The sequence below is a fragment of the Spea bombifrons genome, chromosome 4 (assembly GCF_027358695.1).
Source record: "Spea bombifrons isolate aSpeBom1 chromosome 4, aSpeBom1.2.pri, whole genome shotgun sequence".
Classification (NCBI taxonomy): domain Eukaryota; kingdom Metazoa; phylum Chordata; class Amphibia; order Anura; family Pelobatidae; genus Spea; species Spea bombifrons.
The window spans coordinates 105,520,649-105,624,313 of NC_071090.1; the positions used below are offsets into that span (position 1 = coordinate 105,520,649).

Sequence of the window (103,665 nt, forward strand, 5' to 3'; positions counted from 1 at the left end):
ACTAAACCATCCTTGAATTAAGCAAGTGAGAACTCCCTCTAATAAGTTCCCAAGTTCTTTTGTACTATGAAGTTCGCCACGATCAGTATCTGACTACCCAAGTCTATGGGAGCATCTTTCATGATTAAATTAAACAGGTCTAACCAAGACCATTCCGGCAGACAAGGAATAAAGGTGGCGGACATGGAAATAACTAGAAGTTCTATACTTTGTATGGGGCAACATTTTTTACATGTTTCTGGCCACCACTTATAGTGCTGCCCTCCTTCAGCATGTGGAATGTATGTATTCACAGAAGGAAATCGATTACTTAACCCTTTATGGTCAGAGCTGTTTTTTATATTTTTGTACAATTTGTGACAATGGCTGTTTTAACATTTCTGCGGTGTTCGTGTTTAGCTGTAATTTTCTTCTCTCTCATTTAGTGTACCTACACAAGTTATATTTTTTTTTCAGGACAAGAAGGGCTTCTTTTAGATATAATTATTTTGATCATATCTAATGTCTCATAATGTGTCCATGTCTTATTTGGGACGTCTTTAAAGCAGGCCCATTAATTTTACCCATCAATCCATATATATTTAAAAACTAGACACCTAAGGGTATTTCTAATGCAAGTATGTTAACCCTTTCCACATATGTTAGCACCAGCCTTTGTCAAAGTTTGCCGTGGTTTATGTTTGTTTTTTTCAGACACATTCTGATTTAGGTATAAATTTACAGCTCCTGGTATGTGTTCACTGCCAAACAAAACCCTAATATGTGTTCAGCAACTTCTCCTAAGTACAGCATAAGCAGCAATGCATGGGTTTGTTGGTTTGTTTGGGGTTAAAAGGCCACATTCGGAACACGAACAATGCAGTTTTTCAAAGTGGAATTTTGACATGTGGTCATTCTGCCTCCATGTCCTATTTGGGACATGCCATAAAACCATGTTTGAAAACTAGAATGCCCAAGGTATTTCAAATCCTTTGTCAAAGTTTGTGCTCTTTTTGTGTGTGTGTATTTTTCACACACATTGTAATTCAGGTATGAACATACAGCCAGTGGTATATGCTTGTTGGGTTTAAGTAATTAAATTATACATTTTTGAAAACTAGACACCCCATGGGTATTTCAAGTGCCAGGATTTTTTGAAGGTACAGCTCTAATTTTAGGACTTTTTTTATTTTACATGTTACCACATTTTTATTTATTTTTTAACTATTTTTCTTTGTATCTTTCTTTATTTAAAAAAAAAACCGTGTATTTATTGTTTCTTTTATTAACCACAAGAGTGGACGTCAGCAACACGCTAAAAATGATGTTTCCTGGAACAAAAAGACCAATATGGCTGCCCTACAACAAGGCACCCCACACCCCTTTTAGCTTGTTATATATGCAGCGGTCACGATGCTCCTTGTTAAAGCATATGGAGTCCACTATTTTTGTTGACGGGTTATGTTGTAATCATGACATCAGTAAACTTACATATTTTTAATCTTAAAGCAAATATGTTTTTTTCTGGTGGAAATCGCGTGTCTTAGTTCTACAACTTGTAACTTATAACTTGTAAAAGTTATATTAGGGCAACTTTGTTCACCAGTGCATTTATTCTAAATACCGGTCGGCAGTTTACATATAAACATGAAAAGCGGATTAAATAATACAAATGGGGTAATTCTGGCATGAATAGGGGGGCAAATTAAAAGGCTATGTTACATTTACTAAAGAGGTCGTCTCGTCTGACCGGTGTTTGCATGCGTTTGGAGTACACATTAGTAGTTTACATTATGGTAGAATCATCGAGAAGCGTATAAATTCCTCCTTTTGCGGTCTAATCACAAGTCTTGGCATGCAAATGACCTCTTTTTTGCATATACAGCTGCATTGGGATGTCACACAGCAGGTGATTTGGTTTGTATACATGTTTTCCCTTGCTATATTTAAATCCCGCTAGATATGTTTTAGGCGTCGCTGTGTGTTATATATATACAGTAAATAGAGATCGAGCGACGAGGGTGTGTGGGATTTACTGCTGGATTGCACGTTAAGTTGTATAGCATTAACAGGAAGTAAGTGAATACGGTTCTCAGCTGCCATGACGACTACATTATTTAAATAGATATATATATAAACGGAACTACAGTTTATAAACTATAAATAGAATAAAACATATAAAAGCAAGTAGATTGTCTGCAATGTGGCTTATTGATGACCCTCCAAGCGGATGGTATAAGAAACTTCTCTACAAGGTGAAAGAGACTTGGACTTGATCCTGTATATCGGTAGCAGATATATTTTTTCTTGAATAGTTAATGCGTTTGATGATTTTTGATATCCTTGGGCTATACAGGTGGCACATTTTGTTTTTCTTTAAAACATAAGCCAAGTCTAGTTTGTTTGCTGTTGCAGGCCGTGTACAGAAAAGTCTGAGGTTAAATATTAATTGGGCACGAGAAGAATTACACAAAACAAAGCAAGAATTCAGCGCATAAATATTGGAGATTCCGACACACTCTATATGGCCAGATATTGCTTAGCCGGCCCCTACGTCAAAGTACCCCAAAATCCTGTGACAGAATCCCCAATATTTATGCCTTAGGTGTTTTTTAATGGTATTCATTGGGCATGCGCTGAGTCCTTGCTTTGCTTTGTGTACCTATTGCTCATTATTATTCTAGCAGCGAGCCGAGATTTAGAATTTTTAGGCCTTTTATGCTTTTTTTTAGGTTGTGCGCTCCACTATCTTTGTAACCTGATACTCGTACGGCAACCAAAATGTTAGTGGAGCCGAACTTTCTACATCTTAATAACTAAATAAATAGTAAAGTGATGGTAGAAAAAGGATAACAATGGAATCAGGCAACACATGCCATAGAACGTTTAGCAAGTATGAAGTTTGATTTGTAAAGGTGTTGTAGGTGCAAAGTCTGGCAAAATACTTATGTATGCATTATATATATATAATATATATATATAAATATATATCAGTACCATACTATATATATATATATATATATATATATATATATATATACCGTATTGGCTCGAATATAGGCCGCACTTTTTTCCCCCACGTTAAGTCTTTAAAGTGGGGGTGCGGCCTATATTCGGGGTCGGGCGCCGGGCAGGCAGCACGGTTAGGATACAGATCCCCCGCAGCGGTGCAGGGGACCTGCATCCTACTCTCTGATACGCTCAGACAGCCTCCCCTGCCAGCACTTTCCACAGGGGGGTGCCGGCACGGGAGGTTGTCTAAGCGCATCGTGTGGATGGTCACCGGCTGCGGCGATGCGGGTAAACAGCCTCCGGCAGCGGAGGTTGTTTACCCGCATCGCCGCGGCCGGTGACCGTCTGCACGATGCGTTTTAGCTCTGCCCCCAAGACTTACCAGAGCAGACTCCCGGGTGTCTTGCGGGGCCGGCGGGGGACACCTACGCAATACGCCGGCCCCGCAAGACACCTGGGAGTCTGCTCTGGTAAGTCGGGGGGGGGGCAGAGTGGCAGCATATATCGGGGGGGGAGGAGGAGGACAGTGGCAGCATATCTTGGGAGGGGGACAGTGGCAGCATATCTCGGGGGGGGAGGACAGCAGCAGCATATCTCGGGGGGGAGGAGAGTGGCAGCATATCTCGGGGGGGGGACAGAGTGGCAGCATGTTTTTTTGGTGCTTTTTTAAAGAAAAAAACTTTTTCTTTAAAAAAGCACCAAACTTTTATGGTGCAGCCTATATACGGGGCGGCCTATATCCGAGCCAATACGGTATACACTAGAATTAGCCAAGACATCTGAAGTGACAGTTTTGCATCTGCAACGGAGCTGCGGAGAAGGGCTAGTAATTATGTTTTTACATAGATCTTTATGCTGCAAGCATCAGACAGGCATTGTATCACGTGCTAGTAGTACCTTTATAAATCACCCAGATGTGTCGGCCCTTTTTAGACCTTACGGTAAGGATGGTAACGGCTATGTAGAACTCAGACACCACGCTGATCATTTTAGTAGCCAGCTTGATTATTTTAGGATTCATGGCAAGTACACAGCTGTACGTTCTGTTTTTTATTGTTTATTTTACACATTATTTTCAACCACCAGGACCCATCAAGTCATCTTGGTTCCGATAGTTAAAACACATACCCAGCATAAAACAGCGCCTCACTGCTTCGCAATCCAGTTATATCCAGTCCGCACGTCTGTTATGGAAGATGCAGCACTCCGAAACCCATGCGTTGCTATGTATTATGGGAATTGGTGCAATATTCTGGCGTCATGTCATAGGTGGTAGCTTTGAAATATTTGTATCCAGTCCTGCTGTGTCAGAAAACTTGGTGCGGGTTAATGTTCTAGTATGGAGGGCGGTGTTACAAACGTGTACATTGTACTCCACTTAATTCACCTTATGGAAACATTTATACTGACAACCCGGTTACACAATGCACTGTGTGGAGTGCACACTAAAAAACTGTGCATTGTGTGGAGTGCGCACTGAAAATCTAGTGCAGCAGTATATATATATATATTATGTGAAATATCGCCTATAGCAAGACTGTGGAACTCCAGGCCACAAACAGACCAGGGTTTTTGTAAACCCTTCCTTTAAACACAAGCGATGTATTCCGTTCCAAGGATTTTGACTGAAGCTGCCGTGCTCCTGCTTGGCTATCCGGAAAATCTGTCCTGGTTGTGGCCCCCGAGGCCTGGAGCTACTATAGGATACTGCAAATTGAGAGATAGTTCTATACACTATGGTCGTTTTTCGTATTGCTCGCATGGGAATCATCAAGCCATGTTTAATCCTAGATCTTTAATTCTTACTGGGTTTTTTTAGGACTAAATGAGCATTATTTACAGCTTATTCCCTTGCTTAAAAGGGAGGTTTGGTTAACTCATACAGGGAAATGAGATGTGGGTTCATATCCCTATTGGGACTGGTACCCCCATTTTTTGCTCTTTTTCCCTGGCACCCCAACCCTCACCGACTACCTTCGGCCTCTGACATAATCATAGTCCTCGGAGTGCTATGGAGAGGTGAAACGCTCCGTCTCTCCACATCATCCTCTTCACTTTCCACGCTGTCCCCGCAGCTTCCAGACATTGGAGATGCCGTTTCCCCATAAGCCAGGCATTTCTGTTCATCCTTCACGCCATGAATCCTGAATGTGGGGCTCTCCCTCCCCTTCGGAGGAAGATCCCGTACAGGGGGTGACAGTCTCTTTATTGCAGGGGATTGTTTGGGAGGAGGGCTGTGCTGGTCACCGAGCAGAGTAACCAGGAAGGTGATGTATCTCATGGCTAGACGCAAGATTTCGTTCTTGCTCAGCTTCTTGTCCGGGGGGTGCGTGGGGATCAGTTTGCGTAGTTCAGCAAAGGCTCCGTTCACGTTCTGCTGTCTCCATCGTTCCCGACTGTTTGTGAAGACGCGGCGGGCAACTTTTTGAGGCTGCCGCACTAGAACAGTAAGATATTGTGTTAACACCGTGCCATTAATATTATTTCACCGTTGCTACTGTTCAATATAGTCTTTTCAGAATCCGTTAACATCCAATATAACCTCCCTCTATATCTGTATAGCCGTTCCTTTTACTGCCCAGTATAGTTGTCCCAAACGCCTCCACCTCTCAGTAACCTCTCCTCTAACCTCTCCACTTCTTCTCACTGGTCTTTGCCTGCAGGGACCCCTGAAATGGTTATATATCCTTCTCTCAGATAGGTGAATGGATATCAGCAGCAGAAGGCTAGGTTTTGGACTGTCCTTCCTGGCTGGTCTTTGGGAACTGTCTGAATTAAAGCTGTTTTTACAAAATGTTGGGATGTTAAGATGTTACAGAGACTGCCTTGGGAGGAACACTCACACTTACACGCACACTCAACACTAATGTAAATGCACACACACTAATACATTAACACACACATCCAGACACTAATACAAGTAGACATTCAACACTAGCACACAGTAACAGGTGCACACTCAGACACTCACACTTACATGCCTAAACACACTAACACAAATGCACACAGATAACCACACAAACATACATACATACAGACACTTACACAAATACACAACCAGACGCTCAACACTACACACACACACTCACATGCACCCAAACACACACACTCGTACTCTGACACTAATACACTAACATTCACACGCAGCATAACAAGACTTTGAACACTTACACCTAGACACCTCGGGATTTGCCCTTGTATCGCTGGCCGGGGCTCTTACTCTGCCCTAACTGTACTAAGCGGAAGAATGAATGTGAGAGTGTGAGAATGTGCTCCTGTACTATAATAATGGTTATAAAACCAAACTGCAGAGATTCATCTAGAAATTCCCAAGCTACTTCTTGCTGGTTAGGCTTGGTTATGCTATAGTGGAGGTGACTGCGCTACATAGTTACATAGTTAGGCTGAAAAAAGACATGCGTCCATTTATAGAGTCCTGCTGTCATAATCTACTTTTCTTTGACACATTTAAAAAGTCGGCTTCACATCCCAATGCTGCTCCTTCACTGAGAGCTCCCGGCTCAGTGCCCTCAGACTCCCCGCACTCCTCTCCCTCTAACCACTGCTTTGCTTTCATGTATTACACTTCGCAGGCTTCGGCGTGGAAAACAAGATTGATAGATAACAGAATGTGCCAATCCACCCAACCCACATCTTCCTTAATTTAACCGCCCCACAGCCTGCCACCCCGGATTATCTTGTACAGATCTACAGCGTAACAAACTTAAAACAATGCACAGCTCCTCACAGACAGACCGGTGGTTTACAGGCAATGTACGGGGCACCCAATGGATGTCGCCGCTAAAACTCGCACATTACGCTATTTTTCTAAATATTAAAATATATGTTTTTTAACAAACCAAAAAAACCAACATTTTTTTTAAGCGCAGATGAATAGGAAGAATCTTAATTTTGCTTATTTTCATACCTATGAAAGGTGGCTCCATGATATTTTGGGGGCTTCGTCTCTTGAAGCGTCCAGAAAAGATAGGGATCAACCCGGTTGCGTGTAAATATGGACTGTAAAAACGAAAGCAGGGAAAACAGTAGAATAAAATATATTCATTTCAGCTATTTACTAAATACCAGCGCTTATCGTAAAATCAAACATCATAAACCTACTAGGTAAATTTACAGAATCTAGGATACAATGGAACCATGTCCTCCTGTTATAAAGCAGATCAATAATAGTTCAAACTGAGAAAATAAGAAGGAGGTGGATGCTGGGTGCGCCATTTAAGAGGCAAGTGTGTTGGTTAAAGGTTCAGTCTGATGTCCCAGCACGGCGGGTGTTACGTGACCCTTCGGGAATAGTGTGACCGCATGCACAATGCAAGCAATCAGATAAAAAGGCTCCGGTGAAGCTAAGGCTGGGATGAAGCTGTGGTTTGTGTAATTGCTTACCTTGGCAGGAAGGGATGAGGGTGGTACTGCGGAGGGAATAAAGGCGCTCGCATTCCAGGCAGTGCAAGCATCAGGGAGGGTACTGGGTGCAAGGCAGTGAGTTCAGGGCGCAGGGTCACCCTGCTGTGCCCCAGGCTGATGACGGGTACATGTGCGGGAATGTCTTGCGTCCCCACAGGTGCCCGCTTTTCTTCTGTGGGGGTTTCGGGGGAAGAGCTGGGCATAAGGGCCGTGGTGCCGTTCGCAGGCGGTAGTCTCTCTGAAGGGCTTTCCTTTCCCTGCATCCTGACATCGGTGCAGTTGCTTTGTGACTCTTTGTGATCAGATGGACACATGAGGACGCCGAGCTTCTGCAGAGGAATCAGACGAGATTAAAGTCCTGATCTACACCTTATCAGTACTCGCGTATTCTTTTTGGACACTTAAAGGTGAGTTTATTATGTGGTAGAATATGAACAAACCTAAAGCTATCACAGTGTATTTTGGGACTAGTATGCAAAGAGGATAAAAGCATACTGTAGGAGCAGGAGCTTTACAGACCGGTGCCGTACATACTCACCGCAATTAGGGGCAAGTTCACATACGTGTTACAGCTTAACATGCCGCCTACATTACAAATTGCCAGAGGGACACCTTTGTTTTAGGGAATGTGGCTAGAGGCGTAGCAATGGTGGAGCGCTTCACTGAGGCCTTTTATGTGACTCTGTGTCCGGTTGAAGCCAGGGGGGAGTCGGGTCAGGGAAAGGCATTCCAGAGTATGAGAAATAGAAATCACAGCAGAGGACCCCCAAGAGATGGGTCTGTAGCTGGACTAAATAAAGAATGTATTTTATTTACACAACTTAATTCATAGAAATAGATTGTAAGCTCGTTTGATCAGCGCCCTCCTCACCTGTTCTCTCTGTAAGTCAAACTGTTATGTCATTTACTACTTGTTGTGTCCTGTCTACCCACTGTACAGCGCTACAGAGTTTGAAAGCGCTATATAAAACAATAAATAATAATATGTTCTGATGTTTCTAGACAGTGATACCCAGCATACACCCAAATACCCCCCCCATGTCAGATAAAGTAACGTAACAATAAGGAACAAACGTGACACCTACACCCACATTAAACCACACCATAACTTAAACTAAAAATAATATTTCTTCCCTTTAAATGTGGTTGAAACGCGCTGCACAGCCGATAACGTAACGCACGGGACGATCCTGCCCAGTTCAGTGGCTGATTTCATTAACGCTGCAGCCAGCTTCAACGCACTGAATAGTAAGTTAGTACTTGGATTTATTGGTTAACTTACTAAAGTTTTAAGTCTTACGCCATCCTCGGTTTGAGAAAGCAATCACTGTGTTATAATACACATATATAATATGTAATATTATATATAATATAATATAATACACTATATCAGTTACGGTACTTTTCTAATAAAGAAGTCACAAAAGCGGATTTAAAAAAAATGGCTAACTGGATCACTAGAATTTAACACAAGCATAGCATGGGGGGCCCTTCTTCAAACATGTGTGAAGAAGAGACCTCAGTGTCCTGAAAGCTTGTGTTAAATATTATCCATGCGGAGTGTAACCTTGACTCCTGTGTATTCACCATCCTTGTATCTGGATGGGGATAAGGTTGGCCGCGTACACTTCACGTGCGCACTCCTCTACGTTATTAATCGCACGGCATGTTCCGCGTGCATACGGTCACAGCACCCCGGCAGCCATATTGAAATGCCCCGGGACTGGCTTAAAGCAGCCGATCAGTGGTAATAATGGCCGGACCGTGGCGGAGGAAGAGGGGAGCTGCAGTAGGACATTCGAAAAGCATGAAAGTAAATTCACGCTTACAGAGACCGGTGTGGATTTCTATGTCAAGTCACTGGGTGATGTTTCTTTCTTTTTCTTTTGGAATTTGGAGCATAGAATGTGACGGCAGATAGGAGGCAATTTGCAGTCCGGTTTGAACATTCTTCTACTCCTAGGCGTGGAAGCTATTAAAGTAACAAGTCTATAGTGATAGTCCTAACAACGCCGATAACCCCTAGAAGGAATTGAATAGAGAGGTTTTCATTCTTGACCCAATTTATTATTATTTATTGTTTTATGTAGCGCTGTACAATGCCACATGACATTAAAAGCAGACAGTCATGCTTTGCCTGTGTATGGCCGCAAGGCACGTATTGCACATGCGCTGTAGCCACGTGGCACAAGTTAAAACAGTGAGCCACGGGCCACTAGTGCCAACCTAACTCAGAACTAATTGATAAGCGAGTGATCGCATTCTTGTTACGATTTATTGCGCAGACACAGACGGCCTTATATCAGGTTTAACATAATGTATTTTATCATGAAATATACCAGGTTATCTGCACTGGGTATCTAAGCTTAATTAACCTTACAGCGCTGGGCAGATCATCAAATGTTTGGGTATACCATCAAATAATAAATATATCCCAAATAAATAAAAAACAAAACCTTACAGGGCGAGCAGGTTTAGTTATGATATTATATATATAGGGCAAACTTTATATCAAATGTGCTTTTTTTATAAATAAATAAAACAAGCCAGATGGGTAGAAAAAAAAAATAAATGTAATGGAATGGAGTCCAAGTAAATAATCACAGAACAGAGTAATAAGCAGCAGTGACAGCGGTGCTTTCATATGTGGACAGTACAAATTTTGTACAAATTATTTGTTTTTAAATACTAGTATATTTACTGAGAGGGTGGTAGATGAATGGAACAGCCTCCCATCAGAAGCGGTAGAGGGTAATACAATGAGGGGACTTAAACATTCATGGGATAGAAATATTGACCCAAATTTACAGCAGGAGAAAACGAGCCGACTAGACGGCCGAATGGGTCCGATCTGTCGGCACACTCCGTGTTTCCGTGTTATATATCTGTTTACAGTAGGAATAGTTAGAACTAAAAAATATGTCAATCATTTAACACAACAAAAGGAAAATGTGATCCGGAAATACATGCAAAATCTGAAAATGGGCAGTCTGTAAATGCCAATTGGTTTTCATCTAATCTCGCAATCTGTTACCACAACCAAATCATCTACCTTGTCCAAAACTCACTGGAGATTCTAAACCACCAGCAACAGCCAAAAGCCACGCGTTTAAATTATTGTGCGCAGGTTATTTAATTAATTATTGTGCGCAGGTTATTTATTAATTATTGTGCACAGGTTATTTATTAATTATTGTGCACAGGTTGTTTATTTCAGTTATTGTGCGCAGATTATTTAATTATTGTGTACATATTATTTATTTAATTATTGTGCGCAGATTATTTAATTATTGTGTACATATTATTTATTTAATTATTGTGCACAGATTATTTAATTATTGTCCACAGATTATTTATTTCAGTTATTGTGCGCAGGTTATTTAATTATTGTGTACATATTATTTATTTAATTATTGTGCACAGATTATTTATTTCAGTTATTGTGCGCAGATTATTAAATTATTGTGTACATATTATTTAATTAATTATTGTCCACAGATTATTTATTTCAGTTATTGTGTACAGATTATTTATTTAATTATTGTGCACAGATTATTTATTTCAGTTATTGTGCACAGATTATTTAATTATTGTGTACATATTATTTATTTAATTATTGTGCACAGATTATTTATTTCAGTTATTGTGCACAGATAGATTCTACATCTAATAGGAGATCATCATACAACTAAATAAAATCTGTCTAATTTGGGAATCGCTTGCTTCAATAAAGGACGTGTAAAGGATATACATTTTGTCTATATATATATATATCCATTAGAGTATTTATCATGTTTACCAGTCATGCCTAAACCCACCAGTGATGAGCCAGACCCCAATACCACATCAGAATCATTCATATCTTTACAATGAGGTGGGCTGTGTAATGCTCATTGCACACATTATTTTTTTTAAACACACTAAAACTGCAATCAAACAAAACTGCAGTAACACTGCCTGTCTGGAAACGTGATTGTGCAGTGAATATGGAGGCTTGCGTATGTACAGGGTGTGTGCAGTGTCACTGCATCTGTACGTGAGTGCAGTGTTTATGTGGAAATGCTTTGTTCGTGCATGTCGACCCTTTAACAATATGTAGTCGGTCTGTGAATAGTGCTTGTCGGCCCCTGTGCGTTCATGAAATCACGGAATGTACAGAAACAACTTGGCCTACAGTGCTGAATGCTGTGCACAAGTGACACTTCCTCCGGGACTTCTCCATTTCTCGAAGAATAAAACGTTTAGGACACCGCTCGCTCTGACCTCACCGACATTCTGATTTTTACCAACCACATACGTTACACAACATGAGCACACATACATGTACATATGCAAAGCAATACATATCTTATACATACACACGAGTCTCCACGAGCCACTTTATCCACCTGGTAATAAACACGTCTCTATCTGTGCCAAAAGAAAAACGATTCGGCATCTTACCCATACAGAGGTGTATTACCCAGTGCATGTAAACCGAAGCATTATTCGTGTTTGTATGTTAATATGTTAAATAGTTAATGCTATTAAAGCCCCGCGGTATATCCAGCCCTGCTGCCCATAAGTGTAGGCTACATCGTGGCATAAACAGAGAAATACACAACACCAACACAAACCTGGGAATCTGTAACATCGTCTGGAACGATAGATGAACAGACGAATGGATAGAACGAATATTTCCAATAACTAGATACGTGTGACAACACTGTTACAACAGTCATAAGATGGTACCGGGGCGAAAATGCCCCGAACTTACCCATGTCATACCCCGCACACGCCTCGACAACGCGTCCTAATCCGCAATGGCGCGGGAAAGGGGGAGATGAGGATGACGGTTAGATGGGCAGTCTTTGATCCCAACTTCTAAGGCTTTGGAAAGTTTTTCCTTCGACGACTGCGCAAATCTACAACCCGCATAACGAGAGTAGGAGGTGGCGTTCGTCTACAATGGGGAGGGAGGATAGAGGAGACTGGGGGGGGCAGACATTTCCTTCTCTCCATGGACAGAGGAAGTGTGGGGCTGTAGATAAGGGACAGGGGTCCGGTCTGTCCTGACTGATAAGAGAAATCCCTCCCTCCACTTCATCCAAACCTGGAAACAAATATATATTTAATGATGTCTCCTACGGCACCGACTAAACCTGCAAGACACCGAGAGGAACTCTCAAATATGTTGACGTGTTTAATGTTGTTCACAACAGGAGTTATAGATTGAGTCAGCATGATTTGGAATGGAGAAAAAAAATCCGGGTCTCTCTTGGTCCTGAAAGAGGACCCATCGTTTAAAGAGATGTAGATAACAGGCTTTACATCAGGTGTATTCAGTTTCACGTACGCATTCTAGAGCGGAATCACTAGAACATGTATGGTGTCCCGCCTGGCGGTTATTGCGTTCTGTGACAGTGGATCGCGACTCCTGTACAGCCCACTTGGAAGAAATACATGCAGTCATATCGTATACGAAATGCTTTATCCTAAAAGTGTTTAAAATGTTAGTATGCCTTACCTCACCTACCCCAGGTCCTCTGGCCTTCTGCTACCTCTGCCCTTGCGACCTGCAAGCCTCCTGGAGCTCGGAACACTCCAGAGATGATGTCTCAAACAACATAACGTGTGACGCAATCATGTCCCATGACGTCCCATACAGAAGCCGCAATGGCTCCAAAACGCGGCCTTATTTTCAACAATACGTGGCTTTCTGCGTTGGGCATCTGATGTCGCCGGAGGAGATACCAAGAGACGCTGAAGTGCTGCGAAGAAAGAAGATACAGCGGCAAAGGAACCAGGAAGTAACCCATGGAAAACTTTTGAAACATGGTTCACTTTTCCAGCTCACTGCTTCATATAACAGCTACCCACTAAGCACACATTACTCGCTACCCCACTGACACACGCCTGTACCACCATCTAAAAAACTGGGCAATCCCCATTGAGAAGGCAGAATGGTGAAATGCTACACGCACATGCCAGTCTGCATGTTACCCGCGCACTGCTTTGCCGTTAAATCTCTTCGAAGCGACCAGGTTTTCAAACTTTTCTGAATTTGTCATTTAGATCCAGCCTGTGGGGTCTTTGTCCTGCTTTAGGATCGGAAAGGTCAATTCCTTGTGTACGTCCTAAAGACACCGAATGAATGGCAGCTGGAGTGAACGCGTGTTTCATGTGTGGGGTACCCAGCTCTGAATACCCGTCTCCATGTTTAGTTTACCTAAACATGTACCTTGTATGTGGCCAGCTTTTGTGCCGTTCTAGAGGGTTAATCTTTTCTCCTCCCTACCTACCTTCTCTTAGTATGGAGAGAACACAGAAGGGGGTAATTAGAGTTTAGCACGTAACACTCTTGCCGCATGCACCTCGCACAGGCCACCCGCTGGCAGAACGTGTGGATACCGAAGCCGCAGCAATCTAATCCCCAGGCGGTGAATGAGAGAGATAAGCAGTGAGCTTAACTCAATAACCTTCTGTACAAAGCACAGGTAGAAGACAGACGGTGCCCGGCACTTAGACTGCGCCACAAAGAGCAGGCAAAGTAACACGAGACCGGACAAAATATACACAGTGCTCCGAACAAGACACAAGCTGCTCAGAAGCGGCAGCTCTAGGTGAGTATAAACACACATCTCCCAAGTGCCCCTATATAGGAGGGACAGTCCCTCTATAAAATCCCATGTGCCTCTGTCCTTTGATGTCCTTCCAGGAGCTCGGAATGTTTGCTGGGAATGAGGATATCGCAGGGTTCTACAGCCCTGCAAGTCACAATGATGTCTAACGAAACAGCAGAAAGCTACACTAGCTCATGATCTGTAATTTGAATTGCCAATTCATACAATTACACATAATGGAAGCAGAAATATCAGTTTTCCAACCAAATTAAAAATTTGCATACATCATACTGTTTTATAGCCCCCTGGAATTTGTTCAGAAGACCTGCCGTCCAAATGGCCTCGCTATATCGGCAGTGCGTGAAATCATGAAGCAAGCACCGATTTATTATACACCCTCCGCCTATGTACGAGAAATATGTCTGGTTCAAAGGGGACAAACAGAAGGAGAGAGTGAATAGCAGGATATGAAGTATCGCTTGTACACACAAGGAATTTCTGTGTCTGTCCTGTGCCAGGAAAGCGTTACTCAGACACCAGGACCACTTCTCACATGGAGGAAAGCTTCATCACTTCCTACGGCATTTGGGAATAGTGGCCGACAGAATAAAAAAAATGGCTACCTTCACAATATTTTACCCAGGCTATATATATATATAAAGAAAAAAGAAGAGCTGCAGGGATTTTTTTTAAAATCTTTTCCCACTTTTTCTAAATCTAAAGGCAAAAATAAAAGTCAAGACCGTTGTGCTGGGCTTGCCTTGGCTTAAAGTGTGAAAATAGAGTTCTCTGCGTTATTACTGCATAATTAATGAAGTATAATAAAGTACATTATTATTGCGATCCCTTTGTAACAGGGGGTTCTAAAACAAGTCCTCTACTAGCATGGCGAGTCGAATAAATACAGAAACATTTTTTTATGGAATTGTGAATTTTATTTATTTCCCAGAAGAACTTGAAATACTCTCCTCATCTAAACTCACCAGTTCATACTTAATAACAATTTAAAAATAGGGATATTTACATTGTGATTTGCCTTTGAGTATTGGGTTTCCAACAGTAGTAGACCACCCGGGATTATGTAGAAAGAGTGACTGTGGTACCAATTAAGTAGCCTTGATGGCAACCCATGCCAATGTCCAATCAGCAGGGACATTCCATTGGTTGCTATGGTGATACATCCACCTTTTAAGCGGTTGTTTTTATACATAAGCCCCTTTTATCAAACACCTGAGATGTAACATGGTTGCTCGCCATAGAGGTGTTTTCCAGCTTTATTACTCATGATGGAATCAGAAGTATCTCGACAAGTGACATCATAAGAAATGGGTTCTTCAAAGTGACTTTTTAGGACTCTTTTTCCAAAGCTTATATAGGAATGGTCAGTGTTATTATTCTGTCATCCGGACCATAAACAGGTAGGACAGAAATTACATGCTATTGATGGTCCGCTAACACTGGGACCTGCATGCCGCACCATGGAGCTCATCCGACTACACTGAAGCGGTAGAATTCTCCACGTAATATATAAATGCCGTATGCCCTTAGATCTTTTTCTTCACTTAAACAATGTAGATTCTGATAAATCAGCATAAAACCTTATAGCGTGCCCTTCAAAACCTGTAGTGATGTATAACTGGACTCTGCTAGTCACATGAAACCCATTATTACATCACAAAATATTTTTGAAGATTCTGCAGGAAATACTCGCTGGACAAAATCAACAAGATATTTGGGCACACGGGCGGCTTTGAGGCCATCGTTGTATTTCTTCGTGCTTGGAATATTCCATGGTATATGGTTCATTCTAAAGCTAGACTTTTCAGAGGCTTAGTTATGTCCCCTATTGCGGAAGGAATTAAATGTGATTGCATCTTTTTTATCCTATAGAAGTAAATTTATTAAATCCTCCCAAGCCTCCTTGCTTCCCACAGGGCCGTATTTCATGGCTGTGAAGCCTGTGTCATGCTTTGCACATTATATATTATATAGGTGTAGGCAGGTCTAGAGGTAACAGGCAGTGGGATAAACTGACAGTATAGTCAGACAAGATTCCATGGATTGTTACATATAGACATAATTAAAAAAGGTAGAAAAGTGAAACAACCACCCAGCAGAAGTGGTAGAGGGTAATACAGTGAGGAAACTAAAACATGCATGGGATAGGCAATGGGTATCTTGGCAAAAGACCAAGGGCCAAAAACAGTTTGTGTTTTTACAGCACATGGACAGAGTATTCCGATTCTATGCTACTCTTAAGTGACAGGCGGTATTGTTTTTGTAGTTGGGTAACCAGGCAGGGAATCAACACCAAGTAGCCATCTCGACAGAAAAAGTATGACTGAGCAAGGAAAACGGGCCAGAGACATGTCTAGCCTTCTTAACAGGTGCTAGTCGATGGCTACAGGTGGAGGTACCCATAGTGAGCAGGCAGGTAACGTCAGTAAAGAGGGTACGAGGCGCTCTGATGGCAGGATGGACAGAAAATCTACCTATAGATATGAAGACCCAGGTTGTGTGCCAGGACAACGCTGACGGGCAGCTTGCCTGCCTATGGAACGTGCAGGGGTGTAATGCTGACAGTTTAAAGGGAAGTCATTTCTTGAGATATTTGGTTTTAATGTAAGAGGGTGTTTTACTTCAGTGAAGCCGAATGTAGCAAACCTAGCATATCTATCAATGTTATTCCTTTCTCACCTCGCTGGTTTTACAAAGACTTCTTGAGCCAAACCCTGGTAAGGGTTCTTCAAAGATTTGACAAAGCTCATAGCAACTTCTGGCGGGAGATTCTCATCCCTTAGTAATTCATAGAGAAGTCAGTGAAATGGAATGTTTAAACTCTCAACCTATTATTTAGTGAATAAAGCCCTCTGTGTTATATTAATATATAAGGAAAGCATGTACAAAAATGCTCAAGGCAGAAGCAAGCCTTTGGACACCCAGCAGACCTCTAGATGTTCCCACTGTCCCCTGTCGCTTAGACAGCTCTTCCACATCCTTCAGAGCTGTCCATATCGGCCCCCGTCTCACATCTGCCACATCACTTTCCTGTACCGGACCCATCACGATGCTCTGTTCCTGGACCACCACCACACTAGTCTGCAGTCCCTGCTGCTACTACAGCATGGAGTCCTCTGACTTAGCAGGGCCAGGACACATCTCTCCGCACCACCTGCCCAGTTCTGGGCTTCCTGTTTGCAGAAGGCAGGAAGATGCAGAGGAAACAGATGAAGCAGCTTTCACTGCCCTTACTTGGCCAGGTGCTTCCTATGAGCGAGAGAGGGAGAGGGACTGATGAAATGTCCTGTGTGTCCTCGTGGCATGGGAGGGAAATGGTTAATAGTTCTGTGTTGCAACTGTGGTTTCCCACGTTCACCTATGTAAAGGTCTAAAAAGTCAAGAGAAAAATCTAAAGGAAGCTTTCGTATTGATTTGTGGCCAAGTTTGTCTATTCAGGGCCAAAAAAACAAAGAAGGATGGACAGCTTAGCAATGGGAGGTTTGCTGGCCCAGCCTTGGCTTGTAAGTTGTAAGAGGTAAGTGTGACTTTGTCACGGCGATCGTGGGGTTACTGCCCCAATTCCCCCCCCAGCCTCTGATCGCTCCTGCGAAATGCGATCATTGAGGCTCCGCGATTGCCGGTAAACCATAGGCAGCAATGTTTGCCATAGATTAGAGATAAAATGGTTAAATAAAAAGCGTTAAAATACCCAGAGTAAACTTTCAAAAAACGTATAATATACTTTTGTTCATCGCTTTTGGTTTTCCTTGCTGCTGCTGCAACTCCCAGTATATCACATTTTTACAGAATCTAGCATTCATATTTAGCCTCTTTACTACCAAAATAAATGAAAATACCAGGCACATGAAGTGTTTCCAAAATCAGGACAAATACCTAAATAAATGTGGTACATTTGCTACTCGTGTATTATCCTGGCGCCACCTAGTGTATTATCGGAGAACACAACTAGAGGTGGTGCCCAGATAATATTTTGGTTTTTCATTTCCACTGGTCATGTATAGTTTTTGTATGTGAAACTGAAAAATGAGGCTCTGTTTCTTATTTTTCCCCCCACTTTTTTTATATTGTTTTCATTGTTTATATATAATTATTATTCTGAAAAAAACTGTTATTTGTTTTGGTGAACTAAATGAGTGCAATCACCGTTAAATAAAGACCCAAAAAGAGAAAAAAAAAATGAAAATTGCTCTGGTTATTTTTTGAAAACAGTGTAAAATAACTTTGGTCCTTAAGGAGTTTGACATGCGTGGGACAGACACACGGCTCCTGAATCTAAGACGAGACCAACGACTGATTAAGGTCTTTACAGCAGGAAAAATAGGCAGAATAGATGGCCGAACGGGTCTGATGTGCAGGAAAATTCTATGTTTAAATTGTGATAAGTTTAAAATGTACTCAATAATGAATGAATGAATGAATGAAGGGGTCTGGTTGGTCATATTATTATAATTGCAGTCCATACTGTAACACTAAAATTATTATTGATATTTATATTTTCCTTACAGAGCTTGAACTAAAACATCTAAAACATTGTTACCACTGGCTTTTCAGTCCAGCTTGGATGGGTTTCAGACCATATCTATTTACTATTATTATTACTAATTATTATTTTATGTTATATTTCCTCTTCCTTTCGTTCGCTTACATTGTAATTGAATTATCTGACGCCATCTGACCAAGGGTATTGGTGGCTACGGTTAGCGTGGCTTGGTAGTATGGTGGCAAGTTGCTATATTAAGCGTTTAAGGTCAAGGGGCCGACAGCCACATCTGAAAATATAGTAAAAATGATACTCGCCATTCTGTGGCTACTGGTAAACCTACAGTACAAAATTCCACAATTGTTATGGATCTAAATTACGGTATTCTACACCAAAATATCTGTCCAAATCCAAAGTGGCTTCTTTGGCTGGAGTGGCTGCAAAGGACTGTGAGTAGTGCTGCCATCTAGTGGCTGTTAGTGGAACAAACAACCAAACTGGTAGGGTGCGCTAGAAAATTTCTTTAGAGTAGACCACTGCTCTCCCTTTTCACTTATAGACCCTTTGGGTAACTGTTTCTTCTTCGAAGATGACTCCAGTAAAATATAACCAACAAATAAAAAGATACAGTCATTTTAATTCAATAATTAAAAAAAGCTGTCACATAGCAGAACGTATATCTGGTCCCATAACCAATCTCATCCGCGACGAATGGATTGAACCGTCTGTCCCCGCCTGTACAGACAGTTACTGACGAGATTGTTGTTTTTTGGTTTGCTTTTCTAGCTTGAGACACTAGAGGTGTGGTGCAGCTCTATCTGGCACGGTGTATAAATCCCTTTAAACGTCTTACAGATTAATGGTGTTTATAGTTTCTAGCAAGGGTTTATAGCAAGGGTTCCTGAGAGATTAAAAAATTATATTTTTTTGGGGGGAGGCTCTATTTTTACCATAAAATTGGTTGTATGGTTCGTTTTAGAGTATGGCTCTCTGAATAGCTTAACTGTAAGAAAATAATATATATATATATATATATATATATATATATATATGGGCCTTGCTTTGTGCACAGGGGGACGGTCATGCTGGAGCAGGAAAGCAGGACCTTCCCAAAACTGGTGCTGTAAAGCTGGAAGCATACAATTGTATAAAATGTCTTGGTATGCTGTAGCATTAACATTACCCTTCACTAGACAAAGGCGTCCAAACTCTGAAAAACAGCCCCAGGCCATTATCCCTCCTCCACCAAACAGTAGGCACAATAAAGTTCAGTAGGTAGCATCCGCCAAAACCAAATTCATCCATCAGATATCAAGAAAAAAATGATATCATCATTTCAGAGAACGCGTTTCTGCTGCTCCACAGTCCAGCGGCGGTGTGCTTTACACCACTCGAGCTGATGCTTGGCATTGTGCACAGTGATCTGTGGCTTGTATGCAGCTGATCGGCCTCGCAAAACCCATTTCATGAAGCTTCCGATGCACAGAGGGGCACTTACAGAGGACCGGGGCAAATCCAGCAGGGCAGAAATTTCACCAACTGACTTGTGGCAAAGGTGGCATCCTATGACAATGCATGTTTAAAGTCACTGAGCTCTTCAGTACGACTCGTTCTACTGCCGATCTCGGTCTATGGAGACGGCCGCCTGTGTGCTGTATTTATATACCTGCTAGCAATGAGTGTGGCTGAAACACCTAAACGCAATAATTAGGACGGGTGTCCACTTACTTTTGGTGGTATAGTGTATGCATGTGTATAAGTGAAGTGTAAACTATCTATATGTTTGTTACCTAAGTGTAACTCTGGCATGAGGAAAAATGTGTCCTGACCACCGGCAATCAAAGTCCAGTTCACCAAATCCCCCTCCCTCTCACTCTCCCCTGTCCCCTACCACCAAATCTACATTCTCTCTTTTTCTAAGTGCCCCAAATTGTCTACCAGCCAAAGAACACAAAACAAATGTGCACAAACTTTGTTATTCATGTTTGTTTGTCCTTCTTGTAACCATATCTATGTGTTCTGAGGATGCGCAGAACACAATCACTTGTAATATTCTCATATACCAGCAGGTGGCAGTGCTGTTCCAGAAAACGTAATCCTTGAGTATTATTATTATTCATATTGTTATCATTGCATATTTAGCAGTGCTGTTTGCTGGGTAAGCATCCATTGGTTAGTTGGTAGATCTTCTTGAAAGTGTGAGTCTAAGATATGTTTTGGACTGAAGGTCACTAAAGGGAGAGTTGTGGTTTTGTCTTACTTCATAATTCGTTATGAAGGGCCAATATTAGCAAGTTTCTCTTGTATAAGGAAACTAAAAAAAACCTCACTGATTTATTATATACTTATATATCATATAATAATATATGTATACATTATACAGGGTTGACCGTGCCAGCAGAAGTTAACTGGGATTGGGCCTTCATGTTGAAGCCAAGGAGTGCAAACCGCAAACCTCCTGTCAACTCTCTCTTTAGTAAATAGACCCCAAGGAGAGAGTCTGATAAGCAAGGATATGACATTCAATAATAATATTAATAACTACTGTGTGCATTCTGAGGATCCATGGAAAAAAAACACTTGTAATATTCATACTAACCAGAAGGTGGCAGGCTCTGTCCCACAAAAAAACCCTGGCTTACTTTAACCATGAAAGCCATAGGCATTAAGAATCAAGGCTAATTATTGCTTATTAACTACGGTATCGGAGTCCATTTGTAACATATTTAAAGAGGTGGACAGTGTGAATAGCCTTGTTCGCTTGCTCAACATGTGAGTGCTGTGTTTCTTGCCATGTGCATAGGTTTCACCTAACATATTGTTACCGTGTCTTCCTGACCGGCTCCAGCCCTTCCTACATCCAAACCCGAAGAAAACACGCCGGAGCTCTCTAGTGAAAGGCTACGCTGGAGAATAAAACACGTGTTTGGCACGAGCACTCACACTTGGAAGCAGCACTTGGAGTATTGAGAAGACCTTGTTTACTCTTTCGGTCACGTGAGCTTCTCACCTCCATCCGACTCTCAGCAGAGACGGTGGAGTCGGAAAGCGACAGCTGATCAAGGGAGAGACCGCAGCCATATGTTAATACGAGACCAGATCATTTCTTATTAAAAATAAGGGCCTCGTTAACTTAACAGGGACTTCCACAATGCTATTCCGTATCCGCTTTCAATTTTAAGCATAAAGTCTCAGTCGAATGTAGCCATTTATCATAAAGTGGACTTGGGACAATGATGGCACAAAAACTGCTGGAGACCCACCACAGCCAGAAATTATTATTTATTGTTTTATATAGCGCCATCATGTTCCGCAGCGCTGTACAAAAGGCAAACAGGACATGCCAAGTAGTCTATAACATAACAATCCGAGCTACAGAAACAATAGTTGAGGATGGCCCAGCTCAAGAGAGCTTACAATGTGGAGGGCGTTGGGGCGTATTGGGCAGGTGTGCACATGGCATGTGCCCGGTATGCTGGGCGCTTTCCTACAGTGAATCAGCCAGTCAGGAGCATGATGTCAGAGCACAGAGGAGAGGGTAGCTGCAGCAACAGAGCTGCAGCTTCTTGGTAAGGTTAGGTCAGGTGTCCGATCTGCAAAGTGTTTTTTCCCGCTAGCCTGCTGTATTAGTGCAATTATTGTTTTAGATCAGTGAAACGGCATCTTTAACGCGTTATTTTGCTTTTAATGTAGGTTTTTAAATGATGAAGTCAATGGTATTTAAATGGCAAACCTGGGTTTCTCAGGTGAAGGGGGGGTTGCAGGAGGTCTCTGCTTACATTGACTGACATCCCTCTGCCCTTCTTAAAAACACACTGGCCACAGGGGCCTGAGTGGGGCTTTTCGTGTGTACGGCGGTACTAATTTAACCAGGCAACGCATTTATTATAGCCGGTGTTCTTTACTTTAATGCTGCAATGAGACATAACATCGGCCCAAAGATGTGCAAGAATGCCAGTCGCTCCAGCCTTAGCATTGCGAATGAATGAAGCCGGCAACAGCTGTGTACGTCTCACTGCCCCCCAGGCAGCAACGGAGTTGGATTATGATGTCATAAAAAGTAGGTGCCGCTGTCATCGAACAGAAAGGTGAGGAGCAAAAGTGAGATTAATTGCTATGACTGAAGCGACTGCAAAGAGTTATTTCAATTAGTAAATAAACCCTCTGTGACCGCGATAAGACATCTACTGTGATGTTATTATTTCCAGGTTTTTTGCTGACCTCCTCCGTTGCTGACCCGTTTATCTGCGACATGTCATCATATATCATATATCCCTGCTAAAAATACATCTGGTGACCTCGACGAGCTCAAAGTGTGTCAGTCTAATTATACGACGAGCTCAAAGTGTGTCAGTCTAATTATACGTCATAACGCAGAGAGGAGCCATTTAAAGAATTTCCTTACATTCTTCTGCTGTTTATCTTTGCTGAGTGGAACAAAAATAAAGCCGGCGCGCAAAGGTGATTCTCCGGGACGTGGAATTTTAACAAATCCCCCCCCTCGGCTATACTTTATATCGTTCTCAGGTCTGCATAGAAACATAGAATCTGCCGGCAGATCAGTCTTAGAGGAGCCCCTACCACTTCTGCTGGGAAGCTGTTCCATTTATCTAACACCCTCTTCACACGTTTCATCTAAGCCTCTGATGCTCTAGTTTTAGATTATTGCCTCTTGGTCTAACAATTCTCCACATTTGAAATCAGAGTCTTTGTAAGGGCGGAGAGAAGAGAAAGGGAAACAACTTCGCAACAGGAAGTCCTATGTATTTACATAATCTATATATTACACGTGTAAATGGGTGATGCGCCTGTCTGACCGCGGCAAGGCACTGGTAGTCCTGCCGGAAAGGACACACGGTGTTTATGTGTATTTAAGTAAAGCATTTAAGTAATGGATTCTATTTCTCCGTTTCATTTATAGGCCCATTCCCTGCTCTTTCGATACACAAGGCCGTAGAACCCTGCAATCCCCTCATACCCAGCGGACATTCTGAGCTCCGAGAAAACTCGTGCAAGATAAATAAAACTAAACAGTTTGCGTGTTTCCAAGAATAATCCTCCACGTTCCATACGCAGATAAACAGAAGGTCCGAAGGCCAGTTACCTTATAACCCCCCCCCCCAAAAAAAAAACCCCAGATGCGCTCAGACTATCGCCTACGGCTTACGTTTCTCTCTAAAGTTTACATAGGGCTTACCTGCGGTCATAAAAGCATCAGGTGTCTGCGGAGTCAATCAGGTGACCCGTAACGCAAAACGCCCGGAATAAAATGTAAAATACCGACAGTGATCCTGCTGTTACCCTGATGTATGAGGCTAGATAAATAAGATACTTTTTGTACATATAATGTGAGTATTACACCAATGGGGACTTTGATGACATCACATTCTGAATACATAGACATTAATATGAAGTCGGTCCCCCCTTTGCAGATATAACGGCTTCTCTGGGAAGGATTTCCACAAGATTTTGGGGCTTTCTGTGGGATTTTTGCCCATTCATCCAGTAGAGCGTCTGTGAGGTCAGCCGCTGATGTTGGGTGAGACGCCCGGCTCACAATCTCCGTTCCGGTTCATTCCAAAGGTGTTGGATGAGGTTGAGGTCGGGGCTCTGTGCGGCCGGTCAAGTTCTTCCTCCCCAACCTCATCCATCCGTGTCTTTACGGAGCTTGCTTTGTGCGCTGGGCGCAGTCACGCTGGAATAGAAAAGGGCCTTCCCCAAACCGTCCCCACAAAGCTGGAAGCGGAACATCGTCCAAAATGTCTTGGTATACCGAAGCATTAAGATTACCCTGAAAAACAGTGATCCATCACCCCGCAGAAGACGTTTCCTCTGCTTCGGAGCCTGGCGGCGACGCGCTTTACGACACTCGATCTGACGCTCTGCGTTGTAGTTAGAGACGCGAGGCTCGTACGCAGCATTCATTCCACAAAGCCCCCGCCGCGCAGGTTTTGTGACGATTTTAAAGCCGGTGGAAGTTTGGAATCAGCAGAGCGTTGGGCACTTCGACACTCAGTGACCCCGCTCTGTGACTTTACGGGGTCTTCTCACAGCGCCTGCGCCGACTTCGCTGAACTCTTAAGAACACCCTATTTTTCACACAAATATTTGTCAATACACCTGTGGCAAAGGGTCTGATTAAAACACCTGAATTTAATAATGAATAGGTGAGGTGTGTCCCAATACTTTTGTCCTCATATATATGGAACAGCTGTGTGTAGGTAGAACACTGGCTCCTGTAATTCCCTCCTGTGATATAATTATTTATTGATTATATATATATATAGCGCCATCATATTCCATGGCGGTGTATAATGGATAAACAGGATATAACAAGTTGTGCATCACATAACAATTTGACTTACAGAGACACGAGGAAGGGAGGACGCTGCCCAGAGGAGCTTACAATCTAAAAATGCCTGAAGCTACGTATAAAGTATAAGTCACAAAACAAGCGGGCCCGGAATTAAAACGTCCTTATCTGCATGTCTGCGCCCAGAATTCCAGTTTTTAGTGAGTTATTATCATCTTTTATTTCTATAGCGCCAACAATTCCCGCAGCGCTTCTTACAGTCCCTACATTCAAAGGGTCCGACAGAACTAGAACCGACGCAACAAGAAGACCCCGTACTTTGGATAAAGAGGGTCCTGCAGAGAGTTTTGGGATGTGTCCGTATTTTCATAGCTGCAGGGTTTTGTTTTTTTTTCAATTTCAACCGAGCCGAACAAAAACTTTAAAGCGTTTTTCGTGAAATAAGCGGGTTAGGTGACTTAATTTTGGAGCTGTAATAAAATCTATCTGCCTGACACCCATTACCCGGACTCTGCCATCCGCAGTGGTCCTCATTACAATGGAGGGGGGGGGGGCAGTTGTGTCCCGTCCCAGAATCCTCTGGGGCAGCAGTCTTGCCCCATGTGTTTGGACGGTGTGAGTGTTGCAGCATTTAAAAGGTTGATAGTGAAGTGAAGCGTGTGTTCAGGAAGCTGCGGTGTCAGGGAGGGCGAGTAATTTGAGACAGGAGGGTGTGGGGTCAGGCATTGTATTGCTTCAAACAGGGTAAAGGGTTCAGTGTGAGGAGTGAGAGGCACAGAGGAGCTGAGCTGCCGGGTCCTGAAAGGTGAGACCATCCCCCTCCCCGCTGTGTCTTTCCCCCGCATGGGGCTGCTCGCTGCCGGCTCTTTGTAGGGGGAAATGCAGCTTTTTTTGGTTAATTTTAACGTTGTTTCTTTGAATAATTAGTGGTTTTTGTGTGTATCCGTGACGGATGCGCTGCCGGTAATGTATAAAGTTTAGGGCGCTTTTACTGGCAGAGACCGTCCTAGTTAAGCCTTTATTTTTTTTTTTACTTTCATGTCGTGTATCGAAACAGAATCTGCTGGCGGATCAGACCCGTTTGGTGGTCTCGTCTGCTTGTTTTTCCTGCTGCAAAGACCTTAATCAGTCGTTGGTCTCGTCTTAGATTCGGGAGCCGTATGTCTATCCCATGCATGTTTAAATCCCCTCACTGTATTAACCTCTACCATTTCTACTGGGTGGCTGTTCCACTTTTCTACCACCCTTTCGGTGAAGTCAGCCTTCCTGACATTTGTTATGTGAATTGATCCCAAATGAGCACAGCCAGCGGGGGATGTCTTTTTTTTATTTTTTGGGGTGTAAAGAAAGTGGCATGCCTGTGAGAAACACCCCAATCACTTTCAAGGGGAACCACATGATGATTTAAAGGGACTGCTGCTCTATCGTATGTATAAAAGTGTATATGATGGCCGGAGCGTCTCTTTAGCGCAGGTTTCCCCTGCTACATAGTAATCTCTATCACCCACCAGACCTGGTAGAGGCGCTGGTCACATGACCGTGTTTGTAAAACTGACCGATAAAGCGAACTTGTGCAGCAGTCAGCAGTCATGTGACCGTGCAGGAATGGCGAAACATTCTCTAATTATTAACCATTCTGTGGCCAGGCTCTACCCTTTCTGTAACACTTTGTAAAAACATAGATTACTCAAGGTTTTATTTTTATACGTAACAGTCCTTCTTAAGTGTGATGGCAAACACAGGTTTTCTTGGCATATGAATGGTGGATGCGTGGAATTGTTTCCTGGCAGAGGTGGTAGGGGCAACCATGACAGATAAGTATGGGGGGTGTATTGAGGATACAAGCGGGGTCCTGATAATGATCTTTGTCCTGCTGCATACCACAGGGATGTTTTCATAACTTTTCACGTTCTTCTCTTTTCCAGGTTCCAAATGGAGAAGATCCTTGTGCCGCTGATCATCCTGACCCCCGTCTTCCTGGGGGTCCTCTCTGTTCCTCTGACGGATCCGCTCCCGTCCCTGCGCTTCGTGGTCATTGGTGACTGGGGTGGGATACCTCTCCCCCCCTTCTACACAAAACAGGAGACGCTGGTGGCGGAGGAGATGGGTAAAGTTGTGAACAGCTGGGGGGCGCACTTCGTCCTCTCCGTGGGGGACAACTTCTACTACGATGGCGTCCAAGACGTAACGGACCCCAGGTTTAAGGTGAAGCTCGCGCTCTGCTGCGCAGCGGCGCTGGTGGCCGGGTTCCGGGGCGCAGCTGGTATTAGTAATTAAAACCAAACATCGTTAATGGTCTGAAACCAAATTAAACTTAAGTCTGAGTCATTTATTCTCCTTTTAAAAATATCTTGCAACCTTGAGGATTCTTGTCCTGAAAATGGAATGGTGGGAAAGGAAAGCTGTAGCCCGAGTTCCGTGAGAACACCCGGGGTAACTGACTTTGGTCAGCAAAAAAACAAACAAACAAACAAAAAAAAAAAAAAAAAATTCTTATAGGGTCGTCTTATATTCAGGCTTTTCCTTTTTTTCTAATATTCAAATTATAATCGAGCCAATACGGTGCTTGAACGTGATGCAGGAAATGAATGTTATTATTATTATTATTATTATATGATTTTTAGTTTGCGTTTCGTGTTTTTATTTCTCCCCGCAGGCTACGTTTGAGTCCGTGTATAACGCCGACTCCCTCCTCGATGTGCCCTGGTACGTTATCGCCGGAAACCACGATCACAACGGGAACGTTTCAGCGCAGATCGCGTACTCCAACGTCTCCGCTCGCTGGTAATTCCTGCTCTGGGATTTATGTGCAACGAATAATCTCTTAATTTACTGTAAACATATTCTTTAGAATGTTATCTGTAAATCCCGCCAGTGCTTTGCCTTCTCCTTACCCCGGTGGTGGGAACATTCTTGCGCATGGTCATTTCGGGAGATATTTAGCTGATCTAAAAGAAAAGTAACGGGTTTGCGCTGGTGCTAGTCTGATGGGGTTGTTACTCCCAGCGGATTGTAACGTGAATTTGGGTGACTCCGGTCAAGTGTCTGATTACTGGAGAACAGGTGAAGTCCCCAAAAATACTATTTTTTATTTTTTTTTATTTTTTTTTTTATGATTTTCAAACACCCTCACAAAAAAGCCCCTCTCTCCCAAGTCCATGAAATGCTTTCCTGGGATCTCCTGACCCGGCGTGGTAACTCCACGCAATCAAACGGGTTTATAACAACCCTGCATTGAGTTGTTCTTGGCCAAAAGAGGGAGGGGGGGCTTTTTATAACCTCTCTCGCCAAATGTGTGTAAAGTGGCTCTTACATCGCATCATCTGGGAAACGGGTGATCTGAAACGAGCCTGATTTAAAAATGAAAAGGAATTGTAAATGGAGTCTCGCTCCCGGTCACTGCTCTTATTTTTATTTTGCTTTCTGTATTTTTAAAATCTTTTTTTTTTTTATTCTATTTTTTCTTTTAAGGGAAGGAAGCATCTTGTCGTAGTTTTAGTGGTAAAAGAAAAATGTGATGTAAGCCTGAGTCTCAACCTAGTGTGACTTGAGCGCAGATCCAACAGTGTCGGCAATTTATATATATATATATATATATATGTATATATTATGTGTGTGTGTGTGTATATATATATATATATATATATATATGTGTATGTATATGTGGAACCTTGTATCAAGTACTATAAGGCTAGATGGCCACTCTCAACTCCCGATGTGTCCGTATGTATTAACATATATTTGTTATGTATACGTTGCTGCCCCAATTACATTGTACAGCACTGTGTATTTTTTTGGCGCTTAATAAAGTGCGTTTATGAGATGGCCTGTCTTTTTGGAATTGTTTGCAGGAACTACCCCGAGTTGTACTACGACCGCGTGTTCTCGGTCCCCGGCACGAACGTTTCCGTGCGTCTCCTGCTCCTGGACACGGTGACGCTGTGCGGGAACTCCGATGACTTCTTGACGGGGCAGCCGGCTGGCCCGGTGAGCAGGAGGACCGCCGACAAGCAGCTGGAGTGGCTGGAGGAGAAGCTGAGCGGCGCCCAGGAGCAATACGTGGTGGTCGCCGGCCATTACCCTGTCTGGTCCGTGGCGGAGCACGGCCCGACCCATTGCTTAATTCATCACGTGGACCCGCTGTTGAAGAAGTACAAAGCCACGGCCTACATGTGCGGTCACGATCACAACTTGCAGGTACGTACGCGCTATAAGGGGAACGGATGCGCCATGTTATGTGAACGCGGCACCGTGTCCCCCGCCTCACCTCAGATTTGCAGGTCTGGTACCTCTCAGAGTTGTGACGCAGCAACACCACCCGCTCTCTGTGAGAAAATTAAATATCTTGGGGAAAGACAGAAACGCTCCTAACACCTCTGGAAGGAAATCTTTTAAAGAATGCATACAAATTTAATAGAGCAATTCTTTTACTCTAAGGCATGTAAGCTGGTTTGAGCCGGGCCCTCCTCACCTGCTGTTTCTGTAATTCAAATGAATGTGTTCTATACTACTAATGCCCTGTCTCCCCATTGTACAGCGCTATGTAATACGATGGCGCTATATAAAACGATAACAAATATTACTTACCTAGTTCTATAACTCCAAATATGAATCCATGTTTGTCACTTTGGCGCCTGCTGGTGGCCGTGTGAGGGAAGCGCTCCACCCGTAATGCAGCGTATTATCTTTTATTTATACAGCGCCAACAATTTACGCAGCGCTTCATACAATACATATATTCAAGGGGTCTGACAAGACGAGAAGTGACAGACTAAGACAAACCGATACATTAGGTAGAGAGACTCGGCTCATAGGCTTACAATCTAGAGGGCGCGCGGCAGATAATGTATCATCGCTCCATTCTGTAATCTCACTATTTATAAACTTGTTTCTCTTCCAGTATCTCCAGGATGAGGCCGGTATCGGTCACATACTTAGCGGCGCAGGCAATTTCATGGAGAACTCCCGCAAGCACGAAGACGAGGTACCGGAAGGCTACCTACGCTTCTTCCAAGGCGATGCCGAAAGCATGGGGGGCTTCGTCTACGTAAATGTCACCCCTAAGGAAATGAACATCACGTACATACAGCCTGGGGGCAAGAGCCTGTTCCAGACCACCCTGCCGCCGCGCTTTGCTTAGCACGAGCAAGGATGGCGCCAGCCACCCGGTTATTTTTATGGAATTCCTTTTTATTCTGGGTTTTTAAACTAAAGTTGGACGTTGGGGAAAGGAGAAAAAGTTCTGGGCATTAAAAAAAAAAAAAAAAAACAAACCCACGGATCCATCATCGGACAGAGCATGAGGAATGCAGAACCTGAACATCTCGGTTCTTCGTTTTGTGATGACATCATCACTTTAAAAAAAAAAAAGTGCATTCAACCCCTGAACGCCAAGCTAGTCTGAATTTGTGACAAAAGTCCCAAAATATCAGAATCTCCAAGATGTTTTTATTGAATAGAACATAGCTGGCAGCGCGGTCTGTTCTTTAACTCCTTTCCTTCCTGCAAATCTTGGTGTGGCTTTTAAAAATTAACCAATTTAGTGCCGGCCGCACACATCAACCAATCGCCATTCAAATAATTGAATTTGCTTAAATTTTAATTACCAATTTTTTTTATTAATAATCTGTTGCGGTCCAGGCTTTTATGATACTTTAAATACTCTGGTAATTTCCTGCTAAATTTAAATACCCAATATTCATATAGTAGACGGTGTTTACAAATAAAATTTTAAATGTTGTGTTTTCTGAGAATGCCGTGTTTCAAAGATTACGCTTCGCTGTACATTTCTGAAAACTTGAAGGCCGAATCTTACACGGGAACATTTCTCCGTAAATTGCACTGGAGCAGCAGTTGCTGGTTTTTACTCTTGTGACAACTTTTCAGTTTTAATGAAAAAAAAATGTATTTTTGTCAGTTTATACATGTTGTTGTTTGTTTTGTTTTTTTCCATATATTATATAGAAATAAAATGTCATGACGACGACCATTTCAGAATTCCTATTTGTCTTTCTTTTGGGTGTCGATAGCAATGGATTTGGAGCATGCGGACCTTTTTATAGGCGGCTGCTCCCAGGATGCCATACGGCGTGATGGGCATCCCAGCCGTTATTGGGATATGTGATGTCATAGTCTAAAATCAATCGGTAGTATGTAACAAAAATCAAGTAATCTTGATATTTTTTTTTTTTTTATAAAGTTTCCAGCAAATGCGCAGAAATGTATATTCTAGAACGCGGGAAGTGTAGAGGAGTCCAAGTCATAGCGGAGAATGGGAAGCTTAGATGACTGCTCCCATGGAAGGCTGAGTTTCCAATGTATAGAATATATATATCTTAGACCCCGCTTTAGTCTTTTGTCCCCCGATCTTCTAGAATGCTCTCAGAAACATGATTAAGGTGATCTGGAAACAGGAGGCTCCTAAACAGAGAGCAATTCTGAAGGAAAGTTGTGCAGTTACCATAGCTACCAAAGGTACGTTCTTCATCATCTCTCTGCTTCCTACCCCTCTTACGACCTCAGCCGCTGCCGTGATTCCAACTTGTAAGCAAGCGCTAGCTGTAAAAAGAGCGTGAGCATTGGTGCGAGCGATGTAATCTTGCGCTAGAAATTGTTTCATTGAGGGGGATCAAGGACTCTACGGTGAAAGACACGCATAGAAAAAGGTGTGCGTTCTGCGTGTTTCTCCAGGCTGCAGGGTTCGGCAGCCCCGCTGAGAAGGTACTTCTTTCCATAAGCTGATAGACAGCGGGGCTTATTCACTATAAGGGAGAAGCCCACGTTCACTCTTATAGCTGTTCGCAGTGCATTACGGGGGCCGACCCCAGTGAGCTTCTCCTGTGAAAAGGGGGTTTATTTGCTGCCATATCCCCAAAGTCACAAAGCATCATAAAGGGACCTCCCTGGCAAATTTCATTGTAAGAGGGCTGTGCAGACCCTGCGTAATGTATAGTTCAATCAGTGACCGGCCTTTAATGTGCTTTAAAGGCTATTTTTGGAACAGTAGCTTACTGGGGCTGGTCCTTCAAAATCTGACGTGATACTGCAACTCTCCTGCAGCCACTAAACGCGCAATATATATATATATATATATAAAAACAGATTGTTGGCGGATACAAATATTTACTAAATATATAATTACTAAATCTTACTAAACTATCGCCTCATGGCATAGTCCTCCATAAACAAACCATAAGCTAAATCAGCGCCCTCGTCTCCTTCTGTTACCAATAGCAACCTCGAGTTGGTGCTGACGTAGACTCCGCCCATCACGTGACTCCAAAATAGATTGAACTCTCTAGGATCATAGAGCCTTGAAAAAGTAAACACTTGTCCGCGTCTCTTGTTCAAAGGCCGATTTTGAAATGTTATGTTTGCAAATATGGCGACATTCCGTTATACCCCATAAACACCATACAATGGACGTTATATCTCTAGTTATTCGAACTCTTAGATTGTCCACGTGCTTTTCGCATTCGTTGAATCAGGATCCAAGGTGGGCGGGCACAGTGGATCTGGAGCACAGCTGATTGGTTGATTTTGTTGCGGTGGCCGGATACAGGAATTCCCGTGAGCGGGCTGGCTTCCGGTCAAATTCTGCACGGAGCTGAGCAGCGAAGGAGGACTCGGAGGCACAGAGCGCACAGGGCGGGAAAACGAGAGGTAATTAACCGTGATAACGCCAATCATTGCAGTCAGCGCCTGGTTTTCAAACTAGCTCACCGGACGTTTTATTTATTTACAAGCGGCTCTTTTGCGTACGGTGTTAGGTATTCTTGAAACAGATGGCGAGAGATCAGGCGCAATATGTGGCCGCTTACTGATCTTGTGCTGGTAGCTTAGCCAGTTAACCCCTTTGCTTCCAGGAGGTTGATTAATACGCAGTATGACATTGTGAACAATATTACATAGGCTGAAAAAAAAGACATGCGTCCGTCAAGTTCAGCCTTTATTCCTGTGAATGAGGAGCACCGAGTGATGTGATTTACATAATAATAATAATAATGGGAGAGCCTTCTATTTTTTTTAATTATTATTATTTGCTTAAGAATGGCGAATCAGCCGTTGGGAATGTATATCTACTTGACCCGTGTCCCTGAGTGTGTTTGTTTTCTGTGTCAGTAAAGTTAGCCGAATGATGTAATCCCGGGACACAGTCTGGAATCTGCAGCTTGGAGTCTGTTTGGGAACCGATTTAAACACCAGAAACCTATTTGCGCTTAGACTTTATCACAGTAACCAATAAATATTAATGCTGGATGTCTCAAAAAAATATTAATGTCTCAAAAGATTCCATTAATGGCTGATTATATATAGTGTGTGTGTATGTAAATATACATATAATATAGGGTCAACCTTACTTTGAAATGAAATTGTTCGGGATGCAATAATCTGGGTTACTGGAGGTTTATGGATGTGCCGTGTGGGTTGCTTGTTTTCTTACGTCTGTGATGATAAATTAGGGGTAACGCGTTTCGGAGCCGCTACTGCAGGGCGGATAGAGAGAGGAAAGGCATGACTGTTGGAGGCACCAACCTGCCCACCTGCCTGCTGGACTGTTATACGTTTCAGCTCCTCGGCCCCCCTATAGTTTGGGGGGAGCCGCCATGTCTCGAGTTGCCAGGCTCACGTACTCTGGGATTTGGTAGAACTCCTATGCTGTGCTCGGCTGGGCAGTCGCTGCACCGTATTTGCTGTATTTATTTATAAATATTGTATAAGTGAGTTGGTAATTCTGTTATTTAGGCAGAAATGGGACGCAGGAAGTCAAAAAGGAAGCCCCCTCCTAAGAAGAAGATGACCGGAAACCTTGACACCCAATTCACCTGTCCCTTCTGTAACCACGAGAAGTCCTGCGATGTGAAAATGTAAGTTGCGATGCGCGTTCCCTCCGGAAAGTGTTGCCTCACCTGAGTGTATATCCCGTGTTCGCCAACAACACGCTTTAACTCATTTTTATGGTTCTTAGGACAGCTGCATATTATCACAAGCGGCTCTTGTCTTAGTGTCCCTTTAACCCAATCTACTAGACATTGCACCGACTTCCTTATCCTACTGCCCTATGGTAAATAGAAAGGCCCGATCGCCCAGCCTGACGATCTGATCAATGAACGTCTATGGAGGAAAGGACTTTGATAGCACTGCCATAAAGCGTCAGCTCAGTGTGGTGTTTGAGTTGGTAAAGTCGCCAAAAATATCACATGACTGTCAGGCTTGCACCATGTCCCTGTTTGATAACTGCTGTGAAAATCATGGAGATGTGATTTAAATTGTTCTGCCGCTGAGTGTCTTGGCAGATAGGTGGAAATCTATGTAAAAACATTAACTTTTTATTTTCCATTCTTTTATTGTAGGGATCGAGAACGGAACACGGGAGTCATCTCCTGCACGGTCTGTCTGGAGGAGTTCCAGACGCCCATAACATGTATCCTTTCAGCCAGACTAGCAGACGTGTTTTTGTCATTATGTTCCGGCAGTGTAGACGCTGAATCAGAAACTGGGGGTCAGACTTTGAAAGCTGCTTTGCTCAAGAATGTTAAATCAATTGGCTTTCAATTAAAGATTAAATCATGTAAAAACCAACTTTTAAGGACCTATCGATGTCTGCTTTAGTGTCACATGACACGGTAAAAAAACTGTGAATGAGGCAGAATTTTACTATTGGGGAATATATTTCTGGCGGGGGGGTTATTGTGCAATACTAGGAATAACAACTGATTATTCTTGTGTTCCAGATCTGCCGGTAAATATCTCGATCCGCTCTCTCTGTTATTTCCTCTTTAACTCAAACCTCAGACCTCTCGGAGGCCGTAGACGTCTACAGCGACTGGATTGATGCCTGCGAAGCTGCTAACCAGTAGCAGGACCTTTCTCCCCGTTAACACCAGTAAATCCCACAGCCTCGCGGCTTGCTGTCCCTTCACGTCCCGGTCTGTCGAGTCTCACCACCCGCGCCTCGAGGGGAGTCGATCGGCGAGATACGCAGGATTAGAAATACGGAGCCTGTGTAGTCGTCATTAAAGGACCACAGATGCTACTAAAAAAAATAAAGAAAAGAAAAGTATATTTGGGGGGCGCAGTGTTTGTCCAGATTACTAGAAAGTGTTTTTGTTTTTTTTTTGTAAAATAGTAGCAAAGCCAAATTATGTGATAAGTTTTATTATTTTTTAATCAAGAAGTCTGTCGGCAAAGGGAAAGCCCGTGATCTCTGTGCATCATAATATTTATGTGCATTTCTTTATTCTGATTTTTTTTTATTTTTATCGAAATTAAACTTCCACGGCTGCGCATATTTTCACGAGTTCAAGGTGGGGGTCGTGGCTTTTACACACTTGAGAACACGTTTATGGGAAGCAAGTAGAGACAATCTTTTCTTTTATTTTGTCTGAAACGGACGCACGAATTGTCCTTTGGGTTAGGAATCACATTAGTTTTTCTGTCCGTAAATCCGGGGGGCCGGAGCTCTGGGCGAGCGGCTGCTTTACTTCGTACGGCAAACGCTTATCGGGACTCCGGGCTCTAAAGCTTCTCAATGAGACGGATATTGAGACGGTCTGGTGGATATTTTGTGAATACTTGTTATAAAATGACCTCTTTGGAAACCATTGTGTGTGCGGAGTGTTCTTATAAACGTCAGCGTGTTCCGCGGGGGCCGACTGGGCTTTTTTTTATTATTTATTTATATTGCTTTGCGAGGAATCCTTTGCACGGATTTGCTATACTGGGATTATTTTGGGTTTGGTTTTCTTTTAACCCCGGGATTTGTGAAAAGGCCCGTGAACCACGTGTTATGGTAATTACTAATTTGTTGCGTGCCCAACCAATCATATAGGGGGGCTCTGCTAGTATACTTGTCATGTGTAGCTTCTGTGTTGCCTGGACTTGTAATGCGGGGGGCGCGGGTTGCGCACGCACACTGGGTATTCCAATAACATTCATGCCCCTTTATCAGTTCTCTCATGCAACTGTATTATAAATGGTGCGACAGTTCTCTTGCTTGACCTCAGATAAAATAATCTACCTTTCTATGTTTTTTTTATGTTTTTGATGAGGTGTTTCTAGGGTAAATTCCTCCTTCCGAACCTGGCTTTGGTGATAGGGAACAAGGTCCAGGGAGCCGGTATTACTGTACCAAGGTGGTAGTTCTTGAGAGCCAAGGTCCGGTGTTCAGACGTACGTGGTTTATGAGAACCATGAAAATGGTTGTTTCTACCCATTGCCCTCAAAAAGAGAGAATTTGATGACCGCGACTCTTAAAGCCCCTTCGTACCGGGGTCGACTCCTCTTCGTACCGCAGAGAGGGCCTTGGTTCCTCCAGATCCACGCAGCATCTGCCCAGTATACTTCCACGCACCCTTCGCTGTTACCCTGCGGCATCACCGGGCGAGCTCTTATCTTTGCCACGTACCCTTTACGTTTACTATTTTATAACTCGAAATCTATTGTACGGCGGCTGATTTCAAAGAGTTTGCAGGCGTTTTCTGCTCCTGGTCTATGGCGGCTCGTAGTGTAAAGCGATCGAAGAAACGTTTAACGAGGCCACTGGTGGCCGTCACCCCTTTTAAAGTGGCAGTCCCACCGTATGTTTATTATTTGTATCCTATTAGTAAAAATACTGTTCTAGTTTGCGCATAATGTTTTTGGACAGCTAATAAAGTCTGTTCCTCCATAGACTTAAATGAGCCAGAGAGGACTGCTGCTTGATTAAGACCGAGCCATTCTATTATTTACCCGAGGCAGTATAATAATGAGACGGGGTGTTTGTTTTAGTTCTGTTTTCTGAGCTGTCCCTGCTAGTAAAGCGTGAGTGACCCTAATCCTCTGTGCTTTAATATGTAATAAAACGGGTATATTAGAGGGTTCTGCGCCATTCTCCCCACCTATGCCTTTGCACAGGGGACGCGCAGATCCCATGCACATGAAGGCTGCGGTATCCCTCGCAGGCGTGATGTATTAACCCGTCCGCGTTCTATAAATCCCAGTATTACGCTGCTTTACCCGCTCTTTTTATTTATTACGATTCTGGTGGAAATAACAATACGGAGGCAGGTTAGAAATATATATATATATAGAAATGTATTTGCGGTCGGTTCTTTCACAGAGCAGCCGTGAAATATTTTGACTGCGGTGATGGGGGGGGGGGGTAGCACCATGACTGCAGAGCATTGCCCCCAGCGATATCGCCTCCTACCACATGCCTTTAGTCCCTGCTCGGCCGGATACCTGCAGAACGTCCTTTTGTTTTTTTATTAGTAGAAAACCCTTTAATATTCTAAAATGTTTAACCCTTTCCCATCATTTCTTGAGCCCTCGGAGCCCTCGCTATCCGGCTCGCCTGCAGCAGAAAATCGCTTGCTGACGACTTTCTGACTCTTTTCCCCGCTGATGAAGCGCTGCAGAACAGAGCAATGCTCTGCAGGGTCCATAATAAACACGTTCCGGGTATTCCCACATCTGGAGCAATGCTCTGCAGCCCTCTTATCCAATCTACATATACACACAGCAACCCAGCTGTGGGTATCCGTCCGCACTACTTCTTTAGGCTGTCAGAACCAATCAGCTTCCGCCAAACGAAAGGGCTGTATTCGGGGCGAGGGGGATTTAAATGGCCGCCTCCAGCAGCAAGCAGATCTCTGACGGATCCGTAATAATTACATTAATCTGTAAACACCGTCATGCAGGTTTATTAAGTATATTGAACTGTGAAACGTAGAAAAAGAGGGTCATTTTAACTCTTTACGTGCTAGGGGCGAAAATACATAGACCCAATAAAGACACCCCCCCCCCAAAAAAAAGCATAACTCTTGTACCTGCCATGTGTGTTTATTATATGCCTGGCAAAAACAGGCGTAGCTGCATTATAATCACTCCCATCACCTGGCAGGGGTGCATTAAGTTATTTGCGCATGCAGAAGGCGGTTTGCTTCCTTTTACGTTATTTATTATATATTTTTTTAACAGTTTCATGCCTGTTATTGGATATTATGATCCACTGTAGTCAGAAAACACCCTTTATTCTCCCCTCTAGCATTCAAATTGTTTAAAAGTGAGTTTTCTAGAATACAATGGAATCTGCCGGCCAAAAAAAAAGAATGTTTACGTATCTCTCAATGGTCAGAAAACTCCCTCTTCCTAAATGCGGAGGGCATGGGGGGTCTGGATATTCTGCAGGGAGTGGATGCAAGCATGCCAACCGGTGCGGCGGTGCAATGATCTGCAGCCTCGTGTAGATGCGCAGTCACAGCGAGATCGTTCTCTAGGGGATCCTAGTAGTGAGTTAATGAGAGCAGTGATCTGCAGGCATCCTTATGAAGGTTAATTTAGCCTCAGACTGTCTGCAGGCCATCTCTCCTGCGAGGAGCTTTCAAAGGGAGAGATGTTCTGCAGAAGTGATGCGCAGGCAGCCGATTCCCCAGTCAGTCTCTGGAAACTAGTGTCAGGAAAAACGGATCGTCAAAACCCTTCGCTGCCGGAGCAGTGGGCAAGCGATGGCACAGAACAGGCACGGTTAACCTGTTCTCTGCCACGGCTGCAGCTGTAGAATGGGAAGCATTGCATTCTAGCGCTGGCCCCTGGCACAGAACAGGCAGAGTCGGCCCATTCTTTGCCTGGGTGGCGGGCACACTGGCATAGGGCAGCGGGGCAAACACCGACAGTGGACAGCGTTAACCCACCCTCTGCCAGAGCAGCAAGCACAGACTGGCACAGAATGGGGCATCGTCAAACCCCTTTCTGTGCCACAGCTGCCGGCACACACTGGCACAGAGTGAGGGTCGAGGGTTTATTGATGGAGGGGCTGCAGTGTTACTCGGAGTTGTAATATTGATGGCTGTGGTCGTAGTTTCCATCTTCATCTCCGACAGTGGCGTAGTTGGGCACCAGGCAGTACTTGGAATCGTAGACCTGGCGCGGAAGGCCATACACAGTCATGCCCTGCTGAGATGCCCCTTTATTGGATCCCATTTGTAGGGAGATGGTCTGCATGTCACAGTGTTCCATGCCAAGCTTCTGCTCGAAGATCTGCCGTTTCGTACCTGGGGCTGTCATGCCAGACTGATGAGAGAAGAGCAGAGAGCAGTAAGAGATGCTGGTTGTGAATAGGGGGTGAGGGGTAGGGGAGCGTAGAAAGCTCGGTTCTAAAGGTATGATGTCTGCCTCCCGTGTTATTTCTCACCTGGGATGCTCCCTTGTTGGTGCCCATCTGCAGGCTGATGGTGGCCTGGTCCAGTGGCTGATCGGTGCCCAACTTGGGGTCATACAGATGCCTGCGCGTCCCATAAGACGTCATTCCTTTTTGGCTGGCAAACTTGTTGGTGCCCATCTGTCAGTCGCAAAAAGTAAGATTAGATTAGATTGTCATCTTTTTTTAGTGTATAGAACTGTAAAACAGGAATTATTATTTTTGTTTTGTATAGCGCCATCATATTCCACAGCGCTGTACAATTTTTAAAGAAAGTGCTAGATGTGCATGACTAGGCTGACCGTGAAAGGCCCTTGGGGCGTGTGGAAGGCTGGCGTGTGAGTCGTAAACACGCATGTTAACCCCATTCCCGTTACCTGCAGTCCAATAATGTTTCTTCCTTCTCTAAGCTTTTCGGGCTGGAACTTCCTCTCCTGGCGATCGGCGTATTTCACACCGAAGTTCACCTTGGCGCCTTTTGTCTTGGCCTGTAATATTAAGGAGAAGTGTGGAGTTATAGACTGTATGTCTTTTACCTTTTATATCGTTTTTTTCCTTCTTCTATTCCCCGTTTAGGGTAAGGTTTGTTTTCCTGTCTCCGGCGGATGATGGGAATGATATTCTATGGAAGCTCCACGTACTCCTTTATGCTCCCCCATCGTTGCTGCTCCTGTCCTCGCTATTAAGTCCTTTTGTGTTTATTAAAACTAACTATAGCCAGTGCTTTAGCTTCACCGCTGACAAGTTGTCCACATTTGGCCCTTGGTAATGCGGGGCGAGACGTCTTAACTCCCTGCACGTGACGTTTATTTCGTGTTCGTATAACTTACCACACTGGCTAGGGCCAGGAGGGTGGACTGAACTTGCGTCAGGTTGCAGTTTTCAAACAGATCGTTTGCCTCGAATATATCGTGTTGCCTGACTCCATAGTCCGTAATTGCTTTAATAAAGTTCCCGATATTTTCCAGCTGCAAAGCGATAGAAAGACTTTTAAATCATGATGGAATAAGCTGCCAATAATATATATATATACTGGTGCGTGTGTATAAACCGTATATTTATATATATATATAAATATATAATATCAATAAGTATACAGTACTCCACTTGGGGTGAACTTACCTTAGAGATCCACTAGGTGGCACCACTATGTCATGCCAAATACATACGCATGAGGAGCAGATTGGTCAGGGCTACAGCTCTCATTATGCTCAGCCAACCTGTAAGCATCTTTGAGAGTCGCAGAGTAATACTAGACTGTAAACTGGCCGGGGCGTATTGGAGCCGCTGCCCTGGGGTCATTTATCTTTCATTTAAGGTTCTCTTTGCTCGAGGGGCAGTCTTTCTGAAAGGTACGCCTGTAGCAGTCATTGTAAAAGTTACCCTTCTGGTTAAGTAAAATTCCTTTTTAAAAGTTGCATCTCTGGTCGTGGGATGATTACTCGGAAGTGTCCACCTGTTCGCATGTAACAGTCCGTTTAAAAGGTTCGAGTCCCCTGGCGCCACTCACCTGATGCCAGTTTTGCGTCGACTCGTTGATCTTCCGAACGGAGCCGGGCTGGAGCTTGTTAATCAGTCTGGGGAAATAAAAGAGCTGATAAACCCGCTGAAGGTCCAAGTTTCCCTCATCAACCCCACAAAAGCATCGGGGACATTATGTTACTGCTGTGTTAGTACGGCGGCCCTCTTGGTCACGACTAAGACCGCGTTAATAACTTTTTTTAAGCTACATTGTTGGCTTTTGTGCAGCTAGGTCTAGGCGAAGCTTTTCAGTAATAAACTATAAAGTTCCCCAACATCTAAAGGAATGCCCCATGCCCACCCGCTGATGCCCCATCAACACGCGCTCGCCCCTTCTGGGAGGGCGCTGCCGCTGGACTCACTCGCACAGGATGATTCCGTCTTTCAGGGAGTCCATGAACTTGTTTCCAATGGCTCTTCCCGTGGTGGACTCGATCCATTCTCTGAGCTCGGCCTCCCTGTGGACGTCGTACTTTTGAGCTAACTGAAAAGAGACGGCACAGATCTATCACAACACCGTCCTACGACCCGACCCAAAGTCCCAGCGGCGGTCTCACGGCCGGCCGGCTCTGTATCGGCCCCTGGGCCGCGGGCGGCATGCTTTCTGCGCGCTTTTAGTTCATATATGGGTATAAGTTCCACGCGTGTTATCCAATAAACCAATTACTGGTTTACGGGTGTTCGCGCTAAGCTGCATGAACGCTCTCTTCCCTAATATAGATGTGCTACGGGGTGACAGATAGGACAATTGGGAACGTTCCCAAATAGCTCTGTGCCTCAATTATCCAATCTGGAGGACGGTTTCGGAGCAGGGAGGCTGGAGCGCTGTCAAACGTGGCAGACATGAGTGCGCAGCTATTTAACTAACACGGCCCCGTTCATACGTCCCCAACAGAAGATTCGCAATCAGCTTCGGCAATCATCACAACGCAATGGACATGAGAAAAATGAACAAAAATGGAATTTTACCTAAAAAATAATAATCCGCGGACTACTAAATGCGTTGTTGGTAGCCATGATTTACATAAGAAAAAAAAAATATTTTTTAATGAATCTAAGACGAGACCAAGGACTGACTAAGCTCTGAGTCTTTACATCATGAAAAACGGGCGACTAGACGGGCCAACGGGGTCCGATCCGCCGGCACATTCTATGTTTCTGTTTTATTGTCTTTGAAAATTCCTTTTTAAAATGAAAGCTTCCTGAGAATTATATATATATATTAAAAGAAAAAAATCTATTTGCATATATACATATATATATTTATAATATATATATTATATATAATATATATATATATTATATATTATATAGATTATATATAGATGTATAACATAGATTATATATAGATTTACATTTTATATTATATATTATATTATACACATATATTATACATATATATTTATAATATATATATTATATAATCTATATTATATATAGATTATATAATATATATATATATGTGTGTGCAAATAGAAATTGATCTATTTTTTTCTCATGATATATATACACATGGTCTGATGTATAAGATTGTTATAAGATTTAATAATGTTGTCTTATTATAACAGCAATATAAGTCGGACGGGTTATCTGACTCATCCGAAGCTCCGGGTCTCAGACGGCAGCCAGGACTCGATCATGGAGAAGAAGGATGGAAATTTCCCGATAAAGTTCAGTCGTTTTCACAATCCATGGCTAGCTGGTGTGACTGCCAAACGAGCGCAGCCGATTCTCTCATAACCATGATATTCCTCTGATCCCCAGATAAAAATACAACATCCGATAAGAAATCAGAATAGTAAAAGCCCCTAGGGGACCGGTCACCATCACAACTCATAACGTAAGGCGGTGGATTGATTGACTGTCTAGAGCTTGTTATTTTAAGTCAATGTAATGGTTGTAGGGAAATGAAGTTCATTGGCAGCCCGTGGCAGGGCCAGCATTATCTAATTCATTTCCGGCTCTCTCCGTTTTTCTCACCCCTCCTACCTTACAAAGGCTGCGTGGACCAATCAGCAACAATCAGCAACTTCACAATAAGGAGAGAGAACTTATCGGGGAGGAATAATCACGCAGGTGGCTGCTCCCACGGTATACATGGTGGGTCACTAATACATAGTGTTTATGTAAATTTCCTCTGTATGTTTATTTATATTATTTTACTCCGTGTTGCCTCTGAAGAGCTGCTAACTGGAAGTGTTCTGGAAGCTTTCGCCGAATATAGGACATAAGCATGCCTACCAAGTGTCCTGGTTTTCATGGCACAGTCCAGATTTCCAAACACTGCCCCATTGTCCCTCGTGGCTGCCCACACACTCGCGCTAACACTATACAGTTACACGTACATATACACACTCTCTCATTGTCTCTTCCTCTCTCTCTCTAATTTCTCCTTCCTCTCCCTTCTACAGTACAGCTCCCCCCCTCTTACCTAGCGAGCGGAGCCTTTACCTTTAGTGCAGCACTCACTCTGAGTGTGAGCTGTCACTACCCCCACAGGGTCACATACATGTCTCCATATGAACCCAGCCAGTCTCTCTTTTATTTTAAGGTGCTGTGCCACTGAGCCAAAGCATTTCATTTTATTGACGGTTGAATCACGAATAACAACACGATAACAAAAAGCCTTTTTCAGTTTCTACGGCAACAACCAATAAGCTCCTGATGTTGTGCCACATGACAACTAAGTGATCCCAGCAACATTATGAATGAGGGTCAATTTTACTTGTAATGAACTTTCTGAAGCACAAATAGTTATAAATGGGTTAAATTCAGCAGGGTGGGACTCTCATCAGTCTCAGGCAGCCACCAGTTAATGGCGGTCTTGTACACATTCGCCTTCAAATTATGTGGTTCGGCAACTTTTCATCCAGAAAATGTAATCTGGATGAGGATGCTGTGAGCTAGAGTACAGCAATAGTAACGAATAAGCCGCTGATATCCATGTTTCTTCACGCCGTGTAGATCTTTGTACCGCATAGACTGAGTTCCAGCTGGGGTGGTAATCCGGAGTGGGTGGTAAGGATGGGGCATACGAAGTGGAGGGGGTAGAATAGTGATCCGTGTGTGGTGGGACGGGGGCAGTGGGAGGGAGGGGGTAGATTCCAGCCCTTGGGGGTATAAACCTGGCATCTGTGTAGTTTATATAAAGAACAATGACCCAGTAAATCTCAGTGTAGAGCTATGTGGCAAATCACGCGAGGAGCGTGCCAACATTCACTGCGTGCCAGACCGCTAGGACCACACATCAGCACCGCTAGGGCAATTGGCGTTATGTCTCGTGTGCGTAACTACAACCCCGGGGATATTCATCTTGGGTCACTGAGATAGCTTGGATCTGAAAATGATAAATCGGGATTAATACAGACAAACGTCAGCTGAGTGACATCATCAACAGCCGGGCTTGTGGAGGATCATGGGAGTTGTAGTTCCCTACAATATTCATTGCAAACTGAAAGCTCCTCTGCAGGACAGCGGGAATTGATGAAAAGGCTTCTTGCACGTTAAGAGAGGTAGCTCTGACCGAAGTTCACTTCAAGCCTTTTCAGTCCACAAGCCAGTTGTTTGGTTTTGTGGAAAGCTTTGTGATTCCTGTGCAAGCTTCTAGAGCCAGGCTTACCGGGGTGGTTTTGGGACATGGATTTCGAGTGGATTCCTGTCATAAAAGAAGCTTGATGTCTCGGGAATGACATCGCACCAGGCCGAACGAGTCTCTTGCTCAGGTAAGAGCACCCCAGAGGGGACTCGAACCCCCAATCCTGGCGTAGGAGGCCAGTGCCTTATCCATTAGGCCACCGGGGCGTTTGTTAGCCGCACTGCCTGGTTTTGGTGGCTGCAAACTAGTTTCAGAGAGCAGTCCTTATGACTCCAGTTTGTTGCCCGACATAGAAGATCGCTCTAGGCTATAAAACACTCAATCAGCAAAAAACAACCAAGCACACAATACTGCTGTGAAAGTGATGGAGAGGACCTACGGAAGGGTGACCACGTCGGCCATGTTTTCCAGGAGTCACATGATTGGTACATATTGCTGACCAGCCCAGATAAAATGCTGCCCTGCAGTATGGAGGATGTATAACTGACCAATTGGTTCCTTTCCATAAGCATACTAGGGAACTTTCCGGGTTTGACCCGGAGATTGCTGGGTGAAGCACTGCTTCTGCAGGTCCAGACCTGAATCCTCCGGGTCTCGGGGGCGGGGTCTTGACATGCCCCACTCCCCGCCCATTTTTCCTTTAAATGGGGGTGTTTCCCCGACGTCAGTGGGCAGTCCTGGCCACGTCCCACAGGGGAAGGCTCCGGGTAGCCGGAGCCCAGAAGTTCCCAGGTATGGATATAAGTCTATACATCCCACATATCGCAGGGCAGCATTTTACCTGGGCAGGGCAGCAATATGGAAAAATTATGCTTGCCCCGGAAAACATGGCGGCTGTGGTCACAGCCATGCTCTGGTCTGGTTGTAGTGTGATTGTAATGTCGACACACATACTGAGCACACAGGGTGTATCTACACCCCACGTCGGGGGTAGCAGAGGGGCATCAGGGATAGGAAGGGCTACTGGAGCAGCAGAGTAAGAGGGTAACGAGTACGGCGAGGAGGTTTCGGCACAGAGACGGAGCAGCGGGACATAGCAGAGCCGCCCATGCCGACTGTCAAATAATTCCTCCCTATCTCTCTCTATTCTTTGCCAACCTAAACATCGACAGATCTGCCCCTCGTGTGAGGAATTTACCAAACTAGGCAGGGGAGCAGAGAGAGGGTGAAGGGGCCACTCCTAACCCCCGGCCCACCAGTACCACGGAGCTGTGCCCTGTATCCACTACACTCCACACAGAATGAGGATAAGTATATATTACTCTGTATATTAAGTCTATACCCAGAATGATTCTGCTCTGTATACTGATTCTGAGTACCCATGGCTCCTGAACGCCCCGCGCTGTATAATAATACCGAGTATCTATACACTGATAATGAACCCCGCGCTGTATAATAATACCGAGTATCTATACACTGATAATGAACCCCGCGCTGTATAATAATACCGAGTATCTATACACTGATAATGAACGCCCTGCGCTGTATAATAATACCGAGTATCTATACACCGATAATGAACCCCGCGCTGTATAATAATACCGAGTATCTATACACTGATAATGAACCCCGTGCTGTATAATAATACCGAGTATCTATACACTGATAATGAACGCCCTGCGCTGTATAATAATACCGAGTATCTATACACTGATAATGAACGCCCTGCGCTGTATAATAATACCGAGTATCTATACACTGATAATGAACGCCCTGCGCTGTATAATAATACCGAGTATCTATACACCGATAATGAACCCCGCGCTGTATAATAATACCGAGTATCTATACACTGATAATGAACGCCCCGCGCTGTATAATAATACCGAGTATCTATACACTGATAATGAACGCCCTGCGCTGTATAATAATACCGAGTATCTATACACCGATAATGAACCCCGCGCTGTATAATAATACCGAGTATCTATACACTGATAATGAACGCCCCGCGCTGTATAATAATACCGAGTATCTATACACTGATAATGAACGCCCCGCGCTGTATAATAATACCGAGTATCTATACACTGATAATAACCCCCCCGCTGTATAATAATACCGAGTATCTATACACTGATAATGAACGCCCCGCGCTGTATAATAATACCGAGTATCTATACACTGATAATGAACCCCGCGCTGTATAATAATACCGAGTATCTATACACTGATAATGAACCCCGCGCTGTATAATAATACCGAGTATCTATACACTGATAATGAACGCCCCGCGCTGTATAATAATACCGAGTATCTATACACTGATAATGAACCCCCCGCACTGTATAATAATACCGAGTATCTATACACTGATAATGAACGCCCCGCGCTGTATAATAATACTGAGTATCTATACACTGATAATGAACGCCCTGCGCTGTATAATAATACCGAGTATCTATACACTGATAATGAACCCCGCGCTGTATAATAATACCGAGTATCTATACACTGATAATGAACCCCGCGCTGTATAATAATACCGAGTATCTATACACTGATAATGAACCCCGCGCTGTATAATAATACCGAGTATCTATACACTGATAATGAACCCCGCGCTGTATAATAATACCGAGTATCTATACACTGATCATGCCCTCTTCTCATACCCACATTTTTTAAATATCCCCAAAAGTAACAAATCTATGATTCACAGACCCAAGAATAGCTCCAGCCTGAAATAAAGAGCTTTTCACGCAGGAATGTTCTCCTAGACGATTCCAATTAATTGCCAGCTTCTAATTAACAAATGTGGGCAGAAAATATGAATGGAGTGTTTTGGGATGAGCTGGAGGGGGGTGTGAGGTGTAAAGGGAGTCCTCCGCACCTGGACCTGTCCCCCAGCACAGACCGGAGCTCACCCATAGCCTTATATAGTAGAGGCAGCGCAGGGACCAGCACAGCCAGCCTTATATGGAGTGCGAGCTCCGACTCCATCCCAGCAGACAGCATGTAGTCTGCAGAGCTCTACAGCACGCGGCTGGCACACGCAGGGTTAAACAAGCCAAAACATGCTAATATTCGCCCCTAGGCTTTAATTCTAAAATATTTTTAATATGCAGTGAAGGGGGGGGCATCACTAACACTGCCAACAGTGTACCTGTGCTGTGTATAATATAAGCCAGGTGGCAGCTGTGTTTGGGTGAGAGGATGGCTGCAGCTACACTGATAATACTGCTGTGTGTGTCCGAGTGTGACAACGCAGCGCCGAATATAAATCCCACTCCGTGCACCATAGACCCCTCCTGTCTGTCACCCTGCGGTGGGAGGGGCAGACTCCGTGCCCATAACCCCCTCCTGTCTGTCACCCTGCGGTGGGAGGGACAGACTCCGTGCCCCATGGCCCCCTCCTGTCTGTCACCCTGCGGTGGGAGGGGCAGAGTCCGTGCCCCATTGCTCGCTCTTATTCTGAAGAAATGTGTTTTATTCTTTAAGACACCAGAAATGAAACAATTCTTTTTTCAGATTGCTGTTGGAAGTGAAACAACACTCAGACTTCTTGCTTTCTGCCGGGAAAACATTGTGTCTCCGTAAATAAATTGCATCATTACTCAAATATTTGCGAGTACGGGAAGCGTATTTGATGTCTATTAACCACTAAGTACGCCTTCTACACCCAGAACTCACAGAGAATTCCACATAAGGTGTTTGACTATTTTCTGATTTTGGGCATCTTCGTAATTCTAAAATAGATCATTGTAGATAAGATAAGCAAATCAGTCGGTCGGAGAGATGCTAGACCCGGAACAGGTCTGCGTTTTAGTGGCCCTGACCCAATTCGATTTAGAGGGCCCACTTATAACCCAAGAAACGACATACAAGGAGCACATCGCCATGTGACATTACAGTAAATATGTGGGGTCCTCAAGGATCGGTTGGGGCAAAGAAGCAGCTTATACGGTACCGCTGCCTATGGGTTAGACATTGGAAAAGTGTTTCAACAGACAATAATCATGCCTTCTCCAAACCAACTGTGACTCTTTCAAAGCCTGACCTAGAACAGTATTGACCATGCCCTGACGTGACCTAGAACATCTTATACGATACAATATGCTATAGAACTATAATTACTCCAATCTGATCTAGAACAGTGATCAAAACATCCTCGAAAGCGATATAGAACAACAAACACACGGCCCAATCTAGAACATCAACAGTTTGTTAGAGCACCAGCAGTGGTGTGGTGAGCTGATCTAGAACAACTATAGTTGCGCTCGGGTCTTGTGCCTAGACTTGTTCTAAAACATCATCTGTTGCCAAAGCTCAATGTAGAAGTTATTTTGTCAGAGTGAACCCTCGAATGCCTAAACTCATGAGGTTGTCAGGATCTCCTCGCAGAACAAGCGGTTCTTTTGTTAGCACAGTTGGACCCGTCTCGGAGACTGTTGGATTGATTGATAGAGTGTGCTTGGATGTTGGAATCCTGAGGCTCCTGTGGAGCTAAGTGTAGGCTGAGTGTGAACTCATTCATTGTAAGTATCCGCCGGTCCCTGCTACCCTTATCCGCTCCTCACAGCTCTTCATTAAGTTAACACGGAACCCTGAAGACTCTGAACATCTATGAAAGCCTGGTGAGTCCATCATTGCTGCATCTTATCTAAAGCCCATTCTCTCCATTATTTAAAACACATCCCCTAACCCCCCAACCGCTTCTTTCCATGTGTGTCCTGACGAAGGCGCGGGGGTACGGAGAAGGGAGCGGAGTAATATACCCCTTTAAGGGGACATTAGGGGGAGTTGGGTCTTCCCCAATATTTATGTCACTGAAAAGTAAACTCACTAATCAATCCGATAAAATCACCTCAAGCAAGTTTTGGTTTCAGCTAACGCGTAAAAGAAACATAAGATTTCCCGGCATTCGGCCGTCTCGTCTGCCACTCTACCACTTCTGCTGGGGGGCTGTTCCACGTATCCAAGACCTTCTGGGGAAAGTAAAACTTCCTTATGTTACATCTAAGTTTTTAACTTCTTGTTCTAACTGATTCCTCTTTAGAAATAAACTTCCCCCTGTAGATGTTACAACAGAAGCTGGCAGAATCTTCGGGGGTTTCTTGGGTACAGAATCTGCTGCCCCTGTCAGTTCTTCTACCAACGCGTTACCAGAAGCAAGCTGAGACATTTCAGTTGAATTGTAAGCTCCCGTGGTTAGGAAATGAGTTTGGGAGTTGACATAGAGTAAGATATATTAAACCCAATCCTCGGCACATAGGAGTCTCAACACGTATGGATTTATATATATGATGTATGTCACACAATTAAACTTCAAAAGAAGCACGTCAACAAACGGATCACATGTAGATCACACAGTCATTTACATGTCTCCTACTAGATGGAGAGGCATGGTTTTAGAGTGTCAGCTCTTTGGTTCATGTGAATGTCAAAATAAAGTGCTCTCTAAACAGTATATATATATATATATATACTCAAGTAATATAATAACAAAGTGCTACTAATGTCAAAAGGAGCCCGGAACCCTCAGAGTGATAAGCTCGTATCTGATTAAAGTGTCAGCTCCTGTGGTTGTGTAGTATTAGTATATATATATATATGTGACAGCGCATACAGTAAGGATACAGTATATATTCACGGAATCATAGATTACTCTGATTTCCACCATGCAGTTACCTGTTACCAAACCCATGTTGAGAGTGTAAGCTCTTGGACCAAGTCCCTCACCTTGCTCTTGACCTCGGCGCTGAGTCCATAAGCCGGGCCCCTGTTGAAGTGAGCTGCTGACATCCTGATAGTTGGGTCTTTCCTCTGTCTCCTTCCCTCGCTCCCTTAGAAGATACTCCAAAAACTTTTCCTTCAACTTTTTAAATGTCTCATCCTCTGGGAGATGTGTGTCCAGATATGGGGATTCCCATTGGACGATTGTTACCCAATCAGGAGGTGGCATTCCCTGTGATGTCAACGCGTTGGTATTAAAAAGTGAAATATATATATATTTATATAGAGACATATCAGGATTGTGTCAGATTTTCCAAGTTTGATTTTTTCGGGGAGGGGGGGTGATGATGGAAGAGGAGGAGGAAGAGTGAAAGGGAGGGGGGAGCGTGTTTAGAAATGAAGGGGAAAAGGAAAGAGAAGGGCAGGGAGGGAGTTAGATGTGAAAAGGCAGGTGGGGAGTGCAGAGTGAGAGAGATCAGGAAGAGAGAAGGGCAGAGAGGGGGCAGTTATAAGAGAGGCAGACAGGGGGAGATAAAGGGCAGAGATGTGGCAGTTATAGGAGAGGCAGACAAAGGAAGAGAATGGCAAAGGGGGGCAGTTATAGGAGAGACAGACAGGGGGGAGAGAGAGGGGCAGGTATAGGAGAGACAGACTGGGGGAGAGAAGGGCAGAGAAGGGGCAATTATAGGAGAGCAGCAGACAGAAGGAGAGAAGGGCAGAGAGGGGCAGTTATAGGAGAGACAGACAGGGGGAGTGAAGGACAGAGAGGGGGCAGTTATAGGAGAGACAGACTGGGGGAGAGAAGGGCAGAGAGGGGGCAATTATAGGAGAGGCAGACTGGGGGATAGAAGGGAATAGAGGGGCAGTTATAGGAGAGACAGACAGGAGGAGAGAAGGGCACATAGGGGGCAGTTATAGGAGAGACAGACAGGAGGAGAGAAGGGCACATAGGGGGCAGTTATAGGAGAGACAGACAGGGGGAGTGAAGGACAGAGAGAGGGCAGTTATAGGAGAGACAGACAGGTGGAGAGAAGGGCCGAGAGGGGGCAGTTATAGGAGACAGGAGGAGAGAAGGGCAGAGAATACAGAATTAAAGGAGAGAGCAGCAGGCCGGGGGAATAGACAGAGGAGTGGAAGTGAGATGAGAGTTTAAGTGCTAGAATGAAAGTGCAGGAAAGTGATAGGGATTAGAGAAACACATAAACTGAGGAGGAAAGTTAGGCAAGTATAGGAAGCGGAAGATTTAAGGGAGGAAAGAAAGGAAAGTCAGAGAAAAAAAGTCAGTGAGGCGAGGGGGGGGGAGGTAGAACGCAAGAGGAAAAAAACAGGAGAGAAGTGATAAAAACTACATGGCTTGAGGTGGGGGTAGGAGTCAGAGGGACTGAGGCAAAGATAATAAGATGAAAATGAATGAAGGGTGGGGAGGAGGGCACGGTGTGAGGTTGAAGGGAGATATAAAGAGACTATAAGGAGAAGTTAAAGGTAAGGTGGTGCAGCAGAAAGGTGTGGAGAGGAAGGCTTCCTTAATGCATGGGTGCAGGAATCAGTTGAGTGGATTAGGGGTACAAATCACCCCGACATTACATTATGAGACGAGGCAAACATTTACCCCTCCCCCAAGATTTGGGGGGTTTCTGCACCCATGAGCAGTGGAAAAATAATTTCTAATTTGTCATAATCACAACCAATTGGACCATCCAGCTCTGTTACCCCTGTCCATGCGCTGTTCCTGTATATATCTGTCTGTACTTATAAGGACAGCGTATGTCTGGAATTCCCTGTCCGCCTATATTATATACATCGTTATTTATTTAACTTAGTGAAGTGCTAAGAGATCACAGCCAAATCTACAGAGCTTCGAGCACCTTATTGCAGTAACTCATCTTTTACAGTAACCTGGCCCCTGAGTGCCTTATTACCCCTGTAACATCTTATTACAGTAACCTGGCCCCTGAGTGCCTTATTACCCCTGTAACATCTTATTACAGTAACCCGGCCCCTGAGTGCCTTATTACCCCTGTAACACCTTATTACAGTAACCCGGCCCCTGAGTGCCTTATTACCCCTGTAACATCTTATTACAGTAACCCGGCCCCTGAGTGCCTTATTACCCCTGTAACATCTTATTACAGTAACCCAGCCCCTGAGTGCCTTATTACCCCCTGTAACATCTTATTACAGTAACCCGGCCCCTGAGTGCCTTATTACCCCCTGTAACATCTTATTACAGTAACCCGGCCCCTGAGTGCCTTATTACACCTGTAACATTTTATTACACTAATCCGGCTCCTGAGTGCCTTATTACAAGGCTTGGATTGACCATCTGAAATACAGCACCACACTGCATTCCAGCAGCAGCTACAAGAGCATACAAACATAGTGTGCGGTCACATATATCCAACCTTCAACCACACTTACATCATCAGGCAGCCGTTGGCCTTAAAGTGCCAGGCTGCCCTTTCATCGCAAGTTTGTCCCTGCTTATTACCCCTGTGACATCTTATTATGGTAACCCGGCCCCTGAGTGCCTTATTACCCCTGTAACATCTTATTACAGTAACCCGGCCCCTGAGTGCCTTATTGCCCCTGTAACACCTTATTACAGTAACCCAGCTTCTGGGTGCCTTATTACCCCTGTAACATCTTATTACAGTAACCCGGCCCCTGAGTGCCTTATTACCCCTGTAACATCTTATTACAGTAACCCGGCCCCTGAGTGCCTTATTGCCCCTGTAACAGATTATTACAGTAACCCGGCCCCTGAGTGCAGTTTTATCCTGTAACATCTTGTAACAATACATCAGCTCTGCCGTTCTGCCGTTCGGTATTATAGAATATGTCAAGTAGCAGTCTGATTGTGTGTAGTATTTCTCTCTTGGCTCACTTATATCTTCCCTTCATCCCACTCCTTATAAGTCCGTCTCCGGGAATCTCAGAGTTTTTACACTTAAATAAATCTGGTAGCAGTGCTTGAAGAGCAGGAGCTGAGAGAGAGAACCTGGCAACGAGCCGCAGGGAGGGAGGGAGAGAGAGAAATACAGAGCGAGATAAATTCCTCTCTTTAAACCTACTTTTGTAAACAGATGAATGCGCCACGGCTTCAGTCTTTATATGGAGCTGAGGGTCACCAAACCAAAATTTGGCGCACGCACCATTTCCCTGAAATCTGTGCCACGAAAAATCTCACCCAAGGAGCTGACAATCAACTAAGTAAAAACTACAACAAATCATTATGTGACTGACGCTTATACCATTTTTTCCATGTCTGGAATCTCATTGCATGGTACGGACACCCGTTCAGGTTTCAAACCAGGTAAGGGCCCCTCTGTGGTCGTGCCTAGGCCACTTTGGTGCTGGTGAATCGTCTATCGGTCCTTTACATATTAATAGTGGTGCCGGATCCACTGGCAGGTCCTGTGTGGCAAGCGTTGCCAGCGTGCTCTAGATTTTGAATCCAGTGACCCCATAATAAAAAATACACGAGAGTAAATTAACAGAGGTTCCAGAGACCTTATAATAATACTGGAATCTTACTAAAGTAGCCCTGTTCCTAAGTGTCCTTTTACTTTTACCATCATATTGTGTTACCTGAGACCCTGAGTGCCTTATTACCCCATAACATCTTTCTAGAGTAACCAACCTCACGATTACCTTATTACCCCTGTAACATCTTATTATAGTAACCCAGCCCCTGAGTGCCTTATTACCCCTGTAACATCTTATTACAGTAACCCGGCCCCTGAGTGCCTTATTACCCCTGTAACATCTTATTACAGTAACCCGGCCCCTGAGTGCCTTATTACCCCTGTAACATCTTATTACAGTAACCCGGCCCCTGAGTGCCTTATTACCCCTGTAACATCTTATTACAGTAACCCGGCCCCTGAGTGCCTTATTACCCCTGTAACATCTTATTACAGTATCCCGGCCCCTGAGTGCCTTATTACCCCTGTAACATCTTATTACAGTAACCCGGCCCCTGAGTGCCTTATTACCCCTGTAACATCTTATTACAGTATCCCGGCCCCTGAGTGCCTTATTACCCCTGTAACATCTTATTACAGTAACTCGGCCCCTGAGTGCCTTATTACCCCTGTAACATCTTATTACAGTAACCCGGCTCCTGAGTGCCTTATTACCCCTGTAACATCTTATTACAGTAACCCGGCCCCTGAGTGCCTTATTACCCCAGTAACATCTTATTATAGTAACCCGGCCCCGAGTGCCTTATTACCCCCTGTAACATCTTATTACAGTAACCCTGCCCCTGAGTGCCTTATTACCCCTGTAACATCTTATTACAGTAACCGGCTCCTGAGTGCCTTATTACACCTGTAACATCTTATTACAGTAACCCGGCCCCTGAGTGCCTTATTACCCCTGTAACATCTTATTATAGTAACCCGGCCCCGAGTGCCTTATTACCCCCTGTAACATCTTATTACAGTAACCCGGCCCCTGAGTGCCTTATTACCCCTGTAACATCTTATTACAGTAACCCGGCCCCTGAGTGCCTTATTACCCCTGTAACATCTTATTACAGTAACCCGGCCCTGAGTGCCTTATTACCCCCTGTAACATCTTATTACAGTAACCCGGCCCCTGAGGTATACAGTTCTGCTATAATTTCAGCTATCTTTGTTTTTCAATGTAAAATAATATTATTGTGTTCAGTAAATAATATGTATAATTACAGGTATATAAACTAAAAAAAATCGCAGAAAGGGTAGGTACAAATTTTTCGGCTCACCATGCAAAAAGTGGCAGTTGTCGCAATCGCCATTGGGTTTTAGCCCCAGATCTTGTTGAAACCTTGCAGCGCCCCTGTTAGCTGGGAAGTCACCGACGTTCTCAGCGTTTCTCTCATGTGGTTATGTGACATTGTCCCCAACGGGGGACTATTTTCCCTCGCCCCACCATACAAGAAAGAGTTATCGTGTTCTTTCAGGTTGCCCCACTAAAGATGGCGCCTGCTTACTGTAGAGATCCCTTTTCCCTGCTTTGGGTGAAAATGATTTTCTTAGCGTCTCAATGGATGACCTATTGCTCTTTTAAATCATGGATACGCTTCACCACAGGTGGGGGACCCCAACATTTGAGACCATTATATATGCCTAGTTGCGCATAAACCCAGCTCCTACTGTATTGGGAGTACTGGTTAGCAAGAAAAAAGTATTGCGTTGTCTTCCAGGCTGAATATTTCACAAGTTTTGGATCAAGAGATTTTTCTGAACAATTGGCTTTGTGTCTTTCAAGAGTCACCCTCAGGGCGCAGAATCCCCATTTAGAAACTATGAGCCTTGACCTGCCTACCCCCCAGTACAGGAGGAAGGGGGCATCTGATCTCTTCCGCTTTATAACCAATTTTATACTGGTATTTATAGCCCTAGGCCCAAATTCCAAATTAATTCCGATTGTGTAAGAATTCATTCAGAGTGTCACGTGTTGCTATGGATTTGTATACATTTTTTCTAGCTATAATTGTATAATCGCCAGGGATTTCTTAGGGTAACATAATAACTCTTTCTTGTGGGGTGGGGCGAGGGAGAATATTACAAAAGTAAAATTAACGGCCGCAAATATTTCTGCAAAAAGAAAATTGGTTTTGCGGATGTAAAAAGAGTGGTGGGGAGTGGGGAGAAACTCTGAATATTTCCGAGAAGGACTATAACGGTCCTAGAGGAAGGTAGTCTTGTCTGGAAGGAAGCGAAGGGTCTGGTTACCCCCTTTCTATGTGAGACTCAACTCCTTCAAGTCTTACTTTGACCTAGACTGGGGCAAGTTAGTTTTTATTTTATTTTTTTCTGGCTTTCACCTGCATTGCGGTTGATCTAATGCAGCAGTCAGGCCATATTCAATGAATCGTAACATGATAATATGTTCTGGCCTAGGACAGTAGCCCCTCTGCCGCAAAACAAGGGGCAGATAGCCCTGATCGGGTGATCAGGATCCCAATCGGCCAATTATGAGGCAGCCCATAACTCCATGGTGTGTTTTCTTGGGAGGGATAGTCCCTCTTTAGGCCTCGGACCCCCCCAGTCTGTCTTTCCTCCACCTGACGCCCCTCTTTTGTGTTATCTCTTAATGTTTGCCCGGTATGAGGGTATCACAAAGCTCTGCAGTCCTACAATAAATTATACAGCGACAGCGGGAATGGGTCACAAAGTCACATAAAAAGTATTGGTAAAGCCCTGCTCCCACCCCCCAAGACAAAGGTGTCCTGCTTTGGCCATTTTAAATGTTGGCGCGTATGCGTGCTAACAACGGCGGACCAGCTCTGTAGCTGGACTGGAAGCGGTGGAGGCAGGTGCGGGCGTGCTTGGGAAATTACTGGCTCCAGCTGCCTTCATATTCAATTAAAAAATATATATATTAGGGGCAAAAGAAGAAGAGTTTCTGGCCCTGAAGTTTTCTCCTTTCTCCCCAATAATTGTATGACTGCCTGAGCCAATCAACAACAATCAGCAACTTAATAATAACAAGAATGAGCATTCAGATCCCGAGGACAGGAAGTCAAGGTGGACAGGAAGATAAGATGGACAGGAAGTTAAGATGGACAGGAAATTAAGATGGCTGCTCCCATAGAATATGCGCAAAATGATTTTATAACATTATTATTATTATTATTATTATTATAACATAATTCTCCCAATTAAGTTATTCCTCTCATTTTTTGCCACTTCTTCAGAACCCAAGACCATGATCTTAATTATCCAGCTGCAATCGTCTTCTAAAAGCCCTGAAATGTCTTGTCCCATCCTCAAGACCCGAAACTCAGCCTGACTCACTCAGACTGCCCCCTCAACTTAAATTAACCCTTTCATATCCCCTCACAGAGATTTTAGTGACTTGCTAATGGTGGCAACCAAAATGGTTCTAATAACGGTCCTCGTGAAAACCGTGAATCGTCAGGAGGTAACGCGATTCAAAAATCACCTGTGTTCAAGCAGGGATTTCGGCTGTAATGTAGCAGTGAGCAAAGCACCAGTTTGAACGCGCAGAAATCTCAGCCAATAATGCAAAAAAACACAAAGAATTGTTTTGTTATTTAAAAAAAATTGTATGTTTATCTGTGTTAATAAGATTTTGACTCGCTGCCCCCTATTTTTCTCATATCATATTTTAAACAGGATGGTTACTATAGTAAGGGACACTTTTATTCTGAATGCGGGGATCCCGACAAATGATGTCATAGGGTCTGACATTCCACCCTTTGTCTGTCAGACACAGAAATTCCCAGTGAGTGAGCCTAGGGACTGCGCATGTAATGGAGGGGGGGGGGTGAGCCTTACATAAAGGGTGACAGCTTTTCCTAAAATAGTCATAATAAAGCCCCACATAGCAGCGAGTACAATGTAAGAAGCGCAGAGCCTCTGTTCATCATCACCGTACAATTTAAACACTGAAGCAGGCGCTCGTTCAGATCGGGGTAGGGAGGGAGGGGATAGCAGACGGTGGAAAGAGGAAAGGTTGGGAGGGCAGGCACCAGGAGGAGATGGAGAAGCGGGCACGGTATTTCTAAATGCACATCGTTGGTGTCACAGCGACAGGGACGGGACATGTCACACTGATCCTGCAGATTAATAGGACCGGGCCGTGTAACAGAGGACAAACAGGACACGTCATACTCATCCCACAGATTAATAGGATTGTACATTGTGTGCCCCCTGCAGGGACAGAGCCGGGGGTATCTCCAGCCAGCAGGCCACCTGCGCAGGGTCAAGGGGAATTGGGCTAAACATATACAGGTTATTGATGGGGTGGTCGAGGGGGGAATTTATGAATGGGTAGAACTGCTAGCCCAGGTTAGGAAATCGTTGGTCCCAATACCTAGTGTTTACGGACAGCTATGCCAATGGTGAGGAGTTACCAATGAATGGTTCCGCTGGCAGCCCTTGGGAATAGGTCAACGTCCTGGCAGGTGTTTTTAGGAAGGGGGTGTTTAGGACCGGGTTGGTCCACAGCCTTACCCAACGCAGCTACAGAACGCGTCGCGTCCATACGCTCCAGCAGGTCTATATGTGTGTGCTAAGTATGACCTTATCAAAGGTGTAGCATGTTCGGCAGCAGATCCAGTTTTCATTGCCTATGGGCAGCTCCCTACCTGTTCTTCCCCCGTTTTGGAAAATGGATTTATTAGGTTCTGGAAATTCTAGTTCCAGAACCTAATATTATGTCTTTAGAACCTCTAGGACATGGTTCTTTGAGACTAGCTTTAAATTTGAAACGCATGAAACCTCCAATGTTTCCTACTGGCAGATATACTCACCACCAGCCAGCCGTGACTTGTACCGAGGGGTATAAGGGGACCCCTGCACATGAGCAAAAGGTGCTCCCGTTAATTTCAAAACAGGACCATGGAGGGGGCCGTGGACTGCACCTCGGCAACAGAGTCTATATATTCCCTTAGCTTTCCTTTTACTCACCAAAGAGTTTATCTAACCAATTATTTTTATAAAAATCCAGGCTGTGGCACTTTAAATCATTCCCAATCGTTTCAGTACCGATGACATCACACTTATCAGTCAGACTTGTGACTCAAAGGAGATTCCCATATGGTCTAGCGGTTAGGATTCCTGGTTTTCACCCAGGCGGCCCGGGTTCGACTCCCGGTATGGGAACTAATAGTTTTAAAATTTAAACAAGTAAATTTTAAGGCAATAACAACTACATCCAAAACATTTTTACTTTGAAGAGAGGGTGGCGGATAAATAGAACAGCCTCCCAGCAGAAGTGGTAGAGTTTAATACAGTGAGAGATAGGCATATGGCTCCTGAATCTAAGGCTAGACCGACGACGACAGGATGGGTCTGATCTCTTTAATATTCACATGCATTAGGCGATGGGGCAGATAATAGGAAGGGAAATGTATTCTCACATTCGCAGGAATGTTCAGCCAAGTTCAGATATTGGCGGAATCGTGAAAAATATAAATTCAGTATGGGAATCAAAAGCACCAGGGACTCATAAAAGACTGTACAAGATATAAAAACCGAAGCAAAAATCCATCCGAAGCCGCTTTGGAACAGCAGGCTGGCGCAGGGAACCCGAACATGTTAGCAGATCTCAAAGCACAAAGTCTATAGAACAAATCCAACTTATTTGGGGTCAGTTTAACAATCCAAAAGAAATATATATTATTTTATCTAATAAAAGTTTTATTGCGGAGTCCGGTAACATGATGTCAGTCCTCGTTACCGCCAAACCGACACAGATATGACAACCGAGTAAAAGGAAGAGATTTTATTCCACAAATAGAATTCAAGCAATCACAGTGAAAGTTTTTTGGGTTTTTTTTTAGAAATAGGGGCCCCCGGTACCCCACACATTATTACAACAAGGCACTTGTGACTCTCTTACTTTTACCAAACAATTATTTTAATGTGTTCCGCTATTCGGTGTTGTTTTCTCGACTCCTCGTTCTCCTCTCATCTGAATTATTAAAATTAACCTTCAAATTAACTTGGGGAAGAGTTCCAGGGGGTCCGACGAGACCCCTCCACGATTATCGGAGCACAGACGGGGTAGCGAGTCTGTAGGGGACATTAAACTGCCCCTTTAAGGCAAATGGTAAAAGGGGTTGAGTTAATGTAAACATATTTATTAAGGCTCAGAGCTAAAAAGTTGCCTTGTGGGAGGAGCTTACATGAGTGGGAGGGGCTTCTTCAGAATACGTCCATTAATCCTTTTAGTGGTCTTATCCTTGGCAAATGGTATTGGCGGACACTGCCTGCCATAAAGCGGTACTAAGCCTCACAATGTAGTCTGTCCACAGTACAGAAGTTCTAACTGAGCCATTCTTTTTAAATGCTTCGGACCGGCCTCATGAAAAGGAAACATGGCTGCAGAAGTCCGTTCCTTTTCAGTCGGCATGGTTTCTCTTTGGCTTTCCCCCAGGCTTGGCTTTCACAACACGGTAAAAGCCACGTACAATCTTGTACATCCAGAAGACATTGAGGATGTCCAGAATGACGCACGACACAATCCACGCCACCTGCGGCCCAATGCCCAGCCTGATATAGCCCTCCGTGCCAAAGGTGGCAAAGACTTGAGAATAATAGCTGGGAATCACGGCGATCCGTACCAGGAAAAACACGGCGGCCATGGCGAAGCCGTTCACCAAGACGGGCCACGAGGAACGCGGCACCCCCGTGACGTCAAAGAACCACCTGCGAAGAAGAAGAAGAATCACCGTTACCTCTTTCACTAAGAACCTCTCAGACATAACGGCAATTTGGAGGGGCGGCATGGGGAATAGGAAAGGCCTTCAAGAAAACTGTTCAGAGAGACAGACTACATTATACACGATAACTCGATATATTTACAAAGAGTTTGGAGATAGAAAAGAAGCGACAACAAATCGTCTTCCATTGTTTCTAACTCTGAAGGCTCCAACTAGTCTTGGAGACGCCTGATGTCCCACTCAACAAGTTGGAGTGAAGGTCCTAGTAGAGAGAGAAAGGTGGAGTCGTGACGCGGACGTTCTAATCACCTCTGGTTTACAAACGGTGTTGAGAGCTCCGAAATCAGGCGGAAATTGGCAAAATATGGCAGAACCCCACGATTCTGTGAAGGAATAGATCGTTAGTATGAGTTGGGAACATTCTGCTAATCAATACGGTTACTAACAGCATATCACACAAGGACCTCATTGCATTATAATTCGAGAACCAGCGGAGGAACGGAATATATTGCGGATGGGAGGATCATTTGGCCCATAAGGCTTTGCAGGTACTGAACGTGGAGATCAGAACCAGAGGATTCAGAATGCTTTGTAGATACAGAGCGCATGGAGTCTTTAGTCGATACCTTTTATTGGACTAGCGTAGAAAAAGGTATAAAGTTACATAGGTATTTGGGACTTCAGAGGTCTCTTCTTTAGATCTCCGAAGTCATGAAAGCTTACGTAAATTATTGACCCAACAAGAGATATCATCTTGGACTGAAGAGTCCATACTCTGAGGTCTTTATGGCTATATAATCAGAAATAAGGACGAAAGAGGCGATCTTGTCCCTGTTGGACTGCAGGGTGCACCGCAGAGATCATGCAGCGGAAGGACCCACAGATACAAAGGAAAAGAGAATGAGACACAGGCGGAGAGAGAGAACAGGGGGAAAAAAAATCAGAACTGCAAGTCCCAGACAGTACCGCGGAGCCAGTCCGGACTTACCAGCACGTATCCGTACGCGTAGAGCACCGCCAAGTGGTGACACACTATATACGGATCTCTCATAACTTTCCAGAAACGGGCCAGAAGCAGCAAGTCTGAAATAATAAGCGGGGTGTGTGATTTAATAAACTGGGGTGTGCTCATATATAGCTTAATATACACATATATAAATATATATTTAGGAGCTTTAGATTGTAATTGGTCCTTCTTTCCCATTCCTGTTTTGTTATACTGTATATACAATGTAACCGTATAAGGTTATGTATATAAAGAATTATTTTATTATTATTATTAGTTTGTATGTATAGAGCACCAGCAGGTCCCCACAATGAGGGCAATTATAAAACTAACAAAATAGAATAGATAAGGGATAATAATGTAGGTTCAGGAGGAGAGGGGTTATTTGGAAAGCGTTTAATAATGATTCTTCAATACTGGATTTTCCAGGGGAAGTTCTAAGAAACAAGATAACGTTATAGAATAATACCCTTAGCATACCTGTAATATATACGTGGACTGTGCAAAAGTTTTAGGCAGGTGCTGTAAAGTAAGAACGCATTCAAAAATAACATGCTTAATAGATTGTTTTATGCAAATTGAGCAAACAGAAGAAAAATTTGGCGTGACTTCAAAGTAGCATCAATTCTTCTAGGACAACTTGCACACGGTTTAGAAGGAACTCGGCAGGTTTTTCAAGACATCTTGGAGAACTAACTGTGGTTCTTCTGTGGATTTGGGTACCTCAGTTGCCTCTCTCTTCATGTAATCCCAGACAGACTCAATGATGTTGAGATCGGGGCTCTGTGGGGGCCAAACCATCACTTCCAGGACTCCTTGTTCTTCTTTACACTGAAGATAAGTATCTGCCTGTACCTCACCTAGTTACTGAGTTTGGATGCCACCCCCCCCAGTTTTATCCCTCATACACAGCTGTTTCTGTTAATGATTTTGTTTCAAACTACATATTAAATCGATGATCATTAGCGCCTGTTTGGTACAAATGTTTAATCAATAATGCTTACAAGATCCCTGACTTTATGCACGTGTACCTAGAAGAAATGATGCCGTTTTGGGGGCAAAGGGTAGTCATACCAAAAATGTGATTTACATTTTTCTTCAATTCACTCAATTTGCATTTTGTTAAATTATAAAAACATACTATTAACATGTCTATTTTTAAAGAATTCTTATTGTACCATATATATATATATATAATATAGATTAGAAGTTTTCCCAGTATGTACTGGGATGTTATATTGTGGAGTGATGAGTAGGCACCAAAAAACTTTTTTTTACTCAATTTTACTTGGTAACTTTTACTTTTTCATAGTTTACTATACTTTAAACAAAAAACATCTATAAGTATCTATAAAAATGTAAGCATAGCCATGTTGTAGTCAAAACCTTTTTCCCTTGGTATTTATTCATGTTTAAAATAATTACCATACGTGTTGCTAAAGTTCTAACCACTACACACACACATTATATATACACACACACACACACACACACATATATATATACACACACACACACACACACACACATTATATATACACACACACACACACACACACACACATTATATATACACACACACACACATATATATACACACATAATATATACACACACACACACATATATACACACATACACACACACACATTATATATACACACACACACACACACACACATATATATACACACATACACACACACATTATATATACACACACACACATATATATACACACATACACACACACACATTATATATACACACACACACACACACATTATATATACACACACACACACATATACACATTATATATATATATATATATATTGTATTATTATTGATTGAATTATATGGTGCCGGAGCGTTATAGCGCTATACACGATCTATATTGCTGAGCAGTATTACCATAAATAAGATATCCACATGTGATTGCAACATTCAGTTTCACCTGGAATGGGTCCCCCCTAAAACGAGAACATATGTGTTAGGGATTTATTTAACGTAAGAGGATGGGGCATGAAACAGAAGATGGGAGGTAAGTAAGATGTAGAGGAAGGCGGATTGCTTAAATCACCTTTTTAAAGTAGGAAGGGGGCGCCAGTGAGTGGGGTGGCAAAAGCAGCAATCAAGCGCGTTTCTGGGCTATGTTTTTTAAAGGGTAAAAAGCCACAAGTTTTCCGTGGAAGAAAATGTAATTTGTCTTTCTGGGTGTTCGATGAATACTAAGGATGCCCATGAGGCTCTTACTTGCCCTGGGGCCAGCTGCAGCCTGTCACTAGGAAGGTTTTAATGTATTTTAATTAAGAGCACAACATACACAGCGGGGTTCTGGGACTGAACATACTGAAAATTATTTCTATTGGAAGCATAGATTATGTCAGGGGTGTCCAACATGCGGCCCTCCAGCTGCTGCAGGACTACATCTCCCATACTCCTCAGCCAGCCCCTTAGCTGAAAGAGCATTATGGGAGACGTAGTCCTGCAGCAGCTGGAGGGCCGCAGCTTGGACACCCCTGGATTATGTGATCCAGGGGCAAATTAGTAACAGCAAAATTCACGACATACTTCCTAAGCGTCACTGTTTTAGAGGGGCAGTCCCTCTTTGCAACCTAAATCCTTCTTCCTCTTCTTGGAACTCAGAATGTTTGTTGGGAACTACAGCCCCAAAAGTTCTTAATAACATTATGTAAATTGAATATATCACTATGTACCGACTCGTAGCCACAGGCGGTGGGTTTGGTCAGATAAAATTTACTGATATAAATTAATCCTCCAATTTTAATCCACGCCCAATGCAGAAATTTGGGTTAATTCCATCCCTGCGCAATTAACATATTTTACTGGGAGGCAAATGTCTGGTGAGGAGATATGCCCTCATCTCGTCTATTACCCCATGTTGGTAACCGTCGGGGGCAATAAGAAACCTTGTGGGTTTAATTGGAGCAACAAACACAGACAGGCTAAGACAGTTCTAGAATGTACGGTCAGATAAGCTGGTGAAGGGTTAAAACAAAGCGTTCTGTCCCTTTAAAGATCAAAGGTTTGTCTCAGTCACACGCGTTTCGCATGTTTCATCCTCTCCAAGGCTTTTCTTTTGTTTGTACATTAAAATGATATGTCAGCTGTCACCGGGAGGGGGTTAATATATCCCGCGTACACAATGCTTTGGAACAGCGGATTACCGGCATCGTAAGATATTATCGAAAGGGAAATAAGGAACGAAAAATAAACGCCGTCAAAGTTTCCCCTAAAATACATAAACATTAAGGAAGAAGAAAAAGAAGGAAGAGGCAGCACGTTGATCCGGATACGCTCTGGATTCATCGTACAGCCCGATATAATATAATAGGAGTTACGCTTAACACGTCAATCTGGTGCAAAGTCCTGCTTTACACTAGTAACCAATGGTTGCTATGGCGATAAGACCACTTTCCAAACTCAAGAACTGGGTTTTCTTACTGGGCATGGGTACACCAAAGGTCTCGCCTGGCAGGGGCCCCCAGCAGATGCATGCTGAGCCATCACTGCACAGTAGTGGGGTAATTGTCAGCCGCTTATCAAAGACTGGGTCTGGTTTTATACCGAACCTTTGCCCCTACCACCCCCAAGGAGAGGGCAGGTGGGAAGGCATCGGTCCTCTCCTCTCCCACAGCTCATCTGATTCAAAGATTTTGGACACACGTCAGTTTTTACTTGCAGTTCTACAAACCGACACCGGGGGATGTCTTGCATAAAAAGGGACGTTAGGCTGCATTTACTCTGCAACTGGATCTTTTCTGAGCTCCTTTCTGTGGTATGTTTGAAAAATGTTTTTAGACCCACGGTCTGAAATTTGCAAATCCAATGTAAGTTCGTTTGGGTTGGGTGTTTATCGGGGGTGTCCACTGCTGTGACTGATAGGAGTTCCACAACTGGTAAGCGCTCAGAAAGCAGGAGATACACTTAAACAATACCAAATGGGTAAGGCGCTGTAGTGTGTGCTGCCTACTGCCACGGTATGAGTTAAGTCGTAACACATGAGTTGTGACAGGGGAGGAGTGGGCAGATTTATACACTTCATGTGACAAAGGACATTATTATATCCGGCATAAGAGAGGCTTTGTACGAGATCAGATAAAGAACTATTTGTGGGATCACTAGAGCAGAAAGCTGCAGATTGGAGGAGCAGTGACAGCTGGTTGTGTATATTGTGTATTGTGATTATTTTATGCCCCTAACATTTCCGGTGTCCAGGCTTCCGTTGATTTTTCAACTCATTGGGCTGGTCAGAGGAGGTCAGAGGATCTCCCCAACCGCTCCCCACTGCCTGCAAACGTGAGATAATGGGGCAGCTACTCCAGACAGTGTCTGAAAGTTGGGACTGTCCCATGAAAACTGGTGCTGTTGGGAGGTATGGATTAGAGAAGCAGTGACAGCTAAAGGGACAGCTCCATAAGGAAAGCGATGTGTGCAAGAGAGAGGGTGCATATGGAGGACATCGCGGTGGAGAGGACATGCAGAAAGGTCACTGCTGGACAGAGGAGATGTCTACATGACATTTAATGCCAAGCTCTTTAAATAGCAGAGACAGCGCCAAACCCCTAAATGTTATCATTTATAGATATAGGAATACAGGAGGCTGCAGAGCCACGTGTGAGGGCCGAGCCCGGACAGCTTTGTAACGCAGAGAGAATTATTAATAAAACCATGCAGCAGATACCTCAGATACTTACCATATGGGGTCAGAGTTCACAGCTTCATCAAACGCCAAAATGTATAGGCAGAAAGACCCCACTATTAATGCGTGGACTGTGGAGACGCACCTGTCAAAAACATGTTACAGGGGTAATAAGGCACTCAGGGGCCGGGTTACTGTAATAAGATGTTACAGGGGTAATAAGGCACTCAGGGGCCGGGTTACTGTAATAAGATGTTACAGGGTAATAAGGCACTCAGGGGCCAGGTTACTGTAATAAGATGTTACAGGGGTAATAAGGCCCTCAGGGGCCGGGTTAGTGTAATAAGATGTTACAGGGTAATAAGGCACTCAGGGGCCGGGTTACTGTAATAAGATGTTACAGGTGTAATAAGGCACTCAGGAGCTGGGTTACTGTAATAAGATGTTACAGGGGTAATAAGGCACTCAGGGGCCGGCTTACTGTAATAAGATGTTACAGGGGTAATAAGGCACTCAGGGGCCGGGTTACTGTAATAAGACGTTATAGGGGTAATAAGGCACTCAGGGGCCGGGTTACTGTAATAAGATGTTACAGGGGTAATAAGGCACTCAGGGGCCGGGTTACTGTAATAAGATGTTACAGGGTAATAAGGCACTCAGGGGCCGGGTTACTGCAATAAGATGTTACAGGGTAATAAGGCAGTCAGGGGCCGGGTTACTGTAATAAGATGTTACAGGGGTAATAAGGCACTCAGGGGCCGGGTAATTGTAATAAGGTGTTACAGGGGTAATAAGGAAAGGTGCTCAGAGACCCTGGATATTACCTGGAGTCCCACTCACACTGCTTGCCACGGCTGAGGTTTCGGTACGTTGTGGACAGTGAGGCAGATATTTCGGGAGAGACCAGAGAGAAGAGGATCTGAAAACCAATAAAACTACAGAAGGCCACACAGTAACTCAAAAGCACGCTGTCCCCCATCTTCAGAGCGCCTAAGGACACCTCAGTAAGAGCCATGGAAATAGGCATTGTCTACAGATCTTTATCAAATAATAGCGGTGATGCAATAGTCTGCAGAAGTCTTCTCTTAACAAAGTAGAGTTGATGCTCTGGAGGTATCTGGCTGATAATGTGGAAGACGAAATGCTCTGCAAGTTTCAGAGACGTAATGTGAGGATGCAACGCGCTGCAGCACGTCCGGAGATCAATGTCTGCAACGAAGGTGAAGGAATAACTATCGATGTAATGTTCTGCAGGCCTTTAAGATGAAAAGTTGTGATGCTCTGCAGGCCTCACATTGTTGGCAGGGAGTAGTGTCACTTACAGACAGTACAGTAAGATGGGATACTCTGCAGGGTTCCGGCTAGAACTCGTAATAACAGATTTCCTGGAGATCTCCAATGATTTTGAAAACACGGCTGCGATGCTCTGCAGATACGCTGCGTTTATACCGGAATATGTAATATTGTTTGGGTGAGCATGCCGCAGTTCCCAACCGCACCGGTAACACAGTGACAGGCTTCTGTAAAAAAAAGGCAACATCGAAAGTTAAAAGGCTGACAGATTCCTGGCAGCAGAGCTTGCACTCAAAAATAACCCCACTTCTGTTTGATATGATCACAGACTATTAACCCATTCAACCACCTAAATCATCACTGTCCTCAACCATGGAGATCACATTATAAAAAAAGTGATTCAGATGCTGTCACCATAGCAACCAATAGAATTATCCAGTTAGCATGGACAGTCTATTGGTTGCTATGGTGATAAGGTAACTGTTCAAACTTTGAGCCAGGATCACTTTTCTTTATGTATGTTTAAATTCCCTTACTGGAATCTCGTAATTTATATGTTTAAATGCCTCTATTGTAATCTCTCTCTCTCTGTACCCGACCTCAATGTCTTCGCTGCCTCCGTATTGTACATGTAATATTCCTGAATATACCACCTCCTCTCCCAGGCACCAATAACCCTAGCTTTTCCTCTGACACCCTAACACCATATGCTGACATAGACACTCATAACACCATCACCCGCTCACACACACACACACGCACTAACACCAAACACTAACACACATGCAGTCATGCTAATACCCTACACTAATATACACCTACACACCATACAGTAACACAAACACTAACATGATATGCTCATGTACACGCATGCTAACACCATTCACTCATCACTATGTGCTAACAAACACGCTAGCACCATACAGTTACACCCACATGCTAACACCATATGCCCACATACTATCCAATAACATACACTAACACACTGACTCTAACCCTATACATATACACACACTTACACAGACTAACACTAGTCTGACTATTGTTAATTGTAGATTTTTGGCTCTTTCAGCTGAAATTACTGGCGGGTTTAACAAGTGGAGGAGGGGATTAGCGCTGTATTGGTCAGAGTGATGGGAGTTACAGGATTGGCTATGAGATGGGCTCACGTCACCAAGTCTCATCTCAGGTGCGAACGAGAATTTCATTCCCCCGAAGGCCAGGAATGTTTGCCGTACGGCGCTTGTTCCATGTAAACAGATCCATACACACCACGCAGACAACATACATGTCACATAGCATGAAACGTATTCACTGTACTGCGACCTTATTCAACACGTCTGTACTTTGAGCTGCTGGATCATTAATATTTCATCCTGCTATCTCCTGTGACCTCTGTACGGATATAACCACTCCAGGCTATGGGCACATAGATTCAATTATTACCCCTGTAACATCTTATTACAGTACCCCGGACCCTGAGTGCCTTATTACCCCTGTAACATCTTATTACAGTAACCCGGCCCCTGAGTGCCTTATTACCCCTGTAACATCTTATTACAGTAACCCGGCTCCTGAGTGCCTTATTACCCCTGTAACATCTTATTACAGTAACCAGGCCCCTGAGTGCCTTATTACCCCTGTAACATCTTATTACAGTAACCCCGGCCCCCGAGTGCCTTATTACCCCTGTAACATCTTATTACAGTAACCCGGCCCCTGAGTGCCTTATTACCCCTGTAACATCTTATTACAGTAACCCGGCCCCTGAGTGCCTTATTACCCCTGTAACATCTTATTACAGTAACCCGGCCCCTGAGTGCCTTATTACCCCTGTAACATCTTATTACAGTAACCCGGCCCCTGAGTGCCTTATTACCCCTGTAACATCTTATTACAGTAACCCGGCCCCTGAGTGCCTTATTACCCCTGTAACATATTATTACAGTAACCCGGCTCCTGAGTGCCTTATTACCCCTGTAACATCTTATTACAGTAACCCGGCCCCTGAGTGCCTTATTACCCCTGTAACATCTTATTACAGTAACCCGGCCCCTGAGTGCCTTATTACCCCTGTAACATCTTATTACAGTAACCCGGCCCCTGAGTGCCTTATTACCCCTGTAACATCTTATTACAGTAACCCGGCCCCTGAGTGCCTTATTACCCCTGTAACATCTTATTACAGTACCCGGCCCCTGAGTGCCTTATTACCCTGTAACACCTTATTACAGTCACCCGGCCCCTGAGTGCCTTATTACCCCTGTAACATCTTATTACAGTAACCCGGCCCCTGAGTGCCTTATTACCCCTGTAACATCTTATTACACTAACCCGGCTCCTGAGTGCCTTATTACCCCGGTAACATCTTATTACAGTAACCCGGCCCCTGAGTGCCTTATTACCCCTGTAACATCTTATTACAGTAACCCGGCCCCTGAGTGCCTTATTACCCCTGTAACATCTTATTACAGTAACCCGGCCCCTGAGTGCCGTATTACTCCTGTAACATTTTAAAGGTAAGCTGGCTCCTGTTACAATAAACCAGCTGTCTGCGGTACTGGTAACATAACTTTAATTATTATATTTACGCACTATAATTAATATAACTGTATATAATACATATTGCCGGTGTTGAAAATGTAAATATAAGTTATAATTAGATAAAGCGTGTGAGTAAGTCATGTGACTCTACCAACAAACAACTAATGGAAGTGAATTCCCAGCACCAGGCAGTCCCTGTGTGTTTGCACATACATGTTAACACATGTTCATAAGACACGATGACATGCTATTATATAGGTGCTCAGGGCACACATCACACACTGATACTCATCCCTTACATACAATGCAACAGATGGGGTCCGATCTCTCACTCGCGGGTCTCTGTAACCTTGTGGGGTGAACTGCAGGGTAAGAAAGGGGTACAAAGCTCTGATCTTACCCCATGCAGCGCTGCGAGTCCAGAGCTGGCAGGCTGGGCGACGCTCCATCCCCTCCTAACCGCCCCACAGCACAGGGGGTAATTCCTGCTCCCGAGTCCCTGCACTCAACAAACACGTCAACACATGTAGCCCCGCCTCCAGTCTGGGTTCAGCCCCGCCTCAGGCTCGCCCACTCAATGCAAAATCGCTTTCCTGCGATTTAACAACGCCCACTCTGGCTACAACCACGCCCTCCTGTCACGTTATCCCCGCCCACGTCCTGGTTGTCTGAAATTATAAAAGTGGTGGACGGGATTTCTGTCTGCGGATTCTGGGTTGCGAAATCTCCGCGTGCGGGTCACGGTGCAAACCCGGCCACATAAACAGCCCGTTATATCGCTCTATATCTCCTGCCGTTTATCGGTATAGATCTGATTTAGATTTCTGTCCGGCCAACTAAAGCCAGCCAGTTCCTTCATTATGTTAGCTGCAGATGTACTAAAGAGCTGCCACTCACATCACACGCAGCCTGAGCTCCAGCTTAACACTTCCTCCTCCCAAAAGCCCTATTAAAGGGACAGTTCAACCATCATATGTACTTTTATTGTTTTATATAGCGCCATCGCATTCCACGGCGCTGTACAATGGGTATAGTGATGAGGTTATTTTTAGTCATGCCCCTTGCAGCATTCTCCCCCCCCATATGCATTTGCCCCGTTCCCCACCCCTTCTATTTGCCCTGCAGGAAATGCCTCAGCATGTGATATACTTGCAGTCAGCTCCAAACATCACCGGGGGTCCCGTGTGTGCGGAAAGCAGAACACTTTCGCCAGACGACACACTCGATGTGCACGGACCAGTCCTGTCCACATCTACAGAAAGGGTCTGCGTAAAAAGCCCAGGCATGGAGCATAGAAAGGATCCAGTCAAGTAGTTAATGCTGGCTAAAATACCTTTTGATACCTCTGACACCTAGGTGGCCATAAGGGAAACTGCATGTGAAACGCAAAAAATTGTCAAAGGATGTCGCCCAATTGTTTTAAAAATCAGATCAGCCCAGGGGGCAAGTGCCACCCTGACCCCCCCACTTTTCCAGCCCCCTCTGGTGGCCCTTAAAACACAAAGGTTTCATCTTTTTGAGTGAACAAGAAATATCCCTATAAGATTTTACCGTTTTGGTACAAAACACCCTGAAAACACCTTGGGGGGAGACGTTCCCCGCACATCTGGCGCAAACGCCGGTTTTGGTTAAATATACACAAAATGTCCGATCGCCTTCTTTTCTCTCACTTCCTCTTCTCTCTCTTTTCCTGCCAGTCTAATGCCCTGAAATGCCCCCTGACCCACTACATCCCTGTGACTGGCGGTCATCTCGATCTCCCGCGAGGTCATGCAATCGCTCAACATACGTGTCAGCAAACACTGAATCAGCAATAACTGACCGGACCGCTGCCGGTATCGCTGCCCAAAGTGTCTTGTTTCTGGATTCTCTTCCATTTACTTTCTGTTCTTTATAAACACTATAACAGAATAACACCCATAATGTATGATTTATTATTATTATTATCATCATCAGTATTATTATTAATAATTACAATCGTAACATTACAGAATATCCGGTTGCTATAGTAATAAGACCACTTTTATAACATTGCACTAGAATAAGCTTTTGTCTTCTAAAATAAATGGAGAATATGTAAAAGGTTTATATTACGTTACGGATCTTTTAAATGAAGGGTTTTTTTACCCATTCTTTATTTTTACACATATATTTTCCATTCATGTTACAACAATTCTAAACAAAAACACACAATATATACAATGTAAACAGGTGAAGAACATTAAGAAATACGGTAGAATTATCTCTATTACATTGATGCCCTTGCCTTATATAAGGCAAAAAAAACAAACGTATCAAATTAAATTACAAAAAAATATACCAAATAAAATTAAAATAAAACATACCAAATAAATTATATATGCAGATCGGCAATATATGAAATCTTTAACAATTTTTATGGTTGCTATTGACGACTCAGACTATAGTCACTTGGCCCAGATTGGGGTCTTGGTGTGTTTGTGTGACTCGGTTTCCTTCCATTGGTTGTTATCAGGAGTTTTTTTTAACATTCTATAAATGCTTATACCCAGCTCTCAACATTTTTGGAAGATTTCTCTTCATTGATATTATTCATAAAACAAACTACGGTGTGGGTTTCTCTTTAAGGTGCAGAGGACACAGAGACACGGGGAAAATGATGAGTCCTGATGAATTCATTGTAAATGCCGGGGCCAGCATCTCTGTATCTTTAAACGCGCTACAACGAGCTTTTAGTTGCAAAAATTCTTGCAAGAAAAGCCCTTCTTGGTAGATCTGGTCTCGGTTAGGGCTACGAAGTCCTGTATTCTTAGAGCATCTCCATTATCTCCTAGAGTTGCTCCAGAATTTGTTCCGTAAAACTATATCGTAAAAAATAAAACTTGATTGAGAAGAAACTGAAAACAATGGTTGGAGGTTCCGGATTTTGAAGCCTCACGGAATACTTGGTAGGAATTAGAGCGTCCCACATTTCTAAATCAGAGCCTAGAACGTTCGTTAATTAAGAGACTTGGAATGGTTATGAATTAAGAGTCAGGGTTTGGAGTGTTAATGAATTAAGAGTCAGGGTTTGGAATGTTAATGAATTAAGAGTCAGGGTTTGGAATGTTAATGAATTAAGAGTCAGGGTCTGGAATGTTTATGAATTAAGAGTCAATGTTTGGAATGTTTATGAATTAAGAGTCAATGTTTGGAATGCCGTCTCACGGAGAAACGATGTCTGCAATGACTCATAACTGATCAGAGATTTGGAAGCAGTAATTATTAATTAGCACTCTTGGCATCTGCTGCTCAACGGTTCTTAACGGGACCTGTTTGGTCAGATTGGATCCTAGCCCTCTAAGAAGTAGAAGGACGGGTCGGTCAGAACACTCCTACCTGTCAGCTCAGATCTTTCCACCCAGAGCCGTGCTAGGTGAGGGTTAGGGTGAGGGTGTGGGCAAGTTAACGACTTCTTTAAAGACTTGGAATTATGTCTGGGGGAGGGTGCCAACAGGATCTAGAACAATACCGGTCATTTAAGGATTCAAGCACTGTGATTCCACCCCACCCCCCTGTAGGGTGAGATTAACACAGAAGGTTTCCACCATTCTATGAACATTCTGTGTCTGGGGTTCAACCCAAGGAGACCAAGGCATAGAGGTTGTTGACATATCATTATGAAGGTCCATTCCCAGTGAGCTTCTGCCGCGGTAAAAGCTCGGCTGGCCCTTTCTACTGTATAGTTAAATCAGTGATATTTTTTTCGGGCTTGTCATCTATTGAATAATACATTATACGGGGCCAGCTTAGCTCTTCTAGCTTGAGGAACCTAGCAGTGTTGGTTCTTCAAGATGAAAAGTGAAGCGAGGGAGCCGAAACCACAACTCTCCCTTTCGTGGTAGATCCGGTATCCACCTAACGTAATGGCGGAATGACTTGTCTGTATCACGTCCAAGCTGCATCTTCATATATTTTCTAGAAGAGAGAATTTTCTGTTGTACTATGGGTTAAAAAATCATTGAAATGGTTAAATCCATTATTTTTATGTAAGGGTTTTACATCATAATTCCTTTTCCAGAATGAAGGGTTTGTTCTGAGATTACGCGGCTGAGCCGGGAGCGAGTGGAAAGGCTTGTGGGGTTTTCCAAAACCAGCTTAACGTTTAAATGGTTTTCCAAACCTGCCTTTATACAGAGAACATCGTCGAGCAAAACGTACAATACATCAGCCGGAGGGATGGAAATTCTAAAAGAGCTTACATTCTGCCCCCAAAAATCCGGAAAGAACTCCGCCACGTAGAACTTATCACATGTGCGGATATGGAGCTAATACAGGGTACGGGGAGAGCATCGATTAGCAGTGATAACAAAATAATAAGGAGAGGGATTATTGAAATAAATGGATTCTGGCCTGTAGAGCTTACAATCTAATACCCCCACCACATGTAGCAATAAAAGTGATAACAGAATTGTATCTAATAGAGAGGGACGGCGGGCGGAGGAGTAATATTTGGACGTGGAAGTTCTTTCTAATGTATAATTAATTCAGGCTGTGGGAAGACAACTCTCTCTTTAGTGAATAAACCCCAGCGAGGGTCCGCGTTCCAGTCCTCGAAGCTACGGGTACAACAATGAAAGGAAGAACCACCGTGGGAAACTGGCACTGAAGAGCTAACATTCTAATATGCAGCCGTGACCTGTGTGTTTCTATACAACGGCTGAGGAACTGCGCATGCGGCTCATACTCCTGGTGGCTGCAGCCAAGGTGGCAACCCTGGACCAGGTATGGAGTCTCGCAGGGCGGAGGCCGGAGGCGCATGCTTCCGGGCAAAGCCGCCGAGCAGGTCTGTCGGGGCAGAGCCGAACCTGCCTGACGGACTTTGGAATAACACCGGGTGACGTGCCAGCTTCAAAAGATAACGCCGCAAATGCGTGCGCACCTTGTGACAGGTGGGGGGGCTGGGGAGACGAGAGTAAACACACCCAGACGGCTATACGTTTTAGATGCACTGGACTACAATTCCCATCATGCCCACAACCCTTATATGAGCTACAGTAACCCTACACTGAGTATTCCCTAGAAGAATGATGTACATGAGAAGCGCTGTGTAAACTGTTGGCACTATATAAATAAATAAAATTATATATATATATATATATATATATATATATATATATCTCTCTCACACACACCTCTTCTTGTAAAGATTGCAGTCTTTGGCATTGGCTGAGTGTGGTGGGCGTTGTAGACAGACATTTATTACAAGAAGTTGTATATAGGCCTTTTAAAGAGAGAATATGGAGGTTTAGGTGATATAAACAGGAGTTGGGGTATTAAATAAAGACAAATACATTTTTTCGAAGTTTCTCCACTTGCTGAACTACAATACCCATGATGCTCTATCATCCAAATCATGGCGGCGGCCATTGCGAGTTGTAGTTCCTCAGCTGATAAAGCGTTGCTGGTTGGCATTTGCCGTCCGGAAATGACATCACTCGGAGGGGCCGTATCCATCCCCAAGATGGCGGCGCCCGGAGAGTTATAATGACACTGACCCTCTTAGGTACATGTGCTCTGTGTTCTGTCTAAATACGTCATTTAATTTACAGAAATTGAAGTTTTGCGCGTTCCGCGTCGTATATATAGGCGGATATATTTAATATACATCCCGGTTACCCTGTAAGACCCATTCTCAGCCATTACTCCGGGTCACCTTATATGCAGTCACCCCTGTCCTGTATTGCTTTGGATTTCATTGTCTCCATTCTTCTGTTTTTCATGCCAGTAATTTACTGCTCTATAACAGATAATTAGTGTGATAAATGGACAATAAAGCTATGTCCACAAAAAAAACCCAACTGTTTAAATCTCTAGCTGGGACCGTTTACGGCATTTTAAATTAATTTGCATGTTTGTGTGTCTACATCATGTAACAAAGTATTACACAATGTCTATATATATATATATATATTTATATATATATATAGGTATATTCTGCAGTGCTGTACATCATTGCTGATGGCGCTGTCAGACTAGTCACATGATCAGTTTTTACTTTACTGGGGGGGGGGCTGGTAGATAAGTGGAACTGCCTCCCAGCAGAAGTGGTACCCGTGTGGGAACTTAAACATGCATGGGATAGGTATATGCCCCCTGAGACCAACTACTGATTACAGCAGGAAAATCGGGCGACTAGACGGCCGAACCGGCCTGATCTGATAAACTAAAAAGTACCGTGAGATTAGATCCAAAGCCTTATTCTAGTGACCCTATCTCATTACACCGAAGCGCTCTGTTAACCTGCGTTATCGGTGGGGTATAACGTGTCGTTTATATAGACGCCTCTGTGTTATAATCTCCTTTATACGTTTCGGCTCGTGGTAGCGTATGGCTCACCTTTATTCTGTCCGTGTAATGTTCTGCGATGTGAAGTGCTGCCAGGCTGGTGCCTCCGGGGCGCGTTTTGCTTTGAGCATGTAGTCAGATATGTTCGTATGTTTGCGCAGGGGCGTAGATTCCAAGATCCTGATCTGTGAGGATGAAGAGCCTGCGCTGTCTGATCCGAGCTCGCCAGCTGTGTCCGAGGGAACGATGGCTGCTGGGCACAGAACCTTTCAAAGCTCAGGTGAGATATACATACTGCATATCATTATTTCAAAAAACACTAATTATAAACAGCATGCATCATCTGAGACAAATTTAAAGGAATTCGTTCAATTTTACAGAATTCCATATGGTGTGCTTGTCTTGGATGTCTTATTTCTTCTTCTTATTAACCGCTATCAATAGAGCGCCAGTTAATCGCTTAGCACTATTATTACAATAATATATAATAATAATAATATTAACCCACATTAAGAGATACCGCTACGCGGGACGCAGTCTATCCGAAGGAGAGGGACAGTCTATACGAGGGTGCTTTGATTGTAGTGAAGATCTCATAGCTGAAGGGTGCAGCGATGTTAGGAATGTACTCTGTCCACATGGGGCCGGTATGTTGTTAACCTCTATGACCTTGATTCATACGCCTCGTGTCTCTGCAGTTACACTTTTATTAACAGGATAGAAAGGTCTTGATATAAGTTAAAGACATTCTAAGTTCTGACATCATTACAAAACTGCCATTTTTTTTATTTTTTTTTACATGATTGCCTTGTTTGTCCTAGGCGTGCAGGTCTCTCCATAGACGTCCCCCCGCTGGCCCTCCGCAGATCTCCTCGCAAACATCTATAGCTCCATACGAAGATGTGTTCGACCGAGAACAGAGGAACAAGGAGTCTTTCGTCCAAGTGCTCGAACTGTTCTGTAACCGGGACGTGAGGCGCAGAGGTCACATAGAGATGATCGAGGCAGCTCTTAGATGGATGCCGGAGTTTGGGGTGCAGAAAGATCTGGAGGTTTACAACAAGCTGCTCGATGTGTTCCCCAAGGAGGTGTTCATTCCGCAGAATTACATCCAGCGGATGTTTAACCATTACCCGCGGCAGCAGGAGTGCGCTATCAGAGTTCTGGAGCAGATGGAAAACTACGGTAATGTTTGGAACGTCTACGTGCCCCGAAGTTCACTCCGTGCATGGTGGCACGTGAAAGGGGGGATCTTTATGATTTTTAGTATATTACAATAATGAAGTCGGCCCGGCTTTAAGTATGAGGATCCCTTAATATCCACAAAGAAGTTGGGGGGACCCATTCAATGGTGATGTACAAAAAATAAATAAAGGCCGTGGCTCTTACCTATGGGTTTTGGGGATTAGTAAAGAGACGATGCTAACAGGATCTATCAATGTAGCAAAAAACACACAAATATGGTGTTACGTTTTATTCATTTAAGGTCTTATGGTAGGAGTAGGATGTATTTCCACGTGTATTCAGTGTGAGTTCAATCCGTTGAACGCGGTAGGCACTGACAAACTGTTTCCCTGTCTCCAGGTATCACCCCCAACAGCCAGACACGTTTCCTACTGCTGCAGATATTCGGCGACCGCAGCCATCCTATCCGAAAATACCAAAGGTTAATGTACTGGTTCCCCCGGTTTAAACACACCAACCCATTCCCAGTAGTCCCCGCAACGTTAGCTGACCCGATAGAACTGTCTAAGGTGTGTCTGAAGCGCATAGCGGCGGACAGAGGTGCCCGTGTCACCGTGTATCAGGTGAGTGCCGCTCGCGTCCTTTCGTTGTCTGTCTCGCCTTGTCCTAGTGTGAGAGCTGATGATCCTTTATTGTTCTTTGTTCAGATGCCCTCAGCAGAGAAGTGTGAGGATGGCGCAGCGCTGGATAACACGCACCTCGTCGGTATGTCCTTTTACAGACCAGCACTGACGGCTGGGGTAATAATCCCACGCCTACCACCAATATCAAGCATTGTGGGATTAACTCAGACCGATTGCTTGTCAAGATATCTTTGAGGACCAGAAATGTTCAGAATTGTTTCATGCACTCAGTAATGCAGAGTAGCTTTCTTATTCATGAAGACAATTCAACCGTAAAACAACTGCAAGAAGTAACATTAAAATGACAATATACAGACAATAAGAATAGCATGCGTTAAGACATACAGAAGGAAAGGAAGGTCCTGCTCTTGCAAGCTTACAATCCTTTATAAGAATATCCATCCTTCTAACAGAAGAAGACTGGTTTGACAGTCTTCTCTTGAGACAACCGGTACCTAAACAGTCAGAAATACCATTTCATATAAGTGTGGTGGGTACGTGGATTAGCTTTCCAGCAGTAATGGTCGTTAACGCTGTTAGAATATTCTTTGTCTTGAATATCTAAGCTTCTCCAGTGATCAAACAGCAATCAAGACCACAGCTTCAAAGTCTATTAATTAGGTTTATTCGATGACAAATTATGAATTCATACAATACCAATGCTGGAACAAATGTTGATAAAAGGTACTGTAGGCTTAGTATCTTGGTGAGATGAAGATGAGAGCGTGGAAAGAGCGTAGAAAGAGCGTAGAAAGAGAGCTTGTCTTTGTAGTCATGCCAATTTATACCCCTTTACATTTGGTTAGGGTATACGTAAAGGAATCCTATTGGAGCAGTCATAGGATACACCGGCATTCCAAGACCCTCTAAGCTACGTCACTTAATTGATACCATATGTTCCTAGCACTCGAGTTGCATTCAGGCCTAAAATGTGCAGAACAAAATAAAAGTATAAAAATGATTTCTTACATTTCCCCCTGTTTATGGTTATGTACCATAAATAAATGTTTGCTGTCCATTCATACAACATTCGTATCACATTCGTATCACATTCAGTGAGTGCAGGAAGATATGTAGACGATAATATTATAAAAAAGAATCTGTGGAAGACTGATGCATCCTACGTCTTAAAGTTTCCCTTAATATCATCTCTCCTTGCTTTATCTTTTCTTGAATAGTTAAATACGATTTTCTTATTCTACATAATAAACATATTTGAAAAATAATACATATGAAAGACACAAATAAAACAATAATGGATGTAACAAAACATTGGTGATAGCGGAACCAACAGATGATTTTGCCATAATTTCTGTAACAAATAATTTTGGACCCAAAATGTAAACATGCAGACAAGTCTAACTGTTCCGGTTCTGACATATCTGTGGAAAAAACAAAATCAGGATACTCTAATTTATAAAATAATAATTGTGTACTACTGACAGGTACTCCCAATACTCTCATAATGAATAATGTTTCTTCTTTATCTGCCATGGGTATTAAACATGTACCTTCACATACATTATTACTGCATTCTATTACTATACTCAATAAAACTACTTTGTTTATGATATGTTCCCAAAATCCAAATTTATCATCTTGTGTGTAGGTCCCTTTAGTCCAACTAAATAAATATTTAGGCCCTATCGTAACATTTAACCTCACATTACTTTGTCTTGTGACGTTAACTCTAATGTTACAAACTAATAAGTACCCTTTCATTACACCAAAACACACATGATCATTGAAATCATCAATTTCTCTTTTCTTCTTAATTATGTCTGGGAACCCTTGAGTATTGTTAAATTGGCTATAAATTCGTTGTCAAATCTGTAGATCTTCTTGACTCTGTAGATCTTCCTTAGAACCATCAATCATCAGTATGTCAGATGTCTTTGCCATGATGAACTTTTTAATGATTTGCATTGTCCATTCGATTCTTACATGCAACCTAAAAAACACAACAGATATGCAGCATCAAAATCTTAGCTGATACAAAACCTTTATTATTGTAGCACCTCACTATAAAACATGATGTAATGTTCTAATATGATTCTTAAGAACTTGTTTAAAATGATTAACATTAAAGACTGCATCATTTTATCAAATAAGCAAATAGCAAATTATAACACATGAATTTGGATCATGAGATGAATTTAAGAATATGGACAATAGTAAATAATTAATACTTCAATTGATTATGGAAAAACATATTTGATCAATACAATACAATACATAGTTATCCTTTTTAGTCATGACGCAAAACCCTGTTCTCATGAACTAAATTAAGGTTTTGAATCAACCTGAGAAGCAAGAAAGGAAATATCCCTAACTTGTACTTCCGCAAACGATGAACACTATGTAGTTGCAGTTTAACATATACAACATATAACATTACAGAATAAAACAAAACACAAAACGTTAACATATAACACATCTGATGTTGTTCATATAGTTTTTCTTATAAATAAATTAACTTATTCAAAACATCTTCATAGAAGACAGAGTGCAGGGATACAGTACGAATTAGAGTTAATTGCTATACTAGCTCCCTGTATACTGAATCAACATATATCTACGTATTATAACTCTCACGACACTTACAACAAACATATTCTTGTGTAGTTCCTGTATTAGGTAAATCTTCTTTATTAACGTCAATCTCCCTGATTTGCCTAATCATTGGAGTGTAAAGTGAATCTCTTTGAGGTGTTACAGTCCTGTTAGTATATACATTTGGATTTGTACCGTAAACAAATCCATTTGATTTTCTTTGCTCTTTTAATTTTTTATTATAGAGAAATTTGCGACATTGTCTTTTAAAATGTCCCAGTTTCTTGCAATAGAAACAGTGAAAAGACTCTTTATTCCAAAACCTGTGTCCCCTGGGATTCTGCATCTGGGTATGTTTAAATTCCTGAGGGGGAGAAGGGGGGTGAATGAAATGTGATCTCTCCTTTCTACCTATATCCTTGCTATTAACCATGTTAACTACAGACACATTCATTTTAACCCCTTCATGTCTGCATTCTCTCCTGATTTTATCAATAAATGCAGCAGCATCCTCAAGTGTTTGCATATCAGAAGCAATTGCAATACTAGTAGGATCCAGGTAGTTAAACTTTTTAACAAAAACTTGAATCATAGAGGCAGGACATTCATCATTATTATTATTATTATTATTATTATCTTTTATTTATATAGCGCCAACAGTTTACGCAGCGCTTAATACAATACATAAATTCAAGGGATATGACAAGACAAGAATTGACAGACTAAGACAAACCGATACATTTGGTGGAGAGAGCCCTGCTCGCAAGCTTACAATCTAGAGGGAAAATGGGGTGATAAACAAACATAAGGCATAGAGAAAGGGTGAGAGGAATTGTGGGGGTATCAATGACAAGGATGTTCTAGCAGCTAAGATGGTATGCTTCTCTGAAGAAATGGGTTTTTAGATATTTCTTGAATGTCGGGAGGGAGGGTGAATTCTGAAGGTTCCTTGGGAGCAGATTCCAGAGATATGGGGCAGATCGAGTGAAATCTTGTAGACGGGAAAAGGAAGAGGTGATGAGTGAGGAGGAGAGCCTTAGCCCATGGGAGGAACGTAGGGATCGAGTAGGAGAGTATTTGCTAATGAGGTCAGAAATGTACGGAGGAGCAGTATTGTGGATGGCCTTATATGTCAGTACCAGGATCTTAAATTTAATTCTAAAGGTAATTGGGAGCCAGTGGAGGGATTCACAGAGGGGGGAAGCAGAAGAGGAGCGACGTGCAAGGAAGATGAGCCTAGCAGCGGCATTAAGGATAGACTGTAGTGGAGAGAGTCGAGACAGTGGAATGCCAACCAGAAGAGTGTTGCAGTAGTCAAGACGGGAAATGATAAGTGAATGAACCAGAGTTTTTGTGGATTCTTGGGTGAGGAATGGGCGGATACGAGAGATGTTTTTTAGGTGCAGGCGGCAGGATCTGGCGAGGGACTGAATGTGAGGGATGAAGGAGAGGTTTGAGTCAAGGATGACCCCAAGGCATCGGGCCTGGTTAGTAGGAGAGATAGTTGTGTTGTTAATGGTGATAGAGAATTCAGGTAGTGGAGTGGAGATGGAGGGAGGGAAGATAATGAGTTCCGTTTTAGAAAGATTAAGTTTCAGGTAGTGTTGTGACATCCATGAAGAAATAGCAGACAAGCAGCTGGTGATCCGGGACATGAGAGATGGAGAGAGATCAGGAGAAGACAGGTAGATTTGGGTATCATCTGCATATAGATGATACTGGAGGCCAAATGAGTTGATTAGTTTGCCAAGAGAGGAAGTATAAAGAGAGAACAGCAGAGGACCAAGGACTGAACCTTGGGGGACACCAACCGAAAGAGGAAGGGGCGATGATGTCTCGCCAGAGAAGCTGACAGAGAAGGAACGGTTAGACAGATATGAGGAGATCCAGGAGAGAGCTGTATCTCGAATGCCCATAGAAGCAAGTAGGTCAAGAAGAAGGTGGTGATCAACAGTATCGAAAGCAGCAGAGAGATCCAGTAGAATTAGAATAGAGTAGTGACCTTTAGCTTTGGCAGAGAGCAAGTCATTGGAGACTTTTGTTAGAGCTGTTTCAGTAGAGTGAAGGGGTTTGAAACCAGACTGTAGAGGGTCAAGGAGGGAATTAGAGGAGAGGAAGTTAGTGAGGCGATTGCACACAATCCGTTCAAGCAGCTTAGAGGTAAAAGGAAGCAGAGAGATAGGGCGGTAGTTAGTCAAACAGATGGGGTCTGAGGAAGGATTCTTTAGAATTGGTGTGATTAGCGCATGCTTGAAGGCAGATGGTACCGATCCAGATGATAGAGAAAGATTAAATAGGTGGGTAAGTGATGGACCAAGGAATGGACATAGAGACTTTGTGAGGTGTGAAGGGATGGGGTCAAGGGGACAGGTTGTTGGGTGAGAGGAAGAAAGAAGAGTGGCTATCTCTTCTTCGGTTGTAGGGGAAAAGGCAGTTAGTATAGTAGGAGTAGAGAGGGTGGTGGTGAGTGGTGTAGGAGGGAGTTGTAAGGAAGAGAGGTCTTTTCTAATAGTCTCGATCATCAGAAATGTTAAAAACTAATCTGTAAGCCTGCTCAAATCTTAACAAGAAAGAAAATGGATCCTCTGAAATTTTAGGTTTCAGGTTTTCTAGTATGTCAAGTGTTGGATTTTCATTTCCAGTTGTAAACTTAATCAACTGTTGGAGTCTATCCTTATCTGTTCCATGGATGATTTTATCATCCTCCACTATTGGAGAACTTATTGGAGCTACTAACCTTCTACTCATGTATGTAGGTAACCAAATTTTAAATAATCTGTTTCTCAGCTCATTTGACAAATTATGCTTCTCTGTATTCGATTCAAATACATCTGCATTACCAAATGCATCCAAATTAGAATTATATGGCGGTATTTCTTTAAGTAATTTCATTAATTCACTTTGTATCTGTAATTTTAGTTTTGCTGCTTTATTTCTAAGCTTCTTCCTTTGGAGTTCCTGTTCTGAACTGACCTCTGGTTCATCCTCTACATTTTCTGGAATTAAGCTGTGTCTTTGTCTATCCCCCCTTGTAATTACACAAACTTGTTTCAAGTCTTTCTGCAATTTTGTAATTAACAAATTCTTAATTTCTAAGCAATCCGCCAAATCAGAGATCTCTTCAGTTAATAAATCACATTTAGGACATTCCTTTTCTATTGCACACACATTGTGCATCTCATTTTTAACCATGTCACTACTCTGTGAATTACTTTGACTAACATCATTATTAGTCAGATCATCACCACCAGCAAGTAATGTATTAAAAATCTTTATCATTTTCATTACATTCCTCAACTTGTGTTTATCCTTATTCCCAGAAAATATCTTTTTGTCTATCTTCTTATTTGCATCTTCACATTGACGCCATAAATCATGCCACAAAGCTGAATCACTAGCCGTATAAGGAACAAACGTAAATTCAAGTTTACTTCCGGAAGACAAAGTATTAATAAAATCCATACTTACCGTAGATCAGTTGCTTGCTCAATCTGCTCTCAGGACGATGCACGGTTCTGGAATGCTCTTCCTTCTCACCACGTGGTCTGGTAATGGTCTGGTAGTGTCGAATTACACTTTCTTCTGATCACACTGCTAGGTTTTTTTGTTTTTAGTCAGAGGATCTCTTTGATCTCTTCAGACAACTGCACACTATCCCCCCTTTGTCGGAAGAGGAAAAGTAAAAAACAAACGTGCAGTAAAGGCTCGCCGTAGAAAACTGACTAAAGACTGGCTGGCTCGTCAATTTGTTAGAATATTCTTTGTCTTGAATATCTAAGCTTCTCCAGTGATCAAACAGCAATCAAGACCACAGCTTCAAAGTCTATTAATTAGGTTTATTCGATGACAAATTATGAATTCATACAATACCAATGCTGGAACAAATGTTGATAAAAGGTACTGTAGGCTTAGTATCTTGGTGAGATGAAGATGAGAGCGTGGAAAGAGCGTAGAAAGAGCGTAGAAAGAGAGCTTGTCTTTGTAGTCATGCCAATTTATACCCCTTTACATTTGGTTAGGGTATACGTAAAGGAATCCTATTGGAGCAGTCATAGGATACACCGGCATTCCAAGACCCTCTAAGCTATGTCACTTAATTGATACCATATGTTCCTAGCACTCGAGTTGCATTCAGGCCTAAAATGTGCAGAACAAAATAAAAGTATAAAAATGATTTCTTACAAACGCCAATAATGTTTAAGCGGTTTACATGAGCAGACAGGATGGGTTTTATCTCTTGTGGAATCTTTGTCTTGGGATTCCTGTGCCTTCTGTCTGAATCCCGGCGCTTGTGTTATTGATGCAGGAATCCAGTCTCCTGACCAGGTCTCCCTCCTGGCAGAACATGACCCCGGTGTGCCTGTCATGGTTGAGGGTCCCCATCCCCTGTGGCTGAGGAAAACCTGCGTGTATTATTACGTGCTGCGTGCTGAACCTTCGAACAAAACCAAGGAGGTGAGCGCTGCGGTGTGGCTGCCCGTTCCGGGGCGCGGAGTAGGTGGCGATGCCCTCGTTATTAAACCAATGCTCTTGTTCTTGTTCCAGGAGGAGGTGGATCCCGAGAGGAGCATTTACTACCCCTTAAGTCTAGACCTGGACCTGGACCGAGATCTTGGTGATGACGACACTTTTGATGTGGATGAAGGTGAGGGGCCTTAATAACAAACAGACTATATGCCTCTGACGTGGGCAACCTGGCAAGGGTTCCAAGCTTTCATTATAAAAAAAAAAAAAAAAAAAGCATTGTGCTGACTTGGTTTTAGAGACCTTTTCATGCGCGTTCGGATTGTTTTTACATGTAGTGCCGTATGTACTCGTTGTACTGCCGCCTGGAATACGACGGGGCTTGCTTGATATAATGCGCTGTATTGACTAACTGAGGCAAAGTACAGAAGAAATCTGCCAGCCAGGCGTTTTCTGGGTAATACAGGGAACGATAACAAATTGGGAAATTCTTGAAAAGCTCCAACGTGTACACTGAGATTAGATAAAGGTGCCGGAGAGTAATCATTATCAGTGGGGGAGGGCCAGTGAGAACTTTGGTTTAATAATGTTAAAGGGAAAGTCTCAGGGAAAAACAAATATTTTTAAGCCTAAAACCCATTAATGTAAATTAGGTTGGCATTAAATGAGGTTTTATCTCATTTTATTCCAATAAACTCCCTTTATCTGCAGACCTGGAGGCCGCTGTTGTTGTCAGTGGTGATATTTTCGGTGACTTTCACGGCTCAAACACCGCACTGAGCCGATGCTTTATGGCAATGCTAAGGAAGTCCTTTCCTCCATAGACCTTCATTAATCTGATTGTCCATATGGATGATTAAGACTGAGCTATTCTATTGTTTACCCAGTGAGTTTCTCGTAGATTGGACTCGGATAGCAGACACATACAAATGGCTAGAATGCAGCTGCCTAAAAACATTAAATTATGCAAAAAAAAGAACTGTTTTATATAAAGAAATACACAACATGTTTGAAAACGTATTTTTTATGTGATTCTTGTAATGAAGAAAGGAGGACGTTCCCCTAGTATAATATATATATATATATATATATATTATATATATATATTTACAGTTCCCCTTAGAGTACGGTTGTAATGATTGATTAATGATGTAATGATTTGTTCCCTGTCCGCAGTGGAGGAAGGTTCTGTCTTTGCGATGTGCATGACAAATTCCGGAGATGAGAGGACACTGGGCAGGTGGATACGAGGACTACAGGAGACCAACCCGATCCTGGCCCAAGTTCCTGTTCTCTTCCGTCTAAACTCAGGACCCCAGGAGCTCGTGGACCCCGCAGCAAAAGAGAATAAAAAGGAGCAAGAGGAAGAAGAGGAGGAGAGCGGGCCGTTGCGCCAGAGAATGGAGCAGTAACTCGTACCTGTCCTAGAAGTGGCTGGACTCCTGCAGGTGGCTTGTAGGGCTTGTAGGACGTATGCCCACCAACCTGCACATTTTGAAGTAGTCCCTAACCAATTTGGTTGATGGTTCTTTGTAGATTAACCACATAGTGGGTCACGCGCAGATCTTTACACATCATACACAGAATTGAGTTTGCCCCCGCCATCTAGAACCATCAAGATAATCACAACTGTCACTTTGTGTCTGTAGATATAAACAATATATATATATATATTAACTGTTCTACATCAAATATCTGAATAGGTTACAGGTGATTAATAGATACAACAAGAACATGAGTTGGGAGATTTGGGCAGGTACATTGCGGAGATTTCATGCTCTGAGACAGAAAATATATTGTCTATATACAGAAACATATATGAAAAATGTTAATAAAACATGGTAGTTTTACACTATAGCAGTTAAATATTTTTTTTTTCTAGAGGAGAATGAAGGCTTACGGAGGAAGGTAACTTGTCAACGTATAATAGAACTCATATTTTAGTGGGTACCATTTTTTTTGTTTAAAGCTTTTGGGCTCAATAACTACTGTCCACAAAATGTACTGAAATGAGGTATTTCTTCATTTGTTAAATTTTCTTGATAACACCAAATGTAGAAAGTGCTTGAAATGCCCACCAAACAATATTTCTGTGCAAGAAGGAGAAATACATATTTATTTGTAAATAATATTTGTGTCTTCAGAATGATGAATCGTTAATTGATTATTAATTGTTTTGGTTGAGCCGATGTTGGAAAGAAAAGACCACATGTTATTAAATTTAATTTACAGAATCGTTTATGTGTATTTTCTGTGTATTATTATATTACTTCATACTATTACTGAGTTTTGTTTAAAAAGGGTAGTGTTGATAGGATAGTTTTTTTTCCCGCCTCACTAACATCCACCGGATGTCTAGAGACCCATTAAAACGCAAACACCCCAAATGTGAGATTTGGAGCTAGATGTGTGTGCGGACTGAACGAACAGTGAATCCACAGCGCAGGTCCGATAAGACAAGAAGACACAAAGGTTGGTGGCGCAAGACACTATACTTCCTATTACAGCTGTGAAAATGGGGCAAAAAGGATACATTTTTCGTATTGTTGGTTCATTCCGCGACGGGGCAGAGCCTCCGGGCATGCCCTCACGCCTGTTCCTCCAATCGGTGTGCCAGGAGGCTCCACCCCTTCGCGCGAGGAAGGCCAGGTTCACAGAGAAGAAAGAAGACACGGGAAGAAGCGGACGAAGACAGAAGAACGAAGAGAAGGTCGATAGAAGTTAAGAGAGAGCGTGAGAGCTCTGTGCTTCCTTTTCATTTTTCATTGGGGGTCCCTCGTTTTCGGGCATTGACGAAATTCACAAATTTTGTTTAAAGTGCCTCTGATTTTGTGGGGTGACCCCGTTACAAGGTCTGGGAAATCTTTGTATGTATATATTGCACTGTAGGCGCATGAGTCCTGCTGTCAGTCCTTGCTATGTATATGTGTGTGTGTGTGTGTGTGTGTGTGTGTGTGTATATATATATATATACACACACACACACATCAGACTCACACACATTATTGTGTGTCACCTCGTTGTACCCTATTGATGTGTATGTTTTCTAGAGCAAGTTTGCTTTTAATAAAGTTCATTGAAAAAAAAAGTTCCATCCTGTCACTCTGATTAAAGTTTGTTGAAAGTGACAGTCGCGCTACTTCCGCTGTGCAATGGCTACCTCGGTAGCTTTCGTTCCAGGCTCCGAGGAGGATGAGGAGCCCGGAAGGAAAGCTCGAGGGAGGCCGAGGCTGACGGACACAGACCGGGCCCGGAGGCGGCTCGAGTCTCGCAAGAAGTATGACGGCCGGCGGGTGTACCTGGGGGAGGCGCACGGTGACTGGGTGCTGCGGAGGGAGAGCGGCGGGGGAGAAGAGCCCTGGAGTGACGCCAAGCTGGCGGCTTACCTGCTGGCACTGGAAAGTGATGGGTGAGACACGGCCGGGGGGGCGGAGGGCAGTTACATGGTGGTCAGGGAGAGGAGGGCATTTCTCAGGTCGTATTGTGCTGTCTTACAGAAAACCCTGCCAGGATAAACCAAGGAACGGACAACACCCGAAACGTAAGTCTGCCCGGTGGCACGGGAGCCTGACTGCCTGGGACTGGCATTACTAGGGAAGAAGAGGCCGGGTGGGTTATAGAGAAGGCATATGTAAAGATAGAAACATGGAATGTGCTGGCAGATCGGTCGCACTCTGCCATTCTAGTAACTCGTTTCTCCTTCTGTAAAGACTCAGACCTTAATCAGCCGTTGATTCCGGAGCCATATGTCTACCCCTTGTATGTTTAACTTATGCTGGGAGGCTGTTCCACTTATTTACGACCCTCTCGGTAAAATAAAACTAATTTGCGTTCCATGTAAGACTTTTGGAGGCGTCTAACATTTCTCGTCCTTTGAAATAAACTTTCTTCCTGTACTTTATCTCCTTTTAGGTATTTATGTAGGCAGGGGAGTATAGAGATGGGCAGAGACGTTGGCGTATGTATGGCTGATCATGGTGCAGGGTGGCGTTTGTAATGTATTGAGGTGCTGGTCCTTTGCGCTATACACACTAGCGCTATATTTGTCCTGCTGTTTTATGTATTGAGGCGTACGTGATGCCCTGTAACAGGGGTCAAAAGTCTGACTAGTTTCCAGTTACCTAAGGGGGGGGGCAGAGACACTGGGGGTTTATTCGCTAAACGGGGAGCTGCTGATTCATAAGATATTGTTCAGTGGGTGACAAAACTGAAGAAATCACTGGGGCTCCCTCTGGATAATGCATAACGAAGTTAATTAAAACCACAGCTCTCCGGCAGACTCTCCAGTGAACGCTTCATTTAGTGAATGGTTTATAAGACCACCAAGTAAGCATACAGCTGGTTATCCTAAACATTGTAAGTGTTGAGAGTTATCTTGGTAACCATTGGATACCGAGTACGGCTGCTTCTTACTAACATTACGTATTCCTTTGGCCCTGCAGATAACAGAAGTTGCGTGAACAGCCTGCTGAGCTTGGTGACATGGTACCAGAACCACAGAAACCAATGCCCGCATGAACCTGCTTTGTCTGAGCTTGACACAAGTCATGTCGTATATGTCACAGCCGTATGGCAGTGCCACGGCGGCCATCAGTTTTATCAAGATCTGCAGGGTCCCGTCAAGACACTGAATCAAAGTGGTAAGGATGCGCTTAAAAGGACCTTTACATAACTAAGGACACGAGCCAAGATGGATTATTACTCTGTAAACAGAGCTTGTCATAAAAGCAATGAATTTGACAGCAGAGAAGAGCCATTTAGCCCATCGAATCTGCACCTTTATTCCTGCTGTAGAAACCGCAAACCTTATTCAGTCCTTGGTAACGGCTTATGCCTGTCCCATAAATATTTAAATCCCCTGGAATACATCAGAAGCTTCTTTCCTGTTATTGCATACCTGCATCTGTAATGTGCTATAAATTGTATTTTGACATGTCTGTTTGTTAATGTATGAGGATTGATGGGTTTTATTGACATTTCTCTGCTTAATACATTCAAGTACTTCACTGGCAGTTAAGTTCTCTAATGATATGCTATTTCACTCCCGCAGGATCTGATAATGGAGCCAGTTCAGGTGAATCATCTTCCAATGTGTCTCCCATAGAGCAGACTCCTGATATCTGTCACTCACCAGAGCATACAGTTCACACACTCTACACTCAACCCTCGGGGAGCCTGACAGAGGGTGGGACTCTATGCACAGATGGTACCGAGACCGTGGTGTGTGTCCCCATGGGTTCAGGAACAGGAGACTTTTTTGAAGGAGTGACACAAGAAGCTCTGGGTCAGGTTGTGGCAGCCGGCTGCCCCTCTCAGGTAATCATCATTGCGGGATCCGGCTATGAGACGCTGACGGCAGAGGGAATTCAGCTGGATGTGGCAGGAGGCAGCGACGGAGAGGAGGAGGGCGCATGCACAGCACTTGAGGCTGTATCTTCTTATACACAGACTGAGCCGGAGGACCAAGTAGAGGAGCAGCAGCTAGAAGGGGCTGTAGCAGGTAATCTATGCAGCAGCACAGAGGTAGATGGGTATTATGGAACCTAAGCCTTTCGGTGACATAATGACAAATACAAGCTTGTGTCTCTGTTTATGCTCAGAAGAGGACTCGCTGTACGGACTGCAGAGAGAAGAAGTAGAAGTCCAGAAAGAACCTGATCTCCCCATGACTGACAGTGAGACTGCTCAAGAGCCTACCCAGGCAGCTCCTGCCTTGGTCCAGGACTTCATGGCAAACATTACACAGCATGCGCCAAAGGAGACCGAGAAGTGAGTGCAGGAAGGACAATGTGTGGGTGCAAAATTATATTTATACACAAAGTATCCATAGCGCTACGTTTTACACCAGAATATATTCTATACAATACTTGGCAGGGCTGCAGACAGTGCAAATGAAAGTGCTTTAGTAAACAGATTAAGGTTCTTAAGGTGATGTAATGCATTTTCCATTGGGTGCTGAAACATAACTGGCTTTTATTAACATTTTAATGACTTTTTATGATTTAAAAAAACAGTGTAGCATCTATAATATCAAATGCAGAATTCATCTTTTGATATCTGATAGTTTGCTTCCAATATGCCAAAACAATACAAGGTCTCGAGAAGAACACAAGAAGAATAAAATAGCCCATAAGCTGGACTTAACCTTCAGCCGACCCCATTCATGATAAAAACTAATATCTATTGGTTATCGTCGAAAAACACCCATTTGCTACTGCTGTGATCAGCCGTCCCTGGAGACATTCAGACTTGATCTCTTTGAATCTTTGCTGAGATAACAACTGCTATATTTTAATGGGATTGCCCAATTGCCCTAGCATGAGACAGTTGGGCTGAAGCTTTTACAGACATTTAATATGTGTAACCAATGCAGTCTAAGCTTTTCTGATGAATGTCAGGATGTGTCCAGTGTAACAAAAGGAAAGTTTGTCTGATTGTAATGGGGGTAATGTGACTGCTTGCTGGTTGTCACAGATCTTCCATACATCATGATGGAGATGTGACTCTGATAAAATTTACTGTTTAACGCTGAATATAGTGACGCGAGAATTCCATCTTACTACAGCCTTAAAATGAATAAAAAGTATTGCTTTTTAAAATTGTCTTTTAAGGATGGCTCTCTGAACTTGCAGGAGGAGGAGCAGGCGCTGCCGGGTACAGGATGGAGATGGAGTTCTGGAGACGTTTCACTGTCAGTATGAAGGCTGCACTCAGGTCTACACCGCCCTTAACAGCTTCCATGTACGTGTCGCCCATCCTGTTTTACTGCCATTACTCTTTGATGTGAGGTGAAAGCGCTCTTGTGGTAGAAGCCACATCTGATTGTCTCCTTTGTTTGGGACCCTTAATAAATGTAATAAATTTGGTTTAACCCCCTCCTCCTCTGTGTTGAGCTGTCTGTGTGTCTTTACTCTTTGTCCTTCAGTATCTGCATATTTTGCCTTTTTGTCCACAGAACCACATGAACTTGGTTCACAGAAAAGGCCGAACCAAAGTGTGCACTGAACCTGGTTGTGGAAAGCGGTTCTACCTCTCCAACCACCTCCGCCGGCACATGATCATACATACAGGTACTGCAGAAAGGGCACTTGTGGTATATGTGCATTTTAAGACTTTCTGGGTATCCATATATTGTATGTTTAGCCTCTCATGGAACGTGGCTGCCTTTTATAACAATGGCTGTTTTTTTTTCTGTTTATCAAGGCATCCGAGAATTTATCTGTGAAACATGTGGGAAATCATTCAAAAGGAAAAGCCATCTGGAGGTGCATCGAAGAACACACACCGGGGAGACTCCGTTACAGTAAGAGTGCGATGGCTCGTGCTCTACATCCATATGTACAGGGTGTAAAGGTGAAGCCATACTGGGATTGGCAATGTACCTGGCAGCACAATCTGCTTTGTGTACATTTAAATCTACAGCGATGTGTGTAGAGAGGCTAGTACACGTACACTGCGTATACAATGTATAAAGTATCAACCTGTAAGAAAATATATATATATAATTGCTGCTGACTAAAAGTATCTGTGCGCGGGATAATGTCTAAATCTGCACTATAGCATGAGGCACCAGGCGTTAGAATAATCTGTGGTTCCTAATAATGATGGGATTGAAAATAACACTGGCCACCCTTGGCTTCCAGTTTTACAAAGAAGGTGTGCCTAGCATTGGGACTAAATCACAATGGGGTTTAATACTCTTTTTTTGCTCATTGTTTTGGCCCCTTTTGGCAGATGATTTGGTCAATCCTGGCTTTACTTTCTGGCTTAAGCCAGCACATCTGTAAGTATATTACCGGTGTACATGACGTCCTGTTCTTCTCTCCCGGAGGTGTGAGGTTTGTGGCTTCCAGTGCAGACAGAGGGCATCTTTGAACTGGCACATGAAGAAGCACCAGGCAGAGATCCAGTACAGCTTCTCCTGCGAGCACTGCGGGAAACTCTTTGAGAAGAGGGACAGCGTCAAGTTCCACAAACTCAAGAGCCACCCGGAAGGAAGGATGACGTGACCTGGGGACGTGGTGTCGTCTCTGTGATAAAGCGGCTCTTATTGACTGTGTAAGCCCCTGGCGGCAGCTGAAAACGTGGGCAAGCTCCTTTTGTATAAGGACTCTCAGAAAAACTTCTGAAGGTGCTGTGCTGGACCCCATAAACTAAATGGAGACCACCTCTCCGGGATTTGTGAATACAATCCTGCTTTTAACGGCAGTTGTCTCCAGTACTGCTGCCATTGATTGTCCAATTCCAATCTGGCACTGCATCCAATAGAAGCAGAGGCTATGCTGCCATTGTGCGGCCCTTTTAATTCCTGGGTGAAATCCAATGTGATTCCTCTCCAGATGCTGTTTTTAAAACATGCTTTTAACTCAGTACTCATAGATCTGTGAACACCAGGAATATACTTTTTTGTTGAAAACATTGGTGGTGAAAGAAGGGTTAATGACAGGTAGTATGCCCGGCTCCTGAATCTAAGACGATACGAAGGACTGATTAAGGTCTGAGTCTTTACAGCAGGAATAATGGACAGCATGGACGACAGAATGGGTCTGATCTACCGGCAAATTCTGTGTTTCTGTGGTTGCCAGGAGACTAAGGATTTGTGAAGAATCGACTTCTGCCTCGTCTGAACTTTTAAAACAATCACCATTTATGATTCCAGGTAGAAGCCACGCCGCTACGGCAGTGCTCCACACCATGCGCGACACACTTTCACTTTATTATTTCGGAGCTAGCAGCTGGTGTCCCCGGCATCGCCCCTTCCCGGCGATCTGTCGACCCGTCTCATGGTATTGAGGAGGAGGAAGGCAAGACAAGGTTTGTAGATTTCCACAGACCTCACAGGAGATTGTGTTAACTTCCTGTGCTTTCTACTTCTTCATCTCCAAATGATGTGTGAATCGGCTTTTTTTATTTAAATAAATTACGATACATTTCTTATGTAACGTTTCTTTTGTCTTTTTTTGGGCCTCCATCCATGTAATTCCCTCTCACCCACTGTTTTTAATTTTTTTTTTTGCGTTTTTCCGCTTTTATTACTTACAAGCAGAATTGCAATTCAAGCATTATTCACACCATTGTTTTTTTTTCCCATGTAAAAAAAACCAAACAAACATATATCAATTTATGTGGATATTAAAAGATCCACAATATCATCGGTTTTTAGAATGTACATATCGGTAACCTATGGCTTAGCCACATAATTAGACTCCTTAGGCCAGCCTGTTCCATTCCAAAACCAGTTGTGATGGCTTTTATGGTATATTTTCGGGTATCTATTCAGTATTTTGGATACTTTATGGTATCCAGCAGGGGGAGCTCTAAACCTTCTTTAGCAATAAGCTTGTAACAAACACGGTCTCCAATAGGGTTATATTGAGCAATATAGCAGGTGCAATAAGCTGGGACTCTGTCCCAGGGTATAGCAGATGGCAGGGGTGGAGGATTAAGCCACTCGGTGTATCTTTACAACTGGGGGCTGTGTTTAGAAACCCTGCTAAGCGTGGCAACTTCCCCCAACCCCTCAATTTTACACCCAGTGACCCGTCAGGGCAGTTTTACAATATAAGCAGGCGATTAAGGATAATAATGAGGAGGGTGTGTAAAAGAGTATAAAAAGGTTAATTTAATAAGTTAGAAAAAGAACACAAATGGTGAGATCTTGGGTATGTATGACACTCTCAACGCCACAGTGAATATCTTTGATGCCAACGTTACAAGTAAGTCAATGCCTGGGGCAGGAAGGCTCTGTATCTGCGGCCTCGTCCGGAGGGGCTTTGTATTTGCCTCACCCCATGGTATTGTCCTTCTGCCTGACTCAGCCTTGGGGAGAGAGCATTTATATCTGCCCCAGCGGTAGGTAGAAAGGTTCTGTTTTCAGCGCACCCTGGGGACGGTGTTAGGTTCTAAATCTGCTTGTACGGCGGGAGTGGAGGCTCACATCTGCCCGCAATCCAGGCTCCGTCAACCTGCCCCTGGCCATTATCTCTGTATCCAAGTATCTTACAGCTTAATATACCTACTCTGGAGATTACAGGCTTTGTTCCCTGGGGGGTTGTAACGCTTTGTATACCTTGTTCTTACACTTCTGCTGCCATTCATTTAAACACCGCCTTTAAATAAACCTCTGTTGCAGGACAACTGGCTCTGCACAAAGCTGCCGGCTCTGCGTTCGCCTGTTAAGGCGCTGCGCTTAAACGCCGTCAGCCCCGCTGCCTGTCTCCGCAGACTCTTTAAATAGCAGAGATTGAATAATCACGTAAATAATTTAGCATTATTAATAATGCAAGGAACACGGAAATAAGGGGGGAGGTGAAGTACTCCCAGAATTCTTTGTGGCCAAGGACGTTTTAAAGTCCTCTCTGTCTATCTTCTGCTGTGTTTCTCCGTCGGCACATTTGTCATTATGTTCTTCATCATCCTCTTCCCAGCAACATAGACATTAAGGTTCAAAAAGTCATCAAGTTCAGCCCTTCTACCTATCCTCCATAAGAAGCCCCCCAATTAAGCTGTTCAAATTCCACAACTACCTGTGCGATCCTACTCTACAACGTACCCGATGAAAAGCACCCCTTCTGAAAAAGCACCCCACGGCACCAGGATATTGTAGAAGTTTTGAACATTTCCGCTCTTTGACTTTTTCTGCGTTATGAAGGTCCGTCCCCAATCTCTTCCGAGTAGCTGCACAACGGATAGCGGGGGAGGTTTCTGGCGGCATCTCACTGATTTAAGTACTTGTTATATGGGCCAGGTCCTTATGGCTCTCCTGTACATCACATTAATATAGCGCCAGCAGATTCAATAGCGCTGTTAATAGGGGACAGTGAAAATATTTAACAAAAGACAATTTTAATTTCCATTAACATAACATACCAGTACAGGGAGGAGAAGAGGGCCCTGCTCTTAGGAGCTTACAATCTATTAAGTGGTTGGGGGGTGGGTAGGAGAGGACTGCTTGCGTGATGGGGAATTCTGTGTTGATCTTGCAGCTTGGGCATGTTGGGGGGCTTCATTACGATACTGGTTGGGGGGGTGAGGAGGGAAGGTTGCATGTTTTATAATCATCCAGGTTAGTGAATACCCCTCCTCTCCTGAGTACCATGCAGCAATATCTTCCCGTATATCACGCAGTATAGCTGCGATGAAATAAAGTATAAAATATGTTTTTGATCGCTCTAGAATTATTTTCGTTACACGTAGATTTCTAAGCTGCTCGCCCCCATCCCCCTTTAAGAATGAATGCAAGAGCGCGTGACCCACAATAGTAACACAAACCTTGATAGAATCTGTTGGCTCCGAAGCTGCTTCAATTGTCCAAATCGGACTTCTTAATAATATAGAGAGAAGACGCTTACGGGGGGGTCCAATTATTTATTTTATTATTATTATTATTTTTTATTTTATTTTTACAGTCAGGGCAGTTAAGATGTGGAAGTGAAGTGTGTTTTGTGGATTCAGCTAATGCTTTCTAATAATGTTCTCACGTCTGTCTGGCAAGCACAGGCGTCCAGGGTTATAATAATTTAACTTTAGCTTCGTTAATCTTCACCCAAAGAAAAATCTGATTGCCTTTGGAGACCGGATTTGTTTTAACTCTTTGTAACAATACTGAATGAGAAGTTTTTTTCTGCCTTCGTTTAGATCAAGAGATGAGCGATGCGGCCGCACCTACCAGCCGTCACCCCTTAGCAACAAATACTTTCGCGTGTTATTTATCATTTCACTTTTTTTTTTATTGAATTACAAAGTTTGGCGGCAGTTTAAGTGCGAAAAAATGTCTGACAATTCGCAGTTTACAAAATCGTTCTATCGACTGTTTCGACTCAAATTCCTAATAATGAACCCGAAATTCCAGTTCCCACAATAAGGATGTAATAATCAGACCCGCTAGTGGCGTTTGGAGACACGTTAACCCATTAAACATCCCCTAATCAGAGCGGAACTAGACGCTTTATGACAATATTATTATTATTATTACTTTATTTTATATTTTGAGGTCTGTAAAGTAATCAGATTTTCTCTCTCTCCTGAATAATTAATATCCCCACCTCTCCACCATCTTCTTCTTCTCCTCTCTCAATTACCAGCCATTAGCTCTGATCAATAATTCATGACCCTGCTGTTCTGGGGCTGGATGGGTTATCTGCTGCTGCACTCAGACTGATCAATCCATTGACTGATTTTGAAGCTGAGATTCTTTAACCCATCGCTTGTTATACTCTGGCCCCCACCTAGCCATAAATGATCTTTTTTTTTTCTTCCTAATTACTATTTTTTTTTTTACAGCAGAAATATAATTTAGCCCCACGTGAAAAAAAACCGACCACACATGGAGCTTTATTTGGTTAAAGTCCAGCCACCGTGTCCATTATTGCAATTATATCTTCTCCACGTTACCCCCCCGAGTGTTTCTATTATAGAAATTCTACCCTCCATCTCTGTATTAGAAATCCCATTCTTTATCAGTCGTCTCCACATGTCTCCGACAATCGAAGCTGTTTTCTCTGGTATAAAATTTCCATCCGCTCTCTCTACGCCGTATGATTTATCCCTTATGAGGACCTGTACGTTCTATATGTTGCAGAACAGTCTTTTGGAAGGATTGGCTGACAATACTATTGAAGTGTCACTGTTTAACCCCTTTATTTTTTTTTCTTTTTGTACCTTTCTGCACTGAAAGTCTGAAAGGCTGTTCTAACATTCCTGCGGTGCTCGTGTTTAGCTCTAATTTTCTTCTACGTTTAGTGAACCCACACAAGTTATATATTGTTTCTTTAGATGCCATTATTCTGATCATATCATCTAAATATTTTACTTAAAAAAATAATAAAATATGATAAAGAATTGACCCCCCTACACACTTTTTCTCACTTTTATTTAGAAAATCTTTTACTCATCTAATAAAAAAAAACGCTGCTAAATATATTCTACCATTTGTCCTGAGTTTAGAAATACCCATTGTTTTTGTGTTTTATTTGTTCAATAGGGGAATAAGTACATTTAGCGTTTTGTTTTTCAAATCTGGTAATCATGTCCCCATGTCCTATTTGGGACATCTTTGAAGCCGGCCTTTTTAATTTAGTCGACAGCAACACTGTATAACCGAAGAAGCTGTTTTAGTGCCATGATGTGCCAGGCACGTCATTGGTCGTTAAGGGAAGCAGTCCCTCTTTGGTAACCAATTCCTGCTACCTGTTTGTTCTCCCCATATATAACCCTCTTTTCTAGGAGTTCAGAATGTTTGCTGAGTATGAGGGTATCGCAGGGTTTTGCAGCCCTAAAAGTCCCAATAACGTGAATAGAAACAGCAAGAAATGGCTTTAAATCTAAAATGAAAGGGAAATGAGTCTGTTCTAGCTACATGTATCACGAGAGGATACAGTGTGGCAGAACATTGTGTTAAACTGAAGGCCATGAAGGAACAGTACAGTGACACTATAGTGTGAGGCCTTCGGGTCTTCTAATAAAACGGATAGTGACTCACACATATTCATTTATGTGTATGTGATATATATATATCTGTAACAGCTTAATCCACAGCTCCTGGAACTCTCATTCATATATTCACCTTAAAGGAAAGGTCTCTTCAGTTCACTTTATGGAAGGGGAGATTTACTTTATTGAAGTTCTCTCTCTTCTCCTGCCCCGACCCCTACCAAGGCTGCCCGGACAACAATGATCAGCTTAACAATAAGGGGGGAAAGCTAAATGGGGATGAATACTGAATGTGAATTTAGAAAACAGGCAGCTTTCATAATATAGACATCAGATCACAACATCCCAACCGCCCCACTCTCTGCAGGACAGTCCCAATTTTGTGGGTAATATATTTTTATTGGGTTTTCGCAAGTATAAGTAAAACATTAAATGAGGGAGAGGGTAGAGGGGAAGTACAGTATACCTGGAGAGGTAAGGGGAAGTGAAAAAGAAGTCCCGACGCAGCGGGACTAGCAGCGAGTAATACAGTCACCAAGGAAGATCACAGGCAGTACAAAATAAAAGAAAATACATATACAAAACTACAGTAGTACATGCTGATAACCATACTCAACGCACAACCCGTGACTGGCAGCAATAGGGAATGAGCTGACTAGTTTGAATGACATCACACATGGGGAACAGAAAGGAGAAGACAAGGGATTGCGGGAAGGGGAAAAGAACGGGAGGGAGGAGGGAGGGTAGAGAAAGAAGAAGAGAAAGAGAAGAAAAAAAAAAAAGGGAAGAAGGAAAAGCGTCTCCAACAGCACCTCAAGGGCCACACATACATCTGAAGTCTAGAGTCCCAAAATGGCCCGAGCATCAGGGCTTGCAACATACTCCATCCAATAGAACCACGTTCGATTATATTTCTCAATTTGATCATCAGAGGACATAGTTAGTTCCTCCAATGTTCTAATGCTTTCCACCTTCACAATCCACTCCTTAAAGGAAGGAGGTACGGGGTCCCTCCAATGAAGCGGAATCAACGCCTTTGCAGCGTTAAAAAGATGAGGCACCACCGACTTCCTATAACTGGAGATCGAGCTAGTGGTATTATGCAAAAGGAAGGCAGCCGGTGAAAAAGGAATGGAGCAATCCGTGAACCTCGGTAAAAGCTCATGAATCTTTCTCCAGAAGGGAACTATCTTCGGGCACTCCCACCAAATATGCAGCAGCGTACCCACCCCCTCCATGCACCTCCAACAGGTATTGGACACATCCGGAAAGGCGCCATGAAGCGCTTCAGGGGTCCGGTACCAGCGAGCAAGACAGTCCCAATTTTGAGTTTGACAGATAAGGAAATCCTGGTCAGCCTGCCAAGCTTTAAAGTTAAATGAAGTCTGTGTTGCAGATCACAATTCCCATGTGGCCACTTTAAGGCGCAATGAAGCTGTGCGGATGGATATGACATCATATCACACGTTCTGCCTCAACATCCCGCGTGGCAAGTACATTTACGTCAAGCCGCGCCAGCCATAAAACCCAACACCCTTTATTGCACTGATTTAAATGCCCCGTTTAACCTACCAGGAACACATGACACAAAAGCAGACGCTGATTGGTTGCTGCCATAGAAGCAAAAAAAAAAAAAAAAAAAAAAAAAGAACTTTTTTATTAAACCTGAATAAGGTGAAAGATCAACTCAGGTTTATTTGCATACTAGAGAATCCGCTCTATCATTATAATTAATTGGCTTACAGCAGCCAATCAGTGGCAGGAAAGCACTCCCGTTTAAATCGTAAATAAACAAAAAAAAATAATCAGTAATAAATATAAATAAAATGAGTAATCTGCAGAATGGCTGGATGGGAACATGTTCGCCGGGCGTCACTTATAAAACTTAATATATTAAACCTTTTATAGCAAACATACTAAAGAATACAAACATATTCCACAATATTTATCTTAATAAGTAAGAATAATAATAAATAATAATAATATAGGCTCCAAATCACTATAATACACAGATTGGAAAAGGCTAATGGCAGCCCCCTCCCCCCATCTGCTGTGAACAAGCATAATAAAAATACCCAAACCCCATAAAATTTACACCATAAATTCCATCCTCTCTACATTTCCTATTAGCTAAAACATCGCTGTCTCTCTAACGAATGGCTCTCGGTGAAGAAAGGCGGTGGGGATGTGAAGACTTGTGTCTAGAGGAGGTCACCGTCACACAGACAGATGTGCCGGCAGAGTGACGATAACCTCCGACCTCTAGGCATCTGCTGCTATATGGCAGCGCCGGGAGACCCCCATCCCACCGACCCACGGAAGGTGAAGCGAGAATATATATTAAAGGGAAAGTTCACTGCCCCTAGCAGCCTCACCAAAGAAGAATATATATTAAAGCACTTTATTATTATTATTATTTATTGTTTTATATAGCGCCATAAAATAACATTTCTTTAAATTTTAAATTACTTTTTTTTTTAATAATGCAAATTTAAATAGATAAAAGACTTGCTTAAGGTAGAAGCTGCAGCTCCAGCTCTACAGCAGCCCCATGGCGGTGAGTATATCCTGTGCCAAGAGATGTGTTCCGGTGAACGCATCTACTACTACATACGAGGGATTTATTATTATTATTATTACCTTTTATTTATCTTTTATTTATATATATTGTTTATATCTATAACAATTTACGTAGCGATTCTATAAATCCAAATTGTTATGTGATGCACTATTTGTTATGTCCTGTTTATCCATTGTACAGCGCTACGGAATATGACGGCGCTATATATCCATATATAATAGATCTAATAATAAATGCATATGGAGGATGCTGCAAAGAGGGATCATATGGAAAATTGCAACGAGAGAACATCACATCCCCCCCAACATGATGGCCAGAGGGGCAATTTTGTTTTAGGGGGTGTGGTTAGAGGCCTGTCTGGGGGTGGGGCTTTGCCAAGACTTTTCATGGTACTTGGTAAACTATTGAGAGCTATTATTATAACATTAGTATGATATTTATACATTAAATAATGAGTTTTTATTCACAGAATTCCATTTATGAACCACATTACCCAGCAAACATTCTAGGATCATAGAAAAGAGGGGCATCAGCGTTGGAGAGAGGGAATTGGGTTCTAACAAGGGACACTTGGGAGGTATGAAAGCCACTTGAGAGGCCGAAAGGCGTCTGGAGATGGGAATGAAGGGTATACAACACCGTTTGTTAAAGTCTGCGGCAGGACATCGTCGATAATTAATGAAAATTCTTTTTTTTGCCTAATAAAATCAATTTTCAGACAGGAAATGTTAACTAATGGCCAACAAAATTAGTAAATGGCAATCGGATTAGAAGGGGACGCCGGACAGAGCGGGCTTGTGTTCACACAATGGGACATCTTGGCCGTACAGATGACGTGGGGGGTCCCGGGAGATCGCAGGGATGGCTTCTGTCAGCAAACTGCTTTATAATGAGATTTACATATAAACAATGCCCTAAGCAGGGCAGGGTCACGTTTTTAGCAGTGATACCACTCATGATGGGACGTACGTTTAATGGAGGGGTCTGGATAAAAAAAACTGATTCCGGGGCAAAAGCTTGTAAACTGGTCTTATCACCGTAGCAACCAGTGCAATGGTCCAATCAGCAGGGACATTGATTGCAATGGTTGTAAAAAAAAAAACTTTTCAAACTTTGCACCAGAATGTAATTATTATTGTTTTTATTATTATTTATTGATTTATATAGCGCCATCATATTCCGTAGCGCTGTACAGTGGGTAGACAAGACATAACAAGTAGTAAATAGCATAGCTCAAAGGAGCTTACAATCGCTTTTGTATACAGTATTTACTGCTCGGTTCCAGGCCTTTTGTAAATCCCATATTAATGTTTTGGTATTCTTTGCGTACACCCCTTACTGCGTTGGCCTGTACCGCTTCTACTGGAAGGCTATTCCAAGTATCTACTACCCTTAGACCACTAGGATTAGTGTTTGGCGCATGGCAATTCTTCTAAAAAGTTGTACTTGGGATGTATTTTAATTTTATTCTTAGAATCAAGTCCTAGAGAGAATGTTCTGTAATTTATTGAAAAGGAGATAGATAAGTGGGGCAGCCTCCCAGAATAAGTGGTAGAGGATAATACAATGAGGCATACGGCTCCTGAATCTAAGTCGAGCCCAATGACCGAGTCTTTACAGACGGATGGACCGGATGTTTCTGTGTGGCTTTTTTATCTGCTCTCTGAAGAACTCTCTGTGATTGTAGTTTTAGATTAAAGATCTGGACTTCGTGTCGTTTGGTTTCAGTTGTTTTATGCTTAGAATGAAGTCCCAGATGAGAGTATTTTTTAATTGTGTCCTCGTTATAAAGCTGTCAGTGTAATGAACGTTTTTATTGTTATTGTTGCGTGATGGCATTTTAGACGCAATTTCATGGCTTTGATTCTTGTACGATAGAAACGTTTAAATGCATAAAGGGATTTAACCGAGTGCAGGAGGGACGTTTATTCCAAAAGAGGAGAAAAGTTACAACAAGAGACCAGAATCCAACACTAGAGGGTCAGAAGCGTAGAATGTAAGGAAGTTTTACTTTACTGAGAGGGTGCTAGATAAGTGGAACAGCCTCCCAGCAGAAGTGGTAGAGGCTAATACAGTGAGGAAACTTAAACATGCATGGGACAGACATACAGCTCCTGAATCTAAGATTGATTAAGGTTCTATTCCAAAAGGATAAATGTTTGGGCTTAACCTGCGATAATCTTATTATCCAACTATTGGTAATTTTCACCTTCCCTTATTGCCAAAACGCTACGGAATCTGCTGGCGCTATATTCACTAAAGCTTAAAAATACTAACATTTATAAGGGAAGAAGGCATGCAAACCGGCGCATGCACTCTCTTTTTTTATGGTAGCTTGTAAAGGACATGTCCGTCTCACTGTTGCTCCTCCACCTGACTTCTTCAGCCGAAGCAGGAAGTGTACCTCAGTATGCTTCCTGTGGCGCTCCTATTCAAACCAATGGCAGCTTTATTCACACACTTGCAAGCAGAGCAGCAGCCAATCACACACGTTCAGCTGCCACTCAACTCACGCATACTTCGTCTCATTTAGATGTTAATGGGATTGCTACAGCGCGTGTATTTTGTCCTTATTATGACATGATTGCCCCCTTTTTTTCGCCCAGATCTGCATTTTTCTATCGCTATTCCGGATCCCAGCGACACCTTCGTAAATCACCCCCCCTCCCAATGAGTACGTCTCGTTATAGGGGACCCCACAACAATACCTAAAAGGATCACCGATTTACTAGATTAACGCTAAAGTTAATAAATCCCAAAGCTCGTTATTTTACCAGCCACCGGGCGCGTCGTGCGGATTATTGAATGCACTATTAATGCCGAATATGCGATGTATGCGTGAACAATACACAACGACGCGGAGAAATATAATAATTATATACCCCGGTAATTCGCAGAGCAGGCTGTAATATATGATAATGAGAACAGATGTCCAACGGGGTAGGAGGCCTGACTATATAATTACCT

The 103,665-nt window shown here is 43.3% G+C and overlaps 7 protein-coding genes and 2 non-coding genes across 9 annotated transcripts; 5 read left to right on the forward strand and 4 right to left on the reverse strand.

Moving 5' to 3' along the window:
- Positions 1-4,815: 4,815 nt before the first annotated feature.
- On the reverse strand, positions 4,816-12,301 carry LYL1 (LYL1 basic helix-loop-helix family member). Its single transcript, XM_053464692.1, has 4 exons — positions 12,173-12,301; positions 7,396-7,745; positions 6,920-7,011; positions 4,816-5,430 (listed from the first exon to the last, which is right to left on the reverse strand). The coding sequence occupies exons 1-4, from the start codon at positions 12,179-12,181 to the stop codon at positions 4,955-4,957; spliced, it is 927 nt and encodes a 308-aa protein (XP_053320667.1). The 5' UTR covers positions 12,182-12,301; the 3' UTR covers positions 4,816-4,954.
- Positions 12,302-25,506: 13,205 nt separating this feature from the next.
- Positions 25,507-30,821, forward strand: ACP5 (acid phosphatase 5, tartrate resistant). Its single transcript, XM_053464691.1, has 5 exons — positions 25,507-25,637; positions 26,758-27,037; positions 27,489-27,616; positions 28,684-29,029; positions 29,733-30,821. The coding sequence occupies exons 2-5, from the start codon at positions 26,765-26,767 to the stop codon at positions 29,970-29,972; spliced, it is 987 nt and encodes a 328-aa protein (XP_053320666.1). The 5' UTR covers positions 25,507-25,637; positions 26,758-26,764; the 3' UTR covers positions 29,973-30,821.
- Positions 30,822-32,378: 1,557 nt separating this feature from the next.
- On the forward strand, positions 32,379-35,433 carry ELOF1 (elongation factor 1). Its single transcript, XM_053464695.1, has 4 exons — positions 32,379-32,494; positions 33,578-33,699; positions 34,186-34,256; positions 34,628-35,433. The coding sequence occupies exons 2-4, from the start codon at positions 33,584-33,586 to the stop codon at positions 34,690-34,692; spliced, it is 252 nt and encodes an 83-aa protein (XP_053320670.1). The 5' UTR covers positions 32,379-32,494; positions 33,578-33,583; the 3' UTR covers positions 34,693-35,433.
- Positions 35,434-37,067: 1,634 nt separating this feature from the next.
- Positions 37,068-49,957, reverse strand: CNN1 (calponin 1). Its single transcript, XM_053464693.1, has 7 exons — positions 49,810-49,957; positions 40,895-41,016; positions 40,522-40,588; positions 39,842-39,979; positions 39,389-39,499; positions 39,006-39,152; positions 37,068-38,884 (listed from the first exon to the last, which is right to left on the reverse strand). The coding sequence occupies exons 1-7, from the start codon at positions 49,870-49,872 to the stop codon at positions 38,636-38,638; spliced, it is 897 nt and encodes a 298-aa protein (XP_053320668.1). The 5' UTR covers positions 49,873-49,957; the 3' UTR covers positions 37,068-38,635.
- On the reverse strand, positions 44,262-44,333 carry TRNAR-CCU (transfer RNA arginine (anticodon CCU)). The gene has a single exon. It is a non-coding gene; the product is annotated as a tRNA-Arg (tRNA).
- Positions 49,958-58,352: 8,395 nt separating the features above from the next.
- Positions 58,353-58,424, forward strand: TRNAE-UUC (transfer RNA glutamic acid (anticodon UUC)). Its single transcript has one exon. It is a non-coding gene; the product is annotated as a tRNA-Glu (tRNA).
- Positions 58,425-58,940: 516 nt separating this feature from the next.
- Positions 58,941-66,864, reverse strand: LOC128492219 (TLC domain-containing protein 4). Its single transcript, XM_053464694.1, has 6 exons — positions 66,483-66,864; positions 65,714-65,803; positions 62,907-62,965; positions 60,975-61,069; positions 60,296-60,369; positions 58,941-59,972 (listed from the first exon to the last, which is right to left on the reverse strand). The coding sequence occupies exons 1-6, from the start codon at positions 66,683-66,685 to the stop codon at positions 59,666-59,668; spliced, it is 828 nt and encodes a 275-aa protein (XP_053320669.1). The 5' UTR covers positions 66,686-66,864; the 3' UTR covers positions 58,941-59,665.
- An 8,088-nt stretch (positions 66,865-74,952) lies between these two features.
- On the forward strand, positions 74,953-86,132 carry ECSIT (ECSIT signaling integrator). Its single transcript, XM_053464682.1, has 8 exons — positions 74,953-75,019; positions 75,963-76,081; positions 76,623-76,986; positions 77,386-77,609; positions 77,694-77,751; positions 84,529-84,677; positions 84,768-84,867; positions 85,863-86,132. The coding sequence occupies exons 2-8, from the start codon at positions 75,995-75,997 to the stop codon at positions 86,096-86,098; spliced, it is 1,218 nt and encodes a 405-aa protein (XP_053320657.1). The 5' UTR covers positions 74,953-75,019; positions 75,963-75,994; the 3' UTR covers positions 86,099-86,132.
- Positions 86,133-87,825: 1,693 nt separating this feature from the next.
- Positions 87,826-93,623, forward strand: ZNF653 (zinc finger protein 653). The gene is made up of 9 exons (XM_053464679.1): positions 87,826-88,095; positions 88,184-88,227; positions 89,129-89,326; positions 89,737-90,186; positions 90,287-90,455; positions 91,319-91,427; positions 91,642-91,756; positions 91,890-91,989; positions 92,518-93,623. The coding sequence occupies exons 1-9, from the start codon at positions 87,839-87,841 to the stop codon at positions 92,693-92,695; spliced, it is 1,620 nt and encodes a 539-aa protein (XP_053320654.1). The 5' UTR covers positions 87,826-87,838; the 3' UTR covers positions 92,696-93,623.
- Positions 93,624-103,665: the final 10,042 nt, after the last annotated feature.

Coding starts and splice junctions, on each gene's coding strand:
- CNN1 (XM_053464693.1), bottom strand. CDS start 49,872: ATGTCAGCAGCTCACTTCAACAGGGGCCCGGCTTATGGACTCAGCGCC. Junction 39,980..40,521: donor CGACGCAAAACTGGCATCAG/GTGAGTGGCGCC, acceptor ATCGCTTTGCAG/CTGGAAAATATCGGGAACTT. Junction 39,153..39,388: donor GAAACATTATTGGACTGCAG/GTAACGGGAATG, acceptor TGCGACTGACAG/ATGGGCACCAACAAGTTTGC.
- ACP5 (XM_053464691.1), top strand. CDS start 26,765: ATGGAGAAGATCCTTGTGCCGCTGATCATCCTGACCCCCGTCTTCCTG. Junction 27,038..27,488: donor TAACGGACCCCAGGTTTAAG/GTGAAGCTCGCG, acceptor TTCTCCCCGCAG/GCTACGTTTGAGTCCGTGTA. Junction 29,030..29,732: donor GTCACGATCACAACTTGCAG/GTACGTACGCGC, acceptor TTTCTCTTCCAG/TATCTCCAGGATGAGGCCGG.
- ECSIT (XM_053464682.1), top strand. CDS start 75,995: ATGAAGAGCCTGCGCTGTCTGATCCGAGCTCGCCAGCTGTGTCCGAGG. Junction 77,610..77,693: donor CCCGTGTCACCGTGTATCAG/GTGAGTGCCGCT, acceptor TTCTTTGTTCAG/ATGCCCTCAGCAGAGAAGTG. Junction 77,752..84,528: donor GGATAACACGCACCTCGTCG/GTATGTCCTTTT, acceptor TTATTGATGCAG/GAATCCAGTCTCCTGACCAG.
- LOC128492219 (XM_053464694.1), bottom strand. CDS start 66,685: ATGCCTATTTCCATGGCTCTTACTGAGGTGTCCTTAGGCGCTCTGAAG. Junction 65,804..66,482: donor CAGTGTGAGTGGGACTCCAG/GTAATATCCAGG, acceptor TGTTTTTGACAG/GTGCGTCTCCACAGTCCACG. Junction 61,070..62,906: donor ATGTGGATATCTTATTTATG/GTAATACTGCTC, acceptor TTATTATTTCAG/ACTTGCTGCTTCTGGCCCGT.
- ELOF1 (XM_053464695.1), top strand. CDS start 33,584: ATGGGACGCAGGAAGTCAAAAAGGAAGCCCCCTCCTAAGAAGAAGATG. Junction 33,700..34,185: donor AAGTCCTGCGATGTGAAAAT/GTAAGTTGCGAT, acceptor CTTTTATTGTAG/GGATCGAGAACGGAACACGG. Junction 34,257..34,627: donor GTTCCAGACGCCCATAACAT/GTATCCTTTCAG, acceptor CTCAAACCTCAG/ACCTCTCGGAGGCCGTAGAC.
- LYL1 (XM_053464692.1), bottom strand. Junction 7,012..7,395: donor CCTCATCCCTTCCTGCCAAG/GTAAGCAATTAC, acceptor TCGTTTTTACAG/TCCATATTTACACGCAACCG. Junction 5,431..6,919: donor CATGGAGCCACCTTTCATAG/GTATGAAAATAA, acceptor TTACTGTTCTAG/TGCGGCAGCCTCAAAAAGTT.
- ZNF653 (XM_053464679.1), top strand. CDS start 87,839: ATGGCTACCTCGGTAGCTTTCGTTCCAGGCTCCGAGGAGGATGAGGAG. Junction 91,428..91,641: donor CCGCCCTTAACAGCTTCCAT/GTACGTGTCGCC, acceptor TTTTGTCCACAG/AACCACATGAACTTGGTTCA. Junction 91,990..92,517: donor ACCGGGGAGACTCCGTTACA/GTAAGAGTGCGA, acceptor TCTCTCCCGGAG/GTGTGAGGTTTGTGGCTTCC.